Source organism: Spermophilus citellus, assembly GCF_964194105.1.
Source record: "Spermophilus citellus genome assembly, chromosome: 5".
In the NCBI taxonomy this organism is placed as follows: Eukaryota; Metazoa; Chordata; class Mammalia; order Rodentia; family Sciuridae; genus Spermophilus; species Spermophilus citellus.
Genome location: NC_138186.1, coordinates 50,319,248 through 50,456,544, shown reverse-complemented (window position 1 = coordinate 50,456,544; position 137,297 = coordinate 50,319,248). Strand labels below are relative to the sequence as shown.

At 53.0% G+C, this 137,297-nt stretch overlaps 3 protein-coding genes and 2 long non-coding RNA genes across 7 annotated transcripts; 3 read left to right on the top strand and 2 right to left on the bottom strand.

Moving 5' to 3' along the window:
* Positions 1-13,168: 13,168 nt before the first annotated feature.
* Positions 13,169-17,198, bottom strand: LOC308649202. 2 transcript variants are annotated; one of them, XR_014022026.1, is made up of 4 exons: positions 16,319-17,198; positions 15,721-15,831; positions 13,757-13,824; positions 13,169-13,376 (listed from the first exon to the last, which is right to left on the bottom strand). It is a non-coding gene; the product is annotated as an uncharacterized lncRNA (long non-coding RNA). The 2 variants fall into 2 exon arrangements; XR_014022027.1 differs by lacking the exons at positions 13,169-13,376; positions 13,757-13,824 and adding an exon at positions 13,959-14,265.
* Positions 17,199-17,324: 126 nt separating this feature from the next.
* Positions 17,325-40,546, top strand: IP6K3 (inositol hexakisphosphate kinase 3). Its single transcript, XM_081294695.1, has 6 exons — positions 17,325-17,502; positions 26,902-27,228; positions 33,817-34,012; positions 35,218-35,393; positions 36,542-36,717; positions 38,941-40,546. Exons 2-6 carry the CDS (start codon positions 27,030-27,032, stop codon positions 39,406-39,408), a joined length of 1,215 nt encoding a protein of 404 aa, XP_081150821.1. The 5' UTR covers positions 17,325-17,502; positions 26,902-27,029; the 3' UTR covers positions 39,409-40,546.
* A 10,265-nt stretch (positions 40,547-50,811) lies between these two features.
* Positions 50,812-63,920, top strand: UQCC2 (ubiquinol-cytochrome c reductase complex assembly factor 2). Its single transcript, XM_081295511.1, has 4 exons — positions 50,812-50,985; positions 60,330-60,404; positions 61,204-61,273; positions 63,744-63,920. The coding sequence occupies exons 1-4, from the start codon at positions 50,848-50,850 to the stop codon at positions 63,869-63,871; spliced, it is 411 nt and encodes a 136-aa protein (XP_081151637.1). The 5' UTR covers positions 50,812-50,847; the 3' UTR covers positions 63,872-63,920.
* An 885-nt stretch (positions 63,921-64,805) lies between these two features.
* Positions 64,806-128,718, bottom strand: ITPR3 (inositol 1,4,5-trisphosphate receptor type 3). Of its 2 annotated transcripts, none has more exons than XM_081295509.1 (58): positions 127,849-128,718; positions 111,831-111,901; positions 101,121-101,242; positions 99,422-99,508; positions 98,927-99,085; positions 98,658-98,756; positions 98,285-98,368; positions 95,756-95,902; positions 95,476-95,571; positions 94,941-94,991; positions 94,650-94,792; positions 93,586-93,685; positions 93,344-93,504; positions 92,985-93,126; positions 91,767-91,928; positions 90,795-90,967; positions 90,226-90,345; positions 89,723-89,905; positions 88,336-88,587; positions 88,105-88,249; positions 87,607-87,748; positions 87,194-87,393; positions 86,024-86,153; positions 85,527-85,584; positions 84,263-84,428; positions 83,180-83,344; positions 83,024-83,098; positions 82,490-82,615; positions 81,587-81,709; positions 81,307-81,507; positions 80,362-80,613; positions 80,113-80,238; positions 79,896-80,021; positions 79,023-79,143; positions 78,397-78,587; positions 77,806-77,954; positions 77,566-77,674; positions 77,366-77,456; positions 77,083-77,252; positions 76,011-76,185; positions 75,705-75,889; positions 75,287-75,487; positions 75,026-75,136; positions 74,492-74,587; positions 74,307-74,408; positions 74,142-74,228; positions 73,303-73,413; positions 73,034-73,226; positions 72,690-72,815; positions 72,073-72,245; positions 71,265-71,429; positions 70,400-70,592; positions 69,794-69,907; positions 69,592-69,719; positions 68,473-68,638; positions 67,672-67,832; positions 66,172-66,333; positions 64,806-65,637 (listed from the first exon to the last, which is right to left on the bottom strand). In XM_081295509.1, exons 1-58 carry the CDS (start codon positions 127,935-127,937, stop codon positions 65,569-65,571), a joined length of 8,025 nt encoding a protein of 2,674 aa, XP_081151635.1. In that variant the 5' UTR covers positions 127,938-128,718; the 3' UTR covers positions 64,806-65,568. The 2 variants fall into 2 exon arrangements, with proteins under 2 accessions (XP_081151635.1, XP_081151636.1); XM_081295510.1 differs by having other exon boundaries at positions 69,803-69,907.
* LOC308649727 lies at positions 75,793-77,169 on the top strand. The gene is made up of 3 exons (XR_014022157.1): positions 75,793-75,905; positions 76,659-76,764; positions 77,034-77,169. It is a non-coding gene; the product is annotated as an uncharacterized lncRNA (long non-coding RNA).
* Positions 128,719-137,297: the final 8,579 nt, after the last annotated feature.

Here is a 137,297-nt window from a genome sequence, read left to right as displayed (position 1 = left end):
TCAAATGGGACAACAGTACAACAGTGGAGACTCACCCGTCCTGCAGCACCACATGACACAGGAAGTCATGGGCAGGGTCCAGGCCAGGCCTCTCCCCTCTGCCCAGGGCTCATTCAGACAAGGTCCAGAATGAGGCCTCCACAGCATGACTTCACACCAGCCTGTGAGTGACAGCTTGGAGCAGATTTTCCTTGATTTCTAAGAAAAGTAACTGGATCTTTCTCCCAGAGTTGCTCCAGTTCTGTCGCAGGCCCCTCCATGAAGTCAAGGGCAAGCATCTAAAAGTCCCAGGGGTGTGGCGAAACTCCAGTGTGGGCAGCTGCTTTGCAAATCATGGAAGTGCTGCCCACCAAGGGTCCAGGCCCAGGCTGTCCCGGGGTGTGCAGATGAGCAAGAAGAGGAATGGGAAAGAGCTACAGAACAACTCTGAGGAGAAGGGGAGAGGACTCGTCGCTGGTGATGGCAGCCCAGCTTCTGAGCTGCTTCGTTCCGTAAGGAGACAGGGGAAAGTACAGTAATTTTCTTCAATGAAAACAGGCAACAGAATTCCCTTTGCCTCCTTCCCCTTGCAATTAAGCCCTTCTCTGCAAATGAAATGATTTGGTTTTCATGGGGACTAATTTAAGCACACTGGAAGGACCGCTGAACTTTTTGATTGCAAACAGCAGCGTGCGCAGAACAGTCTGGCAGCCATGCGGGCTGATGAGCGGCCCAGCCATGGAGACCAGGGCTTGGCAGGGAGTGCTGCGCTGCTCCTCCACAACCCCCTCCGTGCGGCTCTAGCCCTCTCCTCTCCAGCCCCATCTCCCCTTCCCAAGCAAGGAGGCTGGACTGGACCCCAGCTGCAGTGGCAGGAGCCTCTGGGCACCTTGGTGATGGCTTGGCAATGACATGCACCCTTTGCCACCCCTTTCACCAAAAGGTGGCGTCTGTTTCTTCTGCCTGGAATCCAGGAGGGCCCTGTGACTGCTCTGACCAATGGAATGTGACCAGCAAGACACTGACCAGTTCCCAACGGGCCCTTCAGAGGCCTTGTCACTTCTGCTTTTGCCCTTTGGGGTTCCCAAGCCACCACAGAAAGAGGTCTGGCCACCCTATGGGACAGACCTTCTAGGGAGCCACTAGGGCATCCCATCTGTTATGTGGGCCAGGTTCCCTGGTATCAGGTTTGTTCTGTGTGGTCAGATAAGCATGCCCCCAAGCCCTGCTCCAAGCCCAAGAATCACAGATAAATAAATGGGAGTCATCTTAAGCCACTAAGATCATATTATTAGCCGGGTGTGGCGGTGAATGTCTGTAATCCCAATGGCTCAGGAGGCTGAGGCAGGAGGATCACAAGTTCAAAGCCAGCCTCAACAATGTAGTGAGGCCTTAAGCAACTTAACAAGACCCTGACTCAAAATAAAATATAAAAACAGACTGGGGATATAGTTCAGTGGTTAAGTGGCCCTGGGTTCAATTCCTGGTACCAAAATAAATAAATAAAAGATTGTATTATTATTACTATGATAATAATATCAAATAGTTTTCATATTTTATATGAAATAGTCTGAGACTCCCAAGAAGACACGCAAAGATAGTACAGAATTCACAGGTAACCTTCACCCTGCTTGTCTCAAGGATGGCATCCCACAGGACCAAAGCACGTTGTCACACCCAGGAAGTTGACCTGGATACTGTACTGTCAACCCAGGAATGGGACCTACTTCAGTTTCACCATCTTTTTCTGCACTTGTGTGTAGGTCTGGGTATTATGATGGGATGAGGGTCCTAAGAAATGTCATCTCAGGAATCCACTAGGGCTTGGGTGGTCTGTCACCCCCGACAGATGAACAATCCCTGCAGAGGTGTGTTCCCCCAGGAGTGTGTGTTACCCTGCATTCTTCAGTTGAATGAGACAGAAACACAGCTCTGAAAAACTTGTGCAGGGGGTGACTTTGTCAGCTCGCATAATCCCACCCTCTGAGAAGCAGGGAGGCCTAGAGTGGCCTGATCCAGGGACAGGGGATGCCGGAAGACCTGGGTGTGGGCCATGTCTTCAGAGGACTCGTCAAATGGCTGCCACAGCTCTGAGGACCCATCTGAGAGGAGGGAGAGCAGGGAAGGTCTCAGTCCCATGTGAGTCTGGGCCTCCTCTAGGCCCATCCTGGGGCATGGAGCACTACAGGGGTCAGGACTGGGCTCCAGGCATCCCTGAGTCAGGACACATAATATATGTGCTTGCTCAGAATCCCAAACTTGGAAGTCCCCTCAAAGTCCCTCTCAAACAAAGGAGTGGAGCACTGTGACCAGCAGAAGAGGGGAAAGATAAGAATTCAGAGCAAAGGAGAGACTGCAGTGTGCTCTCCCAGGGGGGAGTGGAGAACTTTCTTTCTTTCTTTCTTTTTTTTTTTTAAAGAGAGAGTGAGAGAGGGAGAGAGAGAGAGAGAGAGAATTTTTAATATTTATTTTTTTAGTTCTCGGAGGACACAACATCTTTGTTGGTATGTGGTGCTGAGGCTCGAACCCGGGCCGCAAGCATGCCAGGCGAGCGCGCTACCGCTTGAGCCACCCACATCCCCAGCCCCGAGTGGAGAACTTTCCATGTGAGTCTCAAAGAATGAGCACATAAAGGTATGGTGGGAACTCAGAGTGGCCCTGAGGGACAGGAACAGCTAATATGCAGAATAGCCACTGAGACTGTTTGCCAAAATTCTGGCATAAGATTAAACTCCCTCACTCTCTTTGAAATTCGGCACAGCAGTGTGATGCTTTAGCCAGTGAAATGTGAATTGAAGTGACAAACAGAACTTCAAGACAGAAGAATTAAGAGCCCCTAAAGAATCTGCCACTTCTTTTCCCTGGCCACAGTGTGTTGATGCCGCACAGGCTGCCCCCTCAACCTGGGTCCCAGGGTGACAACATGGAGCAGAACCCCCAGCTGCCCCACAAGGTAGTGATGTGAGCAAGAAATCAACCTATATTATTACCATGAACCTGGGATTGTTTGTTACTGCAGCATTGGCTAGCCCATGCTGACTGCAGGTAACTATCACCCTTGTCTTCCCTGAAGGAAGAACAAATGGCTCACTGTGCAGTAGGGGAGACATGGGGACATGCCTGAATTCTCATACTTCAACATCCAAAGCCTGGAGGCTGGGGGAGTAGACTAGAAGAGTCCAAGAAGTTCTGACCAGGGCATGGTGGCACACACCTATAATCCCAGCAGCTCGGGAAGCTGAGGCAGGAGGATTGCGAGTTCAAAGCCAGCCTCAGCAAAAGCGAGGTGCTAAGCAACTCAGTGAGACCTTGTCTGTAAATAAAACACACAATAGGGCTGGGGATGGGACTCAGTGGTCAAATGCCCCTGAGTTCAATCCCTAGTACCAAAGAAAAAAAAAAAAGGTTCTGACCAGCCCTGGGTTTTTTGATTGTTTTGTTTTGTTTTTAGTTTTGATTTTGGCTCTGCTAGTCCTTGTGCAGAGACCGGGACAGCATCTGGCAAAGCTCTGTAGTAAGGGTTGAAGCTGGATCTTTCCAATCTGTCTGTGCAATTACTACCAAGACAAGGCCCAGGTCCCCTGAAGAGAAGGATCAGAGGAGCAGCGCCCAGCAGGTACATGGACCAGGCAGTGTCCTCACCCTGTGAGAGGTAGAGCTTGTTCTCCCAGCAGCCACAAAGGGGAGCGGGGCTGCAGTTCCAGCAAAGCCGAGACACACGCGTGGCTCTGTAATGAAGAAGCCAGAGGGCCATGGCCAGGCCAGGTCTGCTTAAACAGCAGTGTGTGGCAGTCCCGGAGTGTCCCATCCCCCACAGGGACATTGCACACAACTGCTGAGCACTTGATCCCCAGGATCTCCAGTGGGATCTGGAAGGTACAGGGGTGATGAGCTTGGGCAGAGGAAAGGAAGAGTGTGTGTGTGTGTGTGTGTGTGTGTGTGTGTGTGTGTGCGCGCATGCACAAGCTCCAGCCACCAAGCAGGGGGAGGGGCTTCCTCTGAGACAAACACGCTCCACATACTTTATCAAATTTGCAGATGCCACACAGCTGGGGGGATGATGGCAAATTCGCCAGATGACAGAGCTGGAGTCTAAAGAGAAGTTGACAGGCTGGAGCGACGGGGTGGATCTAACGAGATGAAACTTAACAGGGACAAACGTGTTTATTTCGTCTCATTTACTTATTTGGGCCCCATCTCCATGTGCAGAGGAATGGGGAGGAAGGAGGATCCCAGGAGGAAGGAAGTGGAAGTCCCTCTCATGGGGCCCTGCTCTGCCTTCTCAGCCCTTCCAGAACCTGGTGTCTGTGGGCAGGGCCAGGCCACAGCCAAGGGAAATGCCTGCCCGCCCCTCACTGTTGCAGGGGAGACCAGGCCCAGCCCAGGCTCAGAATGGGGGCTCATGTCCTCCCCCAAAGCCCCTTCTGGAGTGAAGGAAGCAGCAGAAATGCCAGGAACCCACCCACAAGGCAGAGGCAGCCCCATAATCCCCTCTGTCCCCGCCCCTCCATGGCTCCCTCCCCAGCCATTGGCTGACCCCCAAGATTTCCAGCCCTGTAGTGGCTGGGGGAAGGTGTATGTGTACCTGGGGCAGGGGAGCTGGCGGAGGTGGAGGAACCAGCCTGCCAGGGGACATGCAGATGGATGCAGTCCACAGCACAGCCAGCGGGGACAGGGCTCTGGACCTGAACCAGACTCTGACTCCCGGCCTTCCTGGCTGGGTGGCCTTAGGTGGCACACTTCCTCTGTGCCTCATATTTCCCATCTGTAGAATAGGGATGTCGCTGGCACCAGCTTCACATTCATTAAAAGGATTAAGTGGCATAATGCATGGACTGGCACGTAGACAGTTCTGCTGCTGTGAACCTGTGTGGCTTTCAGAAGTGTGACCGAGAATAAACAGATGGAAGGACCCAGTCTTGAGGCTACAGCTAATTACAAAAAGTGTTTTTTGTTCTTTCTTTTCTTTCTTTTTCTTTTTCTTTTTGCCAGAGACAGGTTCTCGCCACACCACCCAGCCTGGCCCACATCTCCTGGGCTCAGGTGATACTCCCGCCTCACCCTCCCAAGCAGCTGGGACCACAGTGTGTCCCACTGCACTGCCTTCCAAAAAACATTTTGAGAGGTCCAAGTGCCCCTGCCTGGAGCAGGCTGGGGCAGAGGGGGTGAGCGCCCTGTGCTGAAAGTGGGCAGGCACCAAGGCAGAGGGAGGCCAGTGTGTGCGGATAACCAGCAGGGGTCAGCAGCACAGCAGGAGGGAAGGGAGGTCACCAGCTCCGGGGACAGCAGTGACCAGGTCAGGTTGCCTTGCTTCAGGACAGACAGATCCTGAATTCTCAGCCACAGGCCTGGACCCAGGCTGGGAGAGTCTTAAGAGTGTCCTGCCGGGGTCAGAGGCTTCCAGTGAGGAGCCAGAGGTGGAGCTCACTGTAGGCAGACCTGAGGGGGCTCCAGCCAGGGGTGCTGGCATCCGGGGAGATGAAGGTCTGGGTCCAGGCCCCAGAAGAGTCCCGCAGGTAGCTGAGACCAGGCCACCTGGGCACAAGCCTCCCTGCCCTTGAGACCCAAGAGGTGAGATCTTTTTCCCCTTCTACATTTGGGGATAGAAGGGCCCACTGCACCCCACCCCTCCCTACCCCATGGAGATAAGGCTGCTCTGGGAGAGAAGGAAGGAAGCAGCCCCCCAACTCTGGGGAGGAGGGGAGAGCTCGATTCACCCCTGCAGACTGCCCTGATATACAGAAAGCCCTGGGCCCGTAGTTGGGAGCACGCCCTGGGGCTGAGGGCAGATGAGGGGCTCAGCCCTTCACTGGACCCTCTGGGACCTGCCTCTCAGCAGCAGAGCCCCAGAGACAGATGGGAGCTAAGCCCAGGTAAGACCTGACACTGCCAACCCAGATGCAGCCATGGCCCTGACGCTCAGGACGGGCAGATGTTCACTCCTGGCCCTTGGAGTGACCTCCACCTCCCTCTGGGGAGGGTGCCAGGGCAGGGTGAGCAGGAAGGAGCAGAGGAGCAGGAAAACTACTGTCCCTGATAGGTCACCCATTTTGGAGCTGGAGGAAGCTGATATCCCCACCTCCAGCCCCACCCCAGGAAGTGCTCTGGCAACTGATGGGGAGAGGGACCTAGCCAAGTGTCTGGGAGGGATCCTGGGGCATCAGGGTGGCGCCAGGGACACAGGAAAAGTTCCCTGGCAAAATCAAACCAAAGCCAAACAAAGGGGCCCTCTCCTAAGAGAAGGAGACTGAAATTCCACCTTAATGATTCATTCCTTTAGCTTAACACTTCATCCTTTTAAAAAGTGCAAACCTGTCAAAGTCTCACCTACAAGGAGGTTTGTCAAAGGACAGGAGAGAGAATGCAGAGCACCCTGTGAGGAAAAACGTGGGGAGTCCGAGGAGAGAGCAGGCAGCGGTGCTGCTGTGGCCAAGGCCCAAACCCTCTGCAGGAGGGGGACACTCAGGCTCAGTGCTGACCGGTCCTGTGTGCAGGGAGGAATCCTGGAACATGCCAGACTCCTGCCCCTCCAAAGACACCATTCTCACCTGCGCATGCTCCAATGTGCATGAACACAAGCACACACGCGAATGAGAGACTATGCATGCGAACCCACACCCTCACCCTCCAACTCATGCCCATGACATGGAGGGACTAGGAACAAGATTCTGGGCTCAATGACCAGAGGGGCTGGGAAGAGGTGCAGTCTCCACTGTCCATTCCCAAAGCCTCTCCAAGAGCTCCAGGACGCCAGGAGCTCCATCCCACGGAAACAGCCGCCTTCTGATTTAGGGTCAGAGCTGTCAGCCAGTGAATATTTATGGAGTGTCTGCAGGAGGCCTCTGAAGTGCCCTTGCAGTGATTGAGAGGAGGAGCGATTAACCCATTAGCGGGATTCATTTCCACATTAACATCTGCCTCTGCCTCCCGCAGGCAGTCGGCAGTCGGGGCTCTCTGAGTCCTGAGTTGGCCCACCTGCTGGATCCACCTGCTGCCGGCACCTCTTTGTGGGCTTCAGCAGGGCAAGACCAAGACTGGGGTGGTCTGGCTGGGGGTGGGGGGCCACTTTAGTGCATGGAGCTAATGTACTTAGAGTGTCTTCCTTTGAAATATACATAGGGTGTCTTCCTCCCTTCCTTTTTTCCAAAGTAAGTTTAGGGGCTGGAGATGTGTCTCCATGACAGAGCTTTTACATAAGGCCCTGGGCTGGATCCCCAGCATAATCAATCAATCAATCAATCAATCAATCAATCAAAATTTAAAAATAAAGGAAGCTTAACTTTTATAAAAATAATACATGGACAAAAATGTTAACAGTCAAAAAGTCCTTCAGGAGGCTTATGAAGAAAGAGCAGCTGTCCCCCGCCCCAACCCAGGCCTAATGTCACCTCCCCTGGCCATTTTTTTCCCCTGCCATCTCAATTCTACGCAAGATGCCTACAAACCCGTGTTTCTTCCGTTTTAGATTTTATCCATCTACCGCTTAATGTAGGAGATTATATCTTAACTTCCTGCTAGGATTTGACTACCCCATCACCCTCTCAGCCTCCCCGGCTGCCTCCGTCCTTGTCTCACGGTTTTTATTAAATCAGCACTTCATGTTTACATTACTGTCACAACAGGGAAATGTTACTCGAGCTGAGCCTCGTAGTGTATCAGGATTACATTTCCTTTCATGTAAAACTTTTTGTTTCCTAACGGTAATTAATTTGTCTTTTGGTTGCCTTTGCTTATTCCCTGTGACTTCCACTTACCTGTCATCACTTTATCCCCAGTCTCCCTGACCTGGCTTTAAACCTCCCCTCCACGGTCACACCCCGCAGGTCATCTGACCGTCTGACAGCTCCGTTGGTACCTTGACCACATCTTCCCACACTGGCCAACTCTCCAGGTCTGCAGAACCCAGAGGTCCTGGTTTTCCCCTCCGTAACCCCCCAGCACTAGATTCCCTGGTTCCCAGGTGCCACATCATCCCCTTTCCTGGCCTACGTCATCATGGGGGAGCTTCTGAGACAGGGTGCCGGCAGCTAGATCTTTTGTCACCTTTGTGGTGAATTGCTGTTAGCCACCAAAACCCACTCTCCCTCCTAATGTGGCGCTAGGGTGCAGCTCCACAGCTGGGCTGGTTCCTCACCTCCCTGCATGGTCCAGGGGCTGGGACAAGAGCTGGCCAGTGCGATGCACGCCAGAGAGACAACTGCAGCTCTGGACTTGGTGCCAAGACACTGGCTGCCTCCTGCTCTCCCTCTTCCTCTCTGTCTGCGGGAGCCTGAGCATGGTGGTTAGCCAGCCGAGACCCTCAGGCAGTGCCCATCAGTCACCATCTAGAAGCAGGACACTGCTAGCCCAGGGGCCCAGACTCGGGGCATTTGGTTGCCCCTACTCCTCGGCCTTCAGTGGATCCTCCAGCCCCAGATGTATTGATTGATTGATTGATTATGCTGGGGATCCAGCCCAGGGCCCTCCAGTTTCAGAGCTTTCTATCTCGGTTCTCGTTGGACCCCTCAATAGCCATCCTTCCCCTGGTGGAGAAAGCTGGAGGATGGTCACCATCCATTGGTCCCTTTCACATCCCAGAGTTGCCATCTCTCACTCACTCTGTCTCCATGGGCACACAGCTGTTTTTCACTTGCCCTTTTTCTTTACTGGGGATTGAACCCAGGGGTGCTTAACCACTGAGCCACATCCCCAGCCCTCTGTGTTTTTTATTTTGAAACAGGGTCTCGCTAAGTTGCTTAGGGCCTCACTAATTGGCTGAGGCTGGCCTCCTGGTTTGCTGGGATCACAAGCATTCACCACCATGCCCGCTCCCTTGCTGTCTCTGAGTTGGGTTCTTGGATGGTGTTTAGTCCACCTCATGGACTAACTGGAAGCTCATCTCTGATTTCTTCTCATGCTTCCATGAGACCCAGCATAGTGCCTAGTACAAAGCAGGTTCTGCACGAATAACGAGAGACATGAGCTTCTACCCTCAAAAAGCTCACAACCAGTTGGGTGGAGGTTGAAGGTTGGGAGGAAGAGAAGACAAATGTACAAATAGCCTCATCAGAACTCACCATGGGGCAAATACCAAAGGTGGCAGTGGCCAACATGCCGTGGAATTCAGTGGAGGGCGAGTGTACTAGCTGTGTGGGCAGGGAGGGCTCCCTGGAGGAGGCGGCCTGCTGATCAGGAAGGGGGAGGAGCAGATGGAGGGAGGGAGCGGCTGGATGGGGATGTTCCAGAGGCCAACCTCAGGGAGCAGGCGTGGAGGGAGGGGGAGGGGTACTCAGGCTCCACCCCTGGAGGGGAGCTTCAGTGCTGGGGGGGACCACCACGGTCTGGGTTGGGGCTGTGAGGAGGCTGTGCCTCAGAGAGGCCAGGGATTCAGAGAGGGTAAGTGTGTCCTCCTCGTGGGAGTGAAGGCTCTGCTCTGCTCTGCTCCTGTCCCCCAGATCTGTGCCTGGCATAGAGAGGGGACCCAGTACATTAATGAGGAGTGAGTGACTGATTGAACCATGCCAGTCCCCTTGTGAGCCTTAGAAGAGATGACAGATGCCCAGAGCCTAGCTGAGCACACAGTATGTGCTCAGGAAAGAAGAGCCCCTCTGGAGGCCTCTCCAGATTCTCTCCACAGGGACAACCAAGAGTGCTGCAGGTGGTACAGCATCCTGTTTGATGGGGGTGACAATACTGAGGCCTGGGACCCCGGGACAGGTGACCATGAAAATGCAGGCCCCCACTTCAATCTGAGCCCATGGGATATACTTACACAAAACCATTTCTTATTTATCTGAAACTCAGATGTAACCAGCATCTTGAATTTTAATTTTCTGTCTGGTCACCTTCCGCAGGGACCCTACTGAGGTCACCTGTAGTTTGGGTCAAGACCCAGCCCCCACTCCTGCCTGGCCCTTCCCATCAGCTCCCAGCTGCCCTTGCGGGCACGGCCCTGGGCTGTGGTGGTTGTCCAGTCCAGGAAGGTGGACTGGCTGCGAGCGCTCCAGGCCTAATTTTATCCCTTCCTCTGAAGCCCTGGAGAGGGTGCCAGAGCGGTGGGGGCTGGAGGCCCGGGAGCTCCTCCTCCTGCCTCCGCACTGGGGGTCCAGGATTCTGCCCTGGCCTTGACCCAGACAGCCAGACAGGTAGGCAGCGGGGCTAAAATCAGACCAGAGGTGACAGGGAGGAAGCTGGCAGGGCCACTCGGGGTCCTCGGGGCTCAGGAGGGATCCTGACAGCCACGTCTCTCCACGTCTCCCTGATGGCTGCTGCAGCCCCTCATGGAGAGCCCCCACCCCACAGAATCCCAGAGCCCCTCGGGGGCTTCTCAGATCAGTGCAGCCAATCAGGAGTCCTGGTTCCTGGCCTGTGGGACCCAGGGATCGCAGGAGCCGTCCCCACGTGGTTACTGGAGGGTAAAGAGTTTGATGTGCATTATTGGTGAGAACAGTAAGCACGTTCGTGGTGTCTGCCAACGGCTGCTGTTACAAATGTCATGTTTGAATCCCGGCTCTGGCCACTGGGCCCCAAGCACCCCGCTGCCCTCCAGGTCCCTTCAGTCCCCTCCACTCTCTCTAGGGGCCTTCCTAGGGCAGAGATGGGACATGGGGAAGGGGGCCGCCTGAGAGGGACTTCTCAGACTTCCGACCTCCCCCAGGAGTGGGGGTGGCTGCCAGGGGACAGGGTGGAGGCAAGCCAAGGATGGATGGCCACAGAAGCCCCGCTTGTCCAGCTCAGCAGAAACCAGGGCCGGCAGTAATGGGCTGGCAGCCCCCAGCTGCAGCCAACTCCATTTTCTGCCACAATTAAATGATCGCGGCGTTTGCTCATGCTCACTTATTCAATTATCTTAGCGGCCCTGAAGGACTCTCAAAGAAACAGCCATAAATAACACGCGCCAGCCGCCCCCGGGCTGTCATCCTGGCCCTGTCCCACGGCTCTGGCCTGGACCCTCCGAGTCAAGCAAGGGGATTCCGCCCGGTGAATCCCCAGTAAACCCTCCCCAGCTCCCACCACACGTCTCAAAGTCCAGCCAACCTCCTGCCTGCCAGTGGGCACACATGGGTCAACCCTGCCCAGCTGGGTGGTCTCCTGGGGCCACCCCTCCCTGCACCTCCATTTCCTCATCTGTGAAATGAGAGAAAGTGTGAGCATCCATGAGAGTTGTGAGGCGTTGCTCTCAAAAAGGCTTCACCCCAGGAAGGAGGAGAGGCAGGGTATCCCCCCTCCACTCCTTTCAGCTTCAGCCACCTTGAAGTCTTCCAGAAACCCCAGGTTCTTCTGTGCCCCTGTGTCTTTGAGGAGTTTTGTTCTCCTCCAAGAAGTCTCCTTCTTGTCTGGGGACTCCTACACACCCTTCCAGGCCCAGCTTATACGCCACCTCTTCTGGGAGGCCTGCATGCAACGCCCCATGGCAAGCAGGTTAGCCTCCCCTGTGATGCCTATTTGTCCTGGATTTGGGGAAAATCCCAGAATCAAATTAGAAGCCACAACATAACCATGGCACTCATGAATCTGAATTCAGGACTGGAAGGCGTAGCTACCGTGGTGGCCCATCCCCAGGTGACCCGACTCACCATTTTTGATTATAATAATAATAGTTAAGGTTTGGGGGACCTTGTCTCAGACACTGTGCCAAGTGCTTTTTACTTGCATTATGGCATTGAAATGTCACAATGACCCCAAGAAAGTTATTCCCCATTGCAGACAAGGAAACTGAGGGTCAGCGAGGCTAAGCTGCTGGTCCATGGTCAGAAAGTGACAGAGCTAGAACTTGAACCCAGGTGTCCCATATCCACAGTCTAGCCCCTGACTCTGTGCAGCAAGAAGAACTGGCCACTGGGGCTCTGGGTGCCTGGCTGGCTCTTCCCCTGGCCACCACACATCTCTGGGCGGGTCCTTTCATCTCTTTGCAGCCCCATTTGTTTTTTCTCATCCCATGAAATGAAAGAATTATAACAGCAGCCTCTGAGGGTCTCTCCAGCTCTGATGTTCTGGGGTTTTCTTTCTTTCTATAGAGCACTGCTCCTGGCAGCAGAACTTACAAAGGCGTTAAAACCAAGGCAGGATGGGTGGGCTCAGACCCCCTGGGGAGATGCTCTGGGGCAGGTTCCCCCAGTCCCCTCCCCCATGCCAGGAGGGCAGGTGGCAGTTTATGGACTAGGGGAAGGAAGCCTGGACCCCAGAAAGCACAGGTCTCCAAGGATCAGCAGCAGGACAGGGCAGGGCAGGGCAAGATTCCCTGACTGGGTAGCTTCCTCTGATGGCCTCTGATGTTGGCCGCCAAGAAATCCTCATAACGGATAGTTTAAGGGGCAAAGGAGACACAAGGTGTGACATTGATGGCATGTGACGGGATCCTCGGTGCCCCACGTTGGCTCTTTCATGAATTAAAAGCCCATAAGCACCCACTTTCCCAAGAGCCAGCTCAGGTGGAGAGGACACAGATTCAGGCCCTCTGCGTCCCTACCCTCTGGTGGCCCTTGGTAGGGTGTCCTCTCCCTGGGTCTGAGCTAGGTTTGAGCTACAGGTGGTAGATCCCTGCCAGTGCAGCTGGAGAGACCTGCTCCCAGCACCTGGCTATGGACACCCACACCACCCTCCTGCTGGGGACGTGCAGGAGTTGAGACTAGGGGCCCAGGCCAGGGCCCAGCTGTGAGGAGGCCTCTTGCCTCTGTTTCCTTAGCTGCAGGAGGAGGGTGAGAAGAGTCCCAGCTTCACTAGCTGTGAGGAAGGTCAAGTGAGGTCCTGCATGTGGCACCCGAAAGCAGCGGCTCATGCGGGCACCCACGGCATGACAGATGATGGCTGTGAAGCGTGGCTCCTCCACACTGCCCCTCTCCTGCCCAGCCTCCACCGGGAGCCTGGCCTCCCCACACCTGGCCTGTGAGCCAGGGGCACTGACACTGCCTGTCCCAAGGACCTGAGGGAAGCCATCCCACTGCTTCCTAGGCAGAGAGTTCACCAGACTTACAAGGAGAGTTGAACACCTCTGATTTTTTTTTTAATTTATTTTATTTTATTTTATTTATTTTATTTTATTTTATATTTTATTTTATTTATTATTTTATTTTATTTATTATTTTATTTTATTTTATTATTTTATTTTATTATTTTATTATTTTATTTTATTTTATTATTTATTTTATTTTATTTTATTTTATTATTTATTTTATTTTATTTTATTTTATTTTTGGTACCAGGGGTTGAACTCGGGGGCGCCTAACCTGGCCCATCTCCAGACCATTTTTTAATTTAGAGAGAGGGACTCACTGAGTTTCTTAGGGCCTCACTAAGATGCAGAGGCTGGCTTGGAACTTTCAATCCTCCTGGCTCAGCTTCCTGAGTCCCTGGGATTACAGGCCGCACGCCTCCTGATTCTGAAGCAAATGGATTCATGGCTCATCCTCCCAAGTTTCCTAGAACAGATGAGGCAAGGAGAGGGGGAGTGGCTGGGGGGCTTAGGACCTGGAGGTCTTCGCTCTGCAGTCATTTGGAAGCCCAGCAGGAACCCAGGCGGGCTCTGGTACAGAGCCCTGGACAGGATCCAACACCCAAGCTAGAAGTTCCCACCTGGGACTGGGGCCCCGGGGCCAGGTGAGGCCTGACAGATGTGGATGGGACCCTGGGAGAACCACAGACTGATGGCCTCCAGCCTCCCCCATGCGGGAGCTCAGGATGTGCTCCATCCGGTGCTTTCTAGGGAGCAGGCTGGGTGGCGGGAGGAGGACGGGGTGTGAGCCAAGCTGGGCGTGATGAGAGGGAAACTGGCAGGGGAAGGAGGGGCTTTTACTGGAACCTGGGCAGTCAGCAGCATCGGTGGCAGTCACCCATGTTTACACCGCAGGAAGGGGATGATGACATGCCCTGGAGAGAGGAGGGTGTTGTTGTCTCAGAGCCGGAACACCGGGTCAAGGGAGCAGGCATGGGGCAGCTATTGAGAACGATGCCACAGAACCATGGTGACCAGCCCGGGGCCTTCATTACCAGGAGGAGGAAAGGAAGCCCCAGTCACGCAAGCACAACATCCAGAGGCTGGGAGGGCAAGTCCGAGGCCCCGAATGAGTACACACACTCATTCACTCATTCACCAAACACCGGCTGGTGCAGGGACAGGTGCTGAGGACAGAGGGTTGAGCAAAATGAGCCAAGTCACCACCTCGGAGAGGAGAGACATGCAGGAGCAAATCACACACATCAGAGGGCAACTACATCCAGCATCATCACCCATAAAGAAAGGCACTGGGGGGAGGGGCGGGCTCTGCCAGAGAGGTCAAGGAGGGCTTCCTGGAAGTGGTGACATTCGAGCTGCCAAATGAAGGGTGAGAAGAAGTTAGCCCAGGAGAGAGGTGAGGAAAGGGCATCCAGGTCGGAAGGAACAACAAGTGTGGATAGACCCCAAGGGAATGAGGGGGATGCTGCCCAGATAGGCAGGGGCAGGTCCTGGGGAGGGATCTGGACTTCATTTTAAGGACAAGGAACCATTGAAGAGTGGTAAGAAAATCCTCCCTCAGGGGAAAATGGGCTGTAGGAGCAGATTGAAGAGAGTGGGCAGAGCCTGAGGAGCAGGGGATGGCCGTGTGGTGGGCCGGGGGGGGGGGGGGGGGGGCTGTGGAAATGGAGGGAGGGGATCAATTAGAGAAATGTCTGGGTCCCGGCGATGGGTGAATGGCTGGGGAAGGCAGGAGTGGAGGGGAGTCCTAAAGGTCAGAACAGGCTGGGACAAGGGAGGGGAAAAGGGGAGCCAGCCAGGGAGGGACCAGCCCACCCCTGTGTCTTGAGGGGACAGTCCCCAAACCATAGGCATGAACATGTGAGTCCCAGCCTCCAAACAGGGAAAACTGGCCGAGGATACTCTGCACTGAGCGCCATGCTGGTCAGAGCTGATTTCCTGGAGCAGGAGGGGTGAGAGCCAGGACCAGAGGGCGGGCGGCGCTGGAGTGGGCAGAGGTGGTCCTAGACGTGACTGTGGAGAAAGGCTTGGCAGGAGGCATCTTGGAAGGGAAGCCGAGCTTCGGAAAAATAACCAGAGAAAGAACTTGGCCGCGGACAGAGAACAGCAATGAAGTGCCCTCTCTGATTGCGTAAAGGAAAGCGGCCGAGTGCCAGCTCCAGCGTGTTGTGTCACTGCTGTGTGCCTCCGTCACATATTAGGGGCTAAAAAATGTTGTTAAATAAGTAGATGAGTAAGAAGTCTGTGTGGAAACTGGCTCTGTAACAACAACATAAGCTCAGAAGGCGGGCGGCGGGAGGTGATCGGCCCTTGGGAGACCCGGCTCCAGTCCAGACTCAAGACTCACTAGCCACCTTGCTCCAGTGGGAAGTCCCTTCCCCTCTAAACCCCTGAGAGTGTCCCTCTCAGCCCTGTGGTGGCTCCAGGGATCCAAGTACAGACCAGGACGAGAGGGGAGCTGAGGAAAGCAGGTCACACCCTCCTCCAGGGCCAGTAACCAGAGCCCCAGGGGGGAGGGCCACCCAGGATCAGGACAAGCAGGGCAGCCTGACCACTTGCCTTCCCTCAATGAGCGAATGTGATCTGTCACCCTGGTGGGGGAGCGGAGCAGCTGTGGCCTGATGGAGCCCCAGTCCCACTTCACACCGGCTTCAAGGCACCCTAAATCCCCATCACTTAGCAGACTCTGCCCTGTCTGGGTGTGGGAGGCCTGTGTCTGTCCACAGTGAGGACTTGCTGTGGCAGTCACAGGGAGTCAGTCAGTGGCCAGGCGGCCCTACCTGCTGCAGCCTTTCTTGTAGAGAACATACCTGTCACCTGTCGAGCAGCTCCTGCTGGGCCAGACCTGGGAGCGGGTGCAGAGGACACTGAGCAGCATCCAGTGATGAGGACCAGGAGGCCTGGGCTGTCCCCCATTTCACCTGAGGGTGGACAGGGAGGGAGGGAGGGGAGGCTGTCTGTGCAGGATGAGCGCTCCACAGAGCTTGTGGAAGAGCATGCCTGGTGTTGCCCCAACAGGTCTGGGGGACCAGGAGATGGGGGTCAGGGTCCTGGGGCACGAGTCAGAGAGAGGCTGGAGAGGGGTGAGCGGCGGGCGTCTCTGATCCCAAGAGGAGGCTGACACTGAGAGTCTGGAGGCCGATGTCCACAGGGAGAAGCCAGAAGGGACAGGTGGCCTCCTAACCCCAGGGGAACTTCGGCCAGGTGTCCAGGTTAGCCTGAGCTCCAAAGAGCTGGCTTCAGACCCTTGGCCCTGCGCCTGTCCTTCCCCCACCCTATCTCTCCCCATCCACAGTCACCAGACCTCATCAAGCCTGCCTCCTGGAGGGACCTAGAAGAGCCCCAAAGAGGTAAAACCCCACGTCTTCCGGCCCCACTGTCCCCTCTGCCCACCAAGCTAGGGCTCACCTGTTGGTGACAGCATCTGTTGGCCACCTTTGATTTGGAGCCAGCGCTCTATACACAAACCGGAGCTTGACTTCCTGGCGTCAAGCTCCAGAACTGAAGGACTGGGGCCTGAGGTGGCCTCCCGCCCCATCCCGCATCACCTGGTCCCAGCTTCCTTCCACCTCTCTGTCCCTGCCCCGCCCTGCCCTGGCCTCTGCACACACCCTTGGCTTAGCTAGAGCCCTCTTCTTGCCACCCTCCCCCACTCAGCCTCATGGCCCCATTTCTCCTTCAGTCCTCAATTGGTCACTTCCCGCTGCCCCCAGGTTGAGGGACTCCTCCTAAATCCCGTGTTCTCCCACCAAACACTTATATTGAAATCTCCCTCTGAATTGCTGAGCCCAACTCAAGCGCTTGAACAGAGGGTCCTGGGTCAGCCCTAGCAGAGGGCCTGGCACACACGAGGGGCTCAGAAAACGACTTGTTGAACTGGTCATCATGCGCTGATTGACAGGATGGACAGAACACCTTGCTGTGTGACTGCCCCTCCCTCTCACAGCCATGGCGCCAGGCAAACTGCAGCGAGGTTGTTGGGAATGTGGGGGCAGGAAACCCAGGGAAAGAGAGGGCACGGTCCCCACCCTAGATGAGCCCCTTTCCTTCTGAGCAGGGATCAAAAAATAACCAGGAAGGCTGGGCATGCAGCTCGGCGATAGAGTAAATGCCTAGCACGCCCAGGCCTGGTTCCAGCCCCAGAACCAAATAAACAAATAAATAACCAGGGTTCTTGAGACCGTTGGCCCTTGTGCCCGGGCCTGGCATCCACCCAGGCAGCTGAGCGAACTCTCCTCCCCTGCCGACCACTCCTCCTTTCCCTCCTCTCTCCCTCTCTCCTCCTCTTCATCCTCCTCCCTCCCAGACCCCTGGCCCTGCCCCAGAGCAACAGAACACCCAGCTGACAGCTGGATGTGCCAGCCCTTCCCCAGAAGGTCAGGTGACCCTTCCCTTCTCAGGCCACTGGGAGCCCAGCCCTCCTGAGCAGACCTCTCTACCCCGGGCTCCAGTGGAGAGTGTTCTGGGCTAAGATGAGTCTTTGCCAAACGCCTGCAGATAGTGGGCACTGAGAGACCACACTCCTGCCTGCCTGAGCCCTCCCTTCCACATCTTCCTCTCGACATCCCTGCTGTGCCCTGGAGGAGGTCCTGGTGAGTGCTGCCTTGCTGGAGAGGCATGGACAGGGGTGGCATGTTAGCCCATGACAGTGCCTGAGCGCAGGAGAGGGGTCTCCTGGCCTTAGAACTCATTCACTTCCGAAGGGTCTCGTCTCCATCCAGGGCTGGCCAGGACCCCCCTGAGAGGCGCCTCCGTGTGTCTGCACACGTGTGGGTGCGCGCGCCTGGGGGATTGCTCGCAGCATTATTGAGATTCTGGCTTTTGTTCCTCTTCCATCCCCCCCTCACCCGTCAACCCCCCCCATTCCCTAGGGTAGTTCCAAGCCTCCCCTTCCTGGGGTGTGCTGGAGTCCTCCAGCTTGGTCCCTGGGTGGAGGCAGGGAAGACAGGGGGTGAGCTGGGGCTGCAGAAACTGCTGTGAGTGACAGACACCGGATTGACGGGATGGACAGAACACCTTGCTGTGTGACTGCCCTTCCCCCTTACAGCCATGGAATCCCACTTGGGGCTGGATCAACCCCTTAGTGAGTATCCTGGAGAAGCCCACAGCACTCCCTGGGCCCTGGATTGGGATCGGCATGTCCTGACCCAGTAGCCCCACCCTTCCGCCCTTTGGGGCTGTGGGGTTGGATGACATCAGTGCCTGTGGGAAGTGACCTGGGGCCTGGGTGCCGGTTGTCCCTGGGGCACAGTGTCCTGTGGAGAAGGGTGGAGGTGGGAAACCCCCGAGATTTGGGAGTATCTGGGGGTGTCATGGGCCTCAGTCAGGGTCGCCTGTGCTGCCTGGGCCCTGGCAGAGTCTTGGGGTTCTACCTCCTTCGGGCTCTTCTAGGCCCCTCAGTGAACTGGGGTGGGGGACCCTGTGGTCGTCAGGATTCTTGGGGGCTTTACAATAAGCTGATGATGAGTCCCTTCCCCAGAGATTCAGATCCATGGAGTGGGATTCAGGCTTCTGTATTTTTTTTTAAAAAGCTACCAGTTCCTTTACCTTTTTATTATGGAAAACCCTACAGGGAAAAATAGAGAGAATGAAATCGCAAACACTCGCAGAGCCCGTACCTGGGTCTAAACAGCTTTTTTGAGTTTTTCCATATTTGCTTCATCAAATATGCTAAGGCTCAAGGATTCTGAAGTGATTTATGGACGTCACGGCACTGCTCCCCACACAGAGCACCTCTGTGGGTTCTTCCATAGCCCACGGCCACTTCCCGCCAACAAAATGAACACCTCCCCAGAACATCTGCAGCCAGCCGTGTTGTTAGTGCCCTAATTAACACTGCGTTAGACCAGGATTCATCAAGACACTTGGGTCAATCTGGAGATGCCCCCCAACTCCTCCAGTGACCCCCTCCACGCTGAGGTAATGAAGTGAAGGGCCACTTGTCCCACTGTAGGATAAAGACACGGCTGGGTGTGACTGTTCTCAGTACAGACAGGGAAACAGGCCCAGAGAGGAAGAGGCAAGGAGTTTGAAGCAAGATCAAGTCTCCTGGTCCCCTCCTATGCTGTTTCCCTGAATGCCTACCCCACTGTGCTCCTTATCAGTGACCTGAACCAATCCTCCTCTGCAAAGGACCTGTGACCACTGGAACTCTCCCCATCCCATCTTAGTGCATCCTGGAGCCAGTCCAGGCTGAGCCCACCCCGTGGCCAGCAGCAGCCCCTGCTTCCTTCTGCAGGGCACTTGCATAAATCCTTCCCAGGCAGAAATCCATATGGTTGCTATCTTGTTCGCCAGCAGCCGCAGGGAACAGCAATAAACTTTATGAGCACGGGTTGTTCAGGGAAGGAAACCTGTGTGCTGGCTGGGGAAGTGGGGGTGGGAAGGGAGGGGCCGGCAGGGGAGGGGCTGCACAAGGTGCTGCATTTGTGCTACTTTGTCTCTTACTAGGTCGGGGGTGGCCCAGCAGGCAGCTGAACAGGGCGTGGGGTGCGTCTGCTCCAGGGTAGACCTGGGTGGGAGGCACCGTCAGAGTGGAGCTCACTCTGGACCAAGCTGCTGTGCTCAGACTTGGCTCAAGCTGCCATCTGGGTGCTTGGGTACAGGCCTGGGCAAACCCAGAGCAGTGCCCTGGTTGCTGGGTGTGGAGGTGGCACTGGCTTTGGTTTTGAGATGGAGTTCAGCCCTCTCTGGGCCTCCCGGATCTCTACGTGTCTGCTGCTGCCCTCTACTGGGGAGTGGCCCTGCTTGCGTTCTCCCTGAGATTCACTCTTCACAGTTGGCTCGCGCAGCTCTGGTGTGAAGGAGCCCAAACACACACACACACACACACACACACACACGCACACTCACCAACACGTGCACTCAGATGCACGTGCACATGCTCAGCTCTGCCTCATGATTGTGTGTTGACCATAAAGAGCTCTTCTTTTCTTGCAACCATATGTGTCTAGGCTCTTGCACAAGTCAGGTGGCTGATCAAATTACTTAGAGAAAGGTGGGAGGTGTGGGGAGGGGTGCCGGAGGTTGGGAAATGTGCAGGTGGGGCTGGGTGTTTAGAAATGTCCAAGATCCTGGGTACAGTTTCAAGAGGCAAGGTGAGGAGGAGCAAAGCATGGGTGGAGGAGCTGTTGCTACCACCCATGTCTCGGATGCTGTCCAAGGGCAGGATCTACTGAGAGGCAGGGAAGGAGAAGCCCCACTCTGCCTCCCCCAGACCAGACCTTCTAATGGCGCCTGGCTTTTTGAGTCATCTTTCCCCCATGTTTCTCCGGCCTTGACAGCAAAATCAGAACATTGCTGGTGCCGCTAAGTACATTTGTCAGTGGCTGAAGGGCTTCTAAACTAATAATCGCTGTATTAAAATCGTATTTGGTCCTCAGACTGGAGAAACGTTGGGAGATTTTTAAATGTTAAGAGAAAAGGAAGAAAAAAAATCCCCTCTCAAAGGATAAAATCAGCCTTGAAATAAGTTTCTGTGACTGAGGAACATGAAGTATTGCTCTGTGATTCTGGAAATCCAGCCTTCCCCGGAAAATAGATGCTCTCCAAAGGCACATATTTCAGCCACGGCTGCGAAGGTGATGTGTGAAGTCCCCCAGAGCTGGGTATTGATCCCACCGGGCAGGGGAGCCGCACAGGGAAAGGCATACAATTCTATGGCCCTTGAGTCATTTTTAGAATGGATTTCAAAATGCCACTTCCCCCGCCCTCCAGAAAATGAGCTTGTGTCTTCCCAGCCTGGATGGCCCCAGATGATGCACAACCCTTAGCCAGGAGAGAAACTCCAAAATTCTCCTGCCCATTACGACCTAAGCAGTTTTAAATGGTTTTCAGGTCCTCTCAGCTCTAATAGATTAAAAAATGTTCCCTTGGGCATCACAAGGACATTGAATGGTACTTGTCCCAAACCTCTGGCTCTGAGAGGCCTGTGAAATGTACGTTAGAGCTTCAGAGGCGAGAGGAGGGCAGGCCATAAACCATGCTGCTTTTGAATTGTGCAGCCTGCCAGATTTTATATTGCAGTCTTCTTTCGCTACGAGCTCTTTCTTAATTATCTTCTCCCCAGAATGCCCTCCCCCCCATCATCGAAGATTTATCAGGATGTGGTCTGGAAGGCTCCAGTAATCTCAAGAGACCATCGCCTTCCCAGGCTGAGCAGCGACCTGGGCCAGCTTCTCCTGACACCTGGGGGCAGGTGTAAAACCAGACAAGCCCAGGCCCAGCACCCTCCCTCCTACAAGGTAGCATCCTGCCCTGGCCTTGCCCTTTCCTATCATTTCATATACACACAGCTCCCTGAAGTGGGCTCCCCGGGGCTTAGCCAACCTCTCTCCTGCTCTCAGACCCCTTCCTAGACCCCACAAACCACCCCCATCTCAGCAGGGGGCAGTAGCTCTCTTAACCTTCCTGCCTGGACTTATTTACTTACTTATTTGGCGGTGCTGGGGATGGAACCCAGGACCTCATACATGCCAAGCAAGCGCTCTGCCATTCAGCCTTAGCCTCTAGGACTCATTTTTCAACATAATTTTTTTCCTACCAGTCCCTGTGCGGTACTCATTATGCTTTTACTATCTGTTGATTGAGAAAATAGATGATGACAAAAACCTCTAGGAATTCAATAATGCCTTTAAATGAATTTGTATTTTGGTAATCACCAGAATGCTTGCATACATCTGAGAAATCATCGTGCTCCTTGGGTACGGTTTTCCACTCTGCCGACAGTGCTTGAGAGGGTGTGGACGTGGGTAGGTCTTGACCAGCCCACAGGTGGGAGCCCCTCACCCACAGCCTGTGAATTGGCATGGTTGATGGGGCTCCCAGAAGTGGCACTCTGCTGTCCAGCCAGGGCAGATTTGAGGGGGGCCTCCGCCCCCAGCCCGACACATTTGCAATTCCAGTGCTTTGAAGGGAGACAAATGTCCCTCTCTCCAGGCCAAACCTCTTCCTCCAGCTTCGCAGCCCAGGCCCCTTCCCCGGCCTCCTTTCCCAGGGCTCTGTGGGGAGGCTTGGGTCACTGCAGCCTATGGCATAGAGAGGGCCTCAGATAGGACCTGGCCCTAAAAGAATGATGTGTGTCTCAGGATGATGTGTGTCTCAGGATGCCCAGACAGAGCCCAAGGCTTGGTAGGCACCATCTCTGCAAGGAGGACTGCAAGGTGGGACTTCAAGTTTAAAATAATAGGCCCGGGGCTGGGGATGTGGCTCAAGCTGTAGCACGCTCGCCTGGCATGCGTGCGGCCCGGGTTCGATCCTCAGCACCACATACCAACAAAGATGTTGTGTCCGCCGAGAACTAAAAAATAAATATTAAAAATTCTCTCTCTCTCTCTCTCTCTCACTCTCTCTCCTCTCTCACTCTCTCTTTAAAAAAATAAAATAAAATAAAATAATAGGCCCTGGATCTGAGTCCCAACTCTGGAGTTCACTAGCCCTGGCCCCTGAGAAAGCTCTTCTAGTTTTCTAACTCTTGATTTCTCCTTCTGGAAACAACTACCTTGAGGAGCAGGGGTGACTATAAAGCCAGTGGTCCATAGTCAACGCTTAATAGGAACGGCTGTTATATGTGAGCATGTGACTCATGTGAAGTCGCTTTCAACTTAAGAGCCCCACGTTGGGTACTGGCTATGAGTTCGATAGATAGAATCAGTCAGGATAGACTCTGATTTGTGCTGTGTAACAAATGCCCCCAAATCTGAGTGGCTGAACACAGCAGAGATTTCCTGTCATGCTACAGATCTGGTATACATAGGCACTCAGAGACCCAGGCCAGCAGATCATATGCTCCCCAAATACCTGTGGCCAGGGACAGAGAACATGGGGAACTGCTCTTCCAGGTATGTCACCTGCACTTCCTTCCTTGTCTTATTGGCCAAAGCAAGTTGCACTTACCTTCAAAGCTGCAATCAGACCACATGCCCACAGGGTACAGAAGAACGTCTGTGAACAGCCCCGACATGGCCACGGCCAGTTTGTTTCCAAAGGCTTTGATGAGACATTGTCCATGACTGGTGTGTTAAGTTTGCACCCTTACAAGTGTGGCTTGTGGTTTCACCTGCCACCTTCCCGAAAAAGGGAGCAGTGAGTCCTAAGAGGTGCATCTCCCATGATTTTGATGGGCCTGGGTTCTGCATGTGGGTAGTGACTATACATTCAAAGGCTCTCTGGAAATAAGCCACGTGGACTGGTAGCGACAGATCAGGGTGTCCCCATCCGCCTTGCGTGTTGGGCGGCATCTGTCACTGTGTCTGCATCAGTAAGGTCTCAGGTCTCAGAATCACTGGTGCTACCACCTGTCCCATCTGCCAAGTACAGCCAAGGCCCTGATGTCCACGAGCCTCCTTTCCCACCAGGGAGTGCCTTGCAGCCAGCAGCAGGCTGGCCGTCACCCAGGCCCCATGGGGCTGCAGAGACAGTCTGAGTCCTGTGTCCTGACACAGACCGCTCCATGGCCATACCCCATCAGCAGAAGTTAGCCTTGAGTGTCCTGGAGTGAGACCCAGAGTTACCTAACCAGAACATGACCCGATGATAGGGTAGGAGGACATGGGGACCTGGTGTGTGGGCCGTCTGCCCACTTCCTGGGGATGACAGGCAGCCCCTCTGAGCTCTCCCATCTGGAGGCCTCTCCCCTTCCCCACCAGCCTCATCTCCCCCCCACACACATACCTCCCCACAGAGCCCTGGGAAAGGAGGCCAGGGAAGGGGCCTGAGCTGTGAAGCTGGAGGAAGGTTTGGCCTAGAGAGAGGGACATTTGTCTCCCTTCAAAGGACTGGAATTGCAAATGTGTCGGGCGGGGGGGCGGAGGCCCCCCTCAGTCAGGCCCTCCACCTGCCTACCCAGCCCCTCAGCTGACTCACAGAGTTATCCTGAGAATAACCCACGCAGTGACAAACCCCAAGTGGCGGAGATGTGCAAAAAGAGAGTTTCACAAAGGAGTTCTGTGATTCTGTCATCTGAGCCTCATGACAAAGCTGTGGCGGTGGGTGGGAAGCGACTCAAGTGGTCATCCAGCTCATCCGGGGCCTCCGCACGCTGGTGGGATGGTGGGGACAGACCTCAGCTCCTGACTCCTCACTCCACATTCCTAGGAAACAGCAGGGCCTAGGGGTGTGAATCCAAGGCCAAGGCCCAAGCCGATGGCAGAAGTGTCCGCTTGTGGCCAAAGGAAGCCCTGTCAACTGGGATCAGTGATTTGAGACTCCACAGAGCAGTGGGAAGAATGGAGGCCTTCCCTGGCTTACCACCCGCCCCTCCCAAAGCTGAAGGCCACACACAAAGGTAGAAACAGAAAGCCTCAAGCTTTCTTTGGAGTCCAAGGTCAACCTCAGTGTCAAGGTAAAGTCATAGAAGCATCCAGAGGGGCAGCAAAGCCCATCCTGCCAGGCTCAGGACATGCCAGGGGCTGGAGCTACCACTCCTCCCTCTTCCATCCACCCATCCCACCAAGATGCTCTCCCCATACTATCTGGACACACATAGGAAGTTACTCAACCTCTCTGTGTCTCAATTTCCATTTTTATAAAATGGGCTGATAATACTGATTACCTTACAGAGTGGTCGTGAGGCTAAAATCAGTTAATCTACATAAAGCGCCTGGAACATCACCTGACATACACCAACACTGTGCGTGTGCTACTACTTAGGGCTACTATTTCCTCCCTGCACTGACACTGTGGGGTAACAAGTATGTCCTTAGAATTCTTTGGAGAGACAGGAGTGTAGGGAAAGAGGAGGGGTGGTGGCTGCCCAGCACAGCAGCATAAGGGTCTGCCTGGAGCCAGCTCGGACATGTGGGTGTTCTGGGATGGCATCTGAAGAGGCAAGGCCTGGGCAGTACTGGACAGGGCCCTGGGGAGACAAGTGTGAGGAACGGAAGCCCTTCCTCTGTCTGGGGACAGGTCAGCTGGCAAAGGCTGATATGCAAGTGAGCCCAGGGAGAGGGGACGTCAGGCTGCTTTGGTTTTTTCCTTCTCATTTCCTTCTTGTCTTCTCCAAATTTGCAAGTTAGGAACGGGTTGCACACCATGGTGCTATCTGGTCCCATAGCCGAGGTGTCATGCAGTGGAAGATGTTATCTACCTGAGGGCTGCTTCTCTTCCCACATCCCGCCAGCTTCTCCTGGAACAGGCCCCAGGGGGCTGCCTCAGGGCAGAGAAGCAGAAGGGGCCTCCCAGCTGTCCCAGGCCCACCCCCCACCTGAGGCCTCAGATCTCCCCACCCCACACCCCCACCCAGGAAGCATATGCACGTGTGTCCAGCAGTATCTATGCTTCTCCCTTCCCAAAGGAGCACTTTGTGTCCCCAGTACCACCAAAAAGAGGGAGCGTTCTGTGGCCTGCAGGACGGGAGCCTATGAGGGGTCCCATTTGGGGAAAAGAATGGACAGAGCTGAGGCTTTCGATGCCACGGCAGGCTGGAGGCCGGCACCTGAGCAAATTGATGATCACCGCTGTGCAGAGCCAGCCAGCCATGCCCGTGGCCTGGGCTGAAGGTCAGTTAGAGGGTTGATCATGCCCAGTGCTGCCTGGTCCAACCACATCCGCAGCCAGGAGTCCAGCAGAGGGAGAGGACATTAATAACTCGGTGGTGACGGGCACCGCTGTGGGAATGTCCTCTCAGATGGGACAAACACAGCGGTAAGAGCCTCCCCTCGAAGTGTCTCCTTGGCGCTCTCCTGAGACAAAGTCAGAACAACTTTAGGGGCTGTATTTGTAGCCCAGAGTCCCAGCACTTGCCCATGATCAGGAGGGTAAAGGGAGCAATGGGGGGGGGGGCTGGAGGGACACTTTGCAAAGTGGCAGTCATGAAACCTGCCTCTCCTACAACTCAGAGCTGCAGGGGACATGACCACTATAGCAGCAATGCCAGAAATCAGGACAATACTGAGCATTTTGCTCTGGGCACTGGGCTAAGCTTTCCATGGCCCTTATCTCAATTCTGTCCCTGATCCCATGGGCAGGTATCATCATCCTGTTCTACAGATGGGGAAACTGAGGCCAAGAGAGGCTCTCCTGCTCACTTTCTCAAGGTCACGCAGGGATGTAGTGGAGCCATGATGGGAACTGATGGTGCCCAGCTGCGCAGCACAAAAATAAAACCCTCCTGCAAGGCAGAGAGCTCCTCAAACTGCAGGGGCTCTACTTGCTTCCTGTTGGGCTGGGGTCAATGTCCGCAAAGGAAGGCAACATGACAAGACAAGTTAGGACCCAAGCTCTGCACTCTGGAAACTTACAGCTGTGCATGTTGATTGAGTTTTCAAAAGTATTTTAATATTTAAATTCAAAAGGCACAAAACAATATTTAAAGTCCCTCCCTCACCCCTGCTCCATGGAAGCAAATGTGGTGACCAGTTTCTTGTGACAGATCACTCCAGAAAGGGGCTGGGTTGTGGCTCAGCAGTGGAGCACTTGCCTCCCACATGTGAGGCCCTGGGCTCGATCCTCAGCACCACATAAAAACAAAAAAACAAAATACTGATCACTTCAGAAGTAATCATTGCATATTTACAGTCTTTTTTTTTGGGGGGGGGGTACTGGGGATTTAACTCAGGAGCACTCACCCACATCCCCAGCCCTTTTTTTTTTAAAAAAAAATATTTTTTAAGTTGTCAATGGACCTTTTTTTAAAATTTATTAATTTATTTAAATGTGGTGCTGAGAATCGAACCCACTGCCTCACACATGCTAGGCAAGTGCTCTTCCACTGAGGCACAAACCAGCCTTAGCCCTTTTTATATTTCATTTAGAGACAGGGTCTCACTAAGTTGCTTAGAGCCTCGCTAAGTTGCTGAGGCTGGTTTTGAAGTCACGATCCTCCTGCCTCAGCTGCTGGAATTAGAGGCGTGCACCACGGCGCCTGGCCACTTGTGTAAGCTACCGTGAGGAACCTGCTCTGGCAGAGGCTGGGGACCTTGTGGACTCTCCTGGTACTGCCTCCCCAGCACACTCTCTCCCTCACATAATGTCCACTTTCCTCTCCTTTCTAGAGAGCCCACGGCCAGGGAGATCACTGTGTTGGGACATCAATCAAGGCCAAGAAGGAGGAAGGAGAGGCCCACGGCCAGGCTGCAACGTGTCCAGGAGCACCCACCTCAGCCTCTTCTTCTCCGGCACCATGGTTGTGCAGGGCAGTGCGGACACCAGGGACATCAGGGCGGGCGTGCGGCTGGAGCCCTTCCTGCATCAGGTCGGAGGGCACCTGAGCGTGATGAAGTATGATGAGCACACGGTGTGCAAGCCCCTCATCTCCCAGGAGCAGAGGTTCTACGAATCCCTGCCGCTGGCCATGAAGCGGTTCACCCCACAGTACAAAGGTGAGCGCAGGCAGCCAGGCCATACCGGGCAGGCTCCTCTGCTGGCCCCAGTGCTTTCCGTGTGCTATGCCGTGGGAGTGTGAGGTTGCCATGGAGACGTGCCCCTCTCCTCACAGGGCCAGGCTTCACTGTCCTAGCTTCTCTGAGCTCTTCAAAGCCTCCAGGTCTGGAGTGTGATCCACTCGGCTTCCCTATGCATTAGCCTAAGCCACCAGGCTTCAGGGAAATCGAAAATGGACTAAATTATACCCTAGTTGCACTAGTCCCTGCCATGCTGGTCTGTGCCTTGGGGGTATCATAGCTGGTCGTAGGACTGTGGCTAACCACAGGACAGGTTGATGCCTCCTTAACCTCCCTCTGGAGGCCCGGGCAGGAGGGGCTCAGGAACCTCAGGCTGAGTCAGGGATTGGAGAAGCTGGGACATGCTCGTTTAGGAAACCAGAATTTTTGCTCTTATCTAGGAAAGGCAAAGCCAGGAGATGAGCCAGTGTCAGAGAGTAGCTGGGGAAACCCACAGATGCAGCACATGTCACAGGTCTGAGCACCAAGTGGCTCTGGGGAGAGAAAGCTGGGTGTGGAAGGATCTGCTGGTCTCCTTGTCTGCTGCCTTTTGCCAGGATCCCAGGGCAGGTGTCTGTCCACACCTGGTGTTTGGTAACTGAGGATCACAGGGTGGACTCCACAAGGTGGCTCTCGCAGTGCTGGGCTGAGCACTCAGAGGGAAGACCTCCTTTGAAGAAGTTTAGATTTCACAACTGCAAGCAGCTGCCCTATTGTCAAAGGGTCCATGGAGAAGACAATCATGACCTCCAAATAAGTTCAGAGGAAACCCACTTGTGGGTCAATAATCAAGACAACACAGGGGATAAGACCATCAATATTGGTGGTCATTCCCAGAGTACAACACTGATTCTCAGAACACCATCTGGGGTCAATCAACTTCATCACAATTGTGTGGGTGTGCATACTCGTAGATCCCCAGGCCCCACCTAGACCTGTCAATCAGAATCTTTGGAATTCTGGGGCCAGGCCCCAGGAATCCATCTTTAGCATGAACCCAATTGAGAGCCACTGATAGGGGGTGACCAGGACCTCGAGGCCCAGGTATTGCTTCTGAGCACTGTTCCCCACATGCCTGAACTTTAGTCTAGGCTGCCAGGTTCTCCCGAGAATCTGAGACAAGATAGCTCATCATCATGTCCTGAGAGACAGGAGAGGACAGTCCCAGCCACCTCTGTAGGCCCCTTGTCCCCCCCCCCCCCCCCCCCCCCGCTAGGCTGGGCCGAGTCTTCCAAGGCCGCAGGCCAGTGTTGCCTGGCTGGTTGTGGGTCACCGTTCATCTTGTCAGAGCACCCACTGGAATTAATGTCTATCCTTTTGCAACTGAACTTAACCCAGCAAAGGGGTGGCAGGCCCTGGCATGGGGTGGACTCCTGCCAGGAGCATTTCATGCTTTTTCAGCACAACTGGGCAGCTGAGGAGGACGGCAGGGCCCCTGTGGGCAGAGACGAAGAGGGAAAGGGGTTGCTCTGGTCTACAAGAGACCACAGCCCAGCGCCACCCTGCACCTTGCTGGCACCAGGCCAAGCCTCTGGTGAGACAGCACCATTCTTGGCACCCCCAGGCAATGCTCTGTGGTCCAGATCTCTGCTCAGCCAGGCTTTCCCCTTTTGGGTGAGGCCATCCTGGAGACACCAAGTTGGGGGCTCTGATAACTCAGAAATTACTAATGCTCCCCAAATTATAATGGGGATATATCTCAATAAGCCCATTGTAAATTGAAAATATCATTAATTCAAAAATGCATTCAATAAGCTTGGTGTGGTGGCAAACACCTATAATCCCAGTGACTCAGGAGGCTGGGGCAGGAGGAGCACAAGTTTGAGGCCAGCCTCAGCAACTTAGCAAGACTCTCAAAATTTAAAAAAGGACTGAGGATGTAACACCCTTACGTTCAACCCCCAGTACCAAAAGGTTTTCAAAAATGCATTTAGTACACGGAGTCTACCCAGCCCTGGAGCTTAGCAACACCGCACACAGGAGTCTTGGTTGTTCCCCTCATGATCATGTGGCTCACTGGGAGCTCCGGTTCACTGCCGCAGCCCAGCATCAGAGAGAGTACTATGCCACCTCGGGGTGGCCCCTGGAAGGACCAAAACTCAAACATCAATGTGTAGTTTCTACTGGATGCATGTAGCTTTTGCACCATCATAAAGTCAAAAAACTGTAAGTCAAACCACCCTGTGTTGGGGACCCTCTGTAACCTGAGCCAAGGTCAGAGCTGAACACATCAAGGCCCCAGCCCTGCCTCCAGGGCTTCTGACAGGAGGTGGTGTTTCCTCAGGGAGGTGCCTTCACACAGCAGTGATGAGGACACTGAGATGAGACAGTAACTGACCACCCACCTACCTGCGCAGGCGCTGGGGTGACCCCCAAACATGAGGCTCTGATGAAGCAGAAACACAGAGCCCACTCTCACCATCCCTGCAGGGCCAGGGTCCAAACACCAACTGACACAAGACAAAAGAAGACACTAGAAAAAGGCCCAGAACCGAGGAGCACCATGGGATTGATCCCCATACACCCAGGATGGAGAAGGAAGACCACAAGCTGAGGTCAGGTTACAGACCTGAGGGCTCTCGGGTCCTGCAGGCTGCTGGTTTCTCCAAATCTGAGAAGTCGTTGCAGCTAACTCTAGTGTTTGCTCTGTGCCTGGCACCTGCACATGGTCTCTGGACACTAATTCATATAACCCTCACAAGCCCCTGGGGTAGGTACCTTCATTACCCCCTTGGCACAGATGAGAAAATGGAGGCAGAGAGAGGTGACCTAGCTTGCCTGAGGCCACACAGCCAGGGACAGGCAGAGTCAGAATTGAAGCCCCAAGGCCTGGCTCCCAAGGATGGGTTCTTGGCCACAAAGGGCCACTCCACCAAGCTCCACTGTTACTAAAGGGAGGGACTTAGGGTGTCAGTGCTCAGGAGGTCACCTAGCCCAAGGAAAGAGGAGATGTGGCTTGCTGGGAGTTACTCAGCCAGTGATCTCATGTGAGGGGAATGCGAATGCTCATGAGGCTCTCTCAGTGATTTCCCGATTTCTCCTCAATAGGAACAGCCCCTTAGAAAGAGGGACCATTTCTGAGGTGGCTGCCACATGCCACAGAATATGCCCTCTGCATTTTAACTGCCTTGCAGCAATGGCAGAGGGGGAACCTCGGGTTCCTTAGGAACCTCCTTGTGCCAGAAGCTCACTCTGGACCTTTGCTGGGCTCCCCAGGCCTTGGGGCTGCACCCCTCTACCTCTGAGTCTGCCCATCAGCCCTGGGCGGATGGGGACATACTCCTAAGTCCAGTTGGCTAACACTTCAGCCAGATTCATATTACAGACGGCGGTGAGCAAATGTCCTCATAAGCTTAAAAATAAATACATGACAGAATATTCACCAAGACTCAGGAAGCTGCTCAGCCAAACTCAAATTGCTGAGATGCTTTGAGTGTGCCAATCGTGGTAGTAAGCACTCTTGTTTGCCAAGCCAGCAGGGACCCTGGTTGAGGTGCGTGGGGAGGACTGATGAGTGGGGTGACAGGTGTGGTGGTGGGGGCTCTGGCTGGGCCCCAACTTTCCTGGCCAAGCAGTGGCCACAGAGGTCTGGGAGTCCCTGGGCCTAATCCCCATAGGTACACCTGACAAGCTGAGGCTGGGCTGAGCTGCTATGGCTCTTGATTAAAAGAACAACCTAAGTATTAAGGAGCCTGGAGTCCATGGTCATGCAGAGCAGTCAAGTGCAGGCAGCTCCAAACTGTGCAAGGCGGCTCTCTGCTAAGGATCCCACCCAGCAGGGCCAGCTTCAAGGGAAGGGCTGAGCAGAGCCACAGACGAGTATATGAGAAACAGGGAGGGAAAGGGGAGACAGATGCTGAGCCCATCAGAGGCACACTCAAAGACAGAGAGGCCAGGACGCAGATCTGGCAGCGTAGCGCTGACAACATGAGAGATGGAAATGACTTCTGCATTTTATTGGTTTTGTGTTATCTACACCACTGCTCTCCATTTAGTCAGACACTCGGAACCGATGAGATCAGGCGAGAGCTGGAGCCTGGAGAACTGGGTGAAGGTCACATTTCTTGTCCCTCCAGAAAGTCCTCCAGGGTCCAAGCTCCCCAGGACCATGGTTTCTGACAGACCTGTCACTACAGCCTCTAAAGTGCAAAAGGTCAGAGGTTGCTGGTTGCTAGTTTGAACTTTACAAAATCTGAAAGAGCCCTGCTCTGAGCCAGGACACCTTTCTGGGTTCCCCAGGCAGGTGGAGGTCCCCAAGGACAGGGTGGACACAGAGGCCAGCCCACTCTCTCCCCGTCACATGAGGAGGAATGGGTTCAGGACAGTTCTCCTCCCTAGAACAAGCACAGTGATGTCCTTCTCGAAGGACATGGGGATGGAAATGCAAACCCCATGTCCTGGGCTTCCGGATGCTCCCAGGCCTCTGTGCTGACAGCCTCTCCTGAGGGGGTGAAATCGTGGCTTCTCTGTTCTGGATCACAGAACAGGATGACCAGAGCCAATGTGACTGGGGACACAGCAGGAGTGCTTCTTATGCACACACGGTAAACACAGTGTGACAACAATGAACACTCCCCATAGAATCTCTGCCTCCATATAACAGTGTGTCCCTTCTTCTGTGCCCATGTCTGGGGTGGCCCCCTCAGAGCTCCATCCCATAGCAACCATGCAAACTTGGCTCTTCAGCCTCCTGGGCCTCCATGTGCACCCACGACCACCGCCCAGGCAGGTTGCCACTCTGAGATCACAAATGAAAAGCACACAGTGCCATCTCGGGGCCACACACAGTAGGCAGAAAGACACGGTAATTATGTTACTGTTGTGACTATGTCCCCAGCCTGCTGTTAGCCCGATGCTCTCACATGCAGAGTGGTGACAGTGGGCTTGCTCCAGGATGAGGGGCTGGTGTTAGCCAAGCTGCAAAACCCCAGGCTCAGGAACGGTATTATCGTTATGATCATTTCACCAGACAGGAACCTGGGATGGGATGGCAAAAAGTAAAGATTTTTTTTTTGCAGGAGCAGGAGAGAAAATGTCCCTCCCAGGCTGCAAAAATTAGGGAACTGGGAATCTGAGATGACAGGATAGACCCAAAGAGTGCTGAGCTAGGCACCAGTGGCCCTGGAGAGTGACTTGCTGAATTATAGAGCAGCCCTGGGAACAAGGGTCTGTACCGAGCAGCCCTGGTGGGCCTGGCAGGGATGTGGGCAGGGAAATCAGCAGCCTTTACTGCCAGCTCAGCAGAAATCACCTCTTACACTTGGGGGTGACCGAGGGGCTGGGGGAGGAAACGGACAGCGTGGAGCACATACAAACGTGCAGCCTGACAGCGCTCTCAGCCAGGGTCCAGGCAAAAAGCAAATGGTGCATTTGGGAGAATCTTTCCAAGGTGCCTTCGGCTTGGCGCTACCAGGAACGGGGTGCACCCAGGGTGGGCAACACCAGAAAGCTGAAGTCCCAGGTCTGAAGGGCAGGGTGAGGGGAATAGCGTCACCAATCTAGCAATGCTTGAACACAGACCTGGTCAGTGACGTGGGGAGAAAGCCATGGCACAAGAGCCCAGCCTTCCTCCTCCCACTCTCCCATGCCTGCAGGGTCCCCTATTGGCCAGAGCCACCAGGAAACAGGAGCACAGGGAAGCCACTGGGGCCCTGCATAGGGTCAGCCCCTCCACACAAGGCAGGGCAGAGAGAGCACAGAGTGTGGGGACTGGAGAGCTGACAGAGAAGACCCAAGAAGCAGGGGCAGGAACAAGCCTGTTCTCAAAGAACTGCCCACCTGGCCACATCTGTGCTGCTACCTGTACTGGGTAATGACAGTCACCACCGGATGCCAGGCTCCAGGGAAGAGGCCTGGCTTCTACCACCAGAGCCACAGGTTGGGGAACTCTCACAGGTCTCTGGTTTCATCAGGGGACCATGTCCACCAATGACCTCCGTGTGCCCATGCCTCTGGCCAAGAAAATGGCGGGTGTCTATGTAAAAGGCAGAGACGGGCAGAGTGAAAGAGGAGCCCTGAGTCCTAGAAGGCTGCGGGAGGAAGGATTCCTGGAAGAAGCTGGTCAGATTAGGAGAATGGAGGGGAAAGAGAGGATGATGAAGGAGGCAAAGAGTCAAGGAAGCAACGGGAGAGCCCGGCCTCCCTTCACTGCCGTCCCCAGAAGAGGGGCCAGCCTTGAGGCCCCCTAGTTTGGACACAGTTGGGCTGTGGCATGCCTGGGAAGGTGGGACTGTATGGAAAGGGACAGGACTTCCAGAAGGGAAGGCACAGGGCTGGCTTCTGTTTAAAGCAGAAGGGGCAGAGATGGGGATAGAGCAGCGACGTGAGGACATCAGCCCAACGCCATGCTCTGCGGGCTCCTTGACGTGGGGCCCATTCAGGGATAGGATCAGGTTTACAGGAAAGCAGGCCAGTCCCATGGCCCTTCCTTGAGAGAGGAGTTGGGAAAGGGGGAGGTGGGTCGGTGCCCACGTCTGCTCAGAGGGACGTTCCATCTGATCTCTGCCCGTTTCCTCCCGTGTCCTGCAGGTACCATCACAGTGCATCTCTGGAGAGACAGCAGGGGCCATCTCAGCCTGGTCGCCCCCCCACTCAAGGAGAACCGGGAGCCCTTCAAGGTCTCCCCAGAATCTGCAGCAGTGGCCATCTGGCAGACACTTCAGCAGACCACCAGTGGCGGTGGCTCCCGGCCCCTGGCCCAGCTGGCGCACTCCCTCAAGGAGAGGTGAGAGCTCCCATGCAGACGACAGAAAGCTGGGCGCTTGTCCCTTGGCAGGGACCAGCACAGTGCCCACCTGTGCCCAAGGCCAACCTCTCCCCAGGGGGTTGGCACTGAAAAAATGAGAAATTCAGATAAAGGCTCTCTCTAGAATAACCAATGTGGCAGAGACAGGAACAGGCTTTCTCTAATGCTGCTTCTAGAAAGAGGATTACTGTGCATTTTACCTCAGAGGTTGATGCACAGCCATGTGCTATGGAGCAGGTATTTGGTAACTATTTGTTTAATTAAATATCTGTTTCACCGAGACCATGAAGTGTCTCTGGGGGGAATGTGCTGAATAGAAACCCTGGAATAGTTTATAGGAAGGAAGTGTGGCTAATTTCTCTCAGAAGTCAGCTCTTTCCTTAGCAGTTAGGACAGAAAAAGGAGAGAAGTCCATGCAGCACACCATCGGTCCCTAGGGACCCCAGAGACCCAGGGGCCTGAGGTCCTCGCAGAGATCTCCAGAGCCTCTGATAATGTGTGCTGGCCTTTCTCAGACAGAAAGGATCCCTGGGGATTTTAAAAACATTTATGGGAAACAAAAGGGAGCTAATGCAGTGACAATATGGCCCTCCCCAAGGAGCCCAGTGGATCTAATTAAGCCTCTTGGCTTGGCAGGAAGCAGCACACATCTCCATCCTCAAATGGAGATGCCAAGATGCAGAGAGGCCAGGAGAAGGAGGGCAGACCAAGGCTCCGTGTCTCCCACAGCCCCCACCAGTCCCATTCCCCATGGCCTTCTGAGACCTCCAGGAGATAACAACATGCCAGGGTGTAGAAGCCGGCCTGACTCTGGGGTGGGGGGGGGGGTGTCAATGTCCCATACTGTGTGCCTCAACAGTGAGATCATTAATACACTAGATCACTTACAAGTGAACTTGAATCACCTCAGCCCTCTGAGAGGTGACACACCTGAGGAGCCACCTGGGGCTTGAGAGGATTGCACTGTGGTGTGATCTGGTGCCAGGGACCTGAGTTGAGCAAAAAGGGCACTTAGGACCCTGCAGCTGTCTCCTGGCACCTGGTAAGAGACGTCCTGGAAGTCAGCTGGGGACAGCACTTGTCAGAACCTGTCCCAGAGAGCCTGGGCAGTCCGCACAGGCATCCATCCCTGGCCTCTGGCTGTGGCTGCCCTGACTGTCATCCTGTGCTCCCCACGCCTGCAGCCCCGCCAAGGCGCTCCTGAGGCCTGAGTTCCACCTCAACACCCAAGTCTCCTCACTGGTGCAAGATGCTAATGGAAACCAGGTTGAGAGGTGGAGCTTCAACCCATGGGGCCTGCACTGCCACCAGGCCCATCTGACCCGCCTGTGCGCTGAGTACCCAGAAGACAAGTGTCACCGTATCCTTGCCACCTTCTGTACCACACATGGTCCCACAGGCAGGAAAACACACCCAGCAGGAGCAGTGGGAGATAGAGAGAAGGAGGTGCAGAGATAGAGGAGACAGAGGGACATGGGGCAGGGGTGGAAAGGGGAGACAGATACACCCAGGGCCAAGGGATTGAGACAGGGAGAGAAAGACAGAGGTGAGGGGCCATTCGAAGGCCAAGACCACAAACCTAGGACCTACAAGAGATCAGATCCCTCCAAAAGAAAATTCAAGAGGATGGAGAAGTTAGATTGGGAATTAAGCTGAATGCAGTGTCCCTGGTAGGGCTATTGACATGTCTCCTGTCACCTAGGCAGTAGGATGAATAGGGATGGGGTTTCCATAGGGAGAAGGAATGAGTAACACCACTCTGGGTGAAGGTAGGAGGGAGTCAGAGGGCTGGCTAAGTCCATCCAAAACCTCCCTGCAGGTGTCTTCCCACAGGCCCCTGGGGCAAGGAGGGCATGCAGGTCCTCCCTTAGGGAAGTGCCCATGGGGTAGACTCTGAGAGGAGGCAGACACCCTCCCCCCCACACACACAGGCCATATCCTCAGTGAGCAAATTTAGATTTGAAATGCCCCTCCATCACCACTGGGCTGCTGCCTGCAAACAGGCGGCTGGTTTCACAGTATTTACTAAGACACATCTGCAACCTTAATCCCTAAGAAGCTTTTGCAGGATAATTACTCCACTGAAATTAATATTCCTGCAACTCATCTCCGAAGCGAACATCAACCCACTTCTCCCAAAAGGTATTGGCCCATTCAGTGACTGGAGGTTTTAGCCTTATGATTTTCTGCCATAAAATGTAAATTGGGCATGGCCTGCCAGGGATTTCACGCCTGCATTTAAATTTCAATCTCAGAGCAAAATGGAAAAGAGAAAAAAGGCTCACATACTCATAAACTCCCCCTAAATAAATGGACTTATTAAAGCAGCCTGCAAAGCTAATACCTTGCATTTGTAATAGCAAGGGCTTGCCTGTAAGGGAGGAAGTCAGAGTGAGTGAATGACAGTCTAAGCAGGCATTTCCAGACAGCTTCTAGGGCATGCTAACTGCCTCAGAGGGGCAGTAGCCTTGATATCCTCAGAGTCTTTCCTTAACTTAGCATGACTAGGGTTCTTGCTGCTGGAAAACGTAGTGTCACAGTACACACATCCCTGTATCCTGGACCTGAAGATGGGGACCCGGCAGCACGGAGACGATGCATCCGAGGAGAAGAAGGCCCGTCACATGAGGAAGTGTGCACAGAGCACCTCGGCCTGCCTGGGCGTGCGCATCTGTGGCATGCAGGTAGGTGCAGAGCAGGGGTGGGCATCTTGGCATGTCTGCTGTGGATGAGTATGTCTCCCCATACCCCTCCCTCCCTACAGAACCCATCACTTTTAGGGAGCAACCGAGGAGGCCAGAGACCACTTTTGCAACAAGGACATGCATCTCTTGGTCTGGGGCACATTGGTTGTTTTGGTCTTGCTTTTGCAGCACTGGGGATGGAACCCAGAGCCTTGTGCATGCAAGGCAAGCACTCTGCCTCCAGCCCACACGCTGGGTTTTATTAAGAGCATCCTTCAGGATAGTCATGTCAGAAGCCCACCATTTTTTAGCTCCATCTTTGGCAGCTGAAACCTTCTGCAGTGGCCCCATGGTTCCTGCCCATGTTGAGAGAGACCTTTGATGACAGTGTGTGGCAGGGACTGCGGAAAGAACTGAGAGGGGGTGCACTCTGCCTTCCTGATCCCGTGCCCTCTGAATGATGAAGCAGAATCCTGTCCTCCATACGGGACTCAGTCCGCTCTTGGAATTCTTATTAGCCATTCTCTCTTCTGCATCCACCTTTTCTGCTTCTGATGCCTGGTTTGGATAACAAAGTGAGCAGATCATAACCTGCCAAGCCCAGACCAAGGGATGGTTCATTTCCTTCGTGCCCAGACCCCCTGTTTCATCATTGCTGTTCCAGTATGGCCATGGCAGGGCTGCAGAGAGCGGGGGGATAAACTGCCTGCACTCCTTCACTCTCTCAGTCTGTCTACTCCAAGCAAAACCAGACACCGATTTGACGGTAAACGTTATAGCTTTCCTTAATTGAAACTGCCACCCCTTGAAGCTGGAAGTTGAGTCTATAAATTCGTTGCACAGATGTCCCTGGGAAGGCTTGGAACGCAGTCCTCAAGAGAATGGAGTGTGATGATTTGTGGTGTAAATGGAATCTCTCTCTGGACCTCAAACCTTCTGAAATTGATCTGATTTATTTAGAAAGTGATGCCTGTCGTGTATTTATGATGGCTAATTTAGCAGCCGATCTCCAGCCCTCCAAAGGCGACACCAAGCTTATCAGATCTTTCTGATTTTTTTTCCCCAACACTAGTTTTCAATAAACATATCATGTAATCTGAGGGCAAGAAAGACTTGAGACGCTGTCTTAGCCAGGTACAGGTGGCCCTGCCCAGGTGTGCCAAGTGTCCTCTGGCGGTGCCAGCCATGGGCTTGGGCTCAGTTTCTGCTGTTGCCTATGCCATCTGAATGAAATGGGGGCGGCTGCCATGGTCCCCCATCAGCATCTCTCTTCCATCTGCTCCCTTCTGGTGGCCAAGACATGACAGGGGAGGGGAGGGGAGATGGTGCCAAGGATAGGCACCACCAGCCGCACAGAGCAGCTATAAGCTTCCCTCCTCCACTCAGGCCTCGTTCCCCCCCCCCAATCCAGCAGCTGTACTGTCTGCCTGCAAACTCCGCCCACACCTGACCTAGCCTGTCTTCTCATCTGCAGACAATTCACCCTACTCTACCTCAAGAACCAATACTGGGGGGATAGTAGGGGATAGGAAAGGTAGCAGAATACAACAATTACTAATAGGGCATTATGTAAAATTGTGGATGTGTAACTGATGTGATTCTGCAATCTGCATTTGGGGTAAAATTGGGGGTTCATAACCCACTTCAATCTAATGTATGAAATATGATGTCAAGAGCTTTGTAATGTTGTGAACAACCAATTAAAAAAAAGAAAAAAAAAAGAACCAATACTGTTTCCTTAAAATCTGCAGAGAAAGGGCTTTATAAACTTTGTTGGGAAGAATTTAATCTAGTTGGGTTTCCAAGGCCATTGGCTGTGATTTCAGATTCCTACTAAAGCTTTCTAGCTTGGGTTTGCTAATATCTAAATTGAAGAAGGCCAGAAGCCAGGGCTTAAATCATCATTTGGAGGTTGACATCGGAAATTCACCAGAGAAGAGATCCAAATCTTTGCCTCGTCGGTGGAGGGTCACCCCTGTAGGGTGAAGGATCTTTAGACCTTGGATTACTATTAAAGACTTGCAGAGAGAGCATTTTAAAAAGTAAAATCGACACTGGGGTGAGATGGAATATCATTTTCTGCTCTCTTCAGTTCCTCTTGCTCCCCCCCATCTCCTGGAAATCTGTTCATAGACTATGGAAGCTTGACTGTAGAAGGGGCAATTTTTTTAAAGTTTACAATTCCAATTCTTCACATTTTCTCTTTCTTCTTTTCAATGTAAGGTTTATCAAACGGATAAGAAGCACTTTCTCTGCAAAGACAAGTACTATGGAAGAAAGCTCTCAGTGGAGGGCTTCAGACAAAGCCTTTACCAGTTCCTGCACAACGGAACCCGTCTCCGGACAGAGCTCTTAGAACCCATCCTGCACCAGCTCCAGGCCCTCCTCTCCGTCATCCAGAGCCAGAGCTCATACCGGTTCTATTCCAGCTCTCTCCTTATCATCTACGATGGGCAGGAGCTCCCAGAAAGAACCCCAGGTGGCCTGCAGCCTCAGGAAGCTCCTCAGAAGGCCCGTGGCAGTGCTCCAGGAGGTCTGGCCAAAGTTGACATTCGGATGATCGACTTTGCCCACACGACATACAAGGGCTCCTGGGATGAGCAGACCACCTACGATGGACCAGATCCTGGCTATATTTTTGGCCTGGAAAACCTCATTGGGATTCTGCAGGATATCCAGGAGGGAGAATGAAACTTCTTGGCACTATCTGGAATTTTCTGGGCTACAGATTTTAAAAGGGACCTATTGGTAGCTAGGATAGGGTAGATACCCCTTAGATGTCTTTTCTAATAATCAGATCTACCTTCAAAGGCCATCTCTATACATGGCAGACTATATTAACAGTTGCTAAAGAAATACGCCCCGGAGGCAATTCCACGTGAGGGGCACCTCCTGTAATGCTGGTCGTCTGTCGGCAGCACCGTGGAGGAGCAACAGAGGCAGAGGCCAGCACTGCAGTGAGTCTGGAGCATTTGCAACTACAAATGCTTTCTTGTCATGCTGCAGTCCTCCCGGCTGTGAGGGGAAAAAAAAAAAAAAAAAAAAAAAAAAACCCTCCTGGAAGAAGTCTTGAAGAATGAATTCCCAAGTTCAAGGATTTTTCTGCCTGTGTGAGCTGCTGGCTCCATAGGCACACAGAGCCAACCAGTGTCTCTTACCTTCCTAGAGGAGTGGGTATGGGTGAGACCCACTTGCCTGTCTCACCTGCTCTATACCCAGGTTCTCAATGACAAGGACTCAAGCTGGGGGTGCACCCTGATTGTCGAGAGTGTGCCTCACATGCACAAGGCCATAGGTTTGGATCCCCAGCACCAAGATAATAATCATCTAAATAAATGGACAAGGACACGCCCGGGCATGAGCACTAGTAAACCAAGACCTTGCCTCTCCATTTTTGCCTATGGAGAGAAGGGTCTCTTTATAGACTTCCCACTGCCTACGGGAAATGAAAACTCTGCCACATTCTGACCACAAAATGATTGTGACCATGAAATGCAACTTCCAGTGGGGGTGGAATGCACGTGAGGAGGAACTCCTGGTGTCAAACTCTACTCTCTGCTTTCTGTTTATTTATTTGGGAAAGGGGGGTTGGGGGAGTCCAAAGAAAAGAACCTAGAGGACCGAGGAAACCAGGGAAATGTTTACAAGACTGGTGGACAAGTGTAAATAGAAAATAAGAGCAAACAGTTCTAATTAATTCCTTCTTCTGCAGCGTGGGAACCTATTACAATGCCCTTGGGTCAAGCGCTGCAATACGTTCCCCAATTAGGGAAATAAATTTGTTAATAAAATTGCTGAGGTCACCAGTGATTATTGGTGGGCCTTATTACCCTTTCTGTTTGTTTATTCTGATCAGCACACTGTATGATAGTTCCAATTTATGAGCGACTAGAGTATACAGCAAGAATAGCTCCCTGATTTCCTGCAATCCTTCAGGGAACTCGGGTGGAAATGGTGGCTAATAAAATATTTGCATGTATCTGCAAGGCAGGCACCAGATCTTTCATTTCACTTGAAACTTATATAATGCAAAATTAAATAGTTATTGGATTCTAATGGATAACTGCCGTCGAGTTTCCAAAATTTCCATACTCAGAAGGAAAAGAGTGGCCTGGATCATAAAAATTTTTAATTCTGGATTACACTGCGTGGATTTTAAAGTAGGATTTAAAAATCCCAAATTATGTTTGGCCAAGGTAATGACAAAATTATTTTTGCAGACTGTGCTTATGGGGGAAAGTGGGGCCAGAGCATGTTAGGTGGCAAAGGAGAGCCAACTTCAAACTAAATATTTGCCTATGACAAAACGGAGCCCTAAACCCTTTCTTGCTTGAGAACTTGGTACTGCACCAACCAAGTCCAGAGCTCCCTGGCTTAGCTTCTCACCCCCACACATTCCTAGCTCTGGGTGTTGTGGGACTTGCCCACAGATGGGAGGGATGGCCAGCTGGAATCTAAATCTATGGCTGGTCCACCCTGGTCACAACATGCCACAGCTGCTGTCTGTGTCCTCCTCCTCTCCACGTGATGCCCCTCTCACCTCACCTCTCCCCATGGTCTGCTTCCCCTGTGAGGGCTTCTCCCTCCTCTCCAAACTATTTGAGGCCTGGCCTGAGTTCCCATCTCCTCCTGAAGATGGCCCCAACAAAACTGCACTTTATTGTAAGAAGAGGAGAGTTGCTAATGGTCTTAGGTTGTTCTTACTGGCCTGCTGGACCCAAAGGGGGCCACTGTGGTCTGGAATCTGCTCTGCAGATTTGGGATCTCTGAGGAATGAGCTCACCCAGTTGATTCCAATCTGGGGAGAAGGAGATGAACAGAAAGGTACATAGAGCCAGGTGTAGTGGTGCACCCTGGAAGTCCCAGCTGCTCAGGAGGCTGAGGCAGGAGGATCTGAGTTCAATGCCAGACTCAGCAACTTAGTGAGGCCCTGACTCAAAATAAAAAATGAAAAGGGCTGGGGAGGTGGTTCAGTGGGTAAGCACCCAGTTTAGTCCCTTGTACCAAAACAAGGTCAAGGTACACAGAGAAAGGAAAATAGGAGATATTTATGTATTTGGGTCACAGATCCAAGTTTACTCAAAAAAGGCAAAAGGGCCAGGCGTGGTGGCATACTCCTGTAATCCCAGTACTGGGGAGACCGAGGCAAGAGAATTGCAAAGTCAAGGACAGCCTGGGCAATTTAGCAAGTCCCTGTCTCAGAATAGAAAGTTAAAAGACTAGGGATGTAGCTCAGTAATAGAGTGCCTCTGGATTCAATCCCCAGGGAAATACACACACACACACACACACACACACACACACACACACACACCACAGCAGAAGGCGTGAGGGAGCTCTAAATAATGCGGCAATCGGAAGCTATTTGTTCTGGTCTTTTTATTCATGCTAGGGAAGATGCAGCTCATGGGGAGCTTAACTTCTAGTTGAGGAGGCAAGAGTAACACATGTGAACTGACAACGAACCACACAAGATGATTTGCTGTCAATGATATGGAGGATGCATCTGTGTGGTGCAGTTAATCAGTGCTATAACACCTTTAAGCTACAGAGGCTTAGCTGGGTGACCCATGCTTGTAATCCCAGCAGCTCAGGAAGCTGAGGCAGGAGGATCTGGGTTCAAAGACAGCCTCAGCAACTTAAGGAGTGCCTCAGCAACTTATCAAAACCCTATCTCTAAATAAAATATTTTTTAAAAGGGCTGGGGATGTGGCCCAGTGGTTCAATGCCCCTGGGTTTGATTTCTGGTACCAAAAAAAAAAAAAAAAAGGAGTTTGCTGTTAGCATAGTCACCACAGACTGTTGGAGGAAACAGGGCTTCATCTGGGTCCTGAAAGACAATAGGAATGGAGAAGGGACTAGGGCTAGGTGAGGGAGGGGAAGTAGGAGACAGTAAGAGTCCAGCAAACTCATGTGCCTGTGGACAGACTGACCCATTCAGAATGAGGTTGCCATGGTTGGGAAGAGTAGAAATGAAGAATGGAGAAATGGAGAGAGCACAGATGGTAGAGATATTTGAAAATCTGGCCAAGGAGCTCATTCATGTGTTTGTAATTTCATTAATTTGTCCTTCCCTCCCTCCCTCCCTTCCTCCCTTCCTTCCTTCCTTCTCCCATTTACTGAGTTCCTGGTACACACAGCACCATGCTCAGGCCTGAATGGGAAACGAGGAAGTGTGAGGATCATGACGTCATCACCAAGATGCCACAAGAGAGTTAAGATCCCAGACAAAAATATCATAGGTGCTTTAATAGGGCAGGGGGCCATGTGATCAGATGTGCACAGTGCCACCCAGCAGAGCGGACGCAGCAAGGGCGGCACGGCATGTCCCGGAAGTGGTGCTAGGCTGTGCCTAGAAAGGGAGTCAGGTCTAACGATGATGAAGGAGGGCGGGTGTTCCAGGTGGATCGACAAGCATGGCGACAGGGAATGATCTGGGGGCCACAGGGGGAGGGTGTGCATGGGCACCGAGGGAGATGACAATGAACCAGAGAACTAGAAAGGGCCTCTGGACCTTCTTCCTGCTGCTGCCTCTTGCCCAGGAGACTGTAGGAGCCTGATGGCGGCCTCCCTTACCCACACTGGGTAGCTCTCCTCCTGAACTGAGGAACACACAGCTATTAGAGGATGCTAACTGCTATAATAAATAATCCCCAAGTATCAGTAGCAGAGCATTACAATCCAACGCGGTCAGCAGAGAGCCTCTTCCCCACACTGTCACCAGGACCCTGACTCCTTCCATCTTCAGAGGCCACGCCGTCCTGACAGCTGCTGGTGACACGTAAAAGTTAGACAGCATGGATAAGGCACACCCACACCCTACGAGCAAGAATTAGTCATGTGGCCCTTCCCCAGATGTCAAGGGGCTGACATGGAATGTAATGACGGGCCCGGAAAGAGGAAATGGGTTTGATGAGAACCTAGTCAGCCTCTGCAATAACGTGTCTCTATAATCCTCATGTCAATATGACACCTGGCTTCAGGAGGGGGGAAGAGAGAAATAAACAGTGAGCATGAGGGGGTGGCAGGGGCCTGGCAGCGTCTTTGCTGCAGGTTCTGACCAGATCCTCCCTCTGGCTGTGTCCTCTGACAGGCAGTGAGCTGGGGAGTGCGGGGAGATGGGCTTGGAGTCTCCCCCTTCAGCCCCTCATCAGTCCCATGGGAATCTTACACCTGTCCTTAAGACAGGTGACGTGGAAGAGCAAACAGGGGTCATTGCCCACCCCCCAATGAAGCAGCCTGCTCCTGGCCTGACCTCTCCTTCTCATCTATTGCCACCACCACCACCAGAGTCAGCAGAGGAACAGGGCAGCCTGGGAGACTGTCATCGCCCCGTCCCCGACCCTCTGGTGTCCCCTGTGTGATTAAAGAGGAGGCTAAAGAGTGGAATGTTATTACAGCTTTTCCATAATGCAATGTCATCAGCAAGCCCTGGGCCTCTGGGCAGCACCCTGGCAGCGCCATCACTCTTCCCAGCTGCACAGAGCTTTTAGACCACGGAGGAAAGGGCAGGCGGCAGTCTAATAAAACAAATGGCAAGGCGAGACCGCTCATCAGCAGCTCTTCAAAATGATCTAAACTTCTGACTTTTGATTTAAATCTGCATCCTCTGTGGCCAAAAACATAAAACAGAAGATGAGGGAGAGAACTGAAATGAAAGTACGGGTGCCAAGAAGTAGAGGGGAGGGCGGGGGTGGAAGGGCAGCCCTGGGAGAGACAGCCGAGCCCAGCCAGGCGGGCTGACTCGCAGCCAGGCTCCAGGCCTCTCATCAGGCTCTTCTCAGAACCTCCCCTTCTGTTGCTAAGCTGCCCAGAAATGGGATAGAGAGTTGGACTGCTAACCCAGCAACAGGCTCCAGGAAGCTCTCTGCTCCTGGTTTGCCCTAAACCTTTCTCCCTCAGTCATCCAAGATGAGTCGGCTAGAGAGGCAGGGCTATGGCGGGGACAGGTGGCCAGGAGACCTGGCTTTATGTTCTAATGTCTTTCTCTTCAGATTCATTTGCTCAACAAACATTTCATGAGAGGTTACTGTGCACCAGGCCCTGCTGTCCAATAGTGCTTCAATGCAAAAGGGGACAAGTGACAGGGGCTGCTGCCTCCAGTGTGGTCAAGGAGCCTCTCTGCAGTGACATCAGGGCAGATGAAGTGCAGAGAGGAAGGCAGATCCCTGGGGCAGATGGACTCAGTATCTCAAGACAGCTGAGGGTCTTCAGATACATGAAGCCACTTAAAGATCCCACAAACCGGGCGCAGTGGTGCACGCTTATAATCCCAGCGGCTGGGGAGGCTGAGGCAGGAGAATTGCAAGTTCAAAGCCAGCCTCAGCAAAAGCAAGGCACTAAGCAACTCAGTGAGACCCTGTCTCTAAATAAAATACAAAATAGGGCTGGGGATGTGGCTCAGGGGTCGAATGCCCCTGACTTCAATCCCCAGTACCCAAAACATAAAAGAGACCCCACAAAGGCCTGTCCAAACCCTTACATGTCTTTTTTACCTCAAACCCTTACATGTCTTTTTAAAAAGTTCACCCCACAATAAGGCAGTGGTCTAGTGTTCAGTGTTACCCTCTTGGCTACCTTTGCCCCCAGGTCATTAAATGACTAACTATCCTGATTCAAGTCCAGGCCCACACTTCTTGGTAACATATCCAGGTATTGGAGCCAATGAGTCTCTCCAGTTGAGTAAGTTGAAAGAGGAAAAATCAGGAAATCGTGCCCCACAATGAAGCTAAGTATTTAATTCCTTTTTAATGTTTACATTATTAACACCAGCATTACAAAATGATATTTTTACTTTCGAGCGATTTAAATGTGCAATTTAGTGTCTCAATTACTAGGATCATTATAACTTAAAAAACAGAAGCAGCGCCTCCCTCCTGTCTCCTCTCCCTGCGAATGCCTCCTTTCTCTAAAGAATAATCAGGGCTCCAGAAAGCCCAAATACCCATTCCAAATGGCTAGGGAGGGGCAGCCCTGGTGGGGGTTTTCAATAAGCCAGAGGAGGCTGCATTCAGAGTGGAATGAGTGACAGCCTGCAGGTGGGCGTTAAAATGGTCATCAACTCCCCGAGGGGCTGGCACCACTGAGCAGCATTCCAGGCAGTGCCTATTAATGTGCCCAGAATGGCACTGGGTGATTGACAAGCTAGTGAGCCCAGACTCTGGCTCAAACCACCCACAGCACAGTGAGGGGAAGAGGGGGCCTGGGTAAAACAAGGCCAGGAGGAACCCAGGGCCCCTTGGAAATGACAAATAAGAGCCGTTATAATTTATTGACCTACTGCTGGCCAGCAGTGGCTAAGCCCTGTAACAGGCTTAGAGACACATGCTGGTGGTTTGCAAGGGAACACGGCAAGACAGGAGGAGGTAAGGGTGCAGGCTCTGGAGCCACCCAGCCTGGGTTCAAATCCTGGCCCTGCCACCTCCCAGCTGGTGACCCTGACAAGTCCTACCTTTTCCACCTCTATAAAAATGGGAGTAATAGTGGTCCTTGAGCCATCGTGAGGACTAAATGAGTCAATTTGTGTAAGGCATTTATAACACTAACTGGCATGGAGCAAATACCCGGTTTTAATTTATCATTATAAGTCCCATTTAAAAAACCCATTATGGCCCATTGGCCTATATATAGGACACCTATAAAGACCTATTACATTTTATGGAAGACCTATAAAATTGTTCAAATTAAGTTTTTATAGGTGTCCTATATGTAGGACAATGGGATTTAATGGGTTTTAAGATGAAGCAAGATGGAGCTTAGAGTGACTGAGACGCCCACCCACCCAAGGCTGGCTGCTCTGAGGGCCTCGACTGCCCTCCACCTGGACAACCTCCCTGGCCTACCTTCACGTGGCTGTCTCCTTGGTGACTCAGGTCTCTGTCAACCACAAGCCCTTCTGGGATGACTTCCAGACCCCATCCCCATCTGTGTGGACCCGGCCCCCTGTCTTGATCTTCCCCTGGCACCTATCCCATCTGAAATCACCTTCTTCATTCAGTAAGTGAGTTAATATGTATAGTGCACTATTGTTATTGTATGTTTGCTTGGTGGTTGACTTTCTCCCCATGCTTCAAAAATTATATGGATGGTCCTAGATGGATGGATGGATGGATGAATGGGTGAGTGAGTGAGCAAGCCCACATTCCAACCCAGGCTTGTCAGATTCCAAAGCCAAACAAGCCTCCTGATGGGGAAAGACAGGTGGACAGGGTGGTCTGAACCTGAGACAAAATAAACACAAGCTGAAGCTGGGTGGGGGAGGAAGAGCTGGAAGGAGGAAGAGCTTCCCTGGCTTCCAGTCATTCTCTTCAACTTCTCTTGCACTTGTATCTCAAGTGGAGTGAAAACCACTTGCTGACACCTGGAATTTCTCTTCCTGTTGCCTAAGACAGAGGAAACTGTCCCTACCTCCCAGGACAGCTGGCAGACAGCTGGATGCTCTTGAAAGCCACAGTTGTGGTGAGGCCTCAGGCAGCGTAAGGACTCAGGGGCCCCCAACACAGCCCTAGGTGTCTGGTCTAACAGCAGATAGACAAATCCTTTCCCTCTGGGCCTCAAGGAAGCCACCAAAACTTTGTGGCTATAAATAGAGCTGAAGTGAGGCTGTGATTGGGCTGGGAACCTCGATGGGTGAGCAGGGCAGCTTCCTGGAGGCTTCCCCCGCCCCCACAGCACCTCATTTTCCATCCCAGAACTCCCTCGCCTTAGGTGGGCATTGAACACCCTAAGGCCTGCAGGTTCTCTTTGTACTGCCTTCCCTCCTAACACCTTCAGATCAGTGAGAAGTCCTTCCCTGTTACAAACACCCATAAACTCCTCCCTTGTCCTCTCTCCCAGTCCTCCACACCCAGGCCAGCCTCTTGATGCTCCTGAAGCCACCCCTGATCTTTGTCCTCCTATTTCCCTGAATAGCTAGCAGTAATATTTCTTTCTCCAAATTCTATGTGCCCGAATGTCACGTGCTACTTCACAACCGAGATGCATTCTGTGGATCACACAGTGATTTCATAGTGTCAACATCATACAGTGCAGGGCTGAGGATGTGGCTCAAGCGGTAGTGCGCTCGCCTGGCATGCGTGCGGCCCGGGTTCGAGCCTCAGCACCACATACCAACAAAGATGTTGTGTCCGCCGAGAACTAAAAAATAAATATTAAAAATTCTCTCTCTCTCTCTCTCTCTCTCTCTCTCTCTCTCTCACTCTCACTCTCACTCTCTCTCTCTAAAAAAAAAAAAAAAAAAAAACAAAAAAAAACATCATACAGTGCAGGTTCACGAACTAAGAAAGCTGTGACATCACCAGGCAATAGCACCTTAAAGGACCACCCTTGTATATGTGGGATTGAAACATCATTATACAGACCATGACTGTACTAAAGAGAAACTGTCCCTTTAACTTTGCATTTTGCTTATGCGTGCACTCCCAGATTCAACAGTTAACTCATTTTTTTTTTTCTGGTACCTGGGATTAAACCCAGGTGTGCTTAACCACTGAGTGAGCTGCATCCCCAGGCTTTTTATATTTTATTTAGAGAGAGGGTGTCACTAAGTTGCTTAGAGCCTTGATAAATTGCTGAGGTTGGCCTTGAACTCCCCATCTTTTTGCATCAGCCTCCCAAGCCACAAGATTACAGGCATGCACCACCGCACTCAGCTAACAGCCAACTCTTTGGAAGCAGGAATCTCCTAGATTCACCTGTACAGAGATTCAGGGGCAAGAAGGGAGAGGCCTGGGGGAGGCAAAGTGTTGAATGCATGGTCTTGGCTCACTGGAGGACAGTGAAGATGCAGTACCTGCTCGCTTTCCTGAGGACAATCTGGATGGTGGGGCAATCTTTTGAAAAGAAAAATCAGCCCATGTGGGTGATGAAGCGAGAGATGTGTAAGACTTAGTAAAACAAATCTTAATGGGAGAAAGCATTTGCAAATCATATATCTGAAAGGGTTTAATATCCAGAAGATAAGAATTACTAAAACTGAATAACAACAACAAATTTAAAAAATGGACAAGCAAGGTGCAGTGGTACATGCCGGGAACTCCGGATACTTGAAAGGCTGAGACAGGAGAACTATAAGTTCAAGGCCAGCCTCAGCAACTTAGCAAGACACTAAGCAACTCAGTGAGACCCTATCTTAAAATTTAAAAAAAATAAAAAAGGGCTGGGATGTAGCTCAGTGGTGAAGTGCCTCTGGGTTAAATTCCAAGTATTAAAAAAAAGAAAAGGATAAAGGGTTGGGCAGGGTGGTGTGTGCCTATAAACTCAGTTGCTTAGGAGGCTGAGGCAAGAGATTGGTAAGTTTGAGGCTACCCTGGGCAATTAAGTGAGATCCTGTCTCAGACGAAAAAAATAAAATGGGATGGGAATGCAGCCCAGTGATAGAACACCCCTAGATTCCATCTCCAGTACCACAACAAACAAACAAAAAAATGGACAAAGGACTTGAATAGACCATTTCTCCAAAGAAGATGCACGAATGACTAATAAGCATATGAAATCATGCTCAATATCACTAATCATTATAGAAATACAAATCAAAGCTACAATAAGATACCAACTCAGGGCTGGGATTGTGGCTCAGTGGTACAGCGCTTGCCTGACATGTGTGAGGCACTGGCTTCGATTCTCAGCACTACATATAAATAAATGAATAAAATATGCATTTATCAACAATCAAAAAAATTTTTTAAAAAAAGATACCAACTCATACCCAAAAGGATGGCTACTACCCAAAACAAACAAACAAACAAACAAGCCCAAAATAAACAATGTTGGTAAGGATGTGGAGAAATTGGAACCTTTGTGGACTATTGCTGGTGACAATGTAAAAGGGTGAAACCACTGTGGAAAACAACACAGAAGTTTCTCAACAAATAAAAAAATAGAACTACTATATCATCCAGCAATTCCACTTCTGGATATATTCTCAAAAGAAGTGAAAGTAGGAACTCCACAAGATATTCGTAGATCTACATTCACAATAGTATAATTCACAACAGCTAAAATATGAAAACAATCCAGGTATCTATGGACAAATGAATTATCCAAGCAATATGACAAGCACACACATATCCACATCTACAAATGAAATATTATTCAGCCTTAAAAGATGAGGGGAATTCTGACATATGATACATCATAGATGAACTTTGAGGGCATTATGCTAAATGAAATATTCCTGACACGAAATAAGACAAATAATACATGATTCCATTTACATAAGGTACCCAGGGTGGTCAGAATCATAGACACAAAATAGAATGGTAGCTGCCAGGGGCCGGGTGGGGTGGGGGGGAGGGAGGAAATATAGAGAGTTATTGTTTAATCAGTATAGGGCTTCAACTCACAAGATAAAGAATTGTGGAGATGGACGGTGTAATGGTTGCACAATATTAGGAATCCACTTAATACCGTTGAACTATATATTTAAAAATGGATAAGATGGTAAATTTTATGTTATAGGTATTTCACCACAATCAAAATAATAGACTATTTAAAAAAAAAAAAAAAAAGTTTGTCCAGACCTAAGCAACCTAGCTTACATTGCTGTTAGGAAACTTGTTCATTCCAGGAAAAAGCGCCTGGCTTGGGAGATGGGGCTGGCGGCGTTTTACAAAGGCTACTAATGGGGCGGCGTGGGGGCGGTAGCTGAGATTCGCAGAAGAAGGAACTGTGGCAGAGTTCCAAGTGGTATTGACCGATGAGGGGGCAGTGAGGAGAAGGGAAGGGGGACGAACAGCATGTGTGCGCTACGAGATTAACTTCAAACACATCTTCATCCAATAACAACCTGTATTTACATGCAAATGTATTCGCTTATGCAAAACAGCAGAGGTCTCTGAGGACAGTTCTTTAGTCTCAAGCTTGTGCAGTCATTGAAAAAGAAAAGAAAAGCTGTCCCTAGGGTACTCCGCGTCTGCCTCGCCCCTGGGAGTTGGGCGAGTTCCAGGAGAACGAAGACTGAATTGGTTGAGTTTGCAGATAACAGGGAAGCAGCGCCCCTTCCCGGAGAGCGGCGGGCCACCGCAGAGCTGCGCATGCCCACCGGGGCAGGCAGACCGGCGAGTTTTAGTGCGCAAGCGCCAGCCGGCCTGCTGACTCCTCCCCTAGGGGCGGGGACAAGCGGCGCCCAAAATGGCGGCTAGCCGCTACCGCCGTTTCCTTAAGCTCTGTGAGGAATGGCCAGTGGACGAGACCAAACGGGGCCGGGACTTGGGCGCTTACCTGCGGCAGCGGGTAGCACAGGCCTTTCGGGAGGGAGAAAACACTCAGGTGACCGGTCGGGAGACGGTTGGGGCGAGGGGAGGAAAGGACGAGCCAGGGGCGGGAGAGTGGCTGTCCTGCGCATGCGCGTTCCTCCCACTGAGCACATGTGCGGTCCACTGAAGCCCTGGAATTAGGAGCAAAGCGCCCCCTCTTTCCACTCAGCGCTCCCACCTAGCTGCACTTTGGAATTACCGAGGGAGGATTTTAAAAATTCAGATGCCCTTATTGAATCAGAATAGTTGGGGGTAAGGCCTTGGTATTTTTCAAGTCCCCCACGTGATTCAAGATGCTATCAGGTTTGAAACCCCACAGCACCTGTCTCAGGTGGTGATGCAGTTTTCATAATATGGTGCGGTTACTTCGTAATGTGTACATTTTTTAGCCGATCCCCAATGATCTCCACTAGACCTTTGCTGCCTTCCTGAGCCCTTGTACGCCTGTGCAGCAGGTTTGGGTTCTCTACTCAGGACCTTGTCTGTGAGTAGTAGGCCTTCTTGCTCTCATCCAGGTTGGTGCTGTGCTCTGGATTTCATTCATTCATTAGTACAGCATTGAGCACCTACCATGTGCCAGAAACTATCCTGAGTGCTGGGGAGACAACAGTGAATTAGGTAGGATCTTACCCTCATGATTTTACAATCTAGTTCAGGACACAGTGAACAAGTAGACCTAAATAAAACAGTTCAGACAAGTACTGTGATGGATATAAAATAGGGTAGCATGATAAAGGTAATATTAGCCTCCGTAGGCCTTTCTGAGGAGGTGGCACATGGGTGAGACCTAAGGAAGGAGGGTGAGCCATGGTGTGCACTTGGCAGGGAATGGTGTTCTAGGCCCTGGGAAGAAGGAAATTAGACGGGCGTGTTAACAGAAAGAAAGCCCAGATGACTGGAGAGTGGTGAGTGAGGTGGACTTTGGTAAGATTTTGAGGTCCAAAGTGATCAGGAGCAATGCACTAGAGCTTCTTAAAGACTCTGATTAGGAGTTAGGTCTTATCACAGGGAAGGGAAAATCATTGGGGACATTTAGTCTGGAATTGATTTGACCTAATTTACTTTTTTTTCTTCCAGTACTGGGGATTGAACCAGGGGTGCTCTACCACCGAACTACATACATTCCCTAGTCCAGCGCCCCCCCACACCCCGTTTTGTTTTTTTTTAATCTTTTGAGCCATGCCCTGGCTAACTTGATGAATCTGGCCTTGAATTTGGCAATACTCCTGCCTCAGTCTCCCAAGTTGCTGGGATTGCGAACGTATACCACCATACCTGGATCTTAATTTACTCATTTTTTTAAAAGGTTGATTTGGTTGTATGGGATTATAGAGAGCAAGGACTAAAACACTGAGGCTGGAAGGAAACTCACTTTGGGACCCTAGGCAAGAGATGGAGGTGGCTTAGATGAAGATGGCAGCCCAGGAAATGGAAGTAGGAGGATTTGGGTTGTAATGTGCAAATCATGTCAATGGGACTTATTCACTTGTTTATCTTATCCCATGTGAGGTAAAAGGAAAGAGAGGACAAGGGTCAACATCTAGATTTTTATTTTTTTGGACTGAGCATCTGGGTGTCGTTTACTAAAGTGGGAAAGACTAGATGAGGAACATGTGGGGTGTGGCAAGAACATCACCAGTTTGACGTTAGAACATAAAACTTGAGATGCAAGTGGATTGACTTCCAATTGGAAATGTCAAGTAGGCCATGGGATACTTGAGCCTGGACTCAGGCAAGGGGTCAGAGGTATGAAGTGAGATATATAACACATATAATTGGAAGAAATGACTTGTGGAGCTTGGCCTGTCAAAACAGGACATGATTTTCTGCACCTTAGCCCTATACAGAACCAAACCAGCCACCTAATGAAGCAAGAGCACACTGCTTGAATTGTGGCATGGATGGAACGTTTAGCCCAGGACTTCTGGGAGGTGGAGAGGGTCATGCTGCGCTCAGGATCCTTACACCATCTAGGTTTCACTGGCTCCCTATATATTTTTTTTGTGAACTTCCTGAGAATAGAAAGGATGCCATTTTTTTAAAATGTTTATTTTTTAGTTTTGGGTGTACCCAATATCTTTATTTTTATGTGGTGCTGAGGATCAAACCCGGTGCCTCATACATGCCAGGCCAGCGCACCGCTACCACTTGAGCCACATCCCGAGCCCCAGGATGCCGTTTTTATCTCCCTTACCCTCAATGGGTAGTATGGTTTTTGGTACATTAAAAAAAAATCATTAAATGTCTGAATAAATAAATAATTGATTATGGCTCAAAACTAGATGGAAAGAAATAGTGAAGAGTGAGAAGGAATATTTATTTCTGTGTCATGAGTATTAAGAATCAGTTTGGGATGGGTGTGGTGGTGCACACCTATGATCCCAGTAGCAGGGGAGGGTGAGGTAAGAGGATTGTGAGTTCAAAGCCAGCCTCAGCAAAAGCAAGGCAACTCAGTGAGACCCTGTTGTTAAATAAAATACAAAATAGTGCTGGGGATGTGGCTCAGTGCTTGAGTGCCCCTGAGTTCAATTCCTGTTACCCACCCCCCCCCCAAAAAAAAAAAAAAAAGAATCAGTTTGGAACTTTCATGTGGTACTGCAGGAACTACATAAGAGGGACAACCTAATCCTTAGGAACAAAGATCTTATAGATGGGCAGTCAGAGGCTAGATTCCTGGGGAAGCAAGAGTATAACAGTCATCTATTTGATTGTTTAGTGTAAGAGCAGCCAGCAAGGAGGGGAGAGCTTTCTCTTCAGGAGTTAAACATCACCCAGGAAGACAGTTCCTGATCAGTTGAAGGCCCACACAGATTTGAGTCATAGCTCCAGATGCAAGTCATGGCTCCGCTGATAGTTCCTTAGCAGTTGATGAATGCGTTCCTGGTAGAGTGAACCAGTGCATCATGATGGCAGCAGGCACATTACTCAGAACTGCTGTCATAGTACCTCATCCTGATGTCACCTGAAAAATGCGCCTGGGCTTAGTAAATCTTTGTGATCATTTTTGGAGAAAACAGCCCCTTGCTGGAGTTGAGAACAGTACTGTGAGACACACTCACTGACACCCCCCAGGTCATATATAAAGACCTTGAGAAAGAAAGGTGGTTCTGGTTGACTCTTCATGAAACTGGCAGGAAGTGGAGGTATGTGTCCCCCCCCCCCACCTTGGTTATGCCACTTGCCAGGAAGAAGACTGCACCTGGGGAGGGCAGCTCTGTTGAAGCAATCTTTTTGAGGAAAGAAGCAGGCAGGCCTCTTCTTGGTGCCCTGACTTCCTGTGTAACTCAGAGGTACAGACATGGAAAGAGATTTAATTTAATCCTTCGTGTAGCCATCTGAGGTAGCTACTACTATTCCCATTCTATAGAGAAGGGAACAAAATCAGAAAAATAAACCACTTGGGGTCCCCCTGTAGCTGGTCAAGTAAGAAACGGGCCAGGTGTCCTAGCACTGGTCTGGCAGTGTCTCCATTGAGCTTGGCCATTCTTCAGCTGCCACTTCTCCTGAGTTATATCTTGCTAGAACAGTCTCTTGTTCCATGAGCAGCAGGCCTCTGCCTTCCCCTCATTCCCTGCTCAAACCATTTTGGTCCACGGTTAGTTTAGACAAAAAAAATTCAACATCTCCCTGCCCTTGCCCACCTGCTTTTCTTTGCCACACCTACTACCTCCCCAGTGTGGATGAGAAGAAAGATGGACCTCAGTAGGACACCAGTGAAGAAAAGACAGGCCTACTAGAATACAATAATTCACGAATACCGCTGCCTCCATTTATTCCACCTCAGAATGCCCTTTGGGGAGTCTCATGGTCCACCCTGACCCACCAGGAAGGGAGGTAGCAGTGGGAAGCTGGAGCACATGTAACACCTCTTACACCCTTTATCTTATTGTTCAGTTTTCAAAGTGCATGCTTATGGGTTTTGCCCCCTTTAAATACAATTTCCTTAAAAGAATACATGTTCCCTGTAGCACTGAGAGCATCATAAAAGAATCACAACATGGGAGAAGGTGGCAGAACAACTGTGATTGTTGACTTAACAACAGGGAAAGGAGCAGATCTTTCTAATGAGTTTATTATGCGCACAAGCAGCTTCCGGAAAGATCTTTACTGCACACCAACCTCAGCACGGGCCAGCCCTGGGGACAGCCCGGAAATACTGCTGTCCAGAGAGGGCGTGCCTGCTAGGTGAGCCATTGCAGTTGTATTGTATCCAGGATTAAATAATTGGTGCTGTTTGAAAGAAGTTAAACTTTGTCTTGAGTTTCTAGCAATATAAATGATACTTCCACCTTTTCAAAGGAGAATTTAAAGGTTTTTCTGTAGCTATCCAATGGAAGCCTAGTCTTTGACATCTCAAAGTGGCAGGGAACTTATCCCCCAGCTGCTTGGCACGTGCTGGCTGTAGTGAAGCCATCTCAGTGTTGCTCACTCCTATATATTGGCCCCTGAAGTCAGGTTTTTGAGGAGTGGCCTAAGAACAGGTTATGCTGTTTGTAGTTAGATCTTGAGCCCACTACAAAGTAGGATTGTGAAAAGAGTCATCTCTAGGAATTAATGGAACCATTTCCGTCATTTTTCTCTTCCAACTCTGGGGGCAGAATGAGTAAGATAATATTCAGACCAAGAAGCTCTGTTCATCTGTGCATCTTTAAAGATGCAGGTGCACCTCCTAAAGGGGTGGTCACTACTCAAAAGAGCTTTAGCATCTGCTTGCTGCCTCCCAGACAAGTGGCAGGCAACTTTGTGAGCCTTCAGTGCCCTCTGATCCTTAATGTCCAAGGGTCCAGACTGTTTCCAGCCCTGCTTCTCACCACCCCACCAGAAGCCCCAGCAAAGGTGTCCTCATTGTCTCCTAAACTGGCTGTAACACAAGTGGTTCTTAACCTTGGAGACTCGTACCTGTGAGCCACTCTACCCCACACGCCCAAAACCCAAACACACAAAGTTTAAGAAGAATTTTGTGGCATCTCAGGCCCTTAAAGTCCTCCCTGGATTCCACTTAAGAGCCCTGCCTACCTTGGCCCTTGTCCTGAGCCTCTTTGTGCCTTGTCTTCCCAGTCACTTCTCTGATCCACAGGTCACTCAGGCTGAAGTCCAGAGATGAGGACTGCATACCCCTTATTCTATGCTGTGATCTAACTCCATCCCTCCCACCCACCTGCCCAGTCAGCCTGGCCTGGCGACAGCTCCTGTCCCACCCCCAGATATGTAGTGCCAGTGTTGTGTAGCTGTACCACTTAGTTCCACATAACCAGGGCATGGCTGATTTTTTTTATGTATATGCATCTTCTATCCTCAACTTGACTCTCGGCTTTCTCTAGAGCCAAGGCTAGGTCTTTTTTGTGTCCCCTACAGTCCCCAAGCAGAATATTTTCTCCATAGTAGGTACTCAAGAAATAGATAATCCAATTGAATTGAAAGGAGTAAGCTCCATAACAGAATGAACTCATTTCAGAAGTTCATTACCAAGTCATGAAAACCTTTTTTTCATAGATCCTCCTGGACCAAATCCAGCTCTACCTTAATTAGCAAAGCAATTTGCAACACCCTTTCCCAAAAGTGCTTATGTGTCCCTTTGTGTGACTGAATAGGGTCTGCTGTACCAATTGCTGTCATCACCCAAAATTCAATTTTGAAAATCGAAATCAGTGCCTGCGGCACTGATGTAGATTTGTATGTATAAAAGTTTAATATGGTAAAGAGAAATTTACTGACGACTGAGCAGGGGAAATGCAAAAGGAGCAAAAACAGAGCTATAAAGGACACTTTGTCAGTTGAACATCTATTTTATTCACATTTAGGGAGCAGTGCTGAATTTTTCATAATGTTCCTACTGCTACCTTTTTCAGACCCAGCACTGCTATTAGTCCTAAAAATGTCTGTAATCTCATTAGGTGTGAATGCAAAACCAGGTAATTTAAACCTTGTCAATAAGACTACTTATAAGAGTACAGAATATACCAGAAAACTGTATATTTCGAAATTCAGGAGTGTTTGTGCTAGAGTCTGAATAAAGTGTAAGATGTATGTGTGTGGCAAGGCTTCTGGACCATTGATAGCCTTTTAAGTAGGAAACGAGACTTGTTTAGTTGCTGACCTGGGGCTAGTGTGTCTGTGGACCCATGGCCATGGCTCCATCTCTCCTTAGGCAACAAGAACTTCTAGAAATTGGTATACCTGAAAGTCCCATCATCTCCTCTGAGCTACTTTTAAAGCTTCATGTAGGCACTTTCTAACCTCAAATGGTACATTGGATGACAAGTCCATTTTTAGGACTCGGAGGTGTTTAGCTCCTTCTCAGATAATGAGTTGAGCTCCAGGCATTATGTCAACTGTCAAGAAGACACTGATGACCTTTAAGAGGTTGAGGGAGTCCAGAGGGTCCTCTGTTTTTGCACTTAGACCTTCTTGCAGTTTTCTCTCACAGGAACAGCTATCTGTAAGGATGCACCCTCCCCCCTTGCGTCCCTCTTGTCTGCACTGCCACCAGTTAGAAGTGGGAAGGATGACACCTTCTTCAGCATCTTGAAAGTGTAGAGGGAAGGAGCTAGGCAGCCCTCTGGCACCTCACCAGCAGAGCAGTTGAAGGAGGAGCAGAGGGGCACCTCCGCCGCCATCAAGATTGCTGAGGCACCGATCTGGTGGAACATGAGTTTGATCAGGAAGCGGGGGATGGGGACCCCGGAAGTGCTGGAAGAAGACAGGCAGCGAGGGATGCCTTTCCCGAGTGCTGGGCTGGGACAGTGATAGGAAGGTGCATATGAGTGGCCATCAGAGAGCAGCTGACAGTTGCTCATTCAGACAGCAGGGGTCATGAGCCTCTCGGGTCTGACCATGGAGTACCCAGTGGCCCACCAGGAGTTGTCTGGGTCAGGTCCATACAAGGCCTCCATGGTTCCTCCATCTTCACTCCCTCCTCCAGCGCAGTACTCTAGTGTGCACCAGCCACTCTGACCCACGCCCTTCTGCCTTGACCCTTGACTGCTGCCTCCTGCTTCACCTGGTCCCTGCCTGGAGTGCACCCTTTCTTCTTGGTACCTTTTGGCCATTCTCTAGCACCTCTCCCTTGGCTCTCCAGCAGGATTGGTGCCCCCTGCGCAGGCCCACGGCACCCCATACACCCCCCCTTTATGCACCACCACCAGGGTTGTTCTGAACAGCCTCTTTCCCCTTTTAGTTTGTGAGGTAGGGACCTGTGTCTGTTTACTGCTAATGATGGTAACAAACACTACCCCATCACCAGCGTTCCAGGCCTGGAATTCAGAACAGTCCAGGCATTACCTCATTTACCCCCACACCACCCTGGAAAGTAGGGGCTATTATTATCTTTTCTTTAAAAAGAAAGGTTAAGTCAACCAGCCTACCTCAAAAATGGTAACATATGGGGACAAAGGAGGACTGAGGACCTGTCCCGGATGAAAGGAGGCTGGAGGCGCATGACAGTGGAATGCAGTAGGGGGCCCTCTGCTCTGCAAGAGTTGGATGGAGTTGTTGGCCACAATTGGAATGTGGACAGAGGATTAGATAATAGTGTCAGGTGTCCTCAGTATGATCATCCAGCTGTGGTCACATAAGAGAATGTCCTTGTTCTTAGAAGATATCATGGGGCAAATTGGCCTTATGCTTTTACTCTTAATGGATTTGCCAAAGAAAAATACATGTATTCAGATAGAGAGCAATAAAGGGAATGTGGCAATTATTATTTTTAAAGTACGTGTTGGTGTTGAGAAAGTGGTGCTAGTGATTGAACCCAGGTCCTGCCGTGCCAGGCAAGCGCGTTCCACTGAGCTACAATACCAGCGCTGTTTTAAATTTTGAGACAGGGCTGTTAAATTGCCCTGTCTGGCCTCAAACTTGCAACCTCATCTGCTTGTACTTCCCAAGCAGCTGGCTACAGATGTGCACCAAACCTGGAGTTCTGTTGTCTGTAGAGGCCCTTGGCTTTGTGTGCTTCCTGAAGAATTAATGTGCCAAAGGTGTTCCTCCAAGGTGTGGCTGCCCACTTCTGTCTTCTTGGCCCTTCCCACCCAGATGCCTACTGGCAGACACTGGCCTCACACCTCGCTCAGTTTTGTACACCCAGATCCTGCCTTTGATTGTTATTCAGGAGACACTGTCCAGTGCTCAGCCATCATCCTTCTTGTCTGCAACTTCCTGGGCTTTCTCCTGACTGAGTAGCCTGAACCAAGGGTGGGTCGGGCGGAACGAAATGATGGGCTGTCTTTATTTGCTGTAAAGTGGAACCTCATTTGACATGCACACAGAGGCAGAAGCAGAGCGGCCTTATTAAAAAAACACTTAATTCCTGACTTATTCATATACTGTCTTCTTCAAGAAAGAATGCAAGTTAGGAAAAATCCATCATTTGAATTCTGGGAAAAAATATAAAAGAAAGTTTTATTTTAGGGAGCTTTCACAATTCTTGACCAAAAAAAAATGTAAGGAACTATATAGATAAATAGGAGCAAAGATAGAGGAATGGGAAGATTAAAAGAGCTATGAAGGGAGAATCCTCTTTTCCTGAGTACATTGCCTATCTTTCCAGGAATTTCCAGCAGGGGCACCGCTGCCTCAGGCACCCAGAGGACCTGTAATTTCTCCCCTCTGTCCTCAAGGCCTTTGTCCTGGACCATCTCCTTTCTGGCAGGGCCCAGCTGGAGTCTCCATCTTGGGCCCCCTCAGCTCAACTGTCCCATCTGAAATCCTGCCTCCTGCAGGTTTCCCTCATAGTTTCAGGAGCTCCACTTACCACCAGTGGAAGTGAAGGTGATTTTTTTTTTTTGTCTTTCATTAAAGAATCTGTATTTTCTTCTTTATTAAAGAATCTCTATTTACTACATTTCATATTGAAGGTTTAATGCAAAAAGCTTTCTTTTTTCAGCCTAGACCTCAGGTAGACTGGACTGGTCTGCGGTGTACCCAGCATCCTGCCTCCCTAACCTCCTCCCCTCCATCAATGAGGCCTCCCTCATTCCTGCTAGGCTCTCTTCAGGATTCCCGGAGTCCACACTGCCCCTGGCATTCCCTTTGTTAAGTTTGTCTTTCCGAGCCTAGGGTTTTTGTTGTGCTGGCCTAGGGGTTCACTAGCCACAGATTTTCAGCACATGTTTGTTTGCTGGTCAATTGATGGGGGTTTTCTGAGGTTGGGAAGTTGATGAGGTGGAGCCCTTCTTCCAGAAAGGTGACTCCGAACAACAGGAGCTATAGACCAGGTGTGCTCCCCACAGAGCAGAGAGGCTATGCCAACTGCAGGCAGCTTCTTATGAATACCTCATTACCTATGGCCCTCCTTCCAGGTACAGACCTGTGTGGGGCTGGACTCCTGTGCTCACTTCTCTGGGCCTCTTTGTCTTTCAGATTGCAGAGCCTGAGGCCTGTGATCAGATGTACGAGAGCTTAGCACGACTCCATTCAAACTACTACAAACACAAGGTGAGTCGGCTGCGGGCTTTTACGTCCCAGCCTCTGTTGGTGGGCCAAGAACATTGAAAATCTGATTATACAATGTTTTGTAAAGAATGGTGGTTTTCCTACTTTCAAATGTAACCAGCAATTTCAACCAGGCTAACAAAGGTGCCTAGTAGAGGTTTTAGGTCACCTAAATAAAATCTTTTTTAAATTATGAATAACAGCCATATATTTTATATGCCATTGTGTGCTCCTGGGAGTGTGTGACAGCCATTGGATCTCTTACGTATTTTCCCATCCACATTGATGGAACTGATACTTCACACTCTGTGATGAAGATGGGGTGGCTGGGAAAGCCCCAGCAGACAGAGCTGTGCTTTTGCTCAGCCCTGATGTGACTACTGTTGAATTCTACTTAGTACGGTTTTCCCAGACTTGAAAAATATGTTCAGTAACTCCACAAATAGACATGGCCAAATGGAAAGCCTACATTCTTCTCTAAATCCTCTCTACTCAAAATGTGATCCGTGAGCAGCAACTTGAGCATCACCTGGGAATGAGTTAGAAAAGCAGATTCAGGGGCCCCACCCAGAACCCTGGGCCTCACCCAAGGAGTTGAATGCATTTTCTAGGGGATTTGTACATTCAAGCTGCCTGCTCAGGACCCTTCTGGTTCTAGAAAGAACTAGTGTTGACCTCAAGGTGGCGCTGCTCTTCTTGCCTCTGGATGTCCAGGGCCCTGATGAACTGTGGTCAGAGAGCAAAGCTGGTGTGCTGCCAAACTAATCTTCTCCCTCCATTCTTTCTCCTGCCCCTGTGCCAGTACCCCCGCCCCAGAGACACTACCTTCAGTGGCCTGTCTGTGGAAGAGTACAAACTGATCCTGTCCACAGGTATTGAAAGCACAGTTACCCTTTCTGGTTGGTTTATAAGTGATTCTTTTGAGTTTGAGATGCCTAGAGGAATTATTTATAAGACAAAGCCAAGGTGATGGAAAGCCTTTGTGGAATAGCCCAGAGGAAATTCTGAAGCTACAGGGCCCACGCTTTTTGGCTATAGAATGTAAAAAAGGTCAAAGACATGATTTGGAAAAGAAAATCTATCTTTAGTGCTGTTAATTTCAAAGCTGGGCAGCAGAGAGCAGGGGAATACTTATTTGCCAAATGGAAGTCATTGAAATCAGGATGGAAGGAAAATAATTTTATTTTTATGGTCCTAAGGGGGTCTTATAAACAATGAGGGTTTTAATTAAAACAAAAAGCCATTCAATAAACGTGTATGGGGATATCCGCTTATGAGTTATCTGACCCAGGGGACACAATCTGTGGATTAGATAGGGGTCCGACTGTATGTTTTGGAGTTATTGATAGACCCCAGTTAACAAGAAAGGAAACCCCCTGCCCAGCCCAGCCCCTCCCTACTTCCCCATATCCATTGTCACTGAAAGGAGGTGGGGGCGGGGGAGCCAGGGTCAAAGTAGGCAGGTACTGGAAAATTACTATTTTTATTGCCAAGGATATTATATACAAAAATAGGCTAACCTTTTCTGGGAGGGCATGGCCCTGAAACATTTGCCATCTAGTACTCTAGAAATTTCTTTTTCCTTCTCTTCTGGCAGCTTTCAGAAACTAAGTTTTGGGGATTTGACCTTCTAGAAAACTCTTACCCTTTGCAGCAGATTAAAATTTGGCAGTGTCACCTGCTGATTGTTGTGTGTTGACTCTCAGAAAAATCAAGATAATTTTGACCAGGCAAAATCTCTTTATTGGCATTTTTTCCCCTAATTTCTAAATTTATTTCTATGTCCCTGTCCATATAATTACCAGGTGCCCACTGTCACTATGAAGGCCCAGAGAGCTTAAGCAAAGTTTGAGCTTGAAATTAGGATGGGAATAAGTTCCAGAGGCCCTGCCTCTGCCTGTTAGCCTTCAGGAGGCCTCCGAGTGGGCCACAGGCAGAAACAAGGCCTGGGAGATGCCGCTTCCCGCTGAGCTGCAGCCTGTTCTGGCGGGGAATTTGGCCCTAGGAAATTTGCTGATAATTTGTTTTCAGGCAAGCCTCATATTTTTGTTGCAACTTTTTAGAGTAAGCTTATCAAATGTTTCTTCTGATGGGACAAGAAGAGACCTGTAGCACCGAATAGTGATAGACTTTGAGGGCCCAGCAGCCATGTAGGTGGACAGGGATCCTGCAGTGTCACCAAAAGTCCCCGGGGGAGAGGCTGTACTCACAGCTGAAGCATAGTGCATGTCCCAATTTAGTCAAGAGCCCACTGACCACAAATGGTAATGAATATTTATGTTGCCTCTTTTGTTCAAAAAAGAAATTATTTTTCTCTGGAAGCTTTGTTAACAGATGAAAATTTGGACTATGAGAGTCCAAGCATACTATGGGAATTAGGGTACCTAAATCTAAAATACAGGTGAAACTAGTTATCATGAAACAGTCATGAAGACACCATAGACCAGGGACCTTCTGCTGGGGGAGAATAGTTGTCACAGCTGGTGAGAGCAGGGATACAATGGCGTCTAGTGAGTAGAGGTCAGGATGCTGCTACACATCCTACAACATAAGGACAGCCAGCCACAAAAAAAAAATTACCCGGTTCAAAAAGTCAACAGTGTGAAGGCCGAGACTCTACTAGGTGTGAGTTTGGGGGGGGGGGTCTTCTCAAACAAGGGTCCCCCCAGCTCTCGCCAGCCCTCCTGCTTTTAGAGTCGTTGCCTCCAGTATTTCTTTAATCCTTACAACTTTTGATGTTTGTGCTTTGTCCTCATTTTATAGATCAGGAACCCGAGCCTCAGAGGGTTCAGGGATTTGCTTGAGGGCCCCGGAGGGCAATGACAGTCAGGGATTCGGGTCCAAGTCCACTTCCCTCCCCATGTTGTTCACTCCGCAGCATGCAGTGGACCCACACCTCCAGGGCTGGATTCAGCTGCCCAACTTCCTAGCTGTGTGACCTGAGCGAGTTACTTATCCTCCCTCTGCCTCAGTTTCCACTCTGAAGTATGGCGATAGCAAGGTCTATGTGGAGTAGGCAGGTGTGGCAATAAAGTCACGGGCTGCATAGCTGACACTACGGTACCATTTCTTTGCCTTCTGTAGAACAGGCTTGCCCTGCTTAGATTCTGAGGGTGAAGAGGCACAGGTGGCCACTGTGTGTGCTATGCTCAGTCACCATGAGCAGTCATTTCCTTATTAATCCCATGTAACCTGGCCTTCAGAGGCTGGTCCACACTTCTCTTTTTAGGAACACACTCTGTGGAAGCAGTGTGTGCTTGTCGGGGAAAGCACGAGGGGCCATCCACATAGTCAAGTTGTAGACTTCAGCATCTCTCTCTCTCTCTTTACCTCCTTGTGCAGACACTTTGGAAGAGTTTAAGGAGATGAATAAGGGCATGTGGAAGAAACTGCAGGAGAAGTTTGCCCCCAAGAGTCCTGAGGAGAAGCACAAGACCTGGGCCCGGGTCTTATCTCGCCCACGTACCTAAGTGGAGTTTCATATGTCACCATTGTTAATAAAACCACCCAACTTCCCCCTACCCACAATTTGGAAATCTCTCTCAGCTGTCACGAAAAGGAAGACCCCTCCATAGTAAGGCAGGTTTCTGCCCAAGCAGAGATGCTGTGTGAGTGTCCACCAGAAGGGGACGGGGAGGGAGGGCTCCTGGGGAGAGGAAGTGCAGGTCCCTCTTGGGCCTGGGAGGGGGCTGGCAAGGCCTCCACATAGGTGCTTCTTGACAGCCCTGGGAGCTGCACCTTGCCAGCAGGTCTGGTGGCCCCAGTGGGGTTCTCAGTTTCCCTGTTGTTATAGGAGCTGCTGGGAGGAAGCCAAAACCAGCAGCAAATATCTAAAAGGGCATCGTGCTGCAGACACAGCAGCTGGGAGGGGGACAGCCAAGAGATGTGAATCTTGTGTGTACCCGCTGGCTCAGAGAAGGACGGAGCACAAACCTCTGCCCCTGGCCCGCATACTTAGTCGTCATAAGGGACAGCAAAGTCTCGACACGCCATGGCCAGGTGGAGCCTCAGGTTGTGATTCAGTACAGGACAGGTTCCGTGGAAGGCCACAGGAAGAGGCCCAGCAGGCTATGGACAGAAGGCTGTGCTACCCCAGGGTATCTTGGCTTGTACTAGTAGACATTCCCATTCCCACTGCTGAGAGGAGGGGCGAGGCAGGGAGTAGCACCCCTCTAGGTACAAAACAGGACTGGGCTCCTAGAGACCTTGGGGTGTTTTGAAATACACAGAGTAAGTTACAAAGAATCCCAGTGGAAACCAGAAATATAGTTTTGTCCGGGGAGCCCTTTTAGAAATCACAGATGTCGCTCAGAGCATCTCCTAGAAGCCCAAGAGAACAGATCATGTTCCTGTCCTCTGCCAGTTAATCCCCATAGTCCCCAAGTGAGTACAACAAACACATCCTTTTCAATAGACTAGATTTCTATTAATTTATTTAAGGAAATTAACATATTAGTTCTTGGGATAAAGGCTTTGTAAAACATTACACCAAAAGGAGAAAAAACAAGCAGTCAAAAAACAGCCACTCACACAGGTCCAACCTTGTCCCCTGCACACAACTTCCCCAGGAAGCTCAGGGTGAGGCCCAGGAGGAAGGCCGTCCATCCTTGAGTCATCAGGCCGCCCAGACAGGGTTGTGAGGTCTGCACACTGTCCCAGCAAATCAAGGCACAGGGGGAGCCGTGCAGCCACTTGGGCTGGACACACACCTGGAATAAGTTAAATAACAAAGCCCTAAAATTGCTAGGAACAGCATTGCTACCACTGCCCGCACAGGCAGGCAGCAACCAAAATGTAGTGCTTGGAGATAAAGAGGTGACCCCACTGCTAACCCGCAAAGAGGACTACAAAGGAATGTCAGTTATTGCTTTGAGGAACAGAGGTCTCAAGGACTTCCCCTAAGGCATTAAGGTAAACTGAGTCCCGGTGAATTTCCGAGTCTCTTATGGGCTCTAGGCAGGACTGTCAGCTCTAGGCTCCCCTCCTGCTGGTCAAAGCCTGGGCTAGAGGGGGCAACTGGCAGAGAAGGAGCAGGAGGCTGGGTGGGCACCTCGCCTCGAGAGGTTGGCGGGCCCATCAGGCACCTGACCCAAGGGAAGGGGCAGTGTTGTTCCCAGACACAGTCTCCAGCGACAAAGATCCCCTGTTGGGGCTTCCACGGCTCTTCTTAGCGGCTCATGCAGTTCTGGACGTCCACGAAGCCCAGGCGCTGCCTGCGTTTCCGCTGCTCTGTCATCTGGGGTTAAACAGATGCCTGGTCAGGCCGCCCAGCGCCCCTCCCACTGTGGGCCCAGCTGCTGTTCAACACTGGTGACAGGCCAGGGCCGCTCAGGGTGCTGCACAGATGTCAGCTTTCAAACCCTCGTTCTCAATTAGTGTGTCACAAACCCCTGATTTGGTGCAGCTGGGAGACCACCCCACACTGGAGGAGGCGTTGCCTTATCGTGCAGTCACTGCCAGGTGCAGAGGAGAAAGCTCTGGGCGAGGGGACATCTAAGGTGCTTCAGACCCCTTCACCAGCTGACCCTGGGAGGAACTGGCTGCTGGAGGAGGAGGACGGACCAGGAAGGGCCCCAAGCTTCCACTTGGCTTTGTCTTCCAGGGTCGTGGGGCAGGGGTGACCCCAAGCCAATTCACAAAGGAATATTTGGGATCTACCTTCACATCCCAAGTTGGGGAGGCGCTGCGACACTTGGCTCCCCACCCACTTTATGGCTGGGCTTCCATCAGACCCCAGAGCTGGGCAGGGCAGGGCAGGGCAGATACACACCTGCTCCTTGAGCTCATTGAGCTGGGCTGTGAGGTGGGACACCAGTTTCATGGTGGAGGTGAGCTTGTCCTGGAGAATCCGGATCTCATTCTGCTCCCCTTCGCCCTCGTTGCTCACCAAGGACATGGCCCGCATCCGTGGGAACCAGTCCAAGTTCTTGTTCTGGAAGAGACCACCAGTGGGGTAAGCAGGCTTGAGCCTGGTGCCGAGGCCTCGCCTAGGAAAACAGTGTTTCCACAGGAGGCTTTTGCCACACCCTGGACAAATTGTTTGCCAGGGATGTGTCACAGGAAAATATGAATTGACCTCGGTCCTCCCCAGCCAGAGGGAGCCAGCAGTGAACCTCTGCCACCATGACAGTCGGCCTTCCATTAGCCTTGTTGACAGTCTGAGTCCTTTGCTGATATCAGTGCCATCTGTTACCCGAGGGTACAGCAAAGGCCTCTGCACCCAGAGCCCGAATCTCCTTCCTTCCTTCCTGACATACACACCCCAGGTCCCAGGAAGACTCGAGTCAGACAAATGGCCAACTGAGGGAGCAAATGGCTCTGCTGAGGAGGGCTGGCATCAGACACGTGCCAGGCAAAGCCACATTTCCAGGACAGGAGAAAGGGGAGGGAGGGGAGCAAGCCAGTTTTCTGGCTCTTGTTGCGAGCTGTGAATTCTCAGCCTAACAGATAAACCTGTACTCCAAGCCCCCTTCACACCATGGACGCAAGAGACAAATAGAACTCCCATCTTTGCTGTCTGCACTCCCCTGTGACTGTGGAAATTGAACAATATTGGATTCCTCCAAGCCTGCTATTTTGAGCTTTTCCCCTACTCCTTCATGACCTGGGGCCAAGGAAGCTGCCCTCCCTCTTGCCAAGCTAGAAAAGGCCCACTCATAATCCCAGCAACTCCCGATGGCTGAAGCAGAATCACAAATTTGAGGCCAGCCTGGGCAACTTAGCAAAATCCTATCTCAAAAAAGAAAAAAAGGGCTGGGATGAAGCTCAGTGATAGAGCACCTCTGGGTTCAGCCTCCAGAACCACCCATAAAAAAAAGAAAAAAGTCCCCCTCAGAGTGACCCATAAAGCAGCAGCCCCAGGAAGTCTTCCCACTCCCACAGCTGCTCAGTATCACCAAACCCCGGGCCTAGGGCAACACTTGTCCTTGTTTGGGTGGACAGGTTTGCCATGGAGTGCTTTCTCCTGACACCAGAGAGTGAGAAGGTCCCTCACAGCAGTGGGCAGCTGGCAGGGCTCTGTGCAGCCAAGGGCTGGCTCCAGCTGCTCCTTGCTCCCTGCTGGCCTTCCAACAAGTGTCTACAGCTGTCACCCTCCAGGCCTCCCAGCACAGTGCAATCAGAGGTGGCCACTCCTCTCCAGGGCCTGGGGGCCATGGGAAGCCGTGCGTGGCCTGGAGGGCCTCTGGTGCACAGCCATTTTGACTCTAGAAAGCCTGGCTTGGAGCCCTGGGGCAGAGACCCCTCGGCCCCACACAGCCTTCCTTCTCACCTTGATCATCTGGGCCACGTAGCTCTCAGGGCCCGTGTAGTCCGTCCTGTTCTTCACACGGACCAGCACGATGAAGTACAGGTAGTTCCACATGTTGTGCTCCAGCTTGATGTGCTCCTCAAAGGACACTGTCTTATTGTCAAACTTGTCCCTCTCCAGACCTGAGGGAGGGTGCAGAGAGTGAGAATGAAGCCATCATCCTCCAAGAGCCATGGTGGGGCCACCTTGTGGAGGGGACAGGGCCTCTCGAGGCAGTGGGGACATTAGTTCTTGCGATAAACACTTCCAGCAGCCCATTCTGGACTATTTAGGTCACTCTATTTAAAGCACCAGCCACTTATCCATGGAGATCCTCCCCTGCCCAGCTGCAGCCCTCCAGCAGTGGCCGCTGGAGATTTGGAGCCAATGCCAGAATCCCTGAGCCCAGGGGAAGCAGAAATAGCTGGGTAAGGGATGTGTCCTGCAGGTGTTCTGCCCCTCAGTCTCAGGTGGCTGGTGAGGGGAAAAGCACTGAACTGAAATCAGAAGATCAAGGTCACTGATGGCTTCAGGTTCCTCATCTGTTAACTAAGGTTTAAAGCAATGGCTCCTGGGGCCCCTTTTCATTCCTTTCTATCACTCCTAATGCAGACAAGGCCAGCTCTCAGTTTCAGGATTAGCAGGCAGCCTCAGGCCATCCGCTTGTGACAAGCTCTCCAGTGGCTACAGGAGGGGTAGAACTGAGGCTGCCAGCAGCCTCAGAAGACAACCCAGCCCCTGGGCCACCAGCTGCGCAACACCGCAGCAGGAAGCAGGCCTCACCACAGATGAAGCATGTGGTCTTGAGAATCTCCTCCTTCTTCTGTTTCTCGCTGCGCAGGTCAGCAAATGTGTCAATGATCACCCCAAAGATGAGGTTCAGCACGATGATGATGACAATGAAGAAAAACAGGAGGTCGTACACCACCCGGGCTGGGAAGAGAGACTCCTGCAGAGGCGAGACAGCGAGGCTGGGGCAGAAGTCCCCAAGTTCACCAGGTCAGGGCTGTAGTAGTGGGGGACCGACAGGGGAAATAAAGGCCTCTGGCTCCCAGAGGCTGGACGGATGGCAGTGGACCCCCATCCCGCTCTGTGGAGTGAGAACTGCAAGTAGAAGCCCTGAGTTTGGAGTTGGGAAGAGCGGGCCCAGACAAGACAGCAGGAGGGAGCCCTGCAAAAGGAGGCTGGCATAGGGAGCGGGGGCTGCAGGTCTAGGCTTGTTTCTGCCCCTAACTTTTAGTGAGGGGAAGAAGCAGCTCTGCAGAGCTGGGGCTGGGGCTCAGTGATAAAGTGCTTGCCTACATGTGCAGGGCCCTGGGTTCCATCCCCAGCACTGCAAAAAAGAAAAATATCAGCTCTGCACTTCTCTGCCCCACCCTCAGGATGCCTGGCCTCACACATTCTAGAAAGCTCTTTCTGGCTGGGAGGTAGCTTCTCACTCCCAAGCAGCTGGGGGTGGACTGCATTCAGGGCTGACTGCCTGAGCCAAATCATGAGGCCTCCTGATGAAGCCGACTCAGCTTCCCTGTGTCCCCGCCCGCCCCCACCCCTGCTGCCGGCCTGCAGTGTGCCCAGCAGAGGCCACAGCCTGACTCACACCTTCCCTAGCTCTGGGGCGAAGTTTGTTTGCCAAGGTCTTTCCTTGTGGCATCTACAGTGAGCTGGGGGCGGGACAGAGGTGGGAACTGGACAGCTCAGGAACAGCGCAGCTGGAGTTGGCGGTCACAGAAAGCAGAGAAACTGGCACAGAACTGGGCGGGGTTGGGGGGGCGGCCACCACTGGCGGTTCCAGCAGAGCCGGGCTACTGACTGGCTATAACCCAAAGGCAGGACTCTTCACAGATGCTGATCTGGACAGGGTTTGGGCCTCATGAATTCGGGAGGGGGACAGAGGGTACTCACATCTTTGGAGGGCTTGCGGAGAATGTCACCCACGCCACCACCATTGCGTAGCCCGTGGTTCATGACAGTGACAATGCACATCAGCAGAGTGTCACAGGCCCGCTCCGTGCTATCCAGCTCCTCATCCTCTGTGAATGGAGAGCATGCTCAGACCCAGGCCACCTGCCTCTGCCCAGCCCCCACCCAGACTCCACAAACATACCTCCCTCACCTTTGAGGGCCTCAGGCATTGCCACCCCAGAGACACAGTCCACCTGGTCCGTGTGACACGTGCCCATAAATTCAGCCGCTCCATGTGGCATCCCTAGGGGACTGGCTATAGGGGATAAGGACAACGTCATAAGGAAGTCCAAATGCCCGGCCTTATCAGCCACTTGGGTCTGTCCCCAGCATTACTTCCTCCAGAAGACCTCCCTTGTTTCTGTGTGCTCCCTACTGTGTCTGGCCACGCTGCAGGGTCCTCATGCCTCTGCCCCGACTGGGCTGTTCACTAAGGGCAGGGAGGCATCTCTGTACCCCTGAGCCTGGCACACAGGGAGCCCCTGCATATAGGCCTAACACAAATGACAGGTCATAAGGGGCTTCAGCACTCAACCAAGTGCCTCCCAAGGCTATCCTCCCCCTCCATCGATCAGATTGGTGTGAGCTAGACCAGTTGGGAGGCTGACTGGTGTGAGCTAAGACCTTCCCAGAATCCATCAGCAGGAAAAGGCAGGGAGCCTGGTGGGCATAAGCACCTCAGGTCTGTCCTGCCCTGGATGGCCCAGTCCCTTCACACATCCCTGCCCTCAGAGGAAGCCCCTGAGACCTCTGGAGTGGTTGCCTGGCAGCCGGTCCACCTCGAGGATGAAGTCATCCTTGAGGAAGAGGAAGCCCACAATGGAGAAGAGGTAGACAAGGATGAGGGCCAGCAGGGCAGTCAACAGGATGGAGCGGCCATTACGGGTCACACTCTTGATGACGTTGAACAGCGTCTCCTCTCGGTAGATGAGGTCAAAGAGCTGCAGGGCAGGGAGAATCTCCCTGGGGACCTTGCCAGACCCCCAAGGGCTGCCTGGGCTCTGGATGATTTCCCACCGGCTCTGCCAGTGGGGCCTGGGCTCAGGCAGGAGTAACTGAGCTGAGTGGCCTTGTCAGGGGAGGCTTCTGGAAGGAACCTGGAGTCCTAAGACCATGAAAGTATAGTGGCCCAAGGACACTGTGAAGGTGGCACAGGCAGGCAGATGCCAGCCAGAGAGGGAGAAGGACAGCCACACAGAATACATTCGCCATGCACTAGGAAATACTCTAAGTGCTTTTCAAGGATTAATTTGTTTTCGTGCATTCTCACAGTAATTCTAGAAAGTAGAGGCTGTCACCTCCATTTTACAGATAGGGAAACTGAACTATGGGCAGATAAGAAACTTAATAAAATTACACAGCTAGGAGCAGCCAAGCTGGCATGCAGACCCATGGTCTGGCTCCCAAGTCCAGGCTTTACCCTGCTTGTCCAGGAGAGCGGGGACAGATGGGGGCCAGGCTGGAGTCGGGTGTGGAAGACTCTGAAAATCCTCCCAGCCCAGAAGCAAAACGGCTGACAGAGAGATGAGTGCTGGGGATCCCCTAGCAGCTCATGAGAAGCCCCTCAACTGCTCCCCACCGCTGTCCAGCCCCCGCCCACCCAGCAGGCTCACCAGGATGCTATAAAAGAGCTCATGGGCGAAGAGGCCAAGGACACTAGTCAGGATGTAGCCCACGTGGTAGAGGAACTCCATGTCCATGACCATGGCCTTATAGCCCCGGATGAAGGTGCCACGGTTGCCCACGAAGCTCACCACAAACACGATCTTGTTGGTCAGCTGGGGACAAGTGCAGGGGATGAAGATCAGTGCCCACCACCTACCTGAACTCTCTACCCCTGCCTCCAGCTCACCCCATGCTCAAATCAAAGGCTGGGCCTCCAGCGTGGTGAACGGGAGCTGACCCTGCTCAGCATGGGAGGCGTGGCATTAATGGAACTGTTTCCAAAAATGATGGGATCCTGGGACTCAGAGCAGAAGACAAGCCCCTGGGTGCTCCAGCTCCAGGAAGAAACTGAGGTTCAGGTAAAGGAGGATAGGGGCAGAGAAGATCTCCCTGGCTTTTACAGGGACTGGGTTAGTGCCTTGCTTAAGACACTTTATTTATTTATTTATGTCAAGAAATTGACATAATATATAAATTTTGGTGGCTATCTGTGAGCAGTGGCTTTGGGCTGTGCAGAGCCAGCACAATGCATGACAGCCCTGAAGCCACTGCTCCAAAGTGCTTCCTGTCTGTCTGTCTCTGAGTACCAGATTCCCCCAGCTGCTGAGGGAGAGAGAAAAGGTACAGAATGGACCCAACCACTGGTCTGCAGTGAGCCTGGGACTCCAACAGAGAAGGGGTGTGGAGCAGAGCAGGCCTGGGAACAGCAGGCCAGCCCCGGGTCTGACTCAGGGAGGGGCTCCCTCGGGCACTCACGTTGAGGGCACCCAGGATGTTGAGTGTGGGCCCAATGCCCAGATAGTAGATGGAGCGCAGGATGAGCGCCACAATCAGGGGACGGACGCTGTAGCGCTTGGTGAACAGAGCCGCGATGGAGAAGCAGATGAGGATCCAGAAGAGCAGCGAGATGAGCGGGGAACCCAGCACACCTGGGGGCGCAGCAGGGGTGAACAGGGCTCGCGCACGCCCACCCCGGCCCGACGCAGGTCCCAGGAACCCAAGGCTCTCCCGGTTCTGAAAGCCTTTCCTTTTAAGTTCCCATTGCCTGGTTTTAGCCTCCTTTACTCCTGCATCTCTGGGCCCAGGGGAGGTGCCCTATCCAGCTGTAGCCTCCACATCAGGCTCTGGCTCACATGGTTGTGTGTATGCCTGCATGTCCATGTGCCACCTCCCAGGAGACCAAAGATGCTGCCTGTCCCTCGGGCTACACCTGACTCCCCAGGATGGCCCACAAGCCCACAGGGCAGTGCAGGGCGTTTCCTCCTGGTCTGCACCTGGTCCCCTCAGAGCCTGGCTGGCCCTGAGGCTCTGGTCTAGCCCGAGGAGGGCCATGGTGGACTCCCAGGCCCTGCTGACTGACCCCTGGTCCTCACCTGTAGATGCCCCCTCCACATAAGGGTAGAAGAAAGCGATGATGATGTTGATGAACACCGCCAGGTTGAAGGAAATGCTGCCCCACAGGGTCATGCGGCGGGAGAACCAGTAGATCAGCGGCATGCCTGGGGAGGGTGCAGCACGCTGGTGGAAGGGGGTCTCTCACTGACACCTGCCCACCCCGTTCCACGTGGAGCCCTCCAAGCTCCAGGCCACACTCTGGAGAGAGCTGTGATTGGAAGAGCCCCTCTCCAGGGTGGGGGTGGGGTGCCAGGGGGGCCTAGGGAGCCTCAGCGAGGGGCGCGGGGGCCGCCTGCCCTGCTCTGCCCTGCCAGGTCCTTACTGCGGAGCTTGCGCTGCCACTCCATCTCGTTGTGCAGGAAGGAGGACTGGTCGAAGAAGTCGCTCACTTTGCTGCCCTGCTCGTCCTGCTCTGTAGTGGTAAAGAGCCTATGCTTGGTCTCCTCCGTCAGGAACTGGCAGATGCCGGGCACTGGGAACACGATCTGCTCCATGCTGCGGTCCTGCCTCACAATCTGGGTGCACACAGGCCCTGAGTCACACCTGGGCGAGGCCCTCCCTCAGCCCAGCCCCAGTGCCCTCTGGGCTCACCTCAATCTGTGAGGTATGGTTCTCGTAATAGGCCAGGGGGTCCTCCTCCTCCTCCTGAGCAGGCGCTGAGGACTTGAGCATCTGTGACAGCTGCTTGTTGTTGAGGCTGAGCTGAGGTCAGGGAGGGTGCCTTGGTCAGGCCCCAAAGCTCCCACAGCCAGGCCTGGCACTGACCCCAACCTGCTAGGCCTGAGTCCCAGTTCCAACTAAACCCCAAGGAATGCCCCCTGCCCCTGTAGCAGCCCAGACCAGGCCTTCCCAACTAGGATCCAGCTCAGAGCATCTAGAGGTAAAAGAACCACAGCCAGAGGCTCCTACAGGACAATGGGCACCTTCAGTCATGTCCAGGTGTGACCAGACCCACCCCAGATCCACCCTGGTATTGCGTGCAAATTTTTTTTTCCAGCTCTGGGATTGAACCCAGGGGTGCTATTCCACTGAGCTACATCTCCAGACATTTCTGTTTTTTATTTACAAATTTCTGAGGCTGGCCTTGATCTTGCAATCCTCCTGCCTCAGCCTTCCAAGTCACTGGATTACACTGGTGCTCCATGGTGTCAGCTTGCTTCTACTTTTAAATCCAGGTTTTATCTAGCCAACTCCCATCCCAAGCCTTGACCCCAAGTTGTAGCCCAACTCGGCTCCAAGCTCCTCCCTAGTACCAAGCCTCTTCTCTTCCAGGCCCTATACCTTGCTCTTCCCAAATTCCCACCTCTGCCCTCACCCCAACCAGGCCCCCAGATAGAGGCCATCCAATCTCCCGCCAGGCCAACCTGCTAGGCCTGAGTCCCAGTTCCTAGGCCTAAGCCTACCCACCCCTACTTTCCCAGTACACCCACCATTGAAGAGATGCCCTCAGCCTCCTCCTCTTGGATGCGTCTCACGGGTCTCAGCAGATGCTGCAGCTGTTTGTTGTGCCTGGAAAGCTAAGCAGAGGGCAGCATGGTTATTGGCAGGGTCTATGGGGGCATGGCCGCAGGGGTGGGGCCAGGTGGAGTCAGTACCTGTAGGGCCAGGATGTAGATGTTGTGGCCCACTTCACGTGGGCTCACCTCAGAATTCTCCCGCTCCTCTTCCTGCAGGTAGGCCTTCTTGATGACGTCCACCTGGAGGGGCAGCGCCTGCTTGAAGGCCCTCCTCCTGCCCAGCACACCCTGCCCAGGGCTGTCATCCCACCTGCCCCTCTCACCAGCTCCTGGGGCCGCAGGCTGATGAGGATGCGCTCGGCATTTTCACTGTCATGGCGGCTCTCCATCAGAGCCAGGAGCAGCTTGGACGCATTGTCCTGGGTGGGAAAGGCCAGGGAAGCAGGTCCGAGTCTGAGAGCACCCTCCATACCCCCAACAACCTTTCCTCACACTAGCCAGTCCCCAAGATGTGCCACGCCCTTCCCATCCCCCACCCAGGCCTGTGCTCACCCCACCCTGTGAAAAATGCACACCAACCCCCAGACAGCGGGCACACAGGAAGTCCTTGGGTGAACCCAGAATGCACCTGCCTCTTAAGTGTGAACCCAGCATGTTTGCTCACGTGTACTCTTGAGGAATGTAAATGTGCACATATTATAGGCATGTGTGTGCACATCATGACACGCTCACACACACACACACACACAATGCCCCCATCACGCACTCCACTATGCACACTCAACGCCAAGCCACACATGCACATGTGCACAGGCATCCTCCTGGGCATGCTCACGTGGGCCTGCCACGGGCCCCACCTTGAGTTGCAGCACCAGATCCATCCGGTACTTGCACAGGGGGCTGATGTCATTGAGAATCAGTGCTGTGATGATGTCTATGCCATTGGACTCATGCGTCACGATGCAGGTCTAAAGGAAGCAGTGGGAGACACAGGGTCCAGACCCCTAGGAACTGTGGTGGCTTCAGCGGCCTCAGCCTCTTTCCCTGCCCCACCGGCTCCACCCACCTACACGTTCACCTGCCACCCCAACTGCCACCCACCCAGCCAGGCAGCTCACTTGGTTCTCGTGGCAGGGGCCCTGGCAGTACTCAGTGAGGGTCTCCAAGGTCTGGATGACAAGGCCCACATTGTCCTCATTGATGTAGAGCCCCAGCAGCCCCAGGCCCCCAGTGGTGCTGCCACACATGATGTCCAGGAACTGCAGCGTCTCACACACCAGGTTGTAGTTGGTCTTGTTGTTCTGACAGCGCAGGAAATTCTGTAGAACACAGATGGGCACAGCGGGGCTCCAGCAGCTGGGGGAGGCCTATCTGAGGACCATGGTCCTGTGTGCCGCAGGGGCAGGGGAATTGCCACCACAGAGCATGGTGGCCAGCCAGACCATGGGCACCAGCCACAGGGCACGGCCAGGGAGCAGGCAGGGCCCAGGGGCTGGCTGGACAGAGGGCCAGGGCAGGTGCAGGTCAGGTGCTCACCTGCAGGTCGCGGTTATGGTTCTCGCACAGCAGCTGCAGAAAGCGCAGGATGGGCTGCATGATGAGCACAGATAGGCCCATCTCGCTGCTCTGCACGCGCTCACCCGCCTCGTGCCCCCGGCCCAGGCTGGGGCCCAGGGAATAGCGGTAGGAGGAGCCAGGCATGGAGAAGGAGGCCACACGACCTGCGGGGGAGACCAGGTAGGGCTGGGCCTCTGGGAGCTGCCAACCCCTCACCCTCACCTCTGTCCCTTGCCTGAGCCCCCCGCCACCATGCACCCTGTGCCCCTGCTTTGCACCCCTGACCTTTGGCAGTAGGGTCTGTCGGCTCACGGTCCTCACGGGACTGGCTGCCCAGGTCATTCATGTTGACGGCTACTGTGGATTTGGTCTCCTGCTGGGCCCGCTTCATGCGGTCATGCAGGACCTTGAAGAAGCGCTCTGATTTCTTGTCGCTTGTCATCAGGTTATAGAAGGACTTCTGGAGGTGGACAGTGGAGGGGAGCAGCCTCAGCACAGGGACAGGGAAGGGCCTGAGGGCCAAACTGCTGAGGGTGCCCTGCTGGAGGCCTGCACCCCCTCCTCAGCCCCTGCAGTGCCTGTGGCTCCTGCGTTTGCCCTCCCCCACACACAGCAGCCAGAGGGCTCCCTTTGAAGTCTAAGTCATGTTCCTGCTATGCTTGAAACCCAGCAGAGGCTCCATGTCCCCCTAAGAAAAGTCATGGCCTCCCCCATGTGATGGCCCCACCCTCCTCCTCTTCCACCCTTGCACAGGTGCCCCACCCAGAGTCTCCCCAGGTGTGCACATGCTCACCTTAGGTCCCATTCCCGTGCCCTCTGGGGCCTGGCCTGCCACTCCCTTTAACAAGACCCATGCCTGCACCCCAGAGCCCCTGGCCTGAGCCACGCCCTCCATCCTGCATGCAGTTAACTTATCACCCTTGTCCCCTCTAGGACGCAAGTACCAAGAGAACACAGATTTTGTCTCTTTGCTGATAAACCCTCGGTTCTAGAACACTGCCAGGCACACAGATGGCGCTCACCAGTGATTTATCAAATGGTGAGTGTTTGGACGGTGAGGCTAAGTGGGGAGGGCCTGTGGAGGAGCCAGACCTGGAGGCTGTGGGAGAGGAGGGAGGCAAGGAGGCCTGGGAGAGGCTGAGAGGCCAAGATGGGGGGACACCGTGGGGGTGGGCAGTGAGGAGAGTGCTCAGGCCTGGTTCAGGGAGAAAGGGGTGCACATGGGGGAGGTGGAAACATCCTGGGTGGCCACCAGCACCCAGGCCTGCAGCCAAGCCCCCAAGCCTCAGTGACCCGCCTCCCCAACAGCACGTGCCACCCAGAGGAGGTAGAGGTGTGGTCCCCGCCCACTGCACACCTGGATCTCGGTGTTGCCCCCATCCAGCAGGCGGATGGCCAGACCAATGCTCTCCTGGAAGATCTTCTCATTCTTGGTGCTGGTGATGAGATCACACACCAGCTTGGTGGCCCCCTCCTTGTCCAGCCGGCACTGGGTGGCAGCGATTGCTGACCAGTCTTGGTCCAGGCCTGGGGTGGGGACTCACTTGAGGGAAAGCTGGTGGGCAGGGGGTGGTGGGGGAGGGGCCCAGGACTGGGAGAACAGGCCACCCAGAGACACAGGAGGAGAAGGCAGCACTGACCAGTGCCCATGGGGTCTGGAAGGTCCCCCCGAGAGCTGGACTTCCGGTTCTGGAGGTAGTTTTGTAGCAGCATCTTGCGTAGCTGGTTGCCCTGGGGGAGGACGGGAGTGAGGTTGCCCGAGGGTCCTCCCGCACCCCTGCACCCTGGGCCTGGCCTGCCGGTGTCCAGCCCCCCTGGTGTGCCCCAGCCCGGCACTCACCCGATCCCCGTACTTGCTCTTCTTGAGCAGCATCTGCTGCAGGGTCCGCAGCACCTTGATGCACAGCTTCTCCTCGGGCTCCATGAGGTCCTTCGTGTGCTGGATCAGCCTGGACCAGTGAGGGCGGCTCAGGGGGCCTCCCTCCCTCCAGCCACCTCCCCAACCAGGGCCCATCCGGTCCCCACCAGACCCTCCCCTGGCCCAGGCCACCATGCCACGGTGTCCCAGAGTCCCACTCACTTGGACAGGAAGCCCCCACTCTCACAGCGCTGATAGGCCTCGCTGCCCTCCAGGAAGAGCAGCTCGGGCCAGTGCAGGACGTCGACCAGCACAGACAGCTCTGCCTGCACCAGTGGCTTCAGCCTCTCCTCCAGGGCTGTGATGATGTCCTGGAAGAGCCAGGCAGGGTCACCGCCACCCAAGAGAGGGTCAGGGCCTGACCACCACTCCCCCACCCAAACACCAAACAGCCCTGCAGATGGGCCTGCGCCTGTCGGAGGGCCCTGCACCCCCAGACTCCCTGAGCGCCTGGCTGAGATCCCCAAGACCCGACTTATCTCCTTCTAGTTCTGTGTGGCCTTGCATCAACTCCTTGCCCTCTCTGAGCCTCAGTCTCCCTCCATGTGGAAACAATAGCCCCCCCCCCCCACTCCCCATGCTCCCTCTGCAGACAACAAGAGAGAACTGTGGACACACAGGAGGGTGCTGTTGAGAGGTGGTCCCAACCCTCCAGGAGCTCCGGCCCCACCCACTCGCCTCTGGGCTCTGCTGACACCTCAGTCCTGGCCACAGGGTGCGGCCCTTCATAGGAGGCCAGGCACCCACTCCCACCTGCAGCTTCTCGATGATGTTCTTATAGTCCCACTGGTTGGCGGTGGGGGTGACCCGGGGGAAGGCCCGCGTGGCCGACTTGTAGTTGGAGGCGTTCCGCTGGGCGGCGGCGGCACAGCTGGTTCCACTGCTGAGCAGGGAGCTGATGTGGGCGTCCAGGTCCATGGGCAGCAAGATGGCCCGGCCCTTAGCTGGGGGAGGGGAGGGGCTGGAGGCCAGGCTCGGGCTGCCAGGGGCTGCCACATGGTGGGACAGGACAAACCAGACCAAGGTGCGAGGATCCCGCCCCAGCTCCCACCCGAGTGTCTCTGATTCTGCCCACTACTGCCTCTTCTCCACCTATTCCTAACCACAGACTGGCTCCTTCTGCCTGAGATCGTTTGCACATGCGCACACGCACAACTCGAGTTGGGGAATGTCACTGCACTGTTCCTCTGGGGAGCTGACTCAAGGAGAAAACAGCTTCTCTTAATTGCTGGGATGCCAGGTAGACACCCAGAAGGACTTACAGAATCACCTGGGAGCAGGTGATGGGAGAGGTTAGGGTGAGGTGCTGTGAGGCAGGTGCCCCTGTGGTAAAAGGAGGGAGCAGTGGCCTGGAGCTGGCCCGCGCCTGGCACACTCACCCACCATGGCGAGGGTGCGAATGCAGGCCTCCACGGAGCCCTTGTGCTGCTGCTGCAACCATGGACACTCGAGCAGCCGCGTGGTGGACTGCAGCAGCTGTACCACGATCGTCTGGTGTGTCTGCAAGAGGCCACACGACCCCTCGCTCAGCCACCCTCCCCTGGGAAAGCCCCGGTCCAGTGGCCAGGGTCCAAGGACAGGGCCTTCATTAGCCACCACCTACTTCTATACCAAACAGAGTCATCCCCAATCCCTTCAGCAGTGCACAACCTGGCCAACATACACAACAGCTGAGTTACTCCATAAGGTCCAAATCTGGGATCACAGTTGTATCACTTACTCTTTTGTTCCTTTTTTTTTTTTTTTTTACTAATTTCCTTTTTTTTTTTTTTACTCATTTTTTACTAATTTGTTTTTTGGTGATTCTGAGGACTGAACTCAGGGCTTTGCACATGTTAGACAAGCACTGTACTACTGAGCTATAACCCCAGCCCCCCACAAAAAATTTTTTAAAAAGTTAATTAAAAGGGAAAAATGATGTATTTACATAGTTTAAAAGCTAAAGGTCTTTAGAAGGCACACTTTCTTTTTTTCTTTCTTTCTTTCTTTTTTTTTTTTTGTACTGGGGATTGAATCCAAGGGCACTGAACCACTGAGCCACATCCCCAGCCGTATTTTATATTTTATTTGGAGACAGAGTCTCCCTGAGTTACCTAAGGCCTCACTAAGTTGCTGAGGCTGGCTTTGAACTCAGGATCCTCCTGCCTCAGCCTCCCAAGTCACGGAGATTACAGGCATGTGCCAAACCCTCCATTCTCATCCCCACTTCCCTACACCAGGACAGCCCCGTCCACTGGTGCTAAGAGGCTCACCTGCAGCGAGGTGCTATTCTCCGAGAACGGGGAGCTGAAGAAGGCGTTGATGGTATCCAGCACCACGGTCAGCACGTACTTCTCCAGGGTGGGGTCTGCCAGGCGCTTCTCACGCTTGCTGCAGACCTGGGGGAGGAGAGAGGGGTCCCAGCGGTCCTCACGGGGGTCCCTCCACTCCCTGGTGGGAGGCTGCCCCTGCCCCCTGGCCCCTACACACCCGCGCCATGTCCAGGGTGAAGCTCTCAAAGAGTGTCCAGATGTGGTTGCTGGTGTAGATCTCCTTCATCTCCACCTCCGTGTCCACGTAGCAGTGGTTCACAAAGTTCACATAGGCCATCTTCACCTGGGCAGTGGGCGGGGAGGGGTCAGGAGCCAGTGGGGCTGGGCCCAGGTCCTCCGGCCTGTGCGATGCCCGCTCCACCCCTGGCCTCGCGGTGGCTGTCTACCTCGCCCCCTGCCTCCCCACCTCGGTGATGCAGTCCTCATGGGTCACCACGGACACCACGTCCTCCAGCGGCAGCAGGGAGGTGCACTTGATCTCAGTGTAGACGTTCTTGCCCTCAGCACAGGCGGCCAGCAGGTCCACCAGGGAGATGTGGTACATGAGGGGGCTGTGGTCCTCCACACCATCTCGGGCGGCCTTCATCATGTCCAGCAGGTGGGCCAGTGAGGCCTTGTCATTGTAGAACACGACCACGTCGTCGCCTGCATTCGTCAGCTGCAGGTGGGAGGTGGGCGGGCATCAGACTCCTCAGTCCAGCAGACTCTGGCCCTGCCCCGCTCTGCGCTTTCCAGGGAGAGCCGGGGACACAGACCCAGCCCCAGCGTTTGCCCAGCACCAGGAAAACCCTCCCCTGCCTGCATTCTGGAAGCTCTGACTGACAGCTCAGACCCTCAGTCATCAGAAACACTCACCAAGACCCGGAAATCCCCCCTCCCCACTGTGGGGAAAGATGCCCCATCCACGCTGGTCTCAGAGACCACCCCTCTACTCTCACCCTTGGCTGGCCCCTCCCTCCCCTGGGCTCCCACAGCGGGTAATCAAAACCCTCACAGAGCGCACACTGTGTCCCTCTGTGGCAGCAATTATGTGAAATAATAATGGCAATTAGCAGTTAGCACTGCAAACACTTCCAGCCCCCCAGCCTCATTTCTGACGTCCCTACTCTTGCTGCGGTGACTCCCTTCTTCCCCATCCCACACTGCAAGATGCTCCAGATGTAGACTCAGCCCCGCAGGCTGCATGCCTTTGGTGAGCAGGTATTTATTGAGTACCCACTGTGCATCAAACGCCTGAGTTCTACCAGACCTGCAACCTTAGTTCTCCCTGCAGCGCCTCCCAACCCTGTCGGACTCCCAACTCTGCAGCCTGCAACCCCATTTCCCGGCACCTCCCCGCGCCCGCCCTCACCTCGGTCATGATCATGTCCTGGCACTTCTTGACGTACTTGCCCTCGGCCTTGATGACAGTGTGCAGGAAGTCCAGGTACTGCACGTGGCGCCCGTGGGTGGCCAGCAGGTGCACGAAGTGCTGCAGCACGGGCTCGCTGATCTCGGAGCACAGCTGGTAGTTGTTGAGGAAGATGTGCTGCATGGTCTCCGCCTCCAGGAGCTGTGCCAGGATGGGCAGGGGTCAGGAAGGGTCTGGGCACCGTGCCCCACCTGCCCTGGTGCTCCCCCCGTGCCCTCACCCCCGGCGTGAGGAAGAGGTGCAGGTTCTTGTGTAGCAGGGCCTGGTTGCCGGGGTTTCCCGCGCAGAACTTCTGCAGGAACTGGTGTGTGTAGCGCAGGATCTCCAGCATCTTGGTGTCGCTCTGGGCGTGGGAAGGGGAGAGGGTGCTGGGCCCAAGCTGGACAGGCACAGTGTGGTCAGGGTTTGGGATGGGGCTCACAAGGAGGCCAGAGTGGGATCTGGGCCTCGAGGCCAGGATGGAAAAGAGTGAGGGGCTGAGGAGCAGAGGGGGAGGTGCCGCTGGAGAGCAGGGAGGGGGCAAAGGGGTCAGGGTCAAGAAGAGCCGGGTGGTGTCACACTCAGAGTCAGGATGGAGCTAGGAACCTATCAAGATCAACAGCAGCTAAGGTGAGAGTCAGAACTCAGGATGAGGCTAAGACTGGGGTCAGGGGCCCAGTGGGCCTGGGGACAGGTCAGGGGAAGATGTCCAGATGATGCTGGGGTAGGAAATCAAAAGCAGGGTTTGGGACAAGACCAGAGCTGATATCACAGGTCAAGGAGAGGATGGATCAAACCAGGGTCAGTATAGTGAAGTTAAGGAGCTAAAGGTCAAAGGTTGAGATGGAACTGTGATAATCAGGGTTAGCCTAGAAGAGGGGAAGGAAATCGGGGTCAGATTAAGAAGTGGGATGAGGCTGGGTCAAATCAACGTCAAGGTGGATCAGGATTAGGGGCGGAAGGGCAAAGGTGAGAGGATACTAAGAGTGGACTCAGGGTCAAGGTGAGTCGGGGCACAAGACAGAGTCAAAGGTCAGGGTGAGGCTGAGTTAGGTCAGCAGTAGGGACCAGCGCACGACTTGGACTGGGTCAGGGATAGGGATAGAGCTGCCCCCTGGAGCCAGAGGTTGGAGGTCAGGGTCACCTTGTCGTAGGGGATCTGCAGCAGGTCCAGCATGACCTTGTGGGCATCCATGTTCTTGAGGAGCCGCTGCTGCTTCTTCCTCATCTGCTCCCCGACCCCACACATCTTGTTCAGCCTCTCCAGGATCTGGGGTAGGGGGAGACGAGTGGGCCCAAAGCCCTTCGCCCCCCCCCCAGGACCCCTCTGCCCAGCCCTCCATGACCAAGTCCCAGCCTCATCCAGGACAGGAAGGGGGAAGGAGGTCACAGCTGTTGAATCAATCCATCACAACAAGCCAGGGAAGCACTAAAAAACCCAATTCCACCCATAAAAGTAAATAGAACAATATGACTGTGAAATGGAATTTCATTAAATTCCTTCGGCTTTAAAATAATTCCATCTGGACCTTGGCAGTGTTGTTTTGAACATGCCAGAAAAGCTGGAAGATATCTATCTGGAGGGCCAGGAGGGCGGAGGCGGAAGAGCCAACCAGCTGAAGCCTCGGGGCACAGAGGTCTGCAGAGCCCAGATCCTCAGGGACCCTCTGCCACTCACGCCCTTGACGATCTGATAGTTCTCACTGCTCTTCTCCCCTGGTGGATGCAGAAAGCCCTCCTCGTCCGTGGGCCGCTGGGGACACAGTCAGGATCGGGGTCAGCCAGGCCCAGCTCTCCGGGGCTCCCCGCCCCAGCTTCCCGCCACCAGGCTCACCTCCTTCTTGTCCTTGGCGGTGCCTGCCTCCCCCTCCTCGCCCTTGCCACTGCCTTTCTTGTCCACCCACAGCTCTGATTTCTCCACCATCATCCGCAGCCGGTCCAGCTCTGATTTGATCACCTTGTAGTTCTCCACGTCCTGGGCCGAGATCAGCAGCTGCACCTGAAGGTGGGGGATGGTCTTGGCTGGTGGATGGGTACCTCCAGGTCCACCTGGAGAACCCCAGTGCCTTCCTTAGTGTCACCCACCTAGTGATGCCTCTCCCAGTGCCACCCACCACCACCTGTTCTTCTCCATCAAGCCAAATCCTACTCCCATTTGCCACCCTGCCAAAGCCCACCACTTCCAGGAAGCCTTCTCTGGAGCCAAGGGCACTCTGCCTGCACTGGCACGTCACCTGGCTTCAGCTGCTCTGACTCATGTCACTATTACTGTGGCCTGTCATTAGCTCACCAGACCTTCCATGGGCAGGGCAAAGTGTATCCGTATCGATGATCACTGGCTGAAAGAGGGGGGCCTGCGTCTAACTCCCGCCCCTCTCACTCTGGGCCAGGAGACCAGGATGAAAGACTCCCTGAGCCTGGACTTCCACCCCCCTCAAAAAAAGGAATGACAGTGGTGCCATACTATTAGGCTGCTGTGAGAATTCCAGGACATAATGAGACGTCAAGTGAGCACTTGTCAACCACCAACCCCACCTGGCACAGGTATCTCACAGGGAGCTGTCAAGGGTCCGTGACGTCAGTCACAAACACCAGGCACTTACTTGGCTAGGGCTGCCTGCGAGCCAGGCAGGGTTCAGAGCATCAGCACTGATGTGCGTAATAGAGTTTGTACACAATAGAGTTTGCACACTGTCAAGCGCTGCCCACAACATAAGAAGGGGCAGACATTGAGCCAGGCCGGAAGGGACAAAGGTGGCCACAACTCGGTCCTTGCATTGAAGGAGCTCAGCAAGGCTGGAAACCCAAATGTGCACCCCAAGTTCCCCTGAGCTGTGAGCTCCTTAATCACTGAACCCCCAGTTGCCCAGGTCGGCCCAGGGCACAGTTCAGGCAGCGCCAGGGGATCCTCCCTCACCTGCTTGAAGGTGTGCATGGCCTCCTGTCGCTGGCTGAAGTGCTTGAAGAGCAGCTGGAGGGCTCCCGAGACCAGAGGTGCGTAGTCGTGCATGGTCAGGTGGATGAGTACACGCAGGAACATGCGGCCACCCTCGTCGTCCACCTCCAGCATGCTACTGGTCTTCCTGCGGACACCAGGGTGCCGGGGCGTCAGTGTGCTGGCACACACCTGCCTCCCGAGGGACCCAGGCCTGGCACAAGCACGCTCTCTACCCCCATTCAGCAGAGGCAGCACCCAGTGTGACATTTGTTCAAGATACTGATGTTTTCCCACCTGTGTGCAAACAGCCCCCGGCCTGAGGCCCTCGAGGGATCTGTGTCCCCTGGGCTCCCTCAGGCCCTCCCTGGATAAAGCAGGGAACCCTTCTAAGGGGACCCACAGACCTCACCACCCCACCTAAGAGGACTTAGATGGAACAGAAGTGGGAAAACGTGATTTTTACCAATCTCTAACGAAAATGGAACACTTCCTTCCATGAGGAAATACTAGCCGTATTTTGTGAGTTTGTCACCAATGAAAATCAACAGATGTTTTCACATCACCTCAGAGTTGTTAACAGAAATTGTGAAATATTGTTTACATTCACCACTGCTTCGAAGTGACGGCGCTAATTACACCCACCGGCGGCGCAGCGTGCTATTTAATGTGTTAATAAAGAGGCCCATATATAACTATCACTTCAACTTGGTTTGCTTCAATATTTTGATAACTGCTTCTCAACTGCCATAGGTTTCCTTTGTAATTTAATGTGCTTTATTTCATGAATGTAAAACACTGTCCTGAGAAGGGGCCCGTGGGCTACACTAGACCTCAAGGAGGGCGGGGCTCACAAATGGCAGGAGCTCCATGTCCGGCCCATCCCAGACCACCAGCATGGGGGTGGGGCAGGTTGCAAAACCCCCGGAGGCCCTCCCTGCTGTGGGACAGGAGGACATTTGCCAGTCACCCGGCCCAATCCCTGATGCACAAGTAGAGGCACAGCAGCCCTGACTGGAGGCAGGGGAATGACCAGGATGATTGAGACCCAGGTGGTCCCTACATGGCTGGGGCTGGGCAGGCAGGGGAGGGTCAGAGGGTGCACACTGGTGAGGGTCTGCAAAGGAAGAGGGAGCAGCCAGCACCCAGCCCCAGAAACCCTGACTGCCCCAGGAGCAGGCATCAGGCCTGAGTCCTCATCACCCACCCAACTCCCACCCAGCCCCACACTCAACCCTCGCCTCACCCTACTCCAAACATGGCCTCTGCCTGCTCCCCAATGCGGTCCAGGTTCATGTTGGCAGCTGAGGGGAGTAAGAGGAGCAGGTGGGGCACAGGGCACAGGGGTGGGGAGCAGAATCACCCCCTGGCTGCACTGGCTGGCTGGCGGCTCCCCGCCTGCCCCTTCCCAGGCACAGGTGCAGTTCCAGGGATGGAAATCACGCACGGGAGGACCACAGCAGCTTGTCGCCCAGGGAGTGAGGAGACTGGGATCTGACCGGGCTCAGTCCGGTCAACTGTGACTTTAGGCAAATCCTGCCCCCCACAGCCCTCGGTTCCCCACCTAGGAATAGGGAAGGATCCCTGCCCTTCCCCTCATGTGGCAATCAAATGGGACAATGGAGAGGAACCACCTGTTCAGGCTGGGAAAGGGCGGGAAGGGAAGCTGCCCAGGTGTCCACTGCGCTACCCTGTGTGTCCCTGGGCCACTGCCTGCAGGTGGGGTGGAAGCCAGGTACGCACTGGTGGAGTCGAAGGCTGGTGCTGTGCCATCGGCGCCACTGTCCTGCATGGGAAACACCTCCACAAACTCCTTCTTGAAGACCGACAGCAGGTAGGAGATGCGGTAATCCAGGCGCACGTTGAGGATGAACTAGAGACAGGCAGAGGACGGAGAGAGGGCCGGCCTGGGGTCAGGAGGCCTGCCTGCTCCGTGAGGGGTGAGGGCGACCCTGACTGGCCTCTAGCACTCCAGGGCTTCTCGGATGTCACGACAAAAAAATCAAGATCCCTCTCCCAGGGATGCTCTTGCCCAAGTGAGAGGGTTGGTGCCTCCCCAGCAAGAGGCAGCGAGTGCCCGACCAGCCCACCCAGGGCCTCCTGCCAGGCTGGACACTGACGGGAAAGAGAATGAAGCTCCCCAGGTCCAGGGCCGACTCCTGCACTCCCATCCTGCTCAGCCAAGCAGACCTGGGGCTCCCAAGCAGAGGGGAAACTGAGGCACGAAGACAAGATTTGAAGGTTCACCTGACTGGACTCTATCCCCAAGATGAAGAGTCTCTGGCCACACCCCTGATGCAGACAGCCCTAGCTTCCAGAATGAGTCAGAAGCCCCTCCTCTGACTCCCCCAATCAGATCCTGGCCAGAATAGGTCCCCCATGCCGATGACTGCATTACCCTCCTGTCCTCTGGGGGCCACAAGACCTCAGAAACCCATAAGCCCCTTCCCCTGGGGTGGTTGGGGAGTCTCAGGCAAAACGCAGAACAGGCATGACCATATCTACCTCACAGAGAAATGGACTCTCCTATCTCTACTCTGCTCCAAAAATCCCTGTGACCTTGGGAAGGTCGCCTTCCCCTTTACTTTCCTCATCCATAATATGGGAGGATTAACCTAGACTTAGGGCCCATTGGAGTCGCCTGAAGGGCTTGTCACAATAGACCATGGCCACACCTCCAGTGTCCCTGATTCAGTAGGTCTGGAGTGGGGCCTAAGAACGTGCACTTCTAGCAAGTCCCCTGCTGATGGTGATGCTGCTGGTCCAGGGGACTAACCCTGAGGACCACCAGGCTAGACAGCAATCACTGTAGAACCTTCCAGCATGAAATACTGAGATCAAAAGGGTTCCCCTGCATCTCCTTGCATCTGTCCCTATTCCCAACACCTCCCACCATGGTCTTGGCTCAGCCACCTGCAGGATTTCCAGAATCTTCAGCTTGGTCTCCATCACCACAATGTCTTCATTCTCCTCAAACTTGCTTCTGTCCAGAGGTTCAGTGGCCCCGGCCCCAGCAGGCAGGTTGGGAGTGCCAAAGACAGACTGCTTCCGGCTCAGCACCATGGTGGACATCATGTGTCCCACACCCTGAATGGACCTCCGCACATTCTTGCCTGTGGGTTACAGAGGGTGCCCAGGAGGGAGTCACAGGGTGTGCACAGCAGGGTCCCCATGTGACAGGAGAGGCAGAGCACACACACTGTTTATGATACCCCTGGCAAAGACAGGAAGCAGGTGGCAGCTGAGGGTGATTGGAGAGAACTTCCCACGCTCAAAGGGGGCTGAGGAACCCAAGGGCAGCGGGTGGCCCGCAGGCAAAGCCTCACCGCCTGAGTCCTCATAGGCCTGCAGCATGGCCGGCGGCCCCTGCACACAGTCGATGATGCCGAGCAGCGTGCGTGTGAGCCTCAGCAGCTCGCTGAAGCTATAGAAGCCGAAGTAGATGAGATTGTGCGCCAGGCTGACCACCTGTGAAGGGGCGGGGCTGAGGTGAGGGTGGGCGGGGCCAATGCAGGCAGAGGCGTGGTTTCACAGAGGGTGTGGCCAAGACAGAAAAAGGTTATAATGAGGGTCGGGTTCTCAGGAGGGTGGGTTCTCCAGAAAGGCAGACCCTAAGCTGATGAGGTGAGTGGACCAGGAAGAGGCAGCCCTCCCCGAGCCGTCAGAGCGGAAGGCTCCCGCTGTGAGAGTCCCAGCCATTTACTGGGGCACTGAGGAAAGTGGGATCAAAGATTCTACAACCCACCCCTGGGTGCAGACTGAGACCTAGTGAGGATGCAAGCCAGAGCCCCTGTAACCCCCAACCCTGGGCGCCCCCAGCCCACCTCATAGGTCAGCTTGTTCTTCTCCTCGTTGGCAAAGGGCACAGCCTCGCTGACCACATTGTTGAGGTAGTCCTCCACGAACTCCATGGTGCTGGCGAACTTGTTCTTCTTGTCGTCCCGGGAAGCGTTGAGGTTGGAATCATAGCTGGGGGTGGAGGGGCAGAGGCATCAGGATCCCTGACCCGCCCACCTCAGCCTCTGCCCTGGTCTGCCCCAGCCACTCTCTCTCACTCCTTGATGGTGATGGCTGTGGGGATCTCAGTCCAGAGGCGGGCAAACTTGACAGGCGTGACCAGCTCCTGGGGGTCCCGGTCCACATGCACGTGCAGCATCAGATGACAGAAGGAGGCGCGCAGGTCGAAGGGCAGCATCTCATCAGCCATGCACAGGAAGATCAGGTCCACACCCAGCTGCTGGGAGATTTCGTCAATGGCCAGGTACTGCCGGTCCAGGCACATGCGAGCAAAGAGCTTCAGCTGGTACCTGCAGGACAGGGAAGATGGTGAGGATAGTGGGGACCAGGGCTGCTAGCACTTGGGCTTGGTGAGGACTCTGTAAAGTGGCTAAGGGACATTGGCCACTGTATAGAAAGGACACAACTTAAGATGGAAGGAACCCCATCTGTGATGATGAGGATTGCAATTCCTTCTTGGCTAAGGAGGAAAAAGACTTTCTGGCTCAGCCAGGAGAGGTGCTTACAGGAAGTGAGTGGCTGAGAGATGGGGGAAGGCTGGAGAGGGTGGGGAAGTGCGGTGGGAGGAACCAGCTGGGGAGAGATCAGGGCAGCACTGTAGGAGGCTTGGCTCTGCCCTGCAGTGGGCGAGGTCATGGACTCTGCATCCTCCTCAGAGACCACACTGCCTCCCGTGGAGGCAGCAGCCTGGTGTGAACCGAGGCTCCCCACTTAACAGCTATGTAAGCTCTGGAGAGTTCCTTTACCTCTCTGCTCTTTCATTTCCCCATTGTACAACGGAGCGCAATGACGGCACCTACTTCCTGTGCTGTGAGGCATAAATGTGTGCTCAGAGAAGTGCTCAGAACAGTGCCTGGGCTGCAAACAGCCACTCAGAGGGCCACCAGCACCATGACTTAAAGTCCATATGTGTGGGCTGGGGATGTGGCTCAGTGGTAGAGCAACTGCCTAGCATGTGTGAGGCACTGGGTTTGATAAAATAAATAAAAGAAAAGTATTGATACAACTAAAAATATTTTTAAAAAATAATGAAGTACATGGGCTGGGGCTGTAGCTTGGTGGAAGAGCGCTTGCCTAGCATGCACGTGAGGCACTGGGTTTGATCCTCAGCACAAATAAAATAAAGGCATGCTATCCATCTACAACTACACAAAAAATTATAAATAATAATAATGAAGTGCATATGTTTGGAGACAGATGTGGTTTCCCTGAAGCCTGGCCGCTATGCCAAGCCTGGCCTCGAGGCCACCCAGGGCTACTCAAGAAGACAGCGGTCCTTCTGTCACCGTCCTAGGAGGAAGGCTGTGTGCAGGGCAGGGGCGAGAGGGTAGTGAGCAGTGAGGGCACTGCTGTGGAGGCAGGAGAACCCCACCACTCCCCACAGCCATCGCCCACGGGTGCAGGACAGAGGAGGGGCCAGGGCACCTGTAGTAACTGAGCACGTTCTCATCGTGGGCGTTGCCGGCCCGCGCCTCCTGCGCCAGCTGCCTCACGCTCTTCTCGTGGTGCTCGTTGTTCTTGTCGGTCCACGTGAGCCACACTTCCTCCTCAGAGTACTCGATGCTCAGGTACTCGTGCGACTGGGCCATCTCCTTCACGGGCCGGAGCCTGTAGACCAACAGCACCGTCATGTAGACTGAGCCAAGCGGGGCTCCTGAGCCACATGGAGCTCGCTCCCCTGAGTACCAGCTTAGGCGCCCATGACACCTCCGTGCCCAGCACAGCCTGTGAGCTCCTCGAGGGCAGGGACCGTGGCTCGTTCACCTCTGTGCCCGAATTCCACCTCCCACAGTGCCAGGCACAGAGCTGGGTGTGGCAGAGCCACAGAGAGCAAGGTGCCAGCTCTCGCCTGCACCCCAGCGGGGCCCAAGCTCTAAGGCCCCTGGGGTGGGCTGCAGGGCTGTGGACAGGGCAGCGCAGCCACTCACTCAGTCTGGATGAGAATGTCGCTGTTCTTGGGGTCCAGCACGCACTTACAGATGAGCTCCTGGGTGACGGGGATAGCGATGTGGTTGGACACACACAGGTCTGAGAGGTAGTCCAGGAACCTGGGGTGGTGACAGCAGGACGAGGAAGGGGGCTCAGCAGTCACAGGGAGAAAACCTTCCCCTTCCCCAGCTGGAAGCAGCAGCCTCTCTGGAGCCAGCTGACCACAGCCCATGAGCACCACCCTGGGGCAGAGGGAAGATGACTTGGGGGTCTAGAGGGGCAGGGGGAGGCACAAAGGCAGTGGCAATATTCAAAATGTTTAACCATTAGCTCAGTATAGGCACTGGTGTCACTGGAGAAGGTATGGGGCCTCCTGCTGCACCAGGAGGCACTCCTCCTGTGGCTAGATTGGGCCAAATTTGGGAGGATCCCAGAGAGGGGCTGGGGAGGACGTGATTTACCGACACTGCAGGAGTGTTTCAGTATTTTATCAACCAGCACCAGCCGACTTTCCACACTGGGCGGGGAAGGGAGAGAGGGCAGCAGGAGCGGAGGGGAGGGGTCCCACCTGGGCTCCCGGTTCTTCCGCACAAGGCTGACGAAGGTCTCCACCTCGGTCTTGGTGATGTGCTTCTCCAACAGCTTGCGGTTGTTGTGCAGCAGGGCCGTGATGGTGTCCTCCGCCAGGATGTCATAGCCAATCTGGGACTGCATCATCCCAAACTGCTTGGCGATGTGCTCCTGGGGACAGATGAGCTAGGGGTCACGGGGAGCCACCAACAAGGCATGGGGTAAGAACACTGCCTGGACCCAGAGATAGGGACCCAACAGGCAGGGGACCTGTACCTCAGGAGGGGGTGGTGTGTCGGAAACAGCCAGCCCAGGCAGAAGGGTGGCTTTCTACTGTACCGTTATTCAGCTCATCGTCTGTCTCCCAGCCAGAGGGAAACCTCCGGGAGGGCAGGACCAGCACACAATTTGTGGAGCCCAGTGCAAAATGTACTAACTCTGTTCAAAAATTAAGAATCTCAAGATGGGAGTTGTGGCTCAGTGGTAGAGTGCTTGCCTGGCATGCGTGAGGCCCTGGGTTCAATCCTCAGCGATGCATATAATAAGTGAGAATATATGAGAGCCACTGGCAACTAAAAAATTCTAAAAAGAAGAAGAAGAGGGGCTGGGGATGTGGCTCAAGCGGTAGCGCACTCGCCTAGCATGCGCGGGCAGCCCGGGGTTCGATCCTCAGCACCACATACAAAGATGTTGTGTCCGCTGAGAACTAAAAAATAAATGTTAATAAATTCTCTCTCTCTCTCTCTCTCTCTCTCTCTCTCTCTCTCTCTCTCTCTCTTTAAATAAATAAAATCAATTAAAAAAAAAAGAAGAAGAAGAAGAATTTCGAGACAACAAATCACTAAAGCCAGAACAAAGCCCTTCGATCACCTGCCAAGTCATGTGCCCATGAAGCCAGCCCTGCCTGGCACACATGTGTGCACCAGGTGAACACAGAATGAATGAGCACCCAGGTGGGGGCGGGGCGCACCTGGTTCTTGCGGTAGTCCTCCTGGGAGTGCCGCAGCACGCGGTAGCAGAGGCGGAACATGTGCTGGTAGGGGGCATTCTTCTGGTCTGACAGCTCCTCCAGCCGCACCAGGGGCCCCTCACCCCCCTTGTCCCGGAAAGGGGCCTTCAGGATGCCAAAGATCTGGGGGACACAGAAGATGAGGAGAGATTCTCCCACATGGGCTCATACTCCTAGTTAACCTCTTGACGTTAACCCCAAATGATTCCAAGCTGAACCACAACCCCAAACCCTCTCCATCACCCCCATTTTCACCCTAACTCTCCCTCCTCCTGGCCAGATCCCACTGCCAACCTCAGCCCCCGCTCCTTGCCAAAAAGAAAACTAATGCAATTATAAAAAATTTTAAAATTTGGGGGCTGGGTGGATGAAAACCATTTCTAGAAGAGAAATGAAGGAGACAATGCAGCTAAAGGGAATGCAAAAGGCCGTAGTTGGATCCTGGGTAAAACAACATGCTTTGGGGGAAAGACAAGACATTTGATGTGGACTAGAAATCGCTGCTAACTGTCTCATGATGATGGTTCTGTGATGGAGAACCATGTTCTTCCTCATCAGGAGATGCACGGTGCACAATTTTGGGGTAAAGAGCAATCTATCTGGAAATGCATGGATGGAAAGGGGGCAGGATGCACAGCAGAGGCACATAAAGTCAAACTGGAAATGCAACGAGAGCCAGGAGTGGACGTACCGTGCTCATTGTACTATGTACTATACTTCCTCAGTATTTAAAAATTCTCATAGTAAAAATTTAGAAAAATATTAAAAGTTCTGGATCCAACATCCATTAAGTTCAAATCCTGACCCTGCTGCCAAGCTGTGTGCTCAGGTCAAGTTACAGCCTGTGTGCTTCAAGTTCCTTATCAGTAAAATGGGAATGATGAAAATAGCGCCTCCTCCAGGCAGGGAGGACCAAGTGAGTCCATACAGGAGGGCACTGGGGAAGCATCTGGCATGTGCCTGGTGCCTCAAGCAGGCCCCAAGCCTTGTGCAGGCCCCAAGCCTTGTGCATGCCAGGCAAGTGCTCCACCACTGAGCCACATCTCCGGCCTGATAATCAGTTTTAAAAGTGGGTGCTGAGAAACCACAGGTGGAAACAGGAAAAGGCACACTCAGCATGAAGCAGGCATCCTGTCCCCACCACCCAGCCCCTCCCTGTCGGTTGCATGCACACAGCACCTGTTTGAGGATGTTCTGCTCTCTCATCAGCTTCTGCCGTTCCCGGTTGGGCTTGGTGACCATTATATCCAGGACATTCTGCCCATTGTTGGGGACGTCGCTAACAAAAAACACCAGGTCCTCCAGCAGCTGGATGACAAACCTGGTGAGAGACAAGAGGTATGAGAAGTGCTTTGGGGAGTCTAGGAGCTTTCCCAGAGTCCACCTGCAGCAACCAGCCCTTCCCAAGGCCTGGAGTCACCTGCCAGCCCTGCTGTCCTGAGTACAGCCTGCAGCCTATCTCCCTAGCTCTCCCCAACACCCCAGGCCCCACCCACCCTGGACTCCCAGCTGCTCCCAGACCCTCCCCTGCGGCCCACCTGCGGTCATTCTGGCTGATGAAGCCCTCGTTGAGCTTCTCCACAGCGCTGGCCAGCATGGAGCTGGCGTCATTGGCAAAGTCCAGGTCTCGGATCTCAGACACGGGCACTGACACGATGGCAAAAGCCTCCTTGTCCTCCTTGGTGGGGCAGGTGCCAAGCTGCAAGGACAGGGATCAGCAGGGCAGCTGGGGACATGCTCCAGCCCTGTCCCCATCCCCCCAGCCCCAGGCGGCCCGCACCATGAGCCTGATGGGCCGCTCCTCCTCGATGTCGATGGGCACGTTGGTGCTCTGGATCCACGTGTTGGTGCAGAGGTGCCGCAGACGCACGTAGGAGTTCCTGTAGGCAGGAGGGAGGGCGGGAGTGTGTGGCAGTCACCTCCTGCCTCACTCCACACCTCAACAGCCATGGGGCAGGGCCCACCAGTGACCCTGGGGGCGCCTGAGGCCCTGGGAGAGAGGAGCAAGCTCACAGCCTCTCCTGCTCCTGTCTACCCCCAGACCCATAGGCCTCACTGCACTCCCCAACCAAAGCCTTCTGGTAAACCTGGGACCGGAACTCACTTGGACAAATGAGGCTATTGAGACTATTTATCCGATTTAATGTAAGATACATTTGATTCATACAACTACTCATGTCTCTGATTATGAAATATATAAGGTCATGCTTCTGAGATGAAAAATAATTTGAATTTCAAAATGCACCAAGCCCCAAAAGTTTCAGGTAAAGGATGTGAGTCTACTTAATTGTGACTTGATTAATTAAGTGATTAATTAATTCTCTCAGCAGCCTGGTTGACAGGTAGACCTGATAGTCCCACTTCACAGATGAGAAGACTGAGGCAGAGTGATGTGTCAGCTGCCTGAGGGCATAGAGCTAGGAAATATTAAGGCCTGAACTGGTGCTCTGGAAGTTTCTTAATGTTATGTCCTGTCATCTCAAGGGTGGCAGAATCTTGCAGGTCGGAAGCCTGGCCTCCCCAGACAGTGTTTGGGTTTCCAGTGCTTCTGGGCCTCGGATGAACTATGGTACAGCCTGTGATTGATCACCCAGACTGGCTGGGGCAGGCCATGGATAAGTGACACTGGAGAGGAGGCTTGGTGATAATGGAACCAGCCCAGGGCAGCACCCACTGTGTGCAGAGCCCAGGGTTGGGCACATGGCAAGCAATGGCGGTCAGAGCTGCACCCCCAGAGAGGCACGACCTGCCGGGACCCCAGAGGCCCCAAAGACCTCAGGACATTCAGAAAGTCCTAGGGACAGGATGGCCCAGCCAGCCCCCAAGCACATGGCGCGCACCCACCGGGGCACAAAGGAGTCAGTTTTCTGCAACGTGGTGGGGTCCAGCTCAAAGAGCGAGGCGATGTCGTTGCCGTGGGGGACAGCTACCAGGCGGTACTTGATCTTCTCCCCCGCATTCCTGCGGCCTGCGCGACCCTGGGGCCCCTGGGGTGAGAACTCCATGTCACCTGGGAACCCACCTGAGAGACCTCCCTGCAGCCTGTCGCCCAGGCTCCATGGCCTCTCCTGCCCCCGTCCACCCCCAGGACAGGCTCACGCTTGCCCGGCTCCGCAGCCCCGTCTTGGTCCTCACCATTCCTGCTGCCTTGGGGTCTGAGGCATCGCCTTTGTAGCTGGGGTTCTCCTGGACACAAGTACAAGATCGGGGAGCTACTGGTCACCAGGCTATACTCCCAGGACCCCACCCAAAACAAGGTCATCCCCAGAGGGCAGACAATGCCCACCGCAGCCCCAAAGCCCATGTCACTCCTGAGGAGCCACACTGGGATCTCTTCATGGCCCCTCTCCACAGACACATGTGAACACACACAGACAACCAGCACACACCAGTGTCCCCTACACACAAGCATATGGACAGACAGTTACTTTTGCTCCCTGCGGTAGCCCCAGGGTCTAGAATGGTGCCTGGTTTGTGGCCGGCGCACACCAGCTCACCTGTAGTTGTACATCTCTTTGATCATATCTGATAAATAAATGCATGATGCAGCCAAGCCAGGGCCCACAGGCACAGGCATCTGTGCATGCAGAGTTGTGCACATGCACTCCCGCATGCACCCGGGGCACACACGCAGCCAGAGCTCCCAGAATGCCCCTGCCTCCCCGCTCACCTCAGCAGCCAGGTAGTTGCCCGTGGCCAGATGCTTGAAGCGATACAGGCCGTTCCAGTGGCCAGCTCCTCCTCGGCAGGGGTCATGGTGGACCACCTAGGGACATGCAGGGATGAGAGGCTGACCAGGGAGGGGAGCCCAGACCCCAGGAGGCCTGGAGGTTGCTGGGTAAGTGGGTGTCTCTTGCTCCAGAGGGGCTCAGAGGAGGGGTGGGGTGAGCAGCCCAGCCTCCAGCATGCAGAGGGGAGGGGAGGGGAGGGTCCGGGTGCAGGGCTCTGACCTCCACCTCCCAGAGGGCATTGGAGCTGGTGGCCGAGGTGGCGGACTGGCGCAGGGTGGTGCGCAGGAACACCTGCAGCTTGCCCTTGTACTCGTCACACGTCAGGAACTTCTCCTGCTCTGCGTGGAACAGCCGCACCACGTCTCCCTGCAGGCGGGGCGGTGTGGCTTTAGGATAGACACAGCCCCTGCCTTCTCAGTGACACAGGGCCCCTCTTCCTGCTTCCAGGGCCAGCACCAGACCGCCCGAGCCCAGCACCACACAGCCAGCACTGTCCACAGCCCCCACAGACCCCCAAGCCATGTTCAAACTCACCCCTGACCACATCCCTCCCTATCTGTCCCCCTAGACGCTCTGTCTTGCCTCTAACAGCCATCTCCAGTCGCCTCTCCAAGAAGGCAGGCAGAATCCCACCCCCTGGTGACCCCAGGCCATGGCTGCCTTCTCCTAGGGCCTTTGCTGCCCTAGGAGAAGGCAGCCATGTCATCAGAGAGGCTCTGGGGAGAGGGGTGCAGGGGACGGGCTCTGACTGAAGTGTGGACTGTGTGCAGACTCAAGGGAGGGAGAGAGGCGGCATCTGGGCAGTTCATGCCCATTGTTTCCTCCTCCTCTGAGCAGCTAGAAGGCAGGGGGTGTGGCCTGTTCATCTCAATAGCTTTGGAAAGAGACCAAAGTTTAGATCCTGGCTCTGTTTTTATAAAAGCTGTGTGACCTCCTTAACCCTCTCTTTTGGTTTTTGTTTGTTTGTTTTTCCTAAGTACTGAGGATTGAACCCAGGGTACTCTATCTCTGAGCTACATCCCCAATACTTTTTATTTTTTATTTTGAGATGGGGTCTCACTAAGTTGCCCAGGCTGGCCTCAAACTTGCGATCCTCCTGCCTCGGCCTCCCTGAGTTGCTGGGATTTCACGCGTGTATCAGCTGCACCCAGCAGCTTAACCTCTCTGAACCTCACCTGCCTCTTGTGTAAAATGGGATTATTCTGCCCTCCTTGCAGAAATTGTGATGAGATGTTTAATGAAATAGTACTGTCCCTTACCATGCAAACACTGTTGAGGACTTCCGCACCTGAGTTTATACCAACTACTGGGTAGTAATACATCATTCTCCCCATTTTATGGGTAGGGAAATTCGGTTCAGAGAAGATAAATGCCCTGCCAAGGGCCCCCTAGCTAGTAGCAAATGAGACATGATTTTCCCTCCTGGGTTCCCGGGCTCACATCTCCATCCTCCTGCACACTTCCTCTTCCCGTGAGCCTGCCACCCAAGGTTCTGGATGATGGCCACCATGGCATTAGCAGCCTCCCCTCCACTGAATGTGGCACTAAACACAAAATACTCAGTGAAACCCTGTGAGTGGCCACGGGAGGGAAGGGGTGAGTAATGGTGACAGTCACTGGGGCAGAATCTAGTGACCCTTGCCCAGGAAGTGCAGGGTGAGTGCAGGGGCGGGAAAGTCTCTGAGTTGCCTGGAATCTAGTCACAGGGTCCTGACGACTCCCCCCCCCCAAAGCCGCTCGGGAGGAGCAGCCCAGGTGAGGCTGAGCGCTGCTCCACCTCCTGAGGCTGAGGTCAGGGCTGGCGCTGGCGGGTGTCAGCAGAGGGGCTCTGGGGAGAGGGGTGCAGGGGACGGGTTCTGACTGAAGGGCAGACTGTGTGCAGACTCAAAGGAGGGAGGGAGGAAGGCGGCATCTGGGCAGAGCACAGGTGGACAGGGACAGCCTGGGAGGGTAAGGAGGGCGGGCAAGTGGCTGCAGTGCCAGGAAGTCCAAAAGAACATCCCAGCCGAGGAGGGCGAGGGGCGCCACCATGGGCATGCTCTCAAGACTGTCGCTTGTCCTTTTAACAAGTGTCAGCCAGGAGTACCCGCCTGATTCCCTAGCTGGGGCCCCCACACTCTGCTGTTCCCCAAATCAGCTCCTCCCATCTGCCGCCCACAGGTTGGCTGCACCCCTGCAGCTACTGAGACCCTCTGCACTCTCCTCCCTCCCCACATCTCATTTTCAGGGTTTCTCGCCCTCAGAGCTGGCCCCACCTGGTCTTTGTATGCTGAATGTCCCAGGTCGCCCTGACCCTGCAGGCCCATCCCCCTCGGGCCTGGCAAGCCCCTCCTCTCCTAGAGCCCAACCAGCCTGTCTGGGACCAGGGGACCAGCAGCCTCTTCTCCTTGCCAAAGAGGGACACAGGTGGGAACCCGACTGAATAGTGGAGCAAGGGAAGAGGAGGGGACAAAGGATCTGGGCTGCCCCAAGGTGGGGGAGAGGGACTGCAGTCCACTGACTCAGCTTTAACAGAAGACTGAGGTCAGCCAGGGAGGAGAGGAGGAGAGGAGAGGAGGGGAGGAGAGGAGGGGAGGAGAGCTGTGGCCAGAGACCAGGGAAGGGCTTCAGCTGGGACGCTGTGTGGGTGCAGGGAGGCTGGAGGGGTGCAGAGTCAGGGTGGCCAGGGGCCTGTGGGTGCAAGAAGAAGGAAGAGGGGGACGGACAGGGAGGGGCCGGGCAGCAGGATGTGGGGGTCCGCATCCTTACCCCCTTCAACACCTCCTCCAGGTGGTCCCGGAACTGCATGAACAGGTTGATCTTCCAGCTGGTGTTGCAGTTCACGGAGTTGACCTGGGGAGCACAGAGGCGCATGACAGCGGGCCAGACCCCGCCACCAGCAATGGCCAATGCTGAGAACCCAGCCAGGCTGCAGGGGGAACAAGCCAGCCTCCTCTACAGCACAAGGACAGGGTGGCTTCTCCAGCCAGAGTCCCCCAGAGCCCAGCCTGTGGGGTGGAGGACAGAGCCAAGACTGGGGGCGCAGTGAGGCCCCTCCAGCGGCCAGCCAGGAGGCAGAGTGGAGGTGGGAGGGGTGGAGAGCCCAGGGTTGCGGGGTCCGTCCCCGTCCTGCCCCACTCACCTCCTTGCAGCCTGCATTGTCACTGAGCTCATAATTGCTGGCGTGCAGAGGTTGCCCGGCGTTGACAGGATTCAGGATCACCTTGTCCCCCACGACCACCTTTGGGGGACAGGCAGAGTAGGGTGAGGGTGGAAAGGGCAGGGGCATCTCTCAAGGCCAGGCCCCCAGACCTCCCTCGGGGCCTCAGTCTGTCCTTCTAAGAAATGGGCACAGCCTCCTCAGCCCCTCTGGGGTGGCCCAGGATCCTGCTGTCCCAGCGCTGTGCTCACGTTGTCCCCATTGCTCCGCAGCTTCCAGAAGGGCTGGATGAAGAGCCAGGAGCCCTCGTTGCCGGTGGCGTCCAGGGTCACGCGCATGGCGTTCTTCTCCAGCAGGGCGGGCAGCCGCTTGTTCACGGTCAGGTACTTGTTGCTCTTCATGTGCAGGAGCTGAGGCCAGGTGAGCATAGAAAAGCCGCTGTTCCGCAAAGCTGACAGACAATGGCACATGCAGTCTTACGGCAGCCCCAGGCAGACGGGGAAACAGAGGCACCAGGAAGCCTGAGGTCACACCATTAAGGTGGCAGAGCCAAGATTTGAAGACAAGGGAGCCCCAGATGTGCTCCCTGGGCACAGAGCTCAGGCCACACACAGCCTCAGATGCAGTCCCGGAGCCACCCACTAGGGCACACACACACACCCAGAGGACACTGTCTGCTGCCACCAGTCCCCAGCCCCAGCCCTGCCTCTTGAGCTAGGAGGGAGGGAGGCCCCCCGCAGCCGCACCTGGATCACGCTGCCGTACTTCACCACGTCCCCGTGCACCTTCTTATTCTCAGTGTCGTTTTGCTTCTGCTCCATCTGGGCCGCGTGCTGGACAGACACACAGGGATGTGAAGGGGGCACGTTCACCCAGGTCCCAGGGCCCCTTGAGACTCCTCCTCTAACTCATGATTGATGAGGGCTTGGGGCTCAGAGGGCAGAGGGGCAGCCGGAGGCCCCAGAGCGCACCCAGCTCAGGAGCCACAGCCCTCACCTGCGCCACCCCTGAAGGGGCCACGCCAGCAACTTAAACTACACCTCACCACCACCCCCATCTCACCAGACTTGACCCTGGCAGGGGCATGTTTGGTACCATTTCCTGACCCCCCCCATTTCCACTCCACCAAGGCCCTGGAGGCTGAGTGGCTCCCAGGCCATTGCCTCCAGGGAGTGTCCCCAACTGGCCACATGCAACTCCAATGCGTTCAGCTCTGGTGGCCAGAGGGATTTGTCTGACCTTCCATTAGAGATGCCTTTTTTGTTCTTTTTTTCTTTTTTCTTTCTTTCTTTCTTTTTTTTTCTTTTTTGTGGTGCTGGGATTGAACCCAGCCCTGTGCATGGGAGGCAAGCTCTCTACCAACTGAGCCATGTCCCCAGCCCTAGGGATGCCTTTTTAAGCACTTCTATCCCATTAAAGGGAAAGCTGCCTGAGGATAGGTGCTCGTCTCCATCAGACTGGCACTCTCTGAGAGCAGAGTCCCTCTGTCCCCTCCTCCCATCAGTGGGAGCCACGCCACACACCCTGTGACATTGCACAGAGCCGCGGTGTGCCTGCGAGCACATGTGACTGAGTATGTGGCTGTGCAGGTGTGAATGTCCTGCCCTGGCCAGGCCCCGGGGCCAGCCCCAGCCTGCACCAGCGTCTGTGACAGTCCTGCTCCCAGAAGAGAGATGGGTCACTTGGACCAGAGCTCAGGCAGCCCCTCTGTGGCCCTCTTGCCAGCCCAGGTCACAGAAGGGCTGCTTGAGGAGCCAGGAGCAGGGGGCTCAGGAGAAAGGGACAGAGGAAAACAAGGTCTACGTGACACCAGGCCAAGGGAGGGTCTCAGGAGAGCCACAAAGCTCCAATCACAGCCATCAGCACTTGGGAGGCTGGGGACTGAGCATGGTCCCAAGAAGCCTGCCCAGGGTGTGAACTGAGCCCATCAGGACCCAGCACGGTGACACTGTCCATGCGTCCAAGAAACCCAAGGTGAGTCAGAGACCTGGAGACACTCTTGGATCTACTGAAAATTCATAGATGGCTGAGGACAGCCAGGTCCCATCTAAGGGCTAGGATCCAGCTCTATAAAACATAGTGGGAGGTTAAGACCAGACACAGGATTCTCTGGAGCTACATCTCCAGGAGCCACCGGTAAGTCCTTGTACAGCTGTACATGTTGCTCACTGCGCTGTGGTCTCTGCACCCACTACCTGAGCCATGTGCCCTGGCATAGGACTACGCCAGCCCGGAGGAAAGGGCACCTTCTAATTGGTACAAAGGAGCTATACACACTACTGGTCACCAGAAGGGCACTCCGCTCCCCAGCCTTCCCTCATTCACACCAGCCTCTTTCACTGGGGTTTTAAAAGCCACTCTGCAGCCCCAGGGCCCCCACTGGCTCTGAAAATCAAAGGCCCTACGTGCGCACCCAGACTCCTGGTGCCACAGGGGCGCACACACCTGCAGCTTCTGCAGCAACACCACGTCGGCGATCTTCTCCTTGTCCTGCTTGGTCTGCTTGGCCTTCCAGTACTGCTTCTGGGCCGAGTAGCGGTTCATGGGGCACACCTTGAAGAGGCAGTCTGCGGGGATGGGGGTCACAGGGTTCATCTGGGGCTCCAAGCCTCCCTGAAGAACCCCCAGCCTGCAGCCCTGTTCTCCCAGCCCTTCCCACCCTCCTGCCCCCTGGGACTAGAGAAGTGGTTGGGAGAATCCCATAGAATATGGAGCATCCTGGATTCTGCTGAATATAACAGCCCAGACCCTGGAGGGGACTCTCTGAAGGACAGGTCACACTCCAGAGCTCCCTGAGGGGTTAGACAGGGCTTGTCCTCCCATGAAACCAGATCCCAGCCTGAGCCTACATGAGAGAGTAAGATGCTTCCCTACTCTGGTCTCCAGAACCTGCAGCAACTCAGCTTAGGCTCTTGACCACAGCAGGGCAAATCAAAATTCCAGAAACTCATTCACTCTGACAACTTTTATTTTGGCCAAGGAACGAAATGCATATCATTTTCATAATCCCAACCTCCAGAAAGGATGTCAGATTTTCCTGCTCATCAAAAGGAAGCACGAGTTGGACAATCGCCAAGTGTGGTGGGAGAGAGGAAGGACTCCGGGTGCTGGTGACGAGCTGGCCCAGGCCATACGCAGACCTGACGCAGCCCGGCTCGGCTGTGAGCAGGTCCCTGGTAATTGTGCAGAGGGATTTTGGTTGTCCTAACAATGGTCACAGCTGGCACCTAATGGGCAGGATGAGGATGCTGCACACCTGCGCCACGAGGTTGTCCTGCCTATGAATGTCCTGCCCCAGACACCTGCAGGGGGGTACCAGTGGGCGGGGCTCTGGGCCTAGAGTGATACACAGAAACAAACACTGAATTTCCAGGAAGGTGGCTAGACTATAAACCAGGGAAGACTGTCCTTTGCGTTGTTTGAGCGTTACCAGTCGTTTTTTGCTGTTTAGAACATTTTTATACATGTGCAATTGTGGGTGCCACCCACATTCATGACTCAGGCAGGGGTGTGACTGCTTCGCTGGGACTTCTAGTTGTGCCCAGCATTTACTTCTTTGGTTTTGTTTTCCCTCCAATGCTGGGGATTGAACCCAGGGCTCTCACCACTGTGCAGTAGCCCCAGCCCTTCAACATTTATTTTTTAAATAAATGTTATCCTACCAGGCACCATGGCAGGAAGATGGCAAGTTCAAGGTCAGCCTGGGCAAGGTCAGCCTGAGCAACTTAGCCAGACCCTCGGCAACTTAGTGAGACCTTGGGAATGTGGTAGAGTGCCCCTGGGTTCAATCCCCAGTACCTGGGATGGGGGAAATGTTATCTTATTATAAATTGCTTTTTCTTTATTTTATTTTTCTCCTCTTTTGTCACATCTAGGGCATTATTCTGGCCTCATTTCTCCTCTGGCTCTAAGCTCACTGGCCCTGGACTGATATCATTTCATATTATATAAGCATGGACATCTTTTATCATTTATGAATTCCACTCCATAATTTTAAAGGGAGCTCTGGTTCTGACAGGCTGATCTGTGTTCTTTGATGCCCTCATCAGACTCAGGGGCAGCCAGACAGGTCCTTACTGAACTGCTGAGCCTGGGGCTCAGCAAATGTCTGCCAGATTAATAGATAAATCTAGAAACGATGCCCTCATGGATGAGGCAATCCTTAAGTAAGCTTTTTTTTTTTCTTTTTTTGTAGTGGGAATTGAACCAAGGGGCACTTAACCACTGAGCCACATCCCCAGCCTTTTTTTTTTTTACACTTTATTTAGAGGCAGGGTCTTGCTTAGTTGCTTAGGGATTCACTAAGTAGCTGAGGCTAGGTTTGAACTCGAGATCCTCCTGCCTCACCTCCCAAGGTGCTGGGATTACAGACATGTACCACTGGACCTGGCTTGAAGTTAGCTTTTAAGAGAGAAAGATGGGGGGCTGGGGACGTGGCTCAAGTGGTAGCGCGCTCGCCTGGCATGCGTGCGGCCAGGGTTGGATCCTCAGCACCACATACCAACAAAGATGTTGTGTCCGCCGAGAACTAAAAAAAATAAAAATATTAAAAATTCTCTCTCTCTCTCTCTCTCTCTCTCTCTCTCTCTCTCTCTCTCTCTCCTCTCTCACTCTCTCTTAAAAAAAAAAAAAAAAAAAAAAAGAGGGAGAGAAAGATGGGCTGGGCACGGTGGTGCATGCCTGTAATCCCAGCAGCTGAGGAGGCTGAGACAGGAGGATTGAGAGTTCAAAGCCAGACTCAGCAACTTAGCAAGGTCCTAAACAACTCAGTGAGACCCTGTCTCTAAATAAAACATACAAAAGGGCTGGGCATGTGGCTCAGCAGTCAAGTGCCACTGGGTTCAATCCCTGGTACCAAAAAAAAAAAGAGAGAGATAGAGAGGGAGAAAGAGAGAGGGAGACAGGAAGAGGGATGGATTCTACAACTGGAATAAGGGCCAAAGGTAGGGAAGAACATGGCGTGTCTAGGAACAGGACAGGCCCCTCCTGGCAGGAGCAGGGAGCAAATATGGGAACAGGGGTCAGGCAGGGTAAGTGGCAGAAACTGTGAAACTCCTGCTGGTCATCCATCAGATTGATGACCTGGGCTAAGGCGGTGGGAGAGGTCCAGGCCCTGAGTCTGGGTGAACCTGGAGCCAGGGGTAGGCACAGCCAGGAGCCCAAGGCCTTGACTGTCAATCATCACTCCTTGGTCTGCACACACACATCCCCCCCATCACCTCTGATCCAGAGAGGAGAGAAGGGGCAGAGACAGGTGAGGCTCCAGAGCAGGGGTCTCAAGCTCTTTGACTTTGTCCCACCTAAGAAACACACTTGAGATCACTGTGCCACAGAACAGCGTGCAGATTCCCTGTCCTGGTTGCATGGGGTCGGAGTCTGAAAGGGCTAAGATCCATGGTCACGATCTGTCTGGACCAACCCAACCAGATCACTAAAACCACTGGATTTTTCAAATATATATTATTTTAAGAATTCCTGGATTGACAAGTTAGTGGAGAACTCTCCAGACAGAAGTGATGATCAAAAGGGAACCAAAACCAGGAGCAGTGGCGCACACCTGAATCCAGCCACTCCAGAGCTGAGGCAGGAGAATCCCAAGTCCAAGGCCAGCCTGGACAACTTAGCAAGACCCTGTCTCAAAATAAAAGTAAAAAGGGCTGGGGATGTAGCTCAGTGGGAGGGCGCCCCTGGGTTCAATCCTCAGTATGGAGGGCAGGGGGTGGAAGTAGGAAACCAGACAGAGAAAACACCCTTGAGGATACCTACAGATTCCAGAAAACATACTTTTTTTTTTTTTTTTTTTTTTGGTACCAGGGATTTAACTCAGGGGCACTCGACCACTGAGCCCTATCCCCAGCCCTATTTTGTATTTTATTATTTTATTTAGAGACAGGGTCTCACTGAGTTGCTTAGCGCCTCACCCTTGCTGAGGCTGGCTTCGAACTCGCAATCCTCCTGCCTCAGCCTCCCAGGACACTGGGATTACAGGCATGCTCCACCACACCCAGCCAGAAAACATACATTTTGACAGCTTTCATCAGGGAGAACGACCAGGTTCTAACAGGAGACCGAGACCCTAGGGGGCTGTGCTCATAAGCAAGGCTGAGCCCAGAGTCCAACAGCCTCTACCAGCCCAGGTGGAATCTCCTGGATGGCTCAAGAAACCCCACACTGAAGCTATGTTTCAGGTGGACTTAGATCCGTGATGCCTCCTGGTGTGGTAGTGGGCAGCCTGATAGACCTCGCTGAAGGACAGCTCCCTTGTCCTGGTCCACCACCACCCACAGCCGACTTCAAATGCAATAACAACAATCAGACAACCAGAGCCCCTGGAAGCCAACTCCATCAGGGAGACAATCCGCAAAGTAGACCCAGAAACAGACGTGCAGAGACTTCAGACAAGACATCCTGTGGAGCAGAGAGGCCTTCTCCACTCCATCAATAAATGAAGAGCTTGAAGATCCCTGCAAAGCACAGGGCACTGTAAAAGTAACACCACAGACTAAAAAAGAACCAAATGGAGTTTCTAGAAATAAAAAAGCTCCAATAACCAAGATTGAAAACTCACTGGACATATTTAAGGAGAATAGCCAGAGATGAAGAGAACAATTAATGAAGCAACAGCAACACTGAGTATGATCTGCACATTCTAAATCCATCCTACCCGATTCTTTAAAGGCCAGTTGAGCCCCGTTAAAGAGACTTGATAAGCCACTGAAGGGTCAGAGCCTGTGTTTGCACGCAGAGACTTGCCCCACAGCATGCCAGGGAGAGGGCTGAAGCCAGAAGGGACCCCTCCTGCTCCCCACCTCTCTGCACTCGCATGGAAATTCACTGCCTGAAAGCTGTCAGCTCTATCTTGGCCTCTGCACAGGTCCTCGCTCAGAGCCCTGCCCACCCACGGTACATGTCAGAAGATGCTTATGGAATAAATAAGCAAACGAATATCTCCACTCTTCTACTGGGCTGTGTGCTTTGCCCACAGGCAGCTCTGACAGAACCCCAGAAGCTTCTTTCTCATCAATCTGCAGGGCTGAAGGGCAGACAGAGGAAAGGGGGAAGGGAAGCCAGGAGACTGGGCAGGCAGGAGCCGCAGCATCAGGCCAAGAGAAACGGCTGAGGACTGCATGTGCCTGTGAGTGAGAGGCACAGCTTGTGAGGCTGCGGCAGGATCCACAATCACCCGAAACTGAACAAGACGCATTCAACTCCAAAAGCCCATGCCTACCACACAGAACCATCCCTGGGCTGGGGAGCAGCAAACAACGCAAACTCCCTAGTGTGGGGGACTGGCAGGGGTAGCTGAGGGGTGGCTAGGCATGTACTTCTCTCCCTTCCTGTGCTGGGATTGAAGCCAGAGCCTTGGGCATGCCACAGGCACTTGAACACAGAGCTACATTCCCAGCCTTTGGGAACAGGCCATTTTAAAGGGGGGTAAATGGGATACTTGGATTTATAAAGGTGGTAAGGATGAATCAGGATACTTTTGAGAGGATGCAAGAGTGGGGACGGAGAAGTGGGCCACACAAGCTAAATCTTCATCTGTCTTAGAAGGACACAAATAGATCAGGCATTCTGGTGCACACCTGTAATCCCAGCCATTTGGAAGGCTGAGGCAGGAGGATCGAGAGTTCAAAGCCAGCCTCAGTGTCTTAGCAAGGCCCTAACAACTTAGTGAGACCCTGACTCAAAAAAAAAAATATTGGGGCCTACTGAGGATGTGGTTCAGTGGTTAAGCACTCCTGGGTACAATTCCTGGTACCAAAAAAAAAAAAAAATGACATGAATGAATGGATGCTATTTAAAATTGATAAATCAAGAAATAGTGGAATGAGCGTAACATTTGAAGATATGGGGTTAGCTAGCAGATGAAAGATGTTTTGATGTTTTAATCATATAAATAAACTACCTAGTCACGTTTTCTAATAGGGGGCCCCTGAGGATGGGAACAGGTTGAGGTTGGGGACAATGCTTTCATCTTGATCTTACAGCATATGTTAATATGACTTTTATAAAACGAATCAAAACAGGGCTTTTGTTTTGTTTTTCTGTTTTTGTCTTGCAGAGCTGGGATCACATATGCAAAGCATATGCTCTACCACTGAGCCTACAATCCCAAACAGAGAACAAAAATTTAAGTGGCCAGTACACCTGTAAAAAGATGCTCAACCTCACTATTGGCCTCATAAATTCAAATTAAACCACAATAGGAATTATATTTGACTGGGCACCGTGGCGCACACCTGTAATCCCAGCAACCTGAAGTCTGAGGAGGAGAATCCAAAGTTGGAAGCCAGCCTTAGCAACTTAGCAGGACCCTGTGTTAAAATAAAAAATGAAAACAGCTGGGGCTGGGGCTAGAGCTGGGGCTCAGTGGTAAAGCACTTGCCTAGCATGTGTGAGGCACTGGGTTCTATCCTCAGCACTGCAAAAATTATATATATATAATTTTTTTAAGGGGAAGGGCTGGAGATATAGCTCAGTGGTAAAGTGCCCCTGGGTTCAATCTCCAGCAACAATAACAAAAAAGAATGCACTATCAGACCAGAGGTGTGGCCCAGTGGTAGAGCTCTTGCTTAGCAAGCGTGAAGCCCTGGGTTCAATTCCCAATACATACACAAAAATTCACTATGATGGGAAATATTTCATTCTCAAAAAATTAACAAATTCTCTTCTTGCTCTTCTTGATAGTTCTGAACATTAGATTCATAGCCCCCCGCTACTCCATGGAGCCTAAAGATACCTAAATGTATGATATGAGTGAACAAATCAAATAAGTGACAGAAAACAGGCACTGGGAGGGACTGGGGTTGCGGCTCAGTGGTAGAGCACTCGCCTACCACGTGCGAGGCCCTAGGTTCAATCCTCAGCACCACATAAAATTTTAAAAAAGAAAATAAATAAATATATTGTGTCCAACTATAACTGAAAAACAAATATTTTTTAAAATTCAGGTGTTGGCATTTTTTCCATTTTCATTCATGGGTGAATTTTTCTTTTGGGGGATGGGGTGGGGGTGAGACAGGTCTCACTGTATTGCCCAGGCTGTCCTCAAACTCCTAGGCTCAAGTGATCCTCCTGCCTCAAAGTAGCTTGGAGCACAGGCTACTACTGCCTCCCTGGACGACCATATGTGAATTTTTAAAAACTATAAATGCAGGGACGTAAACCATTCATGCAAGCCAAAATGTTTCCATGAACAAGTTTCAGCAGTTCAACTTTATAACAACTGTAAATTAATCTGTTAGATTTTTCTGGACAATGTCAGTGCCTGGATCTTTCTTTTTTTTAACAAGTAAATTTCTTACTGATGGCAACTGGAGGGCGTCTGCAGCACTTTTACCCCACAGGAGATTCCATCCACGCTACAGATTTTTCTGCCTTGTCCTAAGGACAAGTACTTGTTTTGTCTGATTTCTGGGTTATTCCCATAAGTTAACCATTAAAATACATGAAACTTCCATCCCCAGCACTGAAAAAAATTAAACTATTTTTTTAAAAACCCACAATAAGATGCCATTTCACACCCAGCAGGTTGAAAGAAAGTCGGGTGGGACAAAACCAATCCTGCCTAGGATGCAGGTGGAGCCTGGGAACCGCACCCATGGCCTGTGGGGTGTGAAGGTGACAGCCCCTGCAGAAGGCAATGAGGTCATTTCTCACTAGATGGAGGAGCCTTCCTCCCACCCAGCACGACCCTCATAGGAACATACCAGAGAAACTAAGCCTAAGGAGCCTCGTACAAGAACACTCCATGCAGCAACGTGGGCGATTGCCAAGAACTGGAAATGTGCTAAATGTCCATCATCACCAGGAGCACCTATCCATGGACTGAAGTTGACTCACCCAGTGGAGAGTCACCCAGCAATTAAACAGATGAACCACAGCCGCATGTATCAACATGATAAATCTCAAAAACCAGTGTAGAAAGAAGACTATCTTTAACAGGCAGAGTTCGAAAAACGGAAACTACCCTACATTGTTTATGGGTATTTCCCTCTGTGCTAATGGCAAATGCCTTGAAACAGGCCCACGATTCCTGAGCATTACTTTCCTCTGGAGAGGGTGGGGGAGAAGGGGAAGGAGCAAGGCACGGTGCACTTCCACTATAGCTATGTTATTTCTTTAAAAGTAAAAAGATCTGAAATAAATGTAGCAAAAAAGGGTTTACGTGGCTCGGTAGTGGGGCCATGGGTGTGTGTTATTTTTCTCTTTACTTTTTTTTTCAAATATTTTTTAGTTGTAGATGGACACAATACCTTTATTTCATCTATTTATTTTTATGTGGTGCTCAGGATCGAACCCAATGCTTCCCACGTGCTAGGCAAGCGCTATAGCATTGAGCTACAACTCCAGTCCCTCTTTATTTCTGTATGCAGTTGGAACGTGTCTTAATAATAATTATAACAGCAATAAGCTGGATTTGGAAGATGCTCGGTTAAGCAGAGGAGGAGGCTGGAGAAGAGGTGCCCAGCTGTGCAAACAGAGGGAGGCCACCTCATCACCTTCCCCAAGGTACATTTGGAGGTGAGGGCTGCCAAGTCCCTCCACACTGGGTCTCCCCTTGCCCCAGCATGGAGGGGAAGAGAAAGGGCCAAGGAAGGCAGTGTGCCCCCACCCCAGGCCCAGTCAGCATGCAGGACTCACAGCAGCCATACCCCAAAACCTGCAGCAAAGCAGAGTTAGGAGGCTGGGCTGGCATGGGGTGCCACACACTCAGGCACCAGCAGCCTGGGCTTCCCAGGATCTTGCCAGGTCTGGAAAGAACTCCCTGAACAAGCTGGGGCTTGGGGTGGCATCAGAAGGGGACAGAACTGAAACCACATGCCAGAAACTAAATAGGGGCTAATGGAGGCTTTGCCAGCCCTGCTGGGGACCTCCAGGGACAGCAGGTACAGAGGGAGCTGGCAGGGCATTGAATGGTGAGCTGTGGAGTCCCCTGCAATGGCAGACTTACCCCCAAGACAGCAGGGACAGAACTTCTGGGGGGTCTCAGGGCAAGGCCATCTTTGATGACCATCAGCCAACTTCTAAAATGCCTGCTCAGCCCCCTCAATCTTTCTGGGTCCTCCCCTCCAAGTCAGGGTGTTTATGGGAAAGACACGGAAACAATGAAAATGAGGCCTCCAGGCTCGGAACAGGAGGTTATGATCCGTGTCTCTCTCTGGCCCCAAGTTCAGGCACTAGAACTTGTACCCACCAGCTGCAAGGGCTAGGACAGGAACCTGCCCAACCTCAGCTCCTCTCAGGACCAAAGGGGACCACAGGGAGTCTGGAGTGGCCTCTGCACCTCATCAAGACACCAAAGCCTGGGGCAGACAAGAGGGAGGCAGGGACAGTGTGAATCCATCTCTCCTACCTCACTCTGAGGGATGGGCCCACAGAGGCCACAGAGACCTTGACATGGCCTAGGGATCCTTGGCAGGGGCTGGGGGTTGGGGAGAACCTCATAGGCTTTGAGAAAATGGAGAGGAAGAGACAGGGGGTGTGGGAAGAAGCAACAAGGGAGGAAAGCAAGAAATCAAAGGAGCATTTGTTCTGCTAAGTGGCTTTTTGTTGTCAAAAATTGGCCCCAAACTCTGCCCACTGGAAGCCTAGGGCAAATCTTCCCCTGCCACACCCACCTCCCTGCTGCCAGCCTGTCACTCTCTCAACTCACGCACCACCTGCCCCTCTCAGCCCCAGTCCCCTCCAGACTGGCAGAGGCCCCCTGGGGACCCTCACCACACAGCCTCTGAGTTCTTCAGAGAGAACGAGGCAGCAGCCCTTGAATGAAACTGGGAACAAGAAAAGCACAGAGAGATCCCTGCCCCATGGAGCTCCACTCCAGCGAGGAAGACCCCTGACTTAAAAATTAGTCAAGTACATGCAGCACTTCAGAGTCAAGCTATGGACCAAAACAAAGGAGGTGAAAAAGACGGGTCGGGGCGCAGCCTCCTGCGGCTGGTCGGGGAAGGCCTCGCTGAAGCCATGAGACCTGAGGCCGCTGACAGCAAGCCCCGTGGGAGAGGTGGGGAACAGAGTGCAAGGCTGCAGGAGGCTGGCACAGCTGGAGGGACAGGGGCAGGTGTGGGGGGTGAGGCAGAAGGCAGTGGAGCCAGATGTGGGGGGCAGTGGGGCCGGGTGGTGAGGAGTGAGCCGAGCCTGCGGCGGTTCCCACATACCCGGTCCAGCCACATCTCGACCCGGGACCCCACCCGAGGCACAGCCCCCGCTCAGAATCCCACGATAGTAGGAACAGAAGAGCAGATATGGGGGCCCACTGCGAGCTGGAGGAGCCCCTCCATCTGCCCCTACACCCCAACAGATGGGCAAAGCCCCCAGCAGACACCAGCCAAGGCTGCAGCACGATTGTCTCACCCCTGTCCCCTCCATCCCCTGCAGTCCCCTTGAAGGCATCCCAGCTAGCCTCCCCCAAGGGGAGAGGAGCAACCAATCCGCAGGCGTGTTCTTGCCTGCTCCCACCCTGCCCACCACGCCCAGGATTTGTCTGTCTGTCTCTCTGTCTGTCCCAACTCACAGGTAATCACAATAATAACAGTTTGGCACGAGGACAGCCAGGACATCCTTCCATCCTCACAAAGCCCTGGGGCCTGCTGGGCTGGCCTGAGAAGACTACTGATGGTGAAGGACATGGAGGCCCCAGGCAGTCACAGCACTGAGCCAGGTCTGGGTTCTGGAGGCCCCTCCAGCAGGAGTCACCCACAGAGCTCTGGGCCAAGGCCCGAGGATACAGTCAGGGTCAGAATTTCCTGGAAACCATCAGGTCTAATCCCTTTACCACGCAGATGGGAAACTGAGGCACAGGGAAGGGCCGTCTCCCGGATCTCCTACCGCCTGAGTCGACTCTCTTCCACCTCTAATCCCTCAGAAAAAGTTCACTCACATAGACAAATAAAGCCCTGTGGCCAGCAGGGACTTGGGGAAAGAATGGGCCCCTGTCCAGAAGTGGGAGTGCCTAAGAAGGGGGCGTGGCCGCAGAAAGGGAGAAGGTACTGGGCCAAGCTGGCAGCACGCAGGCCGAGGGGCACTCCCCAGAGCAAAGGGTCCAGTCTACTCTGGCCACTGAGGCCAAATAAGGCTGAATAAATTCAAACCCAGGTCCTAGGACTCAGGAGCCTGGAGGGACAAGGACAGTGGGAGAGGTGGTCTTACCTCGGAACTTCTTAGGGGGGTTGTCCAGGTCCCCAGCTGCAGGTTCCACCACACAGCGGTCATCCACCAGCCTGGGGGACAAGGCAGCTCAGTCAGTGGGAAAGAAGAGGTTCCACAGCACCCTTCCCTTGGGAATGGGGGATTCCAGGGCAACAGTGAGGGCTCCTTGAAACTCCCTCCATCCCTGACAAGCCTTGCCCTGCACCATGACATTCCCTGTCTGGAACCACTATTAAAAGGCAAGATCCCCTGGGTTGGAACAGAGACCCTCCAGGAAGCACTCAGAGACCCCAGCCCACCCCAACTCCCTGACTGGCACTGGAGCTTTCCTGTGAGGATCTGCCACCTGTCTGGGCTGTCACACTCTGCAGACCTTATCCCTGAGACCCTACTGCCCTGACCGAAAGGACGGGGAGACAAAGGCGAAGGGAGACAGGAAGGAGAATTAGAGCAAGACAGAGAGAAACAGAGACAAGACCCAGGAGCTGCAAGGGACCGGAGACAACCAATGAGAAAAGTCTACAAGACTCCAAGTCAGGAGCATGAGCCTTGCAGTCTCTAAGACAGGACAAGGAGCCTCATGCCTCCCCAGCCCAGGGTCCCTTTCCAGACTATCCTCTTCGACCTACCCTAAGGCCAGAAATTTCCCCCTTACAGCTGTGGCTGGGGTTAATCCCACAGCCCCTGAGGGCACCCATCCATCCAAGAACTTATCCATCCCTCTATCCGTCCATCCACGCACCCACCTCTGCATCCTTCTATCCATCCTTCCCTCCATCTACCCATTCATCTACTCCACTTCTGCATTTAAAATTCTTCAATGTGTCTCCAGGATAATGTGATAGTCACCTGCCATCTCCAAGGCCCACTCTATCTCAGCACTTCATACCCATTACCCCTGAATTCTCAGAAACTTCCCAGCAAGGGGCTAGTCATTAGCACCATTTTACTTGAAGGCTTTGTAGGGTGCCAGGACGGCCTGTATTGGGTTCAATTCCCAGTACCAAAAAAAAAAAAAACAAACCAATTTATATATATAAAATAATTTGCCTGAAGTCACAGAGCTGAGACCAGGCTGATAGCCCATGTTCCTCCCACACCTCCCCCTTGGGCTGGCTAACAAGGTCTTTTCCTTCCACTTCTTAGCTGGTCTTATTAGTTCTACTTCCTGAGGCAGCTGTACTAAACCTTCAGGTGATCCCAAGTCCCCTTCCTGGGAGCTCTCATGTCTCCACAGGCAGTTCTGGCACCCTACAAGGCCTTCATGCCCACCCCAACCCTCTAACCCCAGAGCCTAAGCCTAGAAGATCTCCTTCCTTCCCCCTCAATTCCTTCCTCCTACTATGTGAAGGTGTCCTTTCCCCTCCTGGGGGTCACCACTTGCTCCCCTGTTCCCTCGGCACTTGGTCCTGGCCTCTCTACTTTTCTACACTGGCTACTGAGTTCCATGCAGCTGGAACCACTGTATTTTTCCATCTGGAATCTTTTGCACAATAAAGTCCTGGGAAATAATGATACAATAAAAAATAGACATTTGGGCTTCATCCCAGCTCCTGGCCACAGCTCCTAAGACCCTTTTAACTTCTTAAGTGATAAGACAGATAAGATTATCTTTTGTTATAATATTTGGATTTTCTGTTTCCCATTCTTGGAATAGTTCCAGAGCAATAAGGGTGAAATGGTATAAATTTTGTTCATCTCAAGTCTCTTTCAACTACACCTAAATTTATGTTAATGAGAGACCTTTTGGAAAGCCCCTAAGGATGGGGGTGAGGTGCTGATTGCCAGTGGAACTAACCACATGATTGGAGAGGTGGAAACTTCAGCCCCACCAGCCATTACAACCTCCTCTGAAGTGGAAGAAGGAGCTGGAGATTGACAGGAGGTTGACTTCATCACCAACGGGCAATGAAGCTCCAGGAAAATCCACAAGACCAGTTCAGAGCACTTCCCAATGACCACAGAGAGATGCCAGAGGGTGGTAAGGCCCAGAGGGGGTGGAAGCTCTACCCCGCCCCTTGCCTCATCCTAGGCACCTCCTCCATCTGGCTGACCTGAGTGGCATCCTGGGATGCAGTTGGGATCTGGCACCAACTCCTGGCAGACAGTGTCAGAATTAAATTGAATGTGGAACATCCAGTTGGTGTCTGCGAAGAACTGGAAAGTTACCTAATGTTTTCATATATTGCTGTTTAATTTTCTAAATCTACTTAGTTATTACTTTCATTTTAAAGGCAGGGAAAGTAGAGCATGGAGAGGTTAAAGGATAGACTGCAGAGCTGGGCTCTGAAGCCAGGCTAGCCAGCGACAGCAGGTACTATGGGGACCTCAGGAGGAGGGGTGGGAGGTGAGGGTCCTCAACCTCCTTTCCCCTTCCAGCACTCTTCCCTTCACCTACACTCACATTCCAGCACATCTTGGCCACACTCACGGGCTCAGAAGTATTACTAATATTCCCATTGATGACTCCCAAGTCCATCCTCCCCTAAACTGCCTACTGGACATCTCTGCTCAGGAATCCACAGCAGCTCAAAACCAAACTCCTAATCTTCCACCTAAAAGTGTTTCTCCTGAAGATGTCCCCATCTCTGTCTGGCAACTCCATCCCTCCAAGGGCTTGGGTCAGAAACCTCAGACCAATCCTCTACCACCCACACCTCACGTTCAACCTGCTGGGAAATCCTGTGGGCTCTGGCTTCAAAATACATGAGAACAACTTCTCATCATTTCCACCACCCTCATGGGCCAGGCCCCACACTCTCACCTGCACTGCAGTAACTGCCTCCTCACTGGTCTCTGGGCTTCCTCTTTGCCCCCTAACCCTGAACCCCACAAAGTAACACAGGGATCTCTTTAAAAGGCAAATTTTAAAGTGGCACACGCCTGTAATCCCAGCAATTCTGGAGGCTGAGGCAGGAGGATCACAAAATTAAGAACAGTCTCAGTAACGTAGTGAGGCCCTAAACAAATTAGTGAAACCCTGTCTCAAAATAAAAAATAAATAAATAAAAAGGGCTGGGATGAGTCAGAGAAATGCAAATCAAAACCACCCTAAGATACCATCTCACTCCAGTAAGATTGGCAGCCCTTATGAAGTCCAACAACAACAAGTGCTGGAGAGGATGCGGGGAAAAGGGTACACTTGTTCATTGCTGGTGGGACTGCAAATTGGTGCAGCCAATTTGGAAAGCAGTATGGAGATTTCTTGGAAAGCTGGGAATGGAACCACCATTTGACCCAGCTATTCCCCTTCTCCGTCTATTCCCTAAAGACCTAATAAGAGCATGCTACAGGGACACTGCTACATCGATGTTCATAGCAGCACAATTCACGATAGCAAGATTGTGGAACCAACCTAGATGCCCTTCAATGACGAATGGATAAAAAAAATGTGGCATTTATACACAATGGAGTATTACTCTGCATTAAAAAATGACAAAATCATAGAATTTGGAGGGAAATGGATGGCATTGGAGCAGATTATGCTAAGTGAAGCTAGCCAATCCTTAAAAAACAAATGCCAAATGACTTCTTTGATATAAGGGGAGTAACCAAGGACAGGGTAGGGACGAAGAGCTTGAGAAGAAGATCAACATTAAACAGGGATGAGAGATGGGAGGGAAAGGGAGAGAGAAGGGAAATTGCATGGAAATGGAAGGTGATCCTCAGGGTTATACAAAATTACATATAAGAGGAAATGAGGGGTAAGAGAAGAATAATACAAGTGGAAGTAATGATTTACAGTAGAGGGGGTAGAGAGAGAAGAGGGGAGGGGAGGGGAGGGGGGATAGTAGAGAATAGGATAGACAGCAGAATACATCAGACACTAGAATGGAAATATGTAAATCAATGGAAGTGTAACTGATGTGATACAGCAATCTGTATACGGGGTAAAAATGGGAGTTCATAACCCACTTGAATCAAACTGTGAAATACGATATATTAAGAACTATGTAATGTTTTGAATGACCAACAATAAAAAAAAGGGGCTGGGATGTAGCTCAGTGGTAAAGCACCCCTGGGTTTAATTCCCAGGACCACTGGGATTTGATCCCCAGATCCAAAAAATAAACATTAAAAAAAAAAAAATAAGGACAGCACTCTGCTCAGAATCCACCCATCTGAGAGTGACACCAAAGATGGCACATGATCCTCCCACTCATCTCAGTGACCTCATCTCCTCTCCTCCCCGGTCCACCGTGCCCTAGCCCCACAGCTTCCCCCAGGCTCCTCAAACCTCCCAGGTGGCTTGGACTGGCTCTTTCCTCTGCTTGGAACCTCTTCCTCTAGACCCCCTCACTTCCTGCACATCTCAGCTCAGATGACCCCTACCCATGGACTCTGAAGCCAGGCTAGCCAGCGACAGCAGGTACTGTGGGGACCTCACTAGGAGGGATGGGAGGTGAGGGTCCATCCCTTTTAAAATTGTGCACTCCTTCCTCCACACTCCTCAGGCCTCTCTTGCTCTCTTGTTCTCCCACCACATCTACATCACCACTCAGCCAGCTCTATAGAATTGTCCTTATTTTGCTTACTGTCCCTCACTCCCGCCCCATGGGATGTAAGTTCCACAAGGACAGGGATGTGTGTTTTGCTCCCTGCTGTATCCACAGCACCCAGACCAGCAGAGCCAAGCGGCCAACACGAAATACATATTGAGTGAGTAAATTAATTCATTTTATTAGCTGTGGAGGGAAGTACATGAGAAGCAAAAGATAAGGTCCCTGCCTCAGGGAGCCGAAAATCTCATTGGGAAGACAAGTCACATACTCAGAAGAATAATGATATCAGGAATATGCATTGGTGCCAACTGGCAGTACCGCTGTAGGTTTTGTCCAGATTTGGGGATGGGAGAGGTCAGAGTATGGCCAATCAGACAAGGCACAGAGGCAGCAGCAGCTCAGGGCCTTGAATAATGCATAGAGTTTCCTGTAAGACATTAGTGAATCAGTTTTCTCTTGGCAAAATCTAAGAGGAGAGGACACAAGATGAATCCATTTTGGTGGGGAGGAGAGAAAGCACTGACCAGGGCCTGGGACTGAGCCCTGCCAGGGGTGGAAATCCTGTCTCTGAGGGGAGACGGGGGTAACCCCACAAGCCCCCCACCTGGCCAGTGCACTAGGTCTTGTGGAGGAGGAAAGAGAAAGAGGCCGTAGTCCTCTTCCACAGAGATGTTCTGTCTTTGGAAAACCCATCCTAATCCAGGACCCCTCCATGCCTGCTCCTGTTGCCCTTTGTCTGGATCACTCCTCCTGGGAAAAAAGACATGCAAATGTGGATATTCACCTGCTTTTCCTACCTCCCTGGCACAAACCCACCTGGTGGTTAGGTGGATGTTCATCTGCCACTGCCCAGATTGGCAGAGCTTCTGAAGTCCCCTCTTCCATATCCAGTGCCAGAGTGCAAAGTGAACTCAATTAGAGAAGGGGAAGGTGTGGAAAGAGGAGTGAGGCCTCCAGAGTGTGCAGACAAGGCTGGGAAGAAAAATGCCAAGCTTGCAGCTGCAAGAGTCAGGCATGGCTGTATGAGAGAGCAGGGTCAAAAAGCAAAGCAAGCTGCAAGCAATGCGCAGGGGTAGATAGGACCCCAAGAGTATGGAGGTCAGTAGTGAAGACTTGATTTCTTGATTCTTTTTTTTTTCTTCTTCTTTGCAGTGCCAGGGCTGGAACCCAGGGTCTCATACATGCTAGGCAAGCATTCTACCCTGAGCCCAGTAGTGAAGACTTGAGAGGCCAGAGAAAGGACCACCTAACCATCAGAGCTGCCTCTGAGCAAAGTCACCACCACCTGGCCACACGGGGCTCCAATCTGTACTCCTCCCAAGACCCTCTCAGAGTGGCACCTTGCCTTCCTATTTTTATTCTCCACGTGGGACTTGGCACAGTCCTCCTACCCCCACCTAGTTATGGCCAAAGAAGGTGGCCATTCAAGAGATGCTTGCAGGGTCCCAGAGTGGCCCAAGCGCCCTCCACAAGCCTTGCACCCATTCTTCTGTGCACTCATTAAGACCAATGCATCCCCTATAGGTGCGCCCTGGTGAGCAAGGGTGGAAAGGGACTAGAATAAAGCCAAAGGCAGATAAACAGGGAAGCCCTCTTCAGTTGGGCTGCCAGACCCCGGACCAGGAGGCCCGAAGACTCCAGATAGGTGAGTTCTGATGGAGGGGGCCTGGGAGGGCAAGGTCGCTGTCAGAGTGGCCCGGGGCCCCACCGGTGGCGGAGCCCTAATCGGGCCGGGCGTCCCTCCAGCCCGCGCCCGGCGCTGCCCTCGCGCGCTCTTCCCGGCCCGCCCTCGCCCCCGCGGCGGAGCGAAACTCGCCGCCCCACGTGTAGCCGCCGCCGAGGGAGGGCGAGCGCGGCCTCGCCCCGGCCTGCCTCCGACTGCCAGCCGCCGCCGGGACGCTGGGCCTCAGCCAGGCGCGCCCCGAGAGGGGCGGTGTCTAGCTGCCCGCGCCCGCGCTTTCCTCGGATACCCGGATACTAGCGGAGGGAGGCCCCAGGGGACCCCTCCCCACGGGGTGGCACAACCCCTCCCGTCGTAATCCCCCCGACATTTCGCCTCCTAGGGAGCATCTGTGTTTATTAAAATAGCCCTGCCACAGGCGCACACCTGGCGCTGAGGCTGTAACCAGAGCCCAGATCTCCTGGGTGAAGTGGCACATGCTTTATTCACCCCTGCAGGGTCCCTAGGCTCAAAGTCCCAGAGAAAGCCAACGCCCATCAGTCTCACCCTCTGCCTCTCGCCTTTCACTCATGCTGGGAACCCCAGATGCATCCTGCTCTCTTCAAGGACTTCCGCTAGGTTCCTGCAGGGTTTTCTGGCCATTCCCTCCACAGGTATGCTCCTGTTTACTGGCCGCAGGCACCCCACCAAGATCGCTTAGGAAAAACCCACGCCCTTATGTGTGGAACCCTATAAATCAATTTTACATCCAATATCTCATTCTATTCTTACTATAGTCTCATGTGAATCCCACAAAGTGGAAGGATCCACCTGGGCCACACAGAGGACTGGATGATGGCACTTAAACAACCCAGACTCCATCTATTCAATAAAACCTTATTCCAAGTCAGCGATCCTGGGGCCCTGGGTGGGGTTCCCACCCTCAGAAAGCTAATGCCCACCAGGCTGAGTGCTCAGAGAACATGAGCCACAGGTCTGTATCTGTGCATCAGGTTTTCCCAACTCGGGGACATCAGCCACTCAGAATCCTGAGGATAGTCCCTATTGTGAGTCCTTCATCTACTGGGAGGCACAAGACCAGTTGGAGTCTGACCTGTCCAGGCCCTGCTAGGGCATGGAGGTGGGGTGTGAGTGAGGTCCTGGAAGATCACCTGGGAGCAGGACCAGTCTAATGGTAAGGAGAGGAGCTGGCTGATAGCATGCTCTAGAAGGATGTGGAAGAGGGTGCTGTCCCTGAAATGGTCCACTCCCCAAGACCTTGATCTGAAGGAAGAAAGGAAGACAAATGCATCCCAGAACCTGGGCGGCCCCATTCCACCCAGGGTGGACTTTGATATCCAGGTAAAAGCCTGGGAAAGGAAGTGAGGCAGGTCAGTGTGTCTGGAAAGATTAGATAAGGAGGAGGAAGAAGGGAGCCATATAGAAGTGGGATAGGTGACTATAACAGAGCCTGACTCAAAACCTGCACCTACCAGCTTGGCCACCACCACAGCAGCCAAGGGAGGGGAAATCACAGACAGACTGGGGAAATCCGGAGGGACCCTGAAAAGCCTCCTCCTCCATCTAGCTGTAGAAACTGGGACATGGAGGTACTGACCAGCTGTGGTCAACAGATTGATGGAATAGCTATTCCAGATCCAGGTCTCCTGACTACCAGCCTGGGCCACTGGCCACTTCCCAGAGATACCAGCCACCTCCCACACATCTAGACCAGCCCTGAGGAAGGCCACTTCCAACAGAAGTGCACTAATGGGCTGGTGGTAGATAGGGGGGGCCCAAGGGACTCTCTCCAGATACTCAGAATATTGGGAAAAGGAAACATATGCACTGGCTGGTGTCTCTCTCTGGATCACAAGAGAAAAGAAATTAATTTCTACATCCCAATAAAAGCACCCTTTACCTCTTTACCCAGCATCCACCCTGTGCCACCAGAGGGAATATATGGAATTTAAACAAAGGCATGGCTTATGCTTTCAGAAAGCTTAAAGCTCAGAAGGGCCAGGCATGGTGGTGCATGCTGTAATCCCAGCAACTCAGGAGGCTGAGGCAGGGGGAATCACAAGTTCAAAGACAGCCTCAGCAACTTAGTAAGACCCTAAGCAACTCAGTGAGCCCTGTCTCTAAATAAAATACAAAAAGGGCTGGGGACGTGGCTCAGTGGTTAAGCACCCCATTGGTTCAATCCCTGGTACTGAAAAAAAAAGAAAGAAAGAAAAAGAAAAATGCTTAAAGCCCAGAAGATACAGTAAACTGCATACCAGAGAACCCCAAGAGTCTCTCCAGAAGGACAGCAACAACAACCAAATTTGGCCCAACAGAAATAAAGGTCCCCAGCAAGTGTCTCAGCCAAGTCTGGGCCTCTGGCTCAGGATTAGGTGGGCTAGGGCAACTCCTAGGGTTTCCACGGTGCTGCTAGGGGCACAGGAAAACATATCCATAAGGGCAAAGGAGAAGGAGCAGGAGGCAAGAGGGAATGCTGAGAAGAGACAGGAGAAATAAGTGACCATGGGCCACTCAGCCTGCCCTTGCTTCACATACTGGCCTACGAGGCCCAGGCCTCTCCACCCAGAACTGGACACTCAACCTGTGCCACTTGATGATGAACCAAGACTGTATGAGCCTCAGCAGGGCAGACCCTCTGGCCCAGGCCACCTGGCTCTAGACCTCCACAGAGCTCTCTGGGAAGCAGAGCAGCAAAGTGACCTGACAGATCCAGAGAGTGAAGCAGCCTGGGTAGTTCCCGCCTCATCAGGAACTCAGAATCATGGTGGGGGAGCTGGTGGGGGGAGCTGTTTTATATGAAAGGAGACTCTAGAGGCTTTAAGTGCCAAATGTAACAAATGGACCTTGACAGGGCGCTGATTTAAAGAAACCAGTGATCAAAAACAGACTGGGGACAATTTTACCATAGATTGTACACCAGATGCTATTAGGAAATGACTAGTATAGTCACAGCACTGTGGTTAAACAGGAGCATACCTTTGAATGAAGTATTTGGAGGTGAAAAGATGGAATGTATATAATTTACTATAAAATACTTCAGCAAAAAATGGTATAACAACCATGATGGTACACGCATAGTGCCAAAAGGATCACAAGTCTGAGCAACTTAACAACTTATTTTGTCTCAAAATTGAAAATATAAAGGGTTAGTGATAAAGTTCAGTGGTAGAATATTCTGGGTTCAATCCCCAGTACTACAAAAGAAAAAAATGTAGCAACTATATGGGGAAATGGGAACAATTATTAAGACTAGGTGGTAGAAAAATGAGTGTTCTAAGTGGGTCTCTGTCCTTTTCCTGAATTATACTTAGGCCTCAGCTGGTGGTGAGAAGTCCAAGGGACAGCATAGGTGAAGGCCAGAGACACCTGTAAATGATCTGTAAACTCCAATGGCAGTCACCATCATCATCATCGTCATCTTCTCTGAGATGGACTTAATTCTCCTTGCCATGACCCATATCACTCTTGTCATCAAGGTCTGGACTCAGATGCTGGAGACTCAGATGCTGGCTCTCCTGCAGGCTGGAGGAAGGGCCATGGGCTGGCTGACGGAGGCTAGGAAAGGTATTTGCTAACCAAATATGCACAGGTGTCTGCCTCCAGCACCTGCAGCTGGCCCTGAGCTGAGATTTATGTTTGCTGCCCATTCTGGCCCTGCCCACCTGCTGGCCAAAAAAAAAAAAAAAAAAGCCAGTACCGTGCTCCCTGTGACCATCTGATTTCCTCAATGAAGCACCTGCAATGAGTTCCTCCTGCCTGTCTCCCCAAAGAGAAACCCCTCTGCAATGTGGCACCACCTGATCCCATCCCCACCCCACATCTGGGGCTAGCTGTGGTGAAGCCCAGTCTCATTTCTGCTCAGACCATTTCTCTCCCACCTGCCCTGATCTGAAAGACCCTACAACCTCCTCTCCCTGAACCCCTGCTGTGTAACCCCAGGGGTCCTGACTGCAGGGAAGTGTAACTTCAAGCACTGATGCTGGGTACCATTGACCCCCAGAAAGCTTAAAGCTCAGAAGGGCCAGGCACGGTGGTGCATGCTGTAGTCCCAGCAACTCAGGAGGCTGAGGCAGGAGGAATCACGAGTTCAAAGACAGCCTCAGCAACTTAATAAGACCCTAAGCAACTCAGTGAGCCCCTGTCTCTAAATAAAATACAAAAAAGGGCTGAGGATATGGCTCAGTGGTCAAGCACCCCTGGGGGCTGGCTGGAGGGAGGGGGCCTCAGAGCTCCATTATTCAGAGGCTTGAGATGAACTTAGTGAAGAGTCAGGCTTTGCTCTGCTCCTTTCCCCAGGACTCCTCTCCTCCCCTCTCAGCCCCACTCCCACCCTAACCCTAACCTGCGATAAGGTGTAGAGAGCAGGGCTGGAGGTGGCCATGCAAGGATTCCAGAGTGTGCGAGAGCACTGTGAAACCCAGAAACCTCCCCTCAAGCTGAGAGCCAAAAGCTGGTGTGTCCCCACCCTAACCCAGCATGTTTCTCCCCACCCCCAACCCAAGCCACCGCCCCATAGGCCAAACCAGGGAAGGGATGTGGGGTCAGGAATGTAGGGCAGGGCAGAGTGTGGGCAAGTGACTAGAACAGGATTCTTTAAGGCAAGGAGTCCAAGGTGAAAGCTTGGGACCATTTTTATCCTCCGCCAACCCCATGCCCTCCTTCTCCCCATCTCTCCATCCTGCTGTCTGGAACCTCCATCACACCCAACCCCTAGGGCGAAGGCTGGTCTCTCTCCCCACCCCCTAGTGCAACACTCACAAACGCTGACATGAAATGGGTCAGACCCTCGGTGGCAGAGAGTTCCTTCTCCGCCCCCCCTCCACCACCAGAGAAACACGCAGCTCGGGAGCCTGTGAGGCAAAAGATGTGCCTCCTCCTTGATCTCCATCCTGAGATGTTACCCTCAGAGGATAACTGAACAGTGTCTAGACACATGTGCACCAGGATGTTCAGGGCGAATTGTCTACAACAGCACACACCTACTCTGAATGTGAGAGTTGCTTAAATCAATTAAGGAACGTCATATCATGGATGCTACGCAGCCATACAATGGTGAGTTGGCATGGGAAGAGACAGATTGCTGTATCCAAAAAAAATCAGGATACGAAGCCGTATGTGCAGCTTGATATGTTTGCAAATGTTTATTTGGGTATATAAAAGACTAGAAGATCTATATAGGATATTACTGTAAGTCACAGTGGTATTCTAGGTAATTTTTTTATTTGAGCTTTTCAAGTTTTCTCCATGAAACATGAATTATTTTTTAATCAGAAAAAAATACATATTTTCAAAAAATGAGTTGCATGGATCCGGCTAGCCAAGGCCAAGCCCCTGCCTCAAGCTATAGAACAGAAGTCTAACATCTTGTTCCAGTGAAATCACAATTAAATGAAAGCCAAGGCAGGTCTGAAATCTGCCTGGGGAATGCGGTCAGCTTGGGAGGGGCAGTCCCTCCTCGTGGAATTACATGTGTCTCAGAGACTTTAGGCTCAAAGGCCCTTGTGAATCCTCTAACTCTCCCCACTGCACAGAATGCAACAATCTGGCACTCAGGTTGATTACTACTGATTCCCCAGTGCCTAAAACAATGTCTGGCAATAGTCGGTGCTCCATAACTGATCACTGAATAGCTTCATGAAATCTGATGAGGACAGAAGTGGCTCTCTGGACTCAAAGGGCAGGAGACCCAGCAGGCTGGCTTCATCATAGCCTGTCAGTCTGGGAAGACTTTCCATTCAGGGATCCAAGACCTAGGTACACATTAAAATCACCTGGGGAATTTTTAAAGAATCCAACACCCAGATCCTACCCCTAGAGATGCTGATACAGTTGATATGGCATGGGACTTGGAAGCTAAAATTTTCTGAAAGATCCCCAGCAGTTTCTCAGGTACAGCTGGAACACCCTAGAGGATATGCAGGATGACAGAAACATACTCTGAGGAGGCAGGGCCTTGTCAAAAACATCCAGCAAGTTAGTGATAGAACTGAAATAGACCCCCTTGCTGAGAGCCAAGCCCTGGGGCTCCCTGTGTGAGTATCCTAACCCTGGGGACCCTGGGGCTTCTCAACATTTACTCCCACATTTCTTGGGTCCTGATCTCCAGCACCCACCTTCCTAGGAAGCAGGTCAGAATGGAAGAGGGACAGGGAACCCCATGGGAGGAGGCAGGGACCCTTCTGACCCTACGCATTAGTCGCCCAGTCTAGGTGATCCAGGTCCAGAGGCCCTGAGAGTGCCCCAGTGGCGCTCCAGGCCAGCCCTGGGTGGGCAGAAGCTCCTTGATAAGTGCTGGGTACTCACCTTCAAGACCAAGTTCACCTGCACTCCCCCAGCTCACTCCTTGAGGGTCTGGGGCTACACCTCTAGCCACTCAACAGAGATCTTCAGGGGACTGGACATGAGATACTGAAGGGTCCACTCTATATTCCTATGACCAGTTCTCCTTAGCTGCTGGCCTGGAGCCACATCAAATCCTCCACCCCTTGCTGGACCTGATTAGCTATTCCAGCCCTGCCTCCACTGCCTCCACCTAGGTGAGGGACGAGGCAGAGCCCTGACCACACGTTCCTGCCAAGAACAGGTGTGGGCCTGCTTTCCCTGCCGGCCAGCAGTATCAGCCCACTGCAGGATCCACTCCCCAGACCCCTCCCATCCTCCCTCCAGAGTTAATGTACAATCTTCACGGAGCTCAAATTATCCAGGAGAATGTAACTGGTCACCTTCACTTTGCCCTGAAGAGTTCTGGTGGGAATCTGAAGGCTGCCTCAGCTGTCCTACCCCACCGAAGGTCACCAATTGACCCAGCCCTCTACCCACTAAGGTCACCCTTGTCCTCAACAAATCCATCTCACCCAACCCTTATGCAGTCTCCCAGACAGCAGGCACTGGGCACTGCACCAGCCCAAGACCTCAGTCATATCAGTCTCCCGGGTTCAAGACCCATGAATAGCCCCAGGAAAGGCAGCAGGGGCCAGAGTTAGGAATGGAGGCAGAAAGATTGTGGAGAGAATGGAGCAAAGAATCATCTACAGCATGCTCTTCACACTGTGGCCCACCAGTCCCCTGGGAATCTTATTAAAATGCAGGCTTTGATTCAGTAGGACTGAGCACAGGGTCTGAGATTCAGTATTTCCACCAAGTTTCTCAGTGATGGTAAAACTGCAAGGTATCCATGACTTACACCACTTATAAACCATTCCTTCATTGACTCTAAGTTTGAAAAAGGTGGGAAGCACAGCTTCCTATTCACCACCAAGTCCCTGACACCCAATACACTGCCTGTCCCATAAAAGTTGCCAAATAGATGGATGGTGTAATTAATAAGTTAATTCTGACAAAGTGCCCATCATTAGATGAGCCTACAGGGAACCCTCAGACAAAATCTGAATAACACCAGAGAGCAGTTTGTACAGAACAGTTTGAAAACATAGAGGGAAAAGGGTTAATTCTTCCCTGGAATGAGTGAGGAAGCTAATCTTTCAAGAGGCCACTTTGCAGTAGGTCTTAGAGGGTGGGACAGACTTACTCAGGTGGAAACTAGCAGCTGAATGGCTGGGCAGAGCATCACAGGAGCAAAGGTAAAGAGAAGAGTACAGGGATAGGTTCCAGGAACTGCACCTGGAATCTCAGGTATATGCAGAGGGAGAAGAGGAAAAACCCAGAGTAAGTTGGGGCCTGCACGTTCTGGTGACAGAGGGCCAGGCTGGTAGAGTGGATGTCCATCGATGTTGGAGGTGTTTGCAGAGGGAGGGGTCCTGGGGTAGAAGGGCTCTCAGGTCACAGTACCTGCCTTGGGATAGAGGCGGACTGGAAAAAGCTGTTCCTGGTGCATGAAGGGTCACGGTAGGAGGAAGTTAAATCAGGAGGTAACAGAGGGTAACAGAGATAACAGAAGGAACCCCATATTAGAGGAAAATAAGATGTTTTCTTTGTCTCTGTTAAGTCTCATGGGTATTGGGCTCAGTGGTGCACATGTAATCCCTCAGGAGGCTGAGGCAAGAGGATTGTGAGTTCAAGCCCAACCTGAACAACTTGGTGATACCCTGTCTCAAAATAATAAAAAGAGTTGGGGAATGTAGCTCAATGGTAGAGCTCCTATCCAGCATGCATGAGTCTGTGGATTCATGTACTGTTCATGCAGGCCCCAGTACTGCAAAATACATAAGGGGAGGGTATCCTCAAGAAACTTAAAAAACACCCACTGTGTGGTCCGCCCTGAGTCAGGCACTAAGCAACAGAAGAGACAGTGAATTCCCAAAAGTCTCCAGAGGTCCCCAGAGTCCTTCAGATGCTAGGAGGGGGGAGTCTTCTCTGGCGACCACTCTCCCCCTCACCTCCCATGCACTGTCCTTCCCTCAGCGTTCTCTGAGGTGTCGACTGTGTACAGCGTTCTCTGAGGTGTCGACTGTGTACCTAATATGTGTAGGCCCTGGCCTAGGGGCAGCCAGGGCCTGGTCATGCTCTTTGGGGGAGGCCTGCACAAATGCTGGCCCAGATGTGGCTCCACCCCTATTCTCCATGGAATTGAACTGGAGGAATCCAACTGAGTGGGAAGTGGGTAGATCACACCTGACCCAGGAGGGGACTAGGAGAGCCTGGGTAATGCAGAGATAAAGGAGCAGGATGTGCTGGAATTCCCAGTCGGAATTCACTGTGGGCAGGGCAGGCCCTCGAGGATTCCCTTTCCAGGAGCTAAAGCTAAATTCCCAACAACCCTGGAAAATACCAAGGGAGCTAGGTGCCTCCCACCTCCCAACATCAGGTTGACCCAAACCCAGTCCAGAGCCAGCCCTGGACTGAGGGTGCCAGCACTGACTTCAAAGCCCCCAAAGAGGGGGGCACAAAGAGGAGGCACCTCCTGGGAGGCTGGCTGGTGTCCAGCAGAGTGGGGTCAGCAGAGTAGAATGGGTTGACTGTAAAGGATAGGTGGGTGTGGCTGGTAGGACGAGAGAATTGAACACAGGCCCCCAGACAAAAGGAGCAGGTCCTGCCCTGGAGCCTGGCAGGAGAGGGGGACAAACTGCTCTACCCCACCCAAGGCTACAGTGGACCAACTGCTCTAAGGATAAACCCACTCTCTCTGCCTAATTCTGCCCCTGCATCATCCCTGCTACAGGTCTCCAGGGGCAAGAATTGATTCCCTGTTTATCCGGGACCCTAGGGGGTGGCGACCAGAATTAATTAATGTTTGTAAAGCTCTCTAGAGAACCTGGGATCAGGGACCCAGGGGCGCCAGATGAGCCGAACAGGAAATTGACGAGTAGAGGCGGGGAGAAGGTGGGCAGCCGGCCAGAACCTGGGTCGCCTGGAAGGGGAGGGCTGGGAACGGTCCTACTGAAAGAGGCGGGACGGGAGAGTGCGGGGAAGAGAAGGTGCGACCCCTCAAAGGCGCCACTGGATGGGTAGCTAGAGGATTCCGGTTTCCAGGGGGAGCTGCGCACCCCCCACAGCTCGGCCCCACCCCCGAGCCAAGCACGTCCAGGCCCGATGCCTTCCCCACCTCCCGTCCCAGCCACCCACCTGCTCGCCAGCGGGTCCACCTGAGAGCAAACCTTGGCCCCTCGGAAGAAAGGCGTGCGCCCGCGGGTGGAAGCTCCGCCGACCGGCCGCCTCCTGCCAACTCCCGCCGGGCGCCCGACTCCTACCTGAACAAACATTTCACTTCCTTTCTGTAAAAGGAGGCGAGCCCTTCCCTCGCTCCTTAAGGCTCGGGGAGTCCAGGTCCTCTGTTGAGAGGTAGCGGGCCGCGGCGACAGGACACTCGCAGCTGGCACCCGGGCCCTCGGCGTCCCCTCCCTGCCCGCGCCCCACTTCAGCTCAGCTCACTCACCCCAAAGTGCTGATGAAGCCATTGACCGAGCCCTCGGCGTACAGAGAGACGATGTCCCCGATGTGGAGAAAGCTGGACATTTCGCTCATGGCTGCGGCCCTCCGGGGCCCGGGGCAGCAGGACTGCTCAGGGGCGTGCGGCCAGGCTGGGTGCCGAGGAAGGAGGCGTCCGGGGAGCTACCAGGGGCGCACTCCCACCTCAGAGCCCGGCACTCCGGGCGGCCGGGGCGGGCTGGGGGCCACGGGAGCGGGAGGAGGCGCCGCGCGGCCCCGGGTCCGGGTGAGGAGGTGCCCGCGTCTTGGCGCGCCCGCCGCCCGCCAGCCCGGCCCGGCCCGCTCGTACCTGCGGCGTAGAAGGAGCAGGAAGTCTAGGGCCGTCACACACACATGCAAATCCCGCCCGGGAGGCGGGGAGGCCACACCCCGGCCCCCCCGCGCCCCGCCGCGGCCCGCCAGCCAGCACCCATGTGCACCGGCCCGCCTCCCGGGCTCCGCGTCCCTCGCGCGTCGGGGCCCGGCCTCCAGGACCGCACCGCCTGCCTCCTGACCCCCAGAGACGCTCCAGAGACTCTGGGGAGTCCCGGAGCTCCTGCAGGCTCGAGGAACCTCCGTCCCCGGGAAGCCCAGCAGTTGTAGGGGGCTCTCCGCCCTCGGAGTTTCCCGAACTGACTACTCTTCGGCCCGCGGGTCGCGGAGAACCAGTGCAGGCGACCCCGGAAGGGGGAGTCCAGCGCCCCCGCGGGCGCTGCCGCGAGCGGCTCTCGGAGGACGCGCCTCAGAGCGCCCAGCTGAGGGGCGTCTAGCGCCTACGGGTGCGATCATCCCTATGCAGCGCAAATCGGGATTCGTTTTTCTCAACGTGAAAAGACTTTTCATTGCACAATAGAAAGTGCTCGGGCTTGGAGGGGAAATGAAGCAATGGGGTGGGTTTTGTTTTTTTCTCTCCGCATTCCTGTGTACAAAGGGATCCAACTTCCGAATCAGTTCAGCCGCTCCCTCTCCAGGAGTTGGCTCCAAAACTGTTGGCTTCTTCTTTCCTTTAAAAAAAAAAAAAATGGAATTGAGGGGGAGAAAATTACCTTGGCTAGTTAATAGCGCACCCAAGCGCTGAACTGACAAGTCCGGCTGCCGGCCCTCTGGAAGTGACCGGCTGCGGCGCCTCCGCCAGAGGTCCTGCCCTCAAACTGTCGTCCCCAGCTAGCCTACTTTCTGTTCTGTGGTGCGGATGCTGGGGTGTTTGCTTCCTAGTGCTTTTATCTGAACTCCCGAGATAGAGTGCCCACTGCCACCCCCATTCGATCACATTTACTCCCTTCCGACCCCCCCCCATTTCCTGAGGGGAGGGGGGGGGCGTTTGCCCCTGGGAGAAAGGGAGGTGGGAACTCGGAGACTGAAGCAGGAAGAACAGAGACCCAGGGAGGGGTGGAGACAACTCAGAGCCAAGAGCCCGCTGCTGACCCCGGCTGGAGGAGAAAAGCCCCTTGGGTGTGTATTTTTTCTAATAAAAAAAAACTTAAAATGTAGGCAGGCAGCACACCTCCAGAATCGCTGAGTCCCGGTGTTTCATAGCTTTTCCACCAGGGCCCACAATAACAAATCTATGTATATGAAAAACAATAGTTTCACAAAACAATACTTACCCTTATGACCTGTGATGCAGTCCCATATTTTCTACTCTTTTTCAATTGTTTTAAATGTTGGTTGTAATCCGCTAAATTGCTTTTTTTAAAAAAATGTATCAAAGAAGCAAGCCAAGTGTCCCAGGCCTGTAATCCCAATGATTCAGGAGGCTGAGTAAGGAGAACAGCAGGTTTGAGGCCAGCCTGAGCAATTTAGGGAGACCCTGTCTCAACATGAAAAAATAAAAAGGGCTGGGGATAAGACTCAGTGGCAGAGCACCTCTGGGTTCAATCCCCAATAGGGCAAAAACTTACAAAATAAAATGTTTCAAAGAGCTGCAAACTGCAGTTTTAAAAACTTTACACATTCTACTCTACCAAAAAGGGATGACCAAAGCCCAGAGAAGGAGTGTCAACTATGGAGTTCACAGAAGGTTCCTCCCAACTGGAGGCAGAAGCCAAATTCCTCTCTTGGCCCAGGACTCTCCACTACCCAACACTGATTGAGCTGCCTCACTGGGAAGGTGGTTTCCCTTGCTCCCAGGATTCAAGCCACCCCTTCTTTCCCTGGGGTTAGACCTCTCTTGGGCACCAGGCTCTGATCAAGGTGCCAGCCTGAGCCTAACTGCCTTATCTCCTTCACAATGAGATGAAGAGAGATGAGTCAAAAACACTCAGTGGCCATACTCAGACTTGTGCCTCCTTTGTGTCCCCGTGTCTCCTGGGTCCATGTCCTTCCTCTCCTAAGATTCAAGTAGATGCTTCCATATTCACTCAAGGTCTCAAGCCAGGAAGCAGAGGTCACGCCACTCTGGGTGTATGTGCCCAAAGCACCTTCCCTGGTTCTTCCCACCCCAGCCTCTGTGTTTGTGCCCACCAGGCACATCAGAAGGATTCAGAGATGGAGAGCATGGCTTCCCTCCTCGCCGACTGAGAAGCCAGCCTCCTTCTTCTAGGAATTTTTCAGAAACACAAGTAGCCACCCCTGTGTTCTAGGCCCCAGTCACCTACTTCTGCCAAGTCAACTCCACTGTAAGCTCTTTATATATCTGGGTTCTGAGTTAGAGTTTGTTTAAAGAAAAGTTTAGTTGGTTAAAAAAAAATAAGTTTAAGAAACAGATGGTAAGGCTGGGGGTGTAGCGCGTGCTTAGCATGTGCGAAGCCCTAGGTTCAATCCCAAAACCAAAAGGATTTTTAAAAGAAAGAAACAGATGGTACAACTCTAGTGAGTTCATTCTCTTGCTCTGCTACTTGAAGATCTCCTGCATCTCCTTGCTGCCCACAGAAGGAGTCTCCAGGCCCTACCCCAGCAGGCCAGACCCTCACAGCCTGCCTGTCTGTCCCCACCCCTCCCACCCCTCTCCCCTCTGCAGATAACAAGTCTTTCCCTCAGGAGGAACCATGCTGTGGGCAGATCAAGAGTGCAGGCATGAAGCCAGGCACAGTGGCACACGCCTGTAATCCCAGCTCTTCAGGAAACTGAAGTGAGGATCTCAAGTTCAAGGCCAACCCATACAACTTAGTAAGAGTCTGTTTCAAAATAAAAAGGGCTGGACATGTAGCTCAGTGGTGGAGTGCCCTGGGTTTGATCCCCAATAATGCACAGTTCAAAAAACAAAACAAAACAAAACAAAACAAAAAAGTGCAGGCAAGTCCTGCTGTGTTCTAGTGGTAGTTCTTTGAACCCAGGCTTCCCCCCCTGTTTAATGGGGAGAGCATCACACCAACACTTAGGAGGTTCTAGAGATCAGCACAACAGCCCCAAGTTGCACACATACCTCTGCCCTGGGGCTCCTGTTCTCTCTCTACCATCACCCCTTTCTACTCCCCATGGTCAGAACAAAGCCTCCTTTCCTGAAGCGCTGGACACCAATCTGTAAGTATTATCATGAATATTTTAAGATACAATACATTGGGGGCTGGGAATGTACCTCAGTGGCAGAGCACTTGCCTAGCATCTATGACATCTTGGGTCCAGTCCCCAGGATGGGTACAGTAGGAAAAAAAAATTATATATATATATATATTGGGCTGAGGGTATAACTCACCAGTAGAGCACTTGCCTAATATGTGTGAGACCCTGGGTTCAACTCCCCAAAACCTCAAAAATAAATAAATAAATATTATATATATGTATAGCCATATATGTATATATGTATGTGCATATGTATATGTGTTGCATGAATATATATTCTTGTACCTTTCCTCCAACTTTGTCCAAATGCTTGCATTTTGCAGAATTTAGTTCCAATTTTTTTTTAAGAACTAAACCTTTGCAGTTCAGCTGCAGTTCCTTGCGTACCCTTCTCCAGCTACATTCCCTCCCCTCCCTCTCCCCCCAGAGATAGCCATTGTCCTGATTTGGCTGAGAAGCTGTTGGTGTAGGTTTTTATGCTTGTCCAGCATACCAATGTACTAGAAACAATGCTTGCTATCACTTTATAGTGGCTACATTTCACATAAACACTATCACCCTGTGTACGGCCTTTGATACGTGTCTCTCCATGTGATAGTCCCTTTCCTGACCACATTACTGTTTATTAGTTCCACTGGTGGTAAAGACTTATTTAAGGGCTGCAGATGTATCTCAGTGGTAGAGCATTTGCCCAGCATGCTCAAGGCCCTGGGTTCAGTCCCCAACACCCCAAAAGAAAAAAAGACCTATTCAAGTTTTTGCTACTCAACAATGTTGGAGTAAACATTCTTTTGTCCTTGTGTACATTCATAAGTGTCCCAAGGGTCCTTTTGTTCAAACTATGGACTGAAGCCTAGTTTATAGGTTATGAAATTAATTGAGTGGGTGAAGATCAGCATTTTTAAAACTCAAAATTAATTAGAAAATATCAACATGTGTCAGGCATTATTAGAGTCACTATTAAGGTGAAAGTTGTCTGTCATGGGTGTATTGTGTGTATATTCTGGGTCACAGTTATTATATCTTACGGAGGATACCTGTCAAAAAGTTAAAAAAAAAAAAAAACCTAATCTAGAGTAAAATCTTAGAGAACGGAACTGTTGGGTCATAAGGAGAGAGTATTGTCAACTACCTTGATGGCAAATTTGAAGCTGGCCTCAAACTTGCAATCCTCCTTCTCAGCCTTCCCAGTTTCTGGGATTACAGTGTCCACCACTGTACCTGGATATTTTCCAGTTTTTGAACATGCAATTTCTTTTTTTATTTTTATTTTTTCCCCTGGTACCAGAGATTTGAATCCACTTAACCACTGAGCCACATCCCCAGCCCTTTTTATATTTTATTTAGAGACAGGGTCTTGCTAAATTGCTGAGGCTGGCTTTGAACTTAAGATCCTCCTGTTTCAGCCTCCTGAGCCACTGGGGTTATAGACATGTGCCACTGTGACCAGCTGAACATGCAATTTCTTTATTCCCCCACTATTAGAGTACAAGTCGTGGATCATCATGATCTATCTTCTTTCCCACACTTCGGTTGACTGTGAGCTCCTGGATGAAGGAGGTTGTGTCTACTTCACTGTATCCCCAGACCAGGCCAGGCACATAGTAAGTGTTTAGTAAATCTATGTGAAATTAAATTGTGAAGAAGAAAGAGTGGGAAAGTATATGCATTTCACCAGGAAATAAATACACAGGGAGACTGCGGGAGCCCCAGCTTGAGGTGTCAGGTGCCTGAGTGCCCCAGGTAGGAAGTGAAGAGCTTCTGAGGATGCTCTAAGGAGTTGGAAGGAGAACCAACAGGACCCACCTCTCCTGAGGGGCTTGAATGGGACACTGTTAGGCTGAGGCCAAGTTCAGGCCCAAGAAGGAGGTCATCACCCTCCCTGTAGCAACTGGTGTGCCTGGCCCAGGCCCTAAACTCAATGGGTGGGTGTCTTCTAGCACCCACTAACCCCATCTCCAGGGAAGCCTCTCCCAAAGAGAGAACAGAGAGGATGGAAAGCTCAGACCAGAAACCCCCAACTCAAGATCCCCCAGAAAACAGAGGCTTCAGGGACTTCTCAGTAGGGGAACTGAGGGGCAGTGACTGCATGAAGAGATTACTGGTCACTTTCTCTCTCTCCTTCTCGCTCAGTCCTAGGGGTTGAACCCAAGGATTCGCACATGCTAGGCAAGCAGTCTACCACTAACCAGCCCTTTTTATTTTGAGACACTCGATTTCCCAGGCTGGCCTCCAAGTCAGAATCCTCCTGCCTCAGCCTCCCAAGTAGCTAGGATTACTGGTGTGGGTCACCATGCCCAGCTCACCATATCTTTATTCAAATTTTGAATTCAGACAATGTGATATATAACTATAAAAATAAAGATGTTCAAAGCATCAACCCCAAGCTCTAAATACCATCAGAAAGACCCCCCCAAGAAACCAGCCCTGTACTCTGCACCCATCCCAGGCCTGGGGAGGCAAGGGAAGGAGGAGTGGTAGGGCTCAGACTTCTCCCTGGACTTGGAAGGGTACACAGGGATGGGAGGGTGATATATGCAGAAGGGCCACCAGCTCTGAACCCTAGGCTTCTTCTACTGCCTCAGCCTCAACCTGGGGACAGGTCTGCTGTGTGACTTGCACAAAGCACAGACCTCTCTGGGTCTCAGGGTCCTCCTTATAAGTGGGGTTCACATCACAGTCCTAGTTCACCATTGGCTCTGAGTGTTCTTTAGGCTCTGACTGACCCTCTCCACGGACCCTCTCGGACTGGGACTGGGGAGGGCAGAAACACCTCCTCATGTTAGCTGTGACAGTCTTGTGCTTGGGGGCAGAGGAGAGACAGTTCCCAAGGGCTTCCTCTGCCCCTCACTCCTGATGACAACAGGACCAGGATGGGTGGGGTGGAGTCGGGCAGAAAGGCTGACTCAGTGCCACCGCCACCCAGCCGGGTCACTACTGTGGGTGGGGTGCCAGCCCAGGCCCGCTGGGGTTCCCAGTGAATTCCTTCCCCATGCCATCAGCTGCCCTGGGCGGGCACCCCAGCCCACAGCAGCCACTTAGCCTCAGCCAGGAAGGCTGCAGGGATGCCTGGCCCAGGAGCCCTCTCACACCCTCCTCACACACGCCCGGCTCAGCGCAGACACTTTCCCTCATCCTCTTACCACACACTGAGACGCCCTCTCAGCCTCTGGGAAGCCTAAAAAGGAGCCGGAACTGCCATGTTTTCTTTAGGCCCGCACCCACACCCACCCATCGGCGACGCCGTATCTATTTATTTCAGACATTTGTTGACCACCTACCATATGCAAGGAGGGGAAACAGACTGTTGGAAAGCAGCCAGACAACCCGACCACATGGTCCTGGTCTAGTAAAGCAAGAGATGAAAGCAATCTGCCACTGAGATTCCACGGCTCACAGAAAAAGGCCTGGCTTCCTCGCCTTCAAACGTGGGCCTTCTTGGAGTGAAGCCCCTGGTTCTGGAAACAAGGGGCCTGAAACCAAGGGGACTCTACCCCGGGGCTTCTCCAGATGACATCCCATCACCAGGCATCACCTCCTCCCCTCCGATGAGGAGCTGGTAGGTACCCTGTGACTTTTCCCACCCAGAACACCTTCCCAAGTCCCGGAGCAGAACCTCTGGAGACCCGGCTCTGACCACTTACTGATTGGATGGAAAAGCTCCCAACCTCTCTGGGTCTCAGTTTTATTATGTGTGAAATGAGAATACAGAGCAGCCCTGTCAGGTCCTGGCAGGAAACTGGCCACACCTCCCTAGTGAGTGACTGAAGAGGGGCAGGCCAAGGACCGGCCCAACTTGGAGTGGTGTGGGCAGGGTCAGAACCAGCAAGGATGGTGCAGTGCCCAGAGCTGGCAACTGTAGGGAGATGTCCCCACTCAGGCCTGGAAAGGTCAAAAAAGGGCAATAAGGTCTCCAAAGAGCAAGCCCCACCCACTGCCACCCTGGTGAGGACACTCATGGAACCAACGTCACTACCTCTCTCCTCCAGCCTCTGGTTTCTTGCCAGTGCCTCTGGTTGGCAAAATCTAATGGGAAACCCATGGCAAAGGAGCTCTGTGACTCAGGCCACACAGGCCAGCCTCCTGAGGTACAAGAACAGAAGAGGGCAGTGGGTCTGCAGGGCAGAATGGAAACATGTGGACTAAGGAACTACTTGGCAAAGCACTTGGCTCGGTCAGTAAATATTCTCCATGATTGTCCTTATTGCCTGGTCCTGAGTACTTCTGAAAAAGTACTAAGTACTAGTAGATCTGAAGAAATGGCAATCTAAAAAAAAAAAAAAAAAAGAAAAAGAAATGGCAATCTAATGGTGGGATTTTGGTTTATATGGATGACCAAGGATAGGGCATGTATAACAAGATTTTTTTTTTAAGATGGGGTCTCAAGATATTACTCATTCTGGCCTTGAACCCTTGGGCTCAAGCAATCTGCTCAGGCAGAAGATTATCAAGTTTTTCCACAAATCAGGCCTCCAAGTGCCCTCCCCACGATCAGTTCCTGAGAGGCTTTCCCATCACTGGCTGGGAGGACGGGTTGAGCTGAATCCCCACCCCCAATATCCAGAGGGGGAGGGGCACAGGCTGCAGTGAAGGCTGAGTGCTGTTCTGTCCCCCTCTGAGGTCACCTCAGCCAGATGCCCAGGTCAGCAGCTTGGCAGGAGCTCCAGGACAGGGGGCTCCCGACTCAAGAAGGCCTTGCCCCTGGAGGAAAGCTGTGCAGGCCTCTGCATGTGTGCCCAGGCTGGTGCCTCACCTATTAACAAGAAGGATGGGTTAGAAGGTGGGGAGCACAACCCCACAATTTTGTGGGAAAGAGGGAGAGTGTGAAAAACCTCCCCGGGGCAGGGCCTGGCGGGAGGGAGCCGGCTGTCTGATGGGAGATGAAGAGGATGACGTCAAGTCTACCTGGGCGGGACCTTGGCCTCCAGTCACACCCACACCCACCTTGGCAGGCCTGAAGCCTGGTCAGCCAGTCCTTGCCCAGGTTGCCTGGCCGGAGCTTGGAACAGCTAAAACATGGGGGTTCACCCACCAAGCGTGACCAGCTCTCATGCTGGGTGGGTCAGGCTGTTTCTGGATCATTCAGAAGGAAGAGGTTGTGCATGGATGGGTGTGCCATGCCCTTCTAATTGGGCAGGACGGGGTCACAGCTGAGGCACTCTGGAGCAGGGAGGGAGAGAAAGGACTGCTGTTTGCACAGGAATGGAGCAGACACTGGGGCCCTTGTCCTGGGGCAGCGGGGGAGGCTGCTGGCCAGATGGAGAGCAGCTGGCCTGGATTGAGAGTCTGCTTCTTCCTCCCACACCCCCACCGGCTCTTGGGACAGTCTAAGAGGAACAGAGGGGGCCTTCCTGAGGCCTGGTGGAGCGCAGCCCCCATCTCAGCCTACCAGGATGGCTGGGGCAGCCAGGGTGCTCAGGCACCTATCTCTGTGTGCTCAGCCAAGTGCTGCCTTGCTGAGGCCCAGATGCTGCAAAACCTCTCCAGGTCTGCATCAGCTTTTTTTTTTTAGAAGGTACTGTCTGGCCTCAGACTTTGGGGGCTGGGCATGGTGGTGCAAACCTGTGACCCCAGTTACTGGGGAGACTGAGGCAGGAAGATGGGAAGTCGAGGCCAACCTGGGCAACTTAGCAAGATCGTATCTCAAAATAAAATAAAAAGGGCCTGGGATATAGTTCAGTGATAGAGGGATTTGCCTAGAACATGTGAGGCATTGATCCCTAGCACCACAAAAAAGAAAAGAAGAAGAAGCAAGACACCGTTGAGGGCTTTCCCTGGGAGGGCTAGCTGACTGACTGGCACCTGGGTTTTGAAACCCACCGCTCAGCATCTGAATGCAGCACTGCCTACAGGAGCTGCAGCGGGGTCCAGGCAGGAGGTGCTGGGTGGGAGGGAGGGAAACAAGAATAGAGAGAA

Coding starts and splice junctions, on each gene's coding strand:
- UQCC2 (XM_081295511.1), top strand. CDS start 50,848: ATGGCGGCTAGCCGCTACCGCCGTTTCCTTAAGCTCTGTGAGGAATGG. Junction 50,986..60,329: donor GGGAGGGAGAAAACACTCAG/GTGACCGGTCGG, acceptor TTTGTCTTTCAG/ATTGCAGAGCCTGAGGCCTG. Junction 61,274..63,743: donor CAAACTGATCCTGTCCACAG/GTATTGAAAGCA, acceptor CTCCTTGTGCAG/ACACTTTGGAAGAGTTTAAG.
- IP6K3 (XM_081294695.1), top strand. CDS start 27,030: ATGGTTGTGCAGGGCAGTGCGGACACCAGGGACATCAGGGCGGGCGTG. Junction 27,229..33,816: donor GTTCACCCCACAGTACAAAG/GTGAGCGCAGGC, acceptor CGTGTCCTGCAG/GTACCATCACAGTGCATCTC. Junction 35,394..36,541: donor CCCAGAAGACAAGTGTCACC/GTATCCTTGCCA, acceptor TAGCATGACTAG/GGTTCTTGCTGCTGGAAAAC.
- ITPR3 (XM_081295509.1), bottom strand. CDS start 127,937: ATGAGCGAAATGTCCAGCTTTCTCCACATCGGGGACATCGTCTCTCTG. Junction 111,902..127,848: donor GGCTTCATCAGCACTTTGGG/GTGAGTGAGCTG, acceptor CTTGTCCCCCAG/GCTGGTGGATGACCGCTGTG. Junction 101,243..111,830: donor CCCCCCTAAGAAGTTCCGAG/GTAAGACCACCT, acceptor CCATCCCCGCAG/ACTGCCTCTTCAAGGTGTGC.